Source organism: Eretmochelys imbricata, chromosome 14 (genome assembly GCF_965152235.1).
Source record: "Eretmochelys imbricata isolate rEreImb1 chromosome 14, rEreImb1.hap1, whole genome shotgun sequence".
NCBI classification, from domain to species: Eukaryota; Metazoa; Chordata; order Testudines; family Cheloniidae; genus Eretmochelys; species Eretmochelys imbricata.
Genome location: NC_135585.1, coordinates 38950812 through 39094630, shown reverse-complemented (window position 1 = coordinate 39094630; position 143819 = coordinate 38950812). Strand labels below are relative to the sequence as shown.

The following is a 143819-nucleotide window of genomic DNA, read 5'->3' as shown; positions in this document are numbered from 1 at the left end:
TCACACCCTTCTTTAATTCTTTATTAATAGAGTTCTGTATCAGCCACTCCATTAATATTTCCCAGATCAATGTCAGGCTGACAGGCCTATAGTTACCCAAGTGATCCCATTTACTCTTTTTAAAGCACCCTTTTAGTCTTCTGGAATTTTTCCAGTCTTTCAAGAGTTATAGAAAATCACCATTAATGGTCTAATGAGCTCCTCGGCCAACTCTTTTAAATCTCTTGGATGAAAGTTTTCCAGACCTGTTGATTGAAAACTACCTAACTTTAGTAGCTGCTCTTTAACATCTTCACAAGATACTATTGGAAAGTTTCATCATCATATGATATGATGACAGTATCTGGTTTTTCCTAATATAGAACAGAAATATTTATTGAACGTCTGTCTTTTCTGCATTATTATTGAGAATTCTGCTATTTCCATCTAGTAATGGGCTAATATCATTATTAGGATTCTTTTAGTTCCTAATACTTAAAAACATCTTATTGTTCTTAATTCTGCTATTTACCTTATCAATTTTCTACAATTTCTAACTTTTAATTTACGTCCATTACTATCAACTTTCCATTTCTTCTATTCATTATATATTATTTTCTTCTTTTTATATCTGCCTTCCCTTCCCCTCAGAGCCATGGCCCATGTTGTTGTTGGTTTTTTAAACCAACGTGACCTTTTTCATTGATTGTGAGTTTCAGACACCTAGTAAAGTGTTCTTAAACAGTTCCCAATTATCATTTACACTATTCCGTTTAAATTCTTCCTTCCAGGTAATTTATTTATGGTGCCTTTGTAGCCGTAGGAGACCAGGGTGAGGCCCAGCAGCGCCATTTGGAAGATCACACTGACAGCAAATGCCTGGGCCTCATTGTCAGAGGTGTCGACACAGGCCAGCTTGAGCAGGGCCGGCACCTCACAGATGAAGTGGTCAAGCCAGTTCTGTCCGCACCGGGGCAGCCACACGGTCAGGCTGGTCTGAAGGATGGAGTTGCCGAAGCTGTTCAGCCAGATGGTGGCCGCCATCTGCAGGCTGAGGCGGCAGCTCATGACGATAGTGTAGTGCAGCAGGTGGCAGATGGCGACGTAGCAGTCGTTGGCCATGACGGCCAACAGGATACACTCAGTGCCAGCCAGCGAGAGGGAGATTTAGCGCTGGGCCACATAGCCGGCCCAGGTGATGAACTTGTAAATTCACCAACATCTGAGGAACGGTGCTGGTGGTGTAGCAAAGATCCAGGAAGGAGAGGTTGCTAAGGAAGAAATACATAGGGGTGTGTCCAGCCACAAGACAATGATGATGGCCAGGTTCCCCACCAGGTTCAGGACGTACAAGACCAGGAAGACCACAAAAAGCAACATCTTCAGTCATGGCTGGTCAGAGACCCCCCAATAGGATAAACTCCCACTGGGACCTTCCATTCCCTCTTTTCTGCTGCAGGGAGAAGGGACAAAGGTAAGGCTGAAAGGTGCCCCAATAGGCATACACAGGAGGGTCACATTCAAGTGCAGCCCCATTTGCTCTGAATAAACCATGCCCACTTGTGACTTTGTAATAGTCAGTCTGGGCCAGTTGCGTGGCAGGTCAGATCCTTCTGCCAGGGAATGACTTCATCGCAGAAAAGTGGTTCTGTGGCACTTAGTGACAAAGGAGGATCCATATGCCAGGGAATCAAAGTGTCCTAGAAAATTGGATCTGTGGCAATTTTTGGGATCAATAGGATACATTGCCAATAAATAGATTTTTCATTGAAAATGGATGCTTAGATTGTAAGGTCTTTGGGACATAAGGCGTTTTATTAATTATTATTATTATTCTGTATTTATACAGATCCTAGTTGCGACTGGGGCTCCTAACTATGACTCTAGTTTTATTCTTATCCTTAATAATATGTCACAAAATTAAATCAGAATGGATCTGTGGCAATTGATGGCAGTCATAGGATACTGTAACAGGGCCCTCCACCTCCCAAAATCCCCCTCATGACAAGGGTTGGCTCTGTGGCGCTTTGCCTCTCTTTCTCCTCTTCAGGAGCCCTTAAGAAATCCACACAGTCTTTCTCATGGCTAACACCAGACCTGCCTGGGGCTCATTTAATAACAGAAACAGTTCAGAAGAACCCTCCAAATGCCAAAAGAAAGTTCATCACAACAACTCAAAAGTTCATATTCAGCTTTGGGGTCTTCTACCACACCCGGGCTCTTCTTCCATCCTGGTAAGCACTTCATAAAGCCACCACTTCCAGTCCTTCCAAGCTAGAGCTCAACTTCTGGCTCTGGCTTCCAGGCCCCATCCCTTCTCCCAGTCAGGGTCCCCTGTAAGGGCCTCCTGCTCAGTGCTGCTCTTCTCTGCCACAGCTTCCACCTCCTGTTCCCTTCCCCTCTGGCTCTTTATCAGGAACTCCTGTCCCCTGTCAGGCCTCGTCAAGGCTGTTAATGAGCCAAAGGTGAGTGGGAGTAGTTCCCTCATAAAGGGCTCAGTCCACCCTGTGGCACATCTGGATGCCAAGAAACAGAGTTGAGAGACAAGGAAAACAGATAATACCGTTTATTGGACCAACTTATGTGGATGGAAGGGACAAACTTTCGAGCTTCACAGAACTCTGGAGAGGGTAACCAGAGTGTTCAAGTTAAATACAAGACAGGACAGATGGTTAAGCACATTGCAGAAAACCACTTAAAATAAAATGGGCAATAAACACAAAGTGGGAAATTAACACCTCTGCAGTTGTCAGACAATGAAAGGTTAGTAGGCAGCAGGGTGTGTCACAAATTGTTGTAATGGGCCATAAAACCAGAGTCTCTGTTAAGTCCAGAGTTTTCAGTGTCCAGAAGACTTATGAATTTAAATTCTTCAGTGTCATCTTTTGAAGGTGTTGTGCAGCTTTCTTTTGAAGCCTCCAATATAAGTTGGTCCAATAAAAGAGATTACCTCACCTACTTTGCATTGCTCAGATCCTGGGACCAGCCTGACTACAACAATACTTCAAACAAGTTGTCATGGTAAAGTGCAGCTATGGCAGTTGGTGGCTGTTCTAGGATATGTATGTCAGAGAATAGGCAATGAGACAATCTACCCATAACAGAAATTTCTTCCTCAGTGCAGACAGTTAGAGGCTGACTTATACCCTGAATCATGGGAACATATATTCTTTAAACATTTGAATCCTCGATAGTGTATATGATGAGGTCATTTCAACATGCAATGCCCTTCTCAGAAACTTCAAAGAAAAACACTTTTAGCTCAAATTGTAACCTTAACTCTGACCTTTACAATAATTTACAAATTTTGTATCTGTTAGAAAATTTTTGAATAACTCTTATTGTTATGCTTATACAAAGCACACGAGATTTTTTATAGGGGAAAAGGCAACATGCCGCATTTATTGAGAATAAAGCATATGCTTTTCAGTTACACACACACACCATGCACACAGTCCTGCCAGTTGATGTTTATAGTTACCAGTCCAGAGTCTGGATCAATCTAGTCACCAGCCAGATTGGTCACAGAGGGGAGCCGGGCTCTGTCGGTCACGATCCGATGCTCCTGGAGTTGTGGCAAGACGAACCTAAAGCCCCATGGCAAAGCATCCTGTTCTTATAGTTCTTTTTTCTCCGTTGAAGTCTGTGGATTTTTCTGTGTCAGTTTATGACCAGTTTTCAAAGTAACAGCCGTCTTAGTCTGTATTCGCAAAAAAAAAAAGGAGTACTTGTGGCACCTTAGAGACTAACCAATTTATCTGAGCGTAAGCTTTCATGAGTTACAGCTCACTTCATCGGATGCATACTGTGGAAAATACAGAAGATGTTTTTATACACACAAACCATGAAAAAATGGGTGTTTATCACTACAAAAGGTTTTCTCTCCCCCCACCCTACTCTCCTGCTGGTAATAGCTTATCTAAAGTGATCACTCTCCTTACAATGTGTATGATAATCAAGGTGGGCCATTTCCAGCACAAATCCAGGTTTTTCTCCCCTCCCTCCCCTCCACTGTTCCTCAGACGTTCTTGTTAAACCCTGGATTTGTGCTGGAAATGGCCCACCTTGATTATCATACACATTGTAAGGAGAGTGATCACTTTAGATAAGCTATTACCAACAGGAGAGTGGGTTGTTGGGGGGTTTCTGCAACTGGTTAGTTCCCCAGTTCTGCTAAGTAAAACATTATAAGCATTGGCAATTCTTAAGTGGTAATTTTTTGCAGGAGGATGTATGTCAGAAGCCCCATGACCAAACCCCAAATTTGCACTTCTAACTGCACTCTGTCCCTGATGTGGCATGGCAAATTACAGGGTAATCTACCTATTTGTTTCCATTTTAGATCACTTTGAAAAACTGGCTGATAAACAGAAATCTATTGACCTATCTATCTACAATCTATGGCTGAAAGGAGTTAATTATATGGAGAGAATGAAATAATTGAATGTGTGTCGGTTGATTAAATGGTTATCTTAATGATTATTACTATTAATTAATTAATAATATAATATATTATGCATTAAGAAAGTTATGGACAAATTGGAGAGTCCAGAGGACATCAACAAAAACTATCAAAGGGTTAGAAAACATGACCTATGCGGAAAGGCTGAAAGAACTGGGCATGTTTAGTCTAGAGGACAAAAGGCTGAAGGGGGACCTGGAAACAGTGTTCAAATGTGTGAAAAGTTGTTACAAAGAGGATGGTGATCAGTGGTTCTCCATGTCCACACAGGGTGGGACATGAAGTAATGGGCTTAGCCTGTATGAACGGAGATTCAGGTTAGCTATTAAGAAAACCTTCTAAGGGAAAGTCTAAACTTAAAATGCTGCATTGGCTCAGCTGCTCTAAGCCTATTGGAGAGAGCTTTGAAAACCAATAACTCACTTGTCAATACTATCATGACGAAATGTGTGTAGCAACATTCTACATAAAATAATAAACATAAGCTGAAATTAGGTCTGAAATGCATTTACCCAACAAGTCTGGGTAAAGCAGTTTCTTGAACACAAAGGAGTCTAGCCAGGTGTCATCAGAGTTGATGGGCAATCACCTTTCAAGTGGCCAGTCTTAGGCCAGGAAGGGGGGCAGGAACAACCTGATCTGCATTTAAACAAACAACAGCCTGGCACATCTTTCACCATGAGACTCCTTGTCTCCTCCTCACAGCAGGAATGTACTTCATCTAGGCATAATCCTCAATAAAATTCATTTCAAAGGGGGACTGGACAATAAAAGTGAGGGGCAGAAACACCCCAAGGTATCTCTCCCTATCCATCTCTCTCTCTTTCCCCTAAGAAGACAAAAGAAACAGCCTTTGGACTTTGGGAGCAGATTTTGGCCTGAGAATTGGCTCAGCAATGTTACTCGGAGCATGTGGTAAGGGATTTCACCTTGAGCCAAGTCTGCTTTGCTAAGGTTTAGTACTAGGGAGCGATTTATTTTTATCTTTTAACCATATCTGACTTTCATACCTTACACTTGTACTCACTTAAAATCTCTCTCTTTGTAGTGAAATAAAGGTGTTTTATTTCATAATCCAAACTGATCCATTACTGCATTTAAACTGAATTGTATGAGTAACTCCATTTGAAGTAGCAAACGGTTGGATATTGCTCCCCTCACAGGACAGCAGACCTAAAATATCTGAACTGTCCATGAGAGGGCTGGGCAGTGCAGAACAAACATCTTGTGGGGGGTAGGGGGGAATTTTGGACTAGGAATGTGTTGTGGTCACCCTGTTAACCAGGAACTCAGATCTTGCCTATGGTTAACTGGATGTGCTCTAGGTTCCACACCTCAGAGTTCCCACCCAGCAGACTCGTTCCCCCAGTCCCTATCTATCAATGGAAAGAAAACTAACTATAAAGCAAACTGGTTTATTAAACAGTGACTCAAACAGGAAACAGTAACTTATAGGACCCCCGGCAAAACAATACACAAAGGGCATACAGGTACAGGTTGGCACAACAAATTGACATACAGTCAAGGTCCCAAACCCATGAGGACAAAGGTGAATTTACTACAGGTAAGGTACAGAGGTACACAGCATACTACGCAGGGTTCAGAGGACTGGACCCATGATAGAGGACATCATGGATGGAATACATGGCTCAGCAATGTTACTCGGAGCATGTGGTAAGGGATTTCACCTTGAGCCAAGTCTGCTTTGCTAAGGTTTAGTACTAGGGAGCGATTTATTTTTATCTTTTAACCATATCTGACTTTAATGCCTTATACTTGTACTCGCTTAAAATATCTCTCTTTGTAGTGAAATAAAGGTGTTTTATTACGTAATTCAAACTGATCCATTCCTGCATTAAAACTGAATTGTGTGAGTAACTCCATTTAAAGTCACAAACTGTTGGATATTGCTCCCCTCACAGGGACAACAGACCAAAAATATCTGAACTGTCCAGGAGAGGGCTGGGCAGTGCAGAACACACATCTTGGAGGTGGGGGGGTTGGAATTCTGGACTAGGAATGTGTTGGGGTCACCCCACAAGTAGTAACCAGGGCTGGTAGAAGCCAGAATGTGGCTGGTGTTTGCGGACAAGCTGCGGGGGTAAGAGTTGCTGGTCCAGGCTGTGGCTACGCACAGACACACAGGGTGTGACCCGCATGCTTGGAGGCTGCTTGTGAGCGACCCATATTGGACTCTAAAACAGGAAAACATTTGGAGGCAGGCAAGGTTGCAGTTCAGGGGTGACACAACTCCTCGCTACTCTGGATTGCACCCCGGAATGCCATACCCTCCTGGGAGTTTGTTAAGAACAGGTGGGACAAATACTGATCAGGTATGGTCTTGGTAATTTTATTCCTGTCTCAATATGGGGGTATGGACCATATGACCTCTGGAGGTACCCTCTAGTCTTACATGTCTATGATTCTATGACTCTACTGCCACTGTTGACATGAACCTATTATTTGCATGTACTTCTCTGTGCAACTGACAGGGACCACAGTCTAAGCATGCAGGAAGGGAATAAAATAATCCCTGCACCACTAATAATATTTCAGATCAGTGCTTGATCCTACCAGCACTTAGAGCTGGGGTTTCCAAAGGAGCTTTAAGGAATGATGCATCCAAATCCAACTGATTTTCAGGGGGATTATGGGTTCAGATAGGGCTAAATATGCAGATAGGCACCAAGTAGGATTTTCTTACTCCCATTGATTCCAATAGGAGTTAGGCCCATAGCACCCATCTGCATCTGTAGCCACCTAAATCCCTTTATAAATTTGGCCTATGCTGCCTACATGCCTTAATCTCCTTTATCCAAACCACATCCAATTGATGTCAGCAGGACTGCCTGTGGGCTTAAGTTAAGCACATGCATAAATCTTTGCAGGATCAGGGCTTCTCAAGGGACAACAGGTTTACACAGCACTTTACAAACACAGAATCCAGTCCTTAAGACGCGTACCCAGGTGATTAACTACTCACCTGTGGAAAGTTATCCTTGCGTAAGTTTGTGGGTTATAGACCCTGGATAAGACAGATTCCAACCCTAACCAAATCTATCAATCTATGATAGTTGTCTGGTCCCCAGCACTGCAGTATCTGAGCACCTAACAATCTCTAATGGCCCGCTTCCCAGCTCTTGAACCCTCCCCAGTAATAAGCACAGTGATCATGAACGAGTGGTGGAAAAAACCCTGGACTCACGTCCATTCATCTCCGGCTCTGCTCTCTTCAGATCCCTCCTGCCTGTGTTGGATCATATTAAAAAAGTTCTGTATTAAAATCACAAATGAGTTTGATTCCCCATAGTTTAAATTCCAGAGTATTACTAATTAAGAGGTCTCTTGGTTTTTGGACTCTTGGTTTTACTGTTTCTCTCCCTCTCTGTGTGAAACTTCCAAGCTGCTAATTGTGTTAGTACATCCTAAGACAGAGTCTGTTCTCAAAGCAATACTTTGCAACAACAACTATTCGCACAGAGAGAGACTCAAAGTGATACTTTGTAACAACAGAAACAACACACAGAGACTCCCTGCCCTTTTGTTATATTTATCTCTCGAAGAGTGGAGACAACCAGAGGACCCCCGAAGGGCAGAGTGGAATCCACCCAACAGCCTCAAGGATGGGAGAAAGAAAGAAAAAGATAACATCTGGCAGCACGGAGCTGTCAGGAATGTGTTATCTGCTGATTGATTCAGCAACAGCATGATGAAGCAATTCCCATAGACTGGCACAGGAATAAATTCCTATAAAAATGGATTCTAGAAACTGAGAACTTTGGGGTCTGATTCTGCAAACCAACTTCCAGGAGCATCAGATGTGCATCTGACAAGGCCCTGAATCATAGAATCATAGAATATCAGGGTTGGAAGGGACCCCAGAAGGTCATCTAGTCCAACCCCCTGCTTGAAGCAGGACCAATTCCCAGTTAAATCATCCCAGCCAGGGCTTTGTCAAGCCTGACCTTAAAAACTTCTAAGGAAGGAGATTCTACCACCTCCCTAGGTAACGCATTCCAGTGTTTCACCACCCTCTTAGTGAAAAAGTTTTTCCTAATATCCAATCTAAACCTCCCCCACTGCAACTTGAGACCATTACTCCTCGTTCTGTCATCTGCTACCATTGAGAACAGTCTAGAGCCATCCTCTTTGGAACCCCCTTTCAGGTAGTTGAAAGCAGCTATCAAATCCCCCCTCATTCTTCTCTTCTGCAGGCTAAACAATCCCAGCTCCCTCAGCCTCTCCTCATAAGTCATGTGTTCTAGACCCCTAATAATTTTTGTTGCCCTTCGCTGGACTCTCTCCAATTTATCCACATCCTTCTTGTAGTGTGGGGCCCAAAACTGGACACAGTACTCCAGATGAGGCCTCACCAATGTCGAATAGAGGGGAACGGTCACGTCCCTCGATCTGCTCGCTATGCCCCTACTTATACATCCCAAAATGCCATTGGCCTTCTTGGCAACAAGGGCACACTGCTGACTCATATCCAGCTTCTCGTCCACTGTCACCCCTAGGTCCTTTTCCGCAGAACTGCTGCCTAGCCATTCGGTCCCTAGTCTGTAGCGGTGCATTGGATTCTTCCGTCCTAAGTGCAGGACCCTGCACTTATCCTTATTGAACCTCATCAGATTTCTTTTGGCCCAATCCTCCAATTTGTCTAGGTCCCTCTGTATCCTATCCCTCCCCTCCAGCATATCTACCACTCCTCCCAGTTTAGTATCATCCGCAAATTTACTGAGAGTGCAATCCACACCATCCTCCAGATCATTTATGAAGATATTGAACAAAACCGGCCCCAGGACCGACCCTTGGGGCACTCCACTTGATACCGGCTGCCAACTAGACATGGAGCCATTGATCACTACCCGTTGAGCCCGACAATCTAGCCAGCTTTCTACCCACCTTATAGTGCATTCATCCAGCCCATACTTCCTTAGTTTGCTGACAAGAATACTGTGGGAGACCGTGTCAAAAGCGTTGCTAAAGTCAAGAAACATTACATCCACTGCTTTCCCTTCATCCACAGAACCAGTAATCTCATCATAAAAGGCGATTAGATTAGTCAGGCATGACCTTCCCTTGGTGAATCCATGCTGGCTGTTCCTGATCACTTTCCTCTCATGCAAGTGCTTCAGGATTGATTCTTTGAGGACCTGCTCCATGATTTTTCCAGGGACTGAGGTGAGGCTGACTGGCCTGTAGTTCCCAGGATCCTCCTTCTTCCCTTTTTTAAAGATTGGCACTACATTAGCCTTTTTCCAGTCATCCGGGACTTCCCCCGTTCGCCACGAGTTTTCAAAGATAATGGCCAATGGCTCTGCAATCACAGCCGCCAATTCCTTCAGCACTCTCGGATGCAACTCGTCCGGCCCCATGGACTTGTGCACGTCCAGCTTTTCTAAATAGTCCCTAACCACCTCTATCTCCACAGAGGGCTGGCCATCTCTTCCCCATTTTGTGATGCCCAGCGCAGCAGTCTGGGAGCTGACCTTGTTAGTGAAAACAGAGGCAAAAAAAGCATTGAGTACATTAGCTTTTTCCACATCCTCTGTCACTAGGTTGCCTCTCTCATTCAATAAGGGGCCCACACTTTCCTTGGCTTTCTTCTTGTTGCCAACATACCTGAAGAAACCCTTCTTGTTACTCTTAACATCCTTCGCCCTGCTCCCTCCTCATGTCCAGGCCACCTGGCCAGTGGCTTGGCATGAGCAACTCTAAGGCTGGTAACTATGATAACAACCTTGCAGAACCTGTGTGTGTGTGTATGAATGAATGTGTGAATAAATATGAAATTGAATGGAATGTTATAGCTATAACTAACTGCTTACTATGATTCTTTCTGTGTTCACAGTAAATGTGGCATTTTGCCTTATTCCCTTTAATAAGATCCTGCTGATATTTATTTTATTGGTATAACACCTGAACAGCTCCAGACAGTTCAGATGTTCCAATGCCCGAGGGCCTGGGACGAAGCAGCCCCGAGCTGTGGATCTGAATGTCTAAATGTCTACAGTACTCGCTGGATCGGCGGGCAGCGATCGATCCAGCAGGGATTGATTTATCGCGTCTAGTCTAGCAGTCGACTCACCGCGGTGAAGACACCACAGTGAGTCGATCTAAGTACGTCGACTTCAGCTACTTTATTCACGTAGCTGAAGTTGTGTAACTTAGATCGATCCCCACCCCGCTAGTGTAGACCAGGGTCTCTGGGTCTACACTAAGAGTCTCCGTGGTCAGGGGTCTCTGGGCTCAGGGAGACCAGCTAACTTTGCCCCCTGCTGTTTGGCGGCACCATCTGCATCTGGCTCTGGAAACCCTGAGGCTGTAGGTGTTGCCCCACACTCTTCTGGGGCCCTGGAGTGCATCTCAAAAGGAAGGGAATGGAGAAAACTGGATGTTCAGAGCCAGTGTCACATGGTCACAGAATACCCCTCATCCCAGAGACCTAGCCCGCTTGGTGTGTGAGTGAAGTATCTGTGGACAGGTTGCCCCATGCTGGGAGGGATACCCTGCGCCTCTCAACTGGCAGGGTCTCCTAGAAGCCCAGAGTCCACAGTAATGGAATAAATAAAATCCCAGAGATGGGGAGGAGACAGAGAGAGATGGTTATAGGGAGAGGGATGGAGAGAGAGTTGATGGATGAGAAAGAGAGGAAGAGAGAGGTGAATTGTTAGGACAGAAAGAAAGGCAGAGAGAAGGATGGATAAAAACAGCAATAAAGAGAGGATAGATCAGAGAGATGGATGGGTAGCAGGATGGAAGGAAGGAGAGGTTGATGGATAGAAGGATACAGAGGGAGAGAAAGAGAGATGGATGAGCAGATGGATAGCGAGTGGGGGAGAGATGCAGAGAGCTGGATAGAAGTACAATGGATGGCTGGAAGAATGGATGGAAGGAGGTAGGATCCCCAGCCTGTATCCCTGATCCCCATCCTACCCCAGACCTGGGGTCTCTGGGCTCCTGAGAACGGTATCACACTATACCTGGGCTTCCCCAGCTCTGAAGAACAGCTGAGAAGGGCCCAGTGTCTCTGTGACTGTAGGAAGCTGCTCCTTGCACGGCTCACGATAGTTGTCCCTGACTGCACAGGGCCATGGGTGTGGGGGAGGGAGCAGACAGCGCCCTTATGGATGTCAAAGCGGGGTGGGGGGGGGTTCTGCCTCCCTGAAGCCTCCCCAAGGAGCTGGGACTCAGCTGGAGAGTTTTGTGGAGCCCCAGGGTCCCCCACACACCAAACTGGCCACAAGTCTCCTGCAGCTACTACAGGACAGGCCCATCAAGAAAAATAACAGATCACCACTGGCCATCACATATAGCCCCCAGCTAAAACCTCTCCTACACATCATCAATGATCTACAACCTATACTGGAAAATGATCCCCCACTCTCACAGGCCTTGGGAGGCAGTCCAGTCCTTGCTTACAGACAGGCCCCCAACCTGAAGCAAATACTCACCAGCAACTACACACCACACCACAGAAATACTAACCCAAGGACCAATCCCTGTAACAAATCCCGTTGCCTTCTCTGTCCCCCATATCTACTCTAGTGACACCATCATAGGACCCAACCACACCAGCCACACCATCAGGGGCTCATTCACCTGCACATCTACTAATATGGTAGATGCCATCATGTGCCAGCAATGCCCCTCTGCCATGGACATTGGCCAAACCAGACAGTCTCTATGTAAAAGCATAAATGGACACAGGTCAGACATCAGGAATGGTAACATACAAAAGTCAGCAGGAGAACACTTCAATCTCCCTGGACATTCAATAACAGATTTAAAAGTAACCATTCTTCAATAAAAAAAACTTCAAAAACAGACTTCAAAGAGAAACTGCAGAGCTACAATTCATTTGCAAACTTAACACTGGGCTTGAACAGGGACTAGGAATGGCTGCCTCACTACAAAAGCAATTTTCCCTCTCTTGGTATTGACACCTCCTCATCAATTACTGGGAGTGGACCACATCCATCTTGTCTGAATTGGCCTTCAACATTGGTTCTCCACTTGTAACATAACTCCCTTCTCTTCATGTGCCAATATATATTTACACCTGTATCTGTAATTTTCATTCCATGCATCTGAGGAAGTGGGTTTTTTACCCACAAAAGCTTATACTCAAATAAATCTGTTAGTCTTTAAGGTGCCACCAGACTCCTCGTTGTTTTTATATGGTCAGTGACTTGGGCACAGGGTGCATGGGGGACTGGCCAGTGATCTGGGGCAGGGGAATGTGGGGTACAGGAGTAACTGGAAAATGATCTGGAGCAGGAGGGTACGGGGTACTAGAGTAACTGTTGAGTGATCTGGGACAGAGGTGTATGGGGTACTGAACTAGCTGGCCAGTGATCTGGGGCAGGGGAGTATGTGGTACCCTAGTAACTGGACAATAAACTGGGGCAGAGGTGTGTGGGGTACTGGAGTAACTGGCCTGTGATCTGAGGCAGGGGTGTATGGGATACTGAAGTCACTGTCGAGTGATCTGGGTCAGAGGTGTGTGGGCACTGGAGTAACTGACCAGTGATCTCGGGCAGGGGTGTATTGGGTTGTCAAGGTTCCTTCCCCACTCTAAACTCTAGGGTACAGATGTGGGGACCTGCATGAAAGACCCCCTAAGCGTATTCTTACCACCTTAGGTTAAAAACTTGTTCAAGGACAAGGTACAAAATTTGCCTTGTCCTTGAACCGTATGCTGCCACCATCAAGCGTGTTAAACAAAGAACAGGGAAAGAGCCCACTTGGAGATGTCTTCCCCCAAAATATCTCCCCAAGACCTTCACCCCCTCTCCTGGGGAAGGCTTGATAAAAATCCTCACAAATTTGTACAGGTGAACACAGACCCAAACCCTTGGATCTTAAGAAGAATGAAAAATCAATCAGGTTCTTAAAAGAAGAATTTTAATTAAAGAAAAGGTAAAAGAATCACCTCTGTAAAATCAGGATAGTAAATACCTTACAGGTTAATCAGATTCAAAACATAGAGAATCCCTCCAGGCAAAACCTTAAGTTACAAAAAGACACAAAAACAGGAATATACATTCTATCCAGCACAGCTTATTTTAATCAGCCATTAAACAAAAGGAAATCTAATGCATTTCTGGCTAGATTACTTACTAACTTAACAGGAGTTGTAAGGCTGCATTCCTGATATGTTCCCTGGCAAAACCATCACACAGACAGACAAACTCTTTGTTCCCCCCCGCTCGCCAGATTTGAAAGTATCTTGTCCCCTCATTGGTCATTTTGGTCAGGTGCCAATGAGGTTATCTTAGCTCCTTAACCCTTTACAGGTGAAAGGGTTTTGCCTCTGGCCAAGAGGGATTTTATAGCACTGTATATAGAAAGGTGATTACCCTTCCCTTCATATTTATGACAGGGGTACTGGAGTAACTGACCAGTGATCTGGGGCAGAGGTGTATGGGGTTCTGGAGTCACTGTCGAGTGATCTGTGGCAGGGGGGTTTGGGGTACTGAATTAGCTGGCCACTGACCTGTGGCAGGGGGTATGGGGTTCTGGAGTAACTGGCCAATTATTTGTCTGGCACAGGCATTGGGCAGGACACTTCCCTGATGGTTCATTTCTGTGATCTCAGTCAAGCCTCTCTCCTTTTTGTCCCAGCCCTTAGCTGGTGAGCCCTGGACTCTCCAATGTGTCACCTCAATGAGATCCATGGCAGCTCTGTGCAGAGAGTCCCAACCCCTGCCTCCAACAGAGAAAGCTCTGGGAGCTGCCTGGTTCCGCGCGCCTCCTGAGGAGTTAGGGCCCGCTGGGAGCAGGGTGCTGTTGCCCCAGGTCTCTTCATTAGGCGTCAGGATGCAGCGTGCCAGGTACTGTTAGCACATTGGCTTCCACTCATGTCTGGGGAAATCTGTGTCTCATTAAAGATGCTTGCTATCTGTGACACAATCTTGATGATCTTACAGCGGGGCCAGACAGGCCACTGACATTTTTTTCCGTGCCAGACAGAAGTGAATCGAAGTGTGTCAAGAGGAACCCAGATCAAGGGGACCGGATAAGACATGTCTATATCCTAGTATACTGTTCCATTTAGGTGTCTGTGCTGCGCAAATAACTGGCCACTTTCCAGACTTAAAAATAAATTAAGTGACTACCTGTCTGTCTAGATCAGTCATTCCCAAACTTTAACAACCCGCAAACCCATTTCAAGAAAATATCAAATCTCACGAATCCTCCCCTAAAACTGAATATTTCCAGGGATTTTCTCCCCTACCTGAGCATAAATTATAGAAGCAGTGATCTTTCAAATATTTTGGGTTTTTTATAACATGCTTATTATACACTATTTATTATTAGGGTTAGGGTTAGGGTTAGGGTTAGGGTTAGGGTTAGGTTAATAATGTAATTAATCATTACATTATTAATTTTATTACATTCTGAAAACTGCAACACTCTTCCAAGATTTCACTTTTGTAACTCATATCACTTTGATTAAGCCTCCCACATGTTTCATCAAGGAGTACCAGACGTGAAACAGCATGAAGGTATTTAAGAAGCCAATTCAAATAAAGAGTTCCTCCCACAAGCATTCGGATCTTGAGCAGTCCAGGCAAACAACACACAACTACATTAAAGCTTAAACTCATTCTTCCACATTTGGTTTTCAGATATGCAAACGAGGAAAATGCTTTCTTGCATAAGTATGTTGTTGAAAATGGTAACAAAACTATAGTAGCTTTTTCGGCAAGCAGGGGGTACTCGTTTCTTAAACTCAGCCAAAGGGTGATTAATGACAGACTTCTGAAATTCCTTTTCATTTCATAATCACAGGAGATCTCAATCAATTTCTCTTTTTCCTCAGTGCTCAATATCTGCGTTGAGAAAGTGGTATCATCAAAAGGGTTGCAAATCCAGTCATCATCCCCTGACATAGCTGGAAAGTATTGCCTCAAAGTTTTGCGAAGTCCTTTTGGCATGCAGTTATATTGGTTTTAGTGCACTGATCCAACCGAAGTTTATGTTCTGCCAGGAAGTCATGGTCACGGGGCTCAGGCTGCTGGCCCCCGCACCCAGAGTCCCTAGGGACAGCTCTGTCCACCATTACAGAATTTTTTCTGAGAACCCCCTGATACGTTTTGCAAACCTGAGTCTGATTCTGTATTTGGTTTTCAGATGTTCATACAAGGAAAAGGCTTTCTTGTGTAAGTATGGTGTTGCAAATGGTAGCAAAACCATACTAGCTGTAGGTTAATATAAGGGGGAAAGGCATCCAGGAGAGCTGGCTGTATTTCAAAGAAGCCTTATTGAGGGTACAGGAACAAACGATCCCGATGTGCAGAAAGAACAGCAAGTACGGCAGGCGACCAGCCTGGTTTAACAGTGAAATGTTCAGTGAGCCTAAGCTCAAAAAGGAAGCTTACAAGAAGGGGAAATTTGGACAGATGACTAGGGAGGAGAATAAAAATATTGCTTGAGCATGCAGGGGTGAAATCAGGAAGGCCAAGGCACAATTGGAGTTGCAGCTAGCAATGGATGTGAAGGGTAACAAGAAGGATTTCTACACGTATGTTAGCAACAACAAGAAGGTCAGGGAAAATGTGGACCCCTTACTGAATGAGGAAGGCAACCTAGTGACAGGTGATGTGGAAAAAGCTGAAGTGCTCAATTCTTTTTTTGCCTCGGTCTCCACAGGCAAGGTCAGCTCCCACACTGCTGCACTGGGCAACACAGTATGGGGAGAAGGTGAGCAGCCCTCAGTGGTGAAAGAACAAGTTAAGGACTATTTAGAAAAGCTGGACATGCACAAGTCCACAGGTCCAGATCTAATGCATCCAAGGATGCTGAGGGAGTTGGCTGATGTGATTTCAGGGCCATTGATCATTATCTTTGAAAATTCATGGGAATCGGAGGAGGTCCCGGACGATAGGAAAAAGGCAAATATAGTGCCCATCTTTAAAAAAGGGAAGAAAGAGAACCCAGGGAACTACAGACCGGTCAGCTTCACTTCAGTCCCTGGCAAAATCATGGAGCAGGTCCTCAAGGAATCCATTTTGAAGCACTTGGAGGAGAGGAAGGTGATCAGGAACAGTCAACGTGGATTCACTAAGGGCAAGTCATGCCTGACCAACCTGATTGCCTTCTATCATCAGATAACTGGCTCTGTGGATATGGGGAAAGCGGTGGATGTGATATATCTTGACTTTAGCAAAGCTTTTGATACACTCCCCCACAGTATTCTTGCCAGCAAGTTAAAGAAGTATGGATTGGATGAATGGATGATAAGATGGATGGAAAGCTGGATAGATTGTCAGGCTCAATGGGTAGTGATCAGCAGCTCGATGTCTAGTTGGCAGCCAGTATCAAGCGGAGTGCCCCAGGGGTCGGTCCTGTGGCCCGTTTCATTCAACAACCTAGTTGATTATTAATGATCTGGATGATGCATTGAATTGCACCTTCAGGAAGTTCGCAGATAACACTAAGCTAAGGGGAGAGGTAGATACGCTGAAGGATAAGGATAGGGTTCAGCATGACCTAGACAAATTGGAGGATTGGGCCAAAAGAAATCTGATGAGGTTCAAGAAGGACAAGTGCAGAGTCCTGCACTTCGGAAGGAAGAATCTCAAGCACCACTAAAGGCTGGGGACCGACTGGCTAAGCAGCAGTTCTGCAGAAAAGGACCTGGGGATTACAGTGGATGAGAAGCTGGATAGGAGTCAGCAGTGTGCCCTTGTTGCCAAGAAGGCCAGCATCATATTGGGCTTTATTAGTAGGAGCATTGCCAGCAGATCGAGGGAAGTGATTATTCCCCTCTGTTCAGCATTAGTGAGGCCACACCTGGAGTACTGTGTCCAGTTTTGTTCTCCCACTACAGAAGAGATGTGGACAAATTGGAGGGAGTCCAGTGGAGGGCAACAAAAATGATTAGGGGGCTGGGGCTCATGACTTACGAAGAGAGGCTGAGGGAACTGGGGTTATTTAGGCTGCAGAAGAGAAGAGTGAGGGGGGATTTGATAGCAGCCTTCAACTACCTGAAGGGGGGTTCCAAAGAGGATGGAGCTAGGCTGTTCTCAGTGGTGGCAGATGACAGAACAAGAAGTAATGGTCTCAAGTTGCAGTGGGGGAGGTCTAGTTTGGATATTAGTGTTAGGGGCTTATTCCTTCACGTATTCACTTCCCTGGTCCTTCTCGCATGAACACAGAGCAACAATACCTAAAGTCCAAAGGTGCAAACAATTCAATGTTTATTGGGGTGAACTTCCAGCAAGCAATGATTCCAATTTCCTTCCTTAGTGTCCCCCTTCCCAGCTCTGACACCACAGACCCTGGTGTGTGTCCCTGTTCCCATTCCCTATTCCCATTCTCCCCCCGCCCTTAGCAAAACATTATTTCAATTCTCCCACCCCCATTTCCTGTTCCCATTCCCCCCACACACACACTTCCTGATTGACTGCAGACTATATAGTAAAACTTGAGTTCTGCTTAGCTATACCTTAACCAATCATTTTACTGAAATTTAACTAACCAATCCCACCACCTTAATTGGTTTACACCCAACAAAATTAATTATACAGCAGACAGAAACAATCACAGATCCAGACAGAGGTTATACAGACAAACAATAGGGAAGTGGAGACTACGATGATAGAACAACAAAGAAATGAGGATTTCACCCCCCTGCTATTGATAATTGAGTTTTTGCCAGACAGGATGCTGTCAAACTAAGTTTCCTTTTACATCTTCTAGGCACTTCCCTTTCTCTGGAGGTGATAGGCATTATCAGGAGAGGATTGTATTCCTAACAGCCCAATAGCACCTTATTTCAATGTAACTAGGTTGGAATGTGAGGAGGTGACCATTCACTTCCCAGCTTATGGCTGCCTCTGCTGCTTAGCCAGAGACCTTAGCCTAAGCACAGGGCCTCAGACTGTCACAGTGAGAAAAGTCACTTATCCAGTCAGACAGTGATTTTGATTCTCTCTTTTATACCTCTATAACTAGCCAAGTGATAAGAATACACCTAAATTCTTAAAGTATAGGCCTTTGCAGACAGGCCTGAATATCTATATCCTAACAATTAGGAAAAACTGTTTCACTAGGATGGGGGTGAAACACTGGAATAGGTTACCTAGGGAGGTGGTGAAATCTCCATTCTTAGAAGTTTTTAAGGCCTGGCTTGACAAAGCCCTGGCTGGGATGATTTAGTTGGTGTTGGTCCTGCTTTGAGCAGGGGATTGGACTAGATGACCTCCTTAGGTCTCTTCCAACCATAATATTCTATGTTTCTATGAACCCGCAAGGGTTCACGAACCCCACTTTGGGAAACACTGGTTTAGAACCTAATGCTATCTATCTATCTATCTATGTATTAATGCACCAACTTCTCGATGTAGCTAGACAGCTTGTGTCTCTCACCAACAGAAGTTGGTCCAATAAAAGATATTACCTCACCCACTTCCTCCCTCTGAAATCTCAGCATGGAGGCGCTAACTCCGTGGGTGCTCTGCATTGGAACACCCATGAAAAAAAAATTGGGAGCTCAATGTGGCATTACTGCCCATATTCTTCATAGTAATATTATTATGATATGAGTATGGCATAACCATGATGTATTTTGTGCAGGATAAGGCTTGTGAGATATCTTTGGAAAGGTTATGATTTACTGAATATGATTATCCTACTTGTAAGCATATATCATTTTGGTATCTGAAGTTAGGAAGATTGTCTATGCATCTATTACAGGTGTGTTTAAACCTGGGAAACACCCACTAGACAGAATGCTATAAGTCTAGATGGCTGGCTGGGGGAAGGGTCATTAGGGAGAATAATAGGTCTTAAAAGATGCTAATCTCCCACTGGTAAGCCTTTCTGGGGATTCTGGAAACAGCATGGATGTGGTGGCCCTACAGGGACATGTGACCAAGTAACCTGGCACTGGACTCCATGATAATACTTGTCATTTTTCCACTGACCAGGTGTGGGAATCAAACTGGGAGACAAAGGGTTCCTGCCATACGTTAAAGCTATTTAAGGCAGGGGAGTGACATCATCATAGTTCATTCTTCACTGACTCCCTGCCCAAGAAAGGCGACTGCTGGAAAACCTGGAGAAACAAAAAGACTGAACTAGGGGAGTAAGGCTGAACCCAGGCTAGAGGGTTGTCTAGCCTGTGAAAGGAATAACTGGGGCTTTAAGCTGCAAGCAAGTGTAGCTTGCCTTCAGGAATTTCTGCAATCTGCCTAAACAACATGTAGGGTGTGAATTTGCTATACATATTGTGACAAAGCTCTGTCCTTGTCTCCTCAGATCCCATGTTTCCTGGTGGATTTCGCTAGCCTCAGAGGTTCACTGTGACCCTCCACGTAACCCTCCTCTCTCTAGAGACAAGGGTCACAGTCTACTGAGCCATTTTCATCATAAACCAGTGAGGGCCTCCTTCCTTGTGCCTGATATGGTGTGTACTGCTCAGTCTCTCCAACAGCGCAACTTCCTCCCACAGCTCCTGATATCCGCACCCACCTGACTAACTGGGAGGCTTTTAACTAGTTTCAGCCAGTCCCTGATGGGCTTCAGGTGTCCCAATCAACCTAGCATTCTCCCTGACTTCTGGAAAGTTCTTAATTGGCCCCAGGTGTCTTAATTGACCTGGAGCAGCTGCCATTTAACTTATCCTGGTACCAGGGATTTGTTTAGCCTGGAGCTAATATATCTATCTCCCACTACTTTTCTATAGCCATCTAGCCTTGCCCCATCACAATATCCAATTTCTTTACTATATTAAGCTTACATTGCGTGTTTGTTTTATTTGCTAGGTAATCTGCTCACGTTGCTGACCAATACTGTCTCATTGTTACTTTGTGCTCCCACATCTGTCTGTATCTATCTGTTGTCTCTTGTCTTATACTTAGATTGTCAGCTCCTTTGGGCAGCAACTGTCTCTTTGTTCTGTGTTTGTTCAGCGCCTGGCACAGTGGGGACCTGGTTTATGACTGGGCACCTCGGCGCTGTCAGCTTAACATAAATAATAAATAATAATACTGTGTGTGGAGATAAGTGATTACACTCACAGAGCTCTGGGCCCTCTAGTTACCAAGCTGGCCAGTAAATGTTGTAGGAAGACTTTACTGAAGTGAGGGATATTTGGGCAGGAATTCCCTGTCTGCTCCACTCATATAACTCACGGACCAATGCCATCTTGAGCAGGGCACTCAAATGATAGAGAACAGAGATGGGTAGGAAAGCGTGTTCACATCTTGTGAAATTGTTTGACATTTTAAACCTTTCCCCATCTGGAATCAGCACAAAAAGTTGAAATCTTGAAAATTTGCATGAACCAAAAATTTTTTAAAAAATTAGTTTGGGTCAATTGAAATGTTTTGTTTAATGTTTAATTTCCTAAATGAAAAGTTGTTTTGAACCAGAAAGATGGAAATTCCCATTTACTAAACGTCAAAATGGGAGGTTTCCACAATTTTGAAACTTTTTTACTTTTCTCAAAAAATATTGACCCCAACCCCCCACCCAAAATTGTCAGGTTAGATGAATCAGCATATTCTGACAAGAAAATGTTGAGTTGAAAAATTCCCAACCAGCTGTAATGGAGGGTCCACATGGACCAAGATGAAAGCCACCTACCGCCCTACTGGTAGAGAAACACTCAGCTCTATAGACTATGTCTCTTTCAAGGCATCCCGCCACTGGGGTTGCCATTTCATTAACTGCTGTTACAAGTACAAACTGTGTATTTGGTGTATGGTCGGCTCCTTATCCTTCTAATATTTTTGAAAATGCAACTCGGTAATAGTGGTGATTTCTGAGCCAGTATCAAACAAACAGCTGATCTTCACCTCAGCCATAAGTACTTCAGCAGTTAGTCTCCAAATGCTCACTCACACAAGTCCATAGATATGCCGGCACTGTCCGAGATCCTATCAGCACTGTATGCAGACTGATTTTCCTCCAAGGTCAGGCCTAGGAATCCTTCTGCCACAACTTGGCCTTCTACTGTAGATGGGCCACTCATTCCTGATGCCCCTTTGGTTTTGAGTACCTGGGGCTCTGGTCTCCTTCTCAGGGGACATTCTCAACTAGTACGCTCTGGTCTTTCACAAGTGTAGTAAATGTACCTTCCCTGGATATCCTTCAGCGGGGATCTTCGGGATCCTTTGGCGTACAAGGGGAGATTTTACCTTTCATCACCTCAGTCATCACTTTCAGCATCACCCCCTGTTTGCTGGCCAGTTTCTGGACAGCTTCTTTTAAACTTTCCAGTGTTAACTGTGTTTGGGGAAAAGCCTTTTCCCCAGTAGCTGCATTACCTAGGCCTCCACCTTGCATACAGGGGTTGGGCTTGGACATCTCTTCCACAGGATCTTGCTCTAATTCAGGCCATGTAATGGCAGCTGGAAGAAGTTCATGGAAATTCTTACTGGGCTCTTATTTAAACCTCTTCTTCATCTCACAGTGGAGGGAATCATCCCGGAGCCCCAGCCCTAACTACACTTTCAGGACCATATCAATGTCTGGAACTTGTTGTGGGTCCCAGCACTTCACCTGGCTCATTCTCTCCTGGAGCTCATATGAGTAGGCCCAAATGGTCCCACCTGGATTCTGTGTCAGCTCATAGAATTCCTTAAGTCTGTTTCCAATGGGCACTTTGTCTCCATACACCTCTAAGAGAAGCTGAAATGTCTTCTCTACATCTGGCTTGTCAGCTGTTGCCATGAACTTCACTGTGGATCTGGCCTGGACTTTGAGATGCTCTTCCACAAAATCCACATGATCTTCTTCAAGTCCTCTCAACACCCATACAGCTGCCTTCACTGATTTAATCCAGTCTTCGATTGTGATGTCCAATAGTTTTGTTCAGAAGGCACTGAACTCATATATCTTCCTGTCTCATGGAGCATGGCCTGGATCTCAGCTACAGCAGGGACTGATTCTCACTGTGTATGCAGCACCAAGCACAATGGGGCTCTGATCTCAGCTGGGGCAGGGACTGCCTCTCGCTGTGTGTCTGGGCAGCGCTTGGTACAGCCCTGAACTCAGTTGCAGACTCTTTGCTGCCACAATAGAAAGCAATAGGAATCATCCCTTTGGGCAATAGAACAGGAATTGTTCCTAGCGGTCCACCAAGGATGGTGTTTGGTTGAAGTGCAAAGCAGAGAGCAGGGGTGTTGTGTGGGTGCAAGATGGGATGTGTGAGGTGGGAGAGGGGTTGCATGGGGTAGGAGAGGGAAGGCAAGTTGTGGGGCAGATTAGGGCAGGTTTGTTCTGTAGAGTGAGAGAGGACAGAGGGTTTGTGTGGGTGGAGAGGGCCGGGGCTGTGGGGAGGGCAGAAGACTCCATATGGGCAGCCAAGAGGCAACAGAAGCCATAAGAGGCACAGATGGTTCTGTGCCAATTGTCTGTCCAGCTCAGGTACCCTGGGCGGTCACGTTTCTCCCCAGTGCCCTCCACAGGGCCCTGTGCACCTCCTTGTTCCTCAGTGTGTAGATGAGGGGGTTGAGCATGGGGGTCACCATGGTGTAGAAGAGAGAGACCATCTTACCTCGGGCCTGGGAGTAGCTGGATGGAGGCTGTAGATACATAGAAATGGCCGTGCCATAGAAGAGTGACACCACGGCCAAGTGGGAGGTACAAGTGTTGAAGGCCTTGAGCCTGCCCTGGGCCGAGTGAATCTTCAGCACGGTGGTGCTGATGTAGCCGTAGGAGACCAGGATGACGCCCAGTGGAACCAGCAGCAAAATCACCCCACTGGCAAGGACCTCGGCCTCATTGGCAGAGGTATCGACACAGGCCAGCTTGAGCAGGGCCGGTACCTCGCAGAAGAAGTGCTCGATTTGATTCCGCCCACAACGGGGCAGCTGCAGCGTCAGGATGGTCTGCAGGATGGAGTTGCCGAAGCCGCACAACCAGGAGGTGGCTGCCAGCTGCAGGCAGAGGCGGCGGCTCATGATGATTGTGTAGTGCAGTGGCTGGCAGATGGCAGTATAGCGGTCGTAGGCCATGACGGCCAGCAGGAGGCACTCGGTGCCGCCCAGAGAGAGGGAGATGTAGAGCTGGGCCACACAGCCGGCCCAGGAGATGGATTTGCAGGTGCTGCGGAAGTTCACCAGCATCTGGGGGCCAATGCTGGTGGTGTAGCAGAGGTCCAGGAAAGAGAGGTTGCTGAGGAAGAAATACATGGGCGTGTGGAGATGGGGGTCTCGCCATGAGACCACGATGACGGTGGTGTTTCCAAGTAAGGTCATGGTGTAGCAGATTAAGATGAACACAAAGAGCAGCAGCTCCAACTGTGGCCAGTCGGACACCCCTAGCAGGATGAATTCCCCCAAGGAGCTTTGGTTTCCATCTTCCCGTTCCCCTTTGCCAAGTATCATCTGTAGGGGCCAGAAAGAATAAGGGTGAAAACTATCCTGCAGCAAGGAGATTTGTGATAATAGGTGCTAGTGTTCAGTGAATGGCTTTGGGAAAGGCTGGAATCTCTAATAACCTGGGGCTCTCCCAGCTACAGCACTGCATACATTTGTGCGAAGGTCAGGGAAATCTCTCATCTCTCTGTCTGCAGTGTTGTTGTAACCGGGTTGGTCCCAGGATATTGGAGAGGTGAAGCGGATGAGGTAATATCTTTTATTGGACCTGTTACCAACAGTTTTCAGAAAAACATCTCTCAAAATGGCTTCAGAGGACTGCTCCAGAATACACTGTATTCACAAGTCTTTTATAACTTCTACAAAACACATAGTTCATAATGGCCTCTACAAAATCATCACTTTTCCTAACTTTCAATAATCTTCTAATATCAGAGGTGCCCAGACTCCAGGTCTTCCAGCCTCCAAGGTTTTCAATCTCACTTGTTGACGTTTGTTTTCACCCACCAGTGACAGGGTGTTTTTGTCTTCTATCATTTTCCTGTGTGAGTTCATTCAAGAGCATAGTGATTGTCTGGCTTCACCCACATAGCTGTTGCTGGGGCACTGGAGGAGATATACCACATGTTTTGATGGGTATGTTTTAGAGTAATGGATCTTGAAAACTGTGTTTTGGATGGTGTTGATCATCATAGAAATGGAAATATGGCTGCAGGTTTTGTGTCTGTTGTTCTGGCAGAGTCTGGTACCACTGTGAGCTGGTGTATCCTGCTCCGTGGCAGCTTGCCTCTGATGCTGAGCTCGGAGAGTTGTTTGAACACCAGAAGAAGGGGCTAAGGAAATATTTCTTTCAGGATGTGGACCCCATCAAGTATGTGTTGTAAATTCATAACTCTGCTAGACACTAAAATCATGGACTGAACAGAGATACTGGATTTATGGCTTATTACAACAATCTGTGACCCACTCAGCCCCCTCCTCCAGGTTCTCCCCCCACCACCTTTCCCTCCATGATGGGAGATGAGTTAACTAGAAACTTTACCTTGAATGGTCTCTTGAAATACGTGTTAACTATTTAGGCTTCTGTTCGTCTTTGTACTTAGCTGTGACACTCAGAGTACCTTTCCCTGCTCTGTGTAAGATCAAAACCTTGTCTCCATCACCAACAGAAGTTGCTCCAACAAAAGATATCAGGTCACCCAACTTGTCTGTCTGTATTTCTAAGACACCAGTCAATATGATACCAAGCACTGTACATAGCTAGCATTCATAACATCCTCATTCAGTCTCTTCTCCCCCCAGGCTGTACATTTTCAACTTTTCCCCCATCCTCACTTTCACCTTCATTCCTGTTCCCCCCCCACCGCTCTCCTTCCCTCCTCTAACTCTGTCAGTGTCACCCAAAAGGGCTAAGAATTTTACAAATACACTGGGCTCCCTGACAGGAGCATGGGCACCTACTGAGGCTTTTATACCTCTGAATAAATAGTTACATCTATAAATGTGAGACTTGGAAGGGAAGAAGTGGGGGAAGAGAAATCTGAGTGAGGAAGAAGACAGGGAGGAAGATACAGTCGACGATAGTTGTCAGCAACGCTGCTTGGCCATTCTTTCAAAAATGGCTTGTGGCCAGAAAGATGAAGACAAGGAGTGGAGATAAGTAGAAAGGAAACAGACTCCTCAGCAGCACAATTGATAGGCGTTAGTTAAACTTGTTGAGTCATTGGCTATTGTTTCCAAAAAGCCGGGATGAGCTGGGGAGGGGCTGTGGGAGTGATGGAAAAGTGAATCTGGCAATTGTTTTCTGCCAAATTTACCCTCAGTCCCACATAATGTAGTGATGGCCCTGGGGTGATGGGAGTATGAGAGGAATGATGACACGGGAAGAGTCTAGAAGAGATTAAGGTGAGTGAGTGAGTGAGTGAGTGAGTGAGTGAGTGAGTGAGTGGGGAGGGGCAGATCTTATCCCCAAGGATGGTCCAGGGATAAGTCCTGGGCTGGGGACTCTGGAGAGCTGGCTTCAGTATCCAGCACTGACACAGACTCACTGGGTGATTTTGGGATAGTGACTTTGTCTCTCTGAGTCTGGGGTCCCATCTCTAAAGTGAGAACAATAATCTTCCTTTTCATCCTCCATTTATCTGTCTTGCGTATTTAGGTTGGAGCATGGATTGTGTGTCCCTTATTTACTGTATGTCTGTGCAGCGCCCAACACAACGGGGCCCTGATCTCCGCCTCTCACTGTGTGTCCGTGCAGTGCCTGGCAATATGGGAACCTCATCTCTGTGGGGGCTTCTAGGTTCAACTGTAATATAACTTGTTGGTACCCACTGAGGATCTGCTCCAGAGAGAGACTGGGAGAGAAAGAAAACTTTAGGAGGAAAGCAAAGGGGAGGGGTGGAGGGGTGGTTAAAAAGAGAACTGCTCCTGATCCTCCAGTGAGATCCACCACTGGAGTTCCATGCACCTGCCGGACTCCCACCAAGGCTCTGTCCAGCCCTCGGTGCCAGTGGATCCAAGTTCAGTTTGGGGCCCCAGCGTCTGTGCTATCGATGAGCCCATGCTGGAAACAACCCAGATTTTGGAGATGTGGCAGTAAACATCCATCCATCCTAATCATCATAACTTCCCTGGTCAGTCAGTCTGTCTGTCTGTCTCCATTCATTGGGCTGTTCCCTTCCCCACTCCCTTGCTCTGCCTATTTCAAACCCTCTTCTCCCCAGACTCACCTCCATTCACCTCCGGCTCTGCTTTCTTCAGATCCCTCCTGCCTGAACAGCTCTGGGCTGTTCAGAAGCTCCGATGCCAGGGCAGAGTCTTAGCTGCGATCCCTGATCCCCTGCACTGAAACCCCCTCTGTGCTTGCAGAGCCGAGAGTTGAGGCAGCCCCAGGCTGAGGGGCTGAATGTCTAAGGGGTTTGAGAGTAGGGGGGTAAGGATACCAGCTAACTCTGTCCACCTGCTGTGTGGGCAGCACACCTACCTCTGGCTCTGGAAACGGAGACGATCCAGGTGTCATCCCACCTGCTGCTGGGTCCCTGGGGGTCTTACTGGGAGGAGAATGGGCCAAATGTGATCATTGGCTGGACACTCAGAGTCAGTGTTGCATGGTCATGGGGTCCCCAATCTGGGCAGCCAAACCTGCTCGGTGTGCAAGTGAGTGGCCTGGAGCTGAGACAAAGCCTCCTACTACGTGTGCCCTTCCCAGCTGGGGATGCCCAAAACCTGTCTCAGTGGGAAGGGGCTCCTGAGAGCCCAGCGACTGCAGTGCTGGGAACATTAGAAAAGCCAGAGATGGGTGAGAGAGAGAGTTACTGAGTGTGTGTGGGCTGACGGAGGCTAGGCATGGATGGATGGAAATAGAGAGTGGGAGTCAGAGAGAGAGAAGGATGGACATGGAGAAGGAGAGGGAGAGAGAGAGAGAGAGGTGAATTGTTAGAAGGACAGAGAAAGACAGAGAGAAGGCTGGACAGGAAAGAAAGAGCGAGATGAACAGAAGAGGAGAGAGAGCTGAATAGATGCAGAAACATATGGTTAGAAAGACTACTGGATAGCCCCTCTACAGCCATCCGCCCCTACCCCTGCCCTGGTGTCTCTGAGCTTACGGGGATGGTATCTCTATGTGTCTGGGAGGGCTGAGATCTGAAGCATGGCCAGGAAGGGCCCCATGTCTTGACTGCAGGTGTCTCCTCCCACACAGCTCAGGATCTCTGTCCCTGACTCTTAAGGGCCATGTGGTGAGGAGGGAGACAAACCTTTATGGTTGTCAGAGCTGGAGAGTGTGGGGAGAGTTTCCTCCCTGCATTATCCCCAAGGGGCTGGCACTCAGCTGGTGATGTTTGCAGAGCCCCAGGGAGCAGGGTTGACAGTTTTGTGGGAAAAGCTAGTTCAGGCCAGGGGGCTCGTAAATAACAGCTTAACCCTAGTTTATACCCAGAACCTGGAAAAAAATAATTCCATCAGTGTCCAGCAGCAGAGAGCAAATCTTTTAAACCTTCGGATACCTGCATTTACACCTGATGAATAGGCTTGTTCTATATCCTACAGTAACTTGACAATGACCTTTTGCAGAATGGCATGGGGTACTGGAGTAACTGGACAGTCACCTGGTACAGTAGGGTATGGGGTACTGCAGTAACTGGACAATGACCTGGTGCAGAAGGATATGTGGTATTAGTCTGGATGGCCAAAGATCTGGTGCCGAGATATCCAGCCCCTGTCTGTGACAGAGGAAAGTCTGGGATTGGTGCAAATTGTCCCTCGCAGTGTCAGTGCCCTGAGACATCATATCCCCGGGCTCCTCATTAGGCTTCAGAATGCGACATGCTGGGCATTGTTAGCATCTTGGCTCCTGGCTCCAGCTGGGGGATCCAGCAATTGAAATTCTGGGCGTTATTAAAAACGCATGCTATTTTTGACACGGCCTTCGATGAGCCCCCTTGTGTGGCCATGAAAAAGTTTTTTGTTCCAGGTTTCAAAGGGAATGTAAATGAGTCGAAAGGGAGCTGAACTCGAGCGAGTCCCATGAGCAGGAGGAGAGCTTCTGTGTACATTTCCAGTGGTAAAGGGGGCCCAGAGATCACAGGTGTTGTTAGCATGATCCTGTCACTTGTACAACACTAAGCAGTCAAACCTGGTTCAGGGTTTTGAGGACGGAGACCTCAGCCGGTTCATTTGCATGGGCAAAACACTAGCAAATTCATGCCAAAGTTTGGAAATGTATTGAATCAGATACACCAGAGGAAAAAGAATTTCACCACAAGACATACATCAGTTTGAATCTGCCATTGGCTGGTTCTGAGAACCAAACATAACCCAAACTTTTCAAAAGGCCCTTTGCAGAGAGGATAGCGATTAGACTCTCTTCTTTTGTCAAACAATCCCTTATAGTGGGGAAGAATGGGTTTTAGTTCAGTTGATGGCTGTGACTGGTGGTCACCTTTCCTGCCTTTAACAAAACAGAGAGACACAAGAGTTAGGATGGCAGTACAGCTTTTCTTGATCCCTGGATAAGAAGTGGCTGGTCAGTCTTAGCATCCAGGACAAGTATGCTGCTCTAACTCATTAGACCCCCACTCCCTTCCCACAGCAGGGGAGAGAACCCAGGAGTCCTGACCCCTAGTCCTGTTTACTACCTGTCTCTGCAGGGAGGCTAAAGGATCTAGCAGTAGGGCAGATTGTTAGTAAGTGAACTGGTCTTGTGTATTTAGTGCTGTAGGAAAGGGATTCTATCTCTGGCTCTGCAGAATCGTGTGTAGCTGGGTCTGCATTTCCTGACTGAGCCGCAGATATTACCCTTGTGGCTTTACCACTGGCATCCACCCCCTGGTTTGTGAGAAAATCACCGGACAAGTGTGTGACTCATTCCCTGGTGGGTTCTCTGCATGGGGAGGCAGCTCCTCCTTATCCAAACATCCAACCATTGCACCGAATCCTCAGTGGAGATTGGAGAAAAGACCCCACCCCTTTGTCTGGGCCTTGATCTCTTTTCTAGGAAGTACTAGATCCCTCCACTCCTCCTCTGAGCCCATACACAAAGACCTCCATGGCCGTCTTGCAGATCTGCTGCACCTGGTGGAAGCTAAGCTGGTGCCTCCAGGCCTGGGAGCAGGCCTGCCACCCCACAGACCTCTCGATGTCCGCGTGCTGGAAGACCTGGGACATCCAGCAGGCCTGCAGCATGAAGTCCTGTAGCGTGGCTGCCTCACACCGGAAGAGGGAATGGAGCAGGTTCCAGGCGGGCCCCTGCAGCAGCTCCGGGCTGCCTCCGGGAAGGTGGTGGCGGATATGCTTGGCCAGCTCCATCAGGTGGAAGACTTCAGGATGCTGCCTGAAAAGCTGGCCAGCAAAGGTGGAGCCCTAGCGCCAGCTGGAAAGGAGGAGCACATGGGTCCTGCCAGGAGTGGATGGCACGGTGCCGTACCACCAACACAGCCAGAAGAGCAGGAGCACTGATGAGAGCAGAAGCACCTGATTCAGGATGGTGACTCTGGTGAACATCCAGCCCAGGTGGCGAAGTAGCTGCAGTTTGACATGGGAAGAGGGAAGAAGCACCAAAACGATCCATATCTGAGAATTAAATAGAGAGGGGGCAATGTTGGTGGGGTTTTTAGATCAATATTCAATCGGAGGGATTGTATAGTAGGTGTATTTCTGGTCTGCGCTGGCTGGATCTGGTGCAGAGAGATGACTCTCAGATGCCCACATCGCTCACTCTTCTCCATGCAGAGCCAACTTTGTTCGTGGATGGATCCAAGGAAGGACACAGTGTGGTGACCAACACCATCTTTTTCATGCTCTTCTGACTTCTGGGGCTCATGGTGAGTGACCTCTGGTTTCCCAGTCCCAGTACAATGTGTGGACATGATCAGAGAGATTAAAATGCAGACAAGCCAGCCAGTCCCAACTCATTTCTCTGGCTCATGTTCTCTTTCTCCAGAATAGCCTCCCCAGCACCCTCCTTAGGGCCCTGTGCACCTCCTTGTTCCTCAGCGTGTAGATCAGGGGGTTAAGCATGGGATCGATGATGGGATAGAAGAGGGAGACCATCTTGATCCGGTCTGGGAGTAGCTGGACAGAGGCTGTGGATATGTGGAAATGGGTGTGCCGTAGAAGAGCGACACCACAGCCGGGTGGGAGGAGCAGGTGTTGAAGGCCTTGAGCCTGCCCTGGGCCGAGAGAATCCTCAGAACGGCGGTGACGATGTAGCTGAAGGAGACCAGGATGAGGCAAGGCAGCACCATCAGGAAGAGACCACAGACAGCAAATGCCAGGGCCTTATTGGCAGGGGTGTCGACACAGGCCGGCTTGAGCAGGGCCGGCACCTCACAGAAGAAGTGGCCGACCCAGTTCCGGACGCACCGGGGCAGCCGCACCGTCAGGATGGTCTGCAGGATGGAGTTGCAGAAGCTGCACAACCAGACGGTGGCTGCCATGTGCTGGTAGAGGCGGCGACTCATGATGATTGTGTAGCGCAGCGGCTGACAGATTGAGACGTAGCAGTCGTAGGCCATGACGGTCAGCAGGAAGCACTCGGTGCCTGCCAGCTAGAGGAAGATGTAGAGCTGGGATATGCAGCTAGCCCAGGTGATGGACTTGTGGGCGCTGCGGAAGTTCACCAGCATCTGAGGAATACAGTGCTGGTGGTGTAGCAAAGGTCCAGGAAAGAGAGGTTGCTGAAGGAGAAAAGCATAGGGGTGTGGAGACTGGGTTCCAGACACAAGGTGACGATGATGGCCAGGTTCCCCACCAGGTTCAGGACGTACAAGACCAGGAAAACCAGGAAAAGCAGCATCTCCAGGTGTGGTTGGTCAGAGACCCCCCTATAGGATGAACTCCCACTGGGAGCTCCCGTTCCCTCTTTCCTCCTGCAGGGAGAAGGGACAAAGATAAAGATGAAAGGTGCCCCAACAGCCATACACAGGAGGGTCACATTCAAGGGCAGCCCCATTTACTCTGAATGAACCATTCCAACTAGTGACTTTGTCATAGAAAATCTGGGCCAATTGGGTGACAGGTAGGATCCTTCTGCCAGGGAATGGCTTTGTCGCAGAAAAGTGATTCTGTGGCACTTAGTGACAAAGGAAGATCCATATGCCAGGGAATCAAAGTGTCCTGGAAAACTTGATCTGTGGCAGCTGGTGGGGTAGTAGGATACATGAGCCAAGAAATGCATTTGTCATTGAAAATGGATGCTTAGATTGTAAGCTGTTTGCAACAGGGACCTTTTTTGTTCTTTATTTGTGCAGGTCCTGGTTGTGACTGTGTCTCCTAACTATGACTCCAGTTTTATTCTTATCCGTAATAATAATATGCCAAGAAATTAAAGCATAGAGCAGTGGATCTGTGGCAACTGATGGCAGTCAAAAGATACTGTAACAGGGCTCCCCTGCCTCCCGAGAGCCCCCTCATGGCCAGGTTAGCTCTGTGGTGGCTAGCCTCTCTTTCTCCTCTTCAGGACTCCTTAAGAAATCCACACAGTCTGTCTCATGACTAACAGCAGCCCTGCCTGGGGCTCATTCAATAACAGAAACAGTTCAAAAGAATCCTCCAGGTCCGAAAAGAAAGCCCATCAAAACAACACAAAAATTTATATTCAGCTTTGGGGTCTTCTACCACCACCAGGCTCTTCTTCTGTCTCAGTCACCACTTCATGAAGCCAGCACTCCCAGCTCTTCCGAGCTGGAGCTCAACTTCACAGCTTCCACCTCCTGTTCCCTTCCCTGCTGGCTCTTTATCAGGAACATCTGTCCCCTGTCAGGCCTTGTCAAGGCTGTTAAGGAGCCAAAGGTGAGTGGGAGTAGTTCCCTCATAAAGGGCTCAGTCCACCCTGTGGCACATCTGGATCTGGATTAAATTCTTCAATGTCATCTTTCAAAGGTATTGTGTAACTTTCTTTTGAAGCCTCCAATGTAAGTTGGTCCAATAAAAGAGATTACCTCACTTACTATGCATTGCTCGTATCCTGGGGTCAACCTGACTACAACAATACTTCAAACAAGTTATGGTAAAGTGCAGCTATGGCAGTTGGTGGCAGTTCTAGGATATGTATGTCAGAGAATAGGCAATGAGACAATCTACCCATAACAGAAATTTCTTCCTCAGTGCAGACAGTTAGAGGCTGACTTATACCCTGAATCATGGGAACATATATTCTTTAAACATTTGAATCCTCGATAGTGTATGTGATGAGGTCATTTCAACATGCAATGCCCATCTCAGAAACTTCAAAGAAAAATGCTTTTAAGTCAATTTAACCTTAACTCTGACCCTTAAAATAATTTACAAATTTTGTATCTGTTAGAAAATTTTTGATTAACTCTCATTAACTGTCATGCATCTTATTAGTAATTTTTGTAGCAGTCATAGAAACATTGCATGTCATTAAGTCAACTTCTAATTTACCATGGAGCTCTAGACCAACCTCGGTGAGGAAGCGACATCTAGAATAAATGCCTAATCTTTCCCTGGGTAATGTCATGGAGTATAAGTAACACAGGTTAAATTTGGGTCATGTTAAAAAGTATTTCTATTTATCTGTGTTACCTTTGTTGCCTTTTATTTTATTGGACTTGTCAATTCATTATCAAACATTAACAACTAACCATGAATAATTGCTATGGTGACACCTAGAGGCATTCATTTAACACTGCATTTCCTGGATTTCAGAGGTTTCATCAAACATCCCTACCAATCTATAGACCCAGAATCCAAACCCAATAACTTTGTAACCACTCAATTTTGCATCTGGTTCTTGGTGCCAGACACTAGATGAGCCCGGGAAAGTCCACTGGTGTCCATTTCATGTGGTTTCTGCAACTGGTTTGTTCCCCAGGTCTGCTCAGTAAAACATTATAAGCATTGGCAATTCTTAAGTGGTAATTTTTTGCAGGAGGATGTATGTCAGAAGCCCCATGACCAAACCCCAAATCTGCACTTCTAACTGCACTCTGCCCCTGTTGTGGCACGGAAAATTACAGGGTAATCTATCTATTTGGGTCCATTTTAGATCACTTTGAAAAACTGGCTGATAAACTGAAATCTATCAACCTATCTGTCTACAATCTATGGCTGAAAGGAGTTAAATATATGGAAAGATTGAAAGAATTTAATGTGTGTAGGTTGTCTAAGTGATTATCTCAATTGTTATTACTATTAATTAATAAATAATATAATATATTATGCATTAAGAAAGATGTGGACAAACTGGAGAGAGTCCAGAGGACAGCAACAAAAACAATCAAAGGTTTTGAAAACATGACCTATGAGGAAAGGTTGAAAGAACTGGACATGTTTAGTCTAGAGGACAAAAGGCTGAAGGGGGACCTAGAAACAGTGTTCAAATATGTGAAAAGTTGTTATAAAGAGGATGGTGAGCAATGGTTCTTCATGTCCACCAGGGTGGGACATGAAGTAATGGGCTTAGCCTGTATGAACGGAGATTCAGGTTAGCTATTAAGAAAACCTTCTAAGGGCAAGTCTACACTTAAAACGCTGCATTGGCTCAGCTGCTCTAAGCCTATTGGAGAGAGCTTTGAAAACCAATAACTCACTTGTCAATACTATCATGACGAAATGTGTGTAGCAACATTCTACATAAAATAATAAACATAATAAAAATAATAAAAATAATAAACATAAGCTGAAATTAGGTCTGAAATGCATTTACCCAACAAGTCTGGGTAAAGCAGTTTCTTGAACACAAAGGAGTCTAGCCAGGTGTCATCAGAGTTGATGGGCAACCACCTTTCAAGTGGCCAGTCTTAGGCCAGGAAGGGGGGCAGGAACAACCTGATCTGCATTTAAACAAACAACAGCCTGGCACATCTTTCACCATGAGACTCCTTGTCTCTGTCCTCACAGCAGGAATGTACTTTATCTAGGCATAACCCTCAATAAAATTCATTTCAAAGGGCGACTGGACAGTAAAAGTGAGGGGCAGAAACACCCCAAGGTATCTCTCCCTATCCATCTCTCTCTCTTTCCCCTAAGAAGACAAAAGAAACAGCCTTTGGACTTTGGGAGCAGATTTTGGCCTGAGAATTGGCTCAGCAATGTTACTCGGAGCATGTGGTAAGGGTTTTCACCTTGAGCCAAGTCTGCTTTGCTAAGGTTTAGTACTAGGAAGCGATTTATTTTTATTTCTCTTGTAACCAATCTGACTTTAATACCTTATACTTGTACTCACTTAAAATCTCTCTCTTTGTAGTGAAATAAAGGTGTTCTATTTCAGAATCCAAACTGATCCATTACTGCATTTAAACTGAATTGTATGAGTAACTCCATTTGAAGTAGCAAACTGTTGGATATTGCTCCCCTCACAGGACCGCGGACCTAAAGTATCTGAACTGTCCATGAGAGGGCTGGGCAGTGCAGAACAAACATCTTGTGGGGGGCAGGGAGAGAATTTTGGACTAGGAATGTGTTGTGGTCACCCTGTTAACCAGGAACTCAGATCTTGCCTATGGTTAACTGGATGTGCTCTAGGTTCCACACCTCAGAGTTCCCACCCAGCAGACTCGTTCCCCCAAACCCCATCTATCAATGGAGAGAAAACTGAGGACAGGATTAACTATAAAGCAAACTGGTTTATTAAACAGTGACTCAAACAGGAAACAGTAATTTATAGGACCCCCGGCAAAACAATACACAAAGGGCATACAGGTACAGGTTGGCACAACAAATTGACATACAGTCAAGGTCCCAAACCCATGAGGACAAAGGTGAATTTACTACAGGTAAGGTACAGAGGTACACAGCATACTACGCAGGGTTCAGAGGACTTTGGGAGCAGATTTTGGCCTGAGAATTGGCTCAGCAATGTTACTCGGAGCATGTGGTAAGGGATTTCACCTTGAGCCAAGTCTGCTTTGCTAAGGTTTAGTACTAGGGAGCGATTTATTTTTATCTTTTAACCATATCTGACTTTAATGCCTTATGCTTGTACTCGCTTAAAATCTCTCTCTTTGTAGTGAAATAAAGGTGCTTTATTCCGTAATCCAAATTGATCCATTGCTGTGTTTAAACTGAATTGTGTGAGTAACTCCATTTAAAGTCGCAAACTGTTAGATATTGATCCCCTCACAGGGGAAAGAGACCAAAAATATCTGAACTGTCCAGGAGAGGGCTGGGCAGTGCAGAACACACATCTTGGAGGTGGGGGGGAATTCTGTACTAGGAATGTGTTGGGGTCACCCCACAAGTAGTAACCAGGGCTGGTAGAAGCCAGAATGTGGCTGGTGTTTGCGGACAAGCTGCTGGGGTAAGAGTTGCTGGACCAGGCTGTGGCTATGCACAGACTCAGGGTGTGACCCACATGCTGGAAGACTCCTTGTGAGCGACCCATGTTGGACTCTACAACAGGAAAACATTTGGAGGCAGGCAAGGTTGCAGTGCAGGGGTGACACAACTCCTCGCTACTCTGGATTGCACCCCGGAATGCCATACCATCCTGGGAGTTTTTTAAGAACAGGTGGGACAAATACTGGTCAGGTGTGGTCTAGGTAACCTTATTCCTGTCTCAATATGGGGGTATGGACCATATGACCTCTGGAGGTACCCTCAAGTCCTGCATGTCTATTATTCTACTGCCACTGTTGACATGAATCTATTATTTGCATGTACTTCTCTGTGCGACTGACAGGGACCATAGTCTAAACACGCAGGAAGGGAATTAAATAATCCCTGTACCACTAATAATGTTTTAGCCCTTATCCCACCAGCAGTTAGAGCTGGGATTTCCAAAGGTGCTTTAAGGAATGATGCACCCAAATTCAACTGATTTTCAGGGGGATTATGGGTTCAGATAGGGCTAAATATGCAGATAGGCACCAAGTAGGATTTTCTTACTCCCATTGATTCCAATAGAAGTTAGGCCCCTAGCACCCATCTGCATCTGTAGCCACCTAAATCCCTTTATAAATTTGGCCTATGCTGCCTACATGCCTTAATCTCCTTTATCCAAACCACATCCAATTGATGTCAGCAGGACTGCCTGTGGGCTTAAGTTAAGCACATGCATAAATCTTTACAGGATCAGGGCCTCTCAAGGGACAACAGGTTTACACAACACTTTACAAACACTGGATCCAGTCCTGAAGACGCGTACCCAGGTGATTAACTACTCACCTGTGGAAAGTTATCCCTACATAAGTTTGTGGGTTAGGGGCCCTGGGTAAGACAGATTCCAACCCTAACCAAACCTACCAATCTATGATAGTTGTCTGGTCCCCAGCACCACAATATCTGAGCACCTAACAATCTCTAATGGCCCGCTTCCCAGCTCCTGAACCCTCCCCAGTAATAAGCACAGTGATCATGAATGAGTGGTGGAAAAGAACCCGGACTCATGTCCATGCGGAAAAGGACCTAGGGGTGACAGTGGACGAGAAGCTGGATATGAGTCAGCAGTGTGCCCTTGTTGCCAAGAAGGCCAATGGCATTTTGGGATGTATAAGTAGGGGCATAGCGAGCAGATCGAGGGACGTGATCGTTCCCCTCTATTCGACATTGGTGAGGCCTCATCTGGAGTACTGTGTCCAGTTTTGGGCCCCACACTACAAGAAGGATGTGGATAAATTGGAGAGAGTCCAGTGAAGGGCAACAAAAATGATTAGGGGTCTAGAACACATGACTTATGAGGAGAGGCTGAGGGAGCTGGGATTGTTTAGCCTGCAGAAGAGAAGAATGAGGGGGGATTTGATAGCTGCTTTCAACTACCTGAAAGGGGGTTCCAAACAGGATGGCTCTAGACTGTTCTCAATGGTAGCAGATGACAGAACGAGGAGTAATGGTCTCAAGTTGCAGTGGGGGAGGTTTAGATTGGATATTAGGAAAAACTTTTTCACTAAGAGGGTGGTGAAACACTGGAATGCGTTACTTAGGGAGGTGGTAGAATCTCCTTCCTTAGAAGTTTTTAAGGTCAGGCTTGACAAAGCCCTGGCTGGGATGATTTAACTGGGAATTGGTCCTGCTTCGAGCAGGGGGTTGGACTAGATGACCTTAGGGGTCCCTTCCAACCCTGAGATTCTATGATTCTATGATTCTCTGATTCATCTCCAGCTGTGCTCTCTTCAGATCCCTCCTGCCTGTGTTGGATCATATTTAAAAAGTTCTGTATTAAAATCACAAATGAGTTTGGCTCCCCATAGTTTAAATTCCAGGGTATTACTAATTAAGAGGTCTCTTGGTTTTTGGTCTCTTGGTTTTACTGACAGGTTTACTGTTTCTCTCCCTCTCTGTGTGAAACTTTCAAGCTGCTAATTGTGTTAGTACATCCTAAGACAGAGTCTGTACTCAAAGCAATACTTGGTAACAACAACTATTTGCAGAGAGAGACTCAAAGTGATACTTTGTAACAACAGAAACAACACACAGAGACTCCCTGCCCTTTTGTTATATTTATCTCGTTTTGTTAACAATTGTGATTAAAATAGAGATAGAGGATGTATGTGGATGGATGCTTGGTATGGATAATAAATGAATGATCAGGGAGGTGCCAGTCTAGGAGTTCAGTGTCGATCGGCCAAAGAATGCGGAGAGTGGAGACAACCAGTGGACCCCCGGAGGGCAGGCTGGAATCCACCCAACAGCCTCAAGAATGGGAGAACCGAAGAACAAGATAACATCTGGCACCATGGAGCCACCAGGAACGTGCCATCTGCTGATTGATTCAGCAACACCATGATGAAGCAATTCCCATAGACTGGCATAGGAATAAATTCCTATTAAAATGGATTCTAGAAACTGAGAACTTTGGGGTCTGATTCTGCAAACCAACTTCCAGGAGCATCAGATGAGCATCTGACAAGGCCCTGCTCCCTCCTCGTGTCCAGGCCACCTGGCCAGTGGCTTGGCACAAGCAACTCTAAGGCTGGTAACTATGATAATAACCTTGCAGAACCTGTGTGTGTGTGTGTGTATGACTGAATGTGTGAATAAATATGAAATTGAATGGAATGTTATAGCTATAACTAACTGCCTACTATGATTCTTTCTGTATTCACAATAAATGTGGCATTTTGCCTTATTCCCTTTAATAAGATCCTGCTGGTTTTTACTTTATTGGTATAACTCCTGAACAGCTCCAGGCGGTTCAGATGTTCCAATGCCAGGGCAGAGTCTGGAGTCCCTGCTCCCCTGAGCTCCCGAGGGCCTGGGACAAAGCAGCCCCGAGCTGTGGATCTGAATAGCTGAAGTTGCATAACTTAGATCGATCCCCACCCCGCTAGTGTAGACCAGGGTCTCTGGGTCTACACTAAGAGTCTCCGTGGTCAGGGGTCTCTGGGCTCAGGGAGACCAGCTAACTTTGCCCCCTGCTGTTTGGCGGCGCCATCTGCATCTGGCTCTGGAAACCCTGAGGCTGTAGGTGTTGCCCCACTCTCTTCTGGGGCTCTGGAATGTGTCTCAAAAGGAGGGGAATAGAGCAAACTGGATGTTCAGAGCCATGTCACATGGTCACAGAATACCCCTCATACCAGGGACCTAGCCCTCTCGGTGTGTGAGTGAAGTACCTGGAGACAGGTTGCCCCATGCTGGGAGGGATACCCTGCGCCTCTCAACTGGCAGGGTCTCCTAGAAGCCCAGAGTCCACAGTAATGGAATGAATAAAATCCAGAGATGGGGAGGAGACAGAGAGAGATGGTTATAGGGAGAGGGATGGAGAGAGAGTGGATGGATGAGAAAGAGAGGAAGAGAGAGGTGAATTGTTAGGACAGAAAGAAAGGCAGAGAGAAGGATGGATAAAAACAGCAATAAAGAGAGGATAGATCAGAGAGATGGATGGGTAGCAGGATGGAAGGAGGGAGAGGTAGATGGATAGAAGGATCCAGAGGGAGAGAAAGAGAGATGGATGAACAGATGGATAGCAAATGGGAGTAACTGGACAATAATCTGGGGCAGGGTGCGTGGGGTACTGAACTAGCTGGCCAGTGATCTGAGGCAGGGGTGTACGGGGTACTGGAGTAACTGACCAGTGATCTGAGGCAGAGGTGTTTGGGCACTGGAGTAACTGGCCAGTGATCTGAGGCAGGGGTGTATGGGGTGGTCAAGGTTCCTTCCCCACTCTGAACTCTAGGGTACAGATGTGGGGACCTGCATGAAAGACTCCCTAAGCTTATTCTTACCAGCTTAGGTTAAAAACATCCCCAAGGTATAAACTTTGCCTTGTCCTTGAACCGTATGCTGCCACCATCAAGCGTATTAAACAAAGAACAGGGAAAGAGTCCACTTGGAGACGTCTTCCCCCAAAATATCCCCCCAAACCCTTCACCCCTCTCCTGGGGAAGGCTTGATAAAAATCCTCACCAATTTGTACAGGTGAACACAGACCCAAACCCTTGGATCTTAAGAAGAATGAAAAATCTATTAGGTTCTTAAAAGAAGAATTTTAATTAAAGAAAAGGTAAAAGAATCACCTCTGTAAAATCAGGATGGTAAATACCTTACAGGGTAATCAGATTCAAAACATAGAGAATCCCTCCAGGCAAAACCTTAAGTTACAAAAAGACACAAAAACAGGAATATACATTCCATTCAGCACAGCTTATTTTACCAGCCATTAAACAAAAGGAAATCTAATGCATTTCTAGCTAGATTACTTACTAACTTAACAGGAGTTGTAAGGCTGCCTTCTTGATCTGTTCCCTGGCACAAGCATCACACAGACAGACAAACCCTTTGTTCCCCCACTCCAGATTTGAAAGTATTTTGTCCCCTCATTGGTCATTTTGGGTCAGGTGCCAGCAAGGTTATCTTAGCTTCTTAACCCTTTACAGGTGAAAGGGTTTTGCCTCTGGCCAAGAGGGATTTTATAGCACTGTATCAAGAAAAGTGGTTACCCTTCCCTTTATATTTATAACCCGCCCCCCAAATCACAGATAGGGTGAAACACTGGCTGTGATTTCTTCCTAGAGCTCAAGGAGAAAACAGAGTTAATAAGACACATGCACCTCTAAATATACTACTAACTGTATAAAGACTAATAATATTTTCCACATCCCAAGGATGATTTTAACCATTTGATTCTGGGAAACTCTCATGGGAGAGTGCATTAGCCACTTTGTTAGAAGCTCCTGAGATGTGTTGTATGTTGAAATCAAAATCTTGGAGAGCTAATCTCCACCGAATAAGTTTTTTGTGATTTCCCTTGGTGGTACGAAGCCACTGTAGCACAGCATGGTCAGTTTGCAGGTGGAAATGCCGTCCCCAAATGTATGGGTGTAGCTTTTCCAGAGCATAGAAAATGGCGTAACAATCATTTTCACTGATTGACCAGTGGCTCTTCCTCTCAGACAGCTTCTTGCTGAGAAACACGACAGGATGGAACTCTTGATTCGGTCCTTCCTGCATTAAAACTGCTCCCACACCACGGTCGGAAGCATCTGTGGTAACGAGATGTCAAAGTCTGGGGCCCTTAGCACAGGTCAGACATGAGTGTCGCTTTCAGCTGGTTAAAGGCCTTCTGAATCTTCTCAGTCCACTGAACTGCATTTGGCTGTTTCTTTTTGGTTAGGTCTGTCAGTGGGGCAGCAATTTGGCTGTATTGCGGTACAAATCGCCTGTAATATCCAGCCAAGCCTAAGAAGGATTGGACCTGTTTCTTTGACTTTGGGACAGGCCACTTTTGGATAGCATCCACTTTGGCCTGTAGGGGGTTGATAGTTCCTTGACCCACCTGATGTCCAAGGTAAGTCACTCTGTTTAGGCCTATTTGACACTTCTTAGCCTTAACAGTTAGTCCTGCCTCGCTTATGTGCTCGAAAATTTTTTGTAGATGTTCCAGATGTTCTGCCCAGGAATCCAAAAATATGGCCACATCGTCAAGGTAGGCGACTGCATATTCTCCCAATCCCGCTAGGAGACCATCTACAAGTTTTTGGAAGGGGGTGGGTGCATTCCACAGCCCGAAAGGGAGCACATTAAATTCATACAGCCCGACATGTGTGATGAAGGCTGACCTTTCCTTGGCGGATTCATCTAGCGGTACCTGCCAGTACCCTTTGGTTAATTCCAAGGTAGAGATGAACTGGGCCCGTCCCAGTTTCTCCAATAGTTCATCTGTGCGTGGCATTGGACAGTTGTCTGGGCAAGTTACAGCATTTAGCTTACGGTAGTCCACGTAAAAATGTATCTCCCCATCTGGTTTGGGAACTAGAACCACTGGAGATGCCCATGCACTGCTGGAGGGGTAGATTACACCCATCTGTGGCATATCCTGGATCTCCTGTTCTATAGCAGTTTTAGCTTGAGGAGACACCTGGTAAGGTTGGGCTCTAATTGGGTGAGCATTACCTGTGTCAATGGAGTGGTATGCCTGTTCAGTCAGTCCTGGGGTGGCTGAGAACGTTGGCGCGTAGCTAGTGCACAGCTCCTTGATCTGCTGTCGCTGCATACGCCCAAGGGTCATGGAGATGTTTACCTCTTCCACGCCACCAGCACTTTTTTTCGTAGCAGACACCTTCAGGCCACTCAGCGTCCTCTCCTCCCTGGGCTGTAAACTGACAAACCTTTAATTCTCTGGAATATAAGGGCTTTAGAGAATTAATATGTTATACCTTAGGCTTTCGGTTGGAGGTGGGGAATGCTATGAGATAATTAACAGCTCCTAGGTGCTCTTGGACTGTGAATGGCCCTTCCCACGATGCTTCCATTTTATGGGCCTGGAGCTTTGAAGGACTGCTCTCTGGCATGTTTATCATACCAGGCTTTTTGCTCTTTTTGAGCATCCTGAAAGTTTTCTTTAGCAAGGGCTAAAGAGGTTCGGAGGGTAGTTTGTAGTTTGGTTAAAAGTCCAGAATGTTAGTTCCTGGAGAAGGTGTAAACCCCTCCCATTGCTGCTTCACCCAACTGTAATGGCCCCTTAATCTCGCAGCCATATACAAGTTCAAATGGTGAAAACCCTAAACTGGGATGTGGTACAGCTCTGTAGGCAAAGAGCAACTGCTGCAACACTAGGTCCCAATCATTGGAGTGCTCATTTATGAATTTACATATCATGGCCCCCAAAGTTCCATTCAACTTCTCCACCAGGCCATTTGTTTGATGGTGGCAAGGGGTGGCAACCAAGTGGTTCACTCCATGAGTTTCCCAAAGGCTTTCCATAGTTCTTGCCAGGAAATTAGTTCCTGCATCTGTAAGGATGTCGGAGGGCCAACCTACCCTGGCAAAAATGTCTGTTAGTGCCTGGCACACACTTTTAGCCCTGGTGTTGCTTAGAGCTACTGCTTCCAGCCATCAGGTGACAAAATCCATGAAAGGCAGTATGTACTGCTTTCCTCTGGGTGTCTTTTTTGAAAAAGGACCCAGAATATCCACAGCTACTTGCTGAAATGGAACCTCAATGATGGGCAGTGCCTTGAGAAGGGCTTTGACCTGGTCTTGGGGTTTTCCCACTCTTTGGTACATCTGACAAGACTGGACATAGGTAGAAATATCCTTGCCCATTCCCTCCCAGTGGAGTGACTTTTCCTAATTGTCTTTGGTTCTGTTCACCCCAGCATGGCCACTAGGATGATCATGGGCTAAGCTTAAGAGCTTTACCCGGTACTTAGCTGGAACTATCAACTGTCTCTGAGGATGCCAGTCTTCCTGGTGTGCACCAGAAAGAGTTTTCTTGTATAAAAGTCCTCTTTCTACAACAAACCTGCATTGATTAGAAGAGCTGTGAGGAGGTGGGTTGCTCCGTGCTGCTGTCCAAGCTCTCTGGAGGCTTTCATCTGCTTCCTGTTCTGTCTTGATCTGTTCCCTTGATGCTGAAAACATCAGTTCCTCATTGGATTGTGGACCTGGGCTTGGTCCCTCTGGAAGCGATGTAGGGGATGGGGCTGTTTCCGTTGACTGTGAACCGCTCTCCGCTGGTGCACTATGTTGGGGTTCAGGCTCTGGCTGAGCCTTTTGTGTAGGGTTATCTGCTGCTCTGGGTGCAGGTTTGATGGGGCCCTCTGGTGTTGGGGTTGCAAGTACTGGATTCAGTGCTGGCAATGGGTCTGGTGCTGGTTGTTCTGCTGGTTCCGGTTCTGAGACTGGCTTTGTCTGGGTCTCTGGGACTGGATCCACTACTGCTGTTGCAGACATTGGCATGGGGTCCAGTTCCACCACCTCTGACCGGGTCCTGGTAGACGTTTCCGGAACAGAGCTAGGTGTGACAGCTTGCTTAGCCTGGCTGCGAGTGACCATTCCCACCCTCTTGGCTTGCTTCACACGATTGGCCAAGTCTTCCCCCAACAGCATGGGGATGGGATAATCATCATAGATTGCAAACGTCCACATTCCTGACAAGCCCTTGTACTGGACCGGCAACTTGGCTGTAGGCAAGTCAAAAGAGTTTGACTTGAAGGGTTGAATCATCACTTGGACCTCTGGGTCGATTAAATTGAGGTCCACTTAGAAAGCATGGATAGCCAACACTTGTGCTCCGGTGTCCCTCCACATGAAGACCTTCTTCCCGCCCATACTCACAGTTTCCCTCTGCTCTGAGGGTATCTGGGAGGTATCTGGGCCTGAGGACCTCTGGTGTGATTCTGGTGTTATGAACTGTAATCTGTTGTTGTTCTTGGGGCAGTTGGCCTTTACATGCCCCGTCTCGTCACATTTAAAACATCATCCAGCTGACGGGTCACTGGGGCGAGGTGAGTTTCTGGAGAACGGTGTGGTGGGATGATAAGGTGACTGGAGTGTTCCTTGGGGTGTAGTTGGGGCATAGGGCTGCCCCCGGTAGTAGGGTGTGGTCAGAGTGTGTCCCTTCTGGTATCCGCTCCAACTATGACCAGGGTTGTTTCTCTCTCCTCCCTCCATCCGTTTTGTTCCAGTTTGGCCCACCTCTCTGGCAGTCTGGGACTGCTCGTATTGATCAGCATAAGAAGCAATACTTTCTGCTGAGTCCATTTTCTTATCCCATAAACACTGTTTTATATCTTCCTTGGACATATTCAGGAATTGCTCCTGAGTCATCAAATCATTTTGGGTCAGGTGCCAGCAAGGTTATCTTAGTTTCTTAACCCTTTACAGGTGAAAGGGTTTTGCCTCTGGCCAAGAGGGATTTTATAGCACTGTATATAGAAAGGTGGTTACCCTTCCCTTCATATTTATGACAGGGGTACTGGAGTAATTGACCAGTGATCTGGGGCAGAGGTGTATGGGGTTCTGGAGTCACTGTTCAGTGATCTGCGGCAGGGGGGTATGGGGTACTGAACTAGCTGGCCACTGATCTGTGGCAGGGGGGTATGGGGTTCTGGAGTAACTGGCCAGTAATTTGTCTGGCACAGGCATTGGGCAGGACACTTCCCTGATGGTTCATTTCTGTGATCTCGGTCAAGCCTCTCTCCTTTTTGTCCCAGCCCTTAGCTGGTGAGCCCTGGACTCTCCAATGTGTCACCTCAATGAGATCCATGGCAGCTCTGTGCAGAGAGTCCCAATCCCTGCCTGCAACAGAGAAAGCTCTGGGAGCTGCCTGGTTCCGCGCGCCTCCTGAGGAGTTAGGGCCCGCTGGGAGCAGGGTGCTGTTGCCCCAGGTCTCTTCATTAGGCGTCGGGACGCAGCGCACCAGGCACTGTTAGCACATTGGCTTCCACTCATGTCTGGGGAAATCTGTTTTATATTAAAGATGCTTGCTATTTGTGACACAATCTTGATGATCTTACAGCGGGGCCAGACAGGCCACTGACATTTTTTTCTGTGCCAGACTGAGAAGTGAATCGAAGTGTGTCAAGAGGAACCCAACCTCAGGGTGCATTCCACATGCTGCGGAGGAGCGCGGCACAAAGATATCTAACAGGAACATACCAGTCCCCAAGCTGGATCCCACCTGGGGACATCTAGCCCCCAGCTCCAACGATGGCCCAGCATCAAAGGAAGTGTCAACACACACCGAGTGGACAGCCGGGAAATTTCTTACTAACCCCTGTCAGCCCGTGATTCACTTACACTGTAGGGAATGATACCTCTACAAAAAACAAGACCATGCTGTTCAGTGCCACTGATCTTTCCCTCCCTCACCTCCAGTGTAAAACCATCAGTCATGGGTGCTGAATTTCCTCATGCTCAGACGTTTTCAAAACCATGAGCTTAGCTGTGATCTAGGAATGGGATATGGGGCCTTTTTTCCTCTAGGGGGCTCTGGCTCTAATCCAGCCCCAGGTCAAGGGGACCCGATGAGACATGTCTATATCCTAGTATACTGTTCCATTTAGGTGTCTGTGCTGCGCAAATAACTGGCCACTTTCCAGACTTAAAAATAAATTAAGTGACTACCTGTCTGTCTAGATCAGTCATTCCCAAACTTTAACAACCCGCAAACCCCTTTCAAGAAAATATCAAATCTCACGAATCCTCCCCTAAAACTGAATATTTCCAGGGATTTTCTCCCTTACCTGAGCATAAATTATAGAACCAGTGATCTTTCAAATATTTTGGGTTTTTTATAACATGCTTATTACACACTATTTATTATTACATTATTATTTATCATTACATTATTAATTTTATTACATTATGAAAACGGCAACACTCTTCCAAGATTTCACTTTTGTAATTCATATCACTTCAATTAAGCCTCCCACATGTTTCATCAAGGAGTACCAGATGTGAAACAGCATGAAGGTATTTAAGAAGCCAATTCAAATAAAGAGTTCCTCCCACAAGCATTCAGACCTTGAGCAGTCCAGGCAAACAACACACAACTACAATAAAGCTTAAACTCATTCTTCTGCATTTGGTTTTCAGATATGCAAACGAGGAAAATGCTTTCTTGCATAAGTATGTTGTTGAAAATGGTAACAAAACTATAGTAGTTTTTTCGGCAAGCAGGGGGTTCTCCTTTCTTAAACTCAGCCAAAGGGTAAATGGTAACAAAACTATAGGTTTCAGAGTAACAGCCGTGTTAGTCTGTATTCGCAAAAAGAAAAGGAGTACTTGTGGCACCTTAGAGACTAACCAATTTATTTGAGCATAAGCTTATTGGTTAGTCTCTAAGGTGCCACAAGTACTCCTTTTCTTTTAACAAAACTATAGTAGCTTTTTCGGCCAGCAGGGGGTACTCGTTTCTTAAACTCAGCCAAAGAGTGATTAATGACAGACTTCTGAAATTCCTTTTCATTTCATAATCACAGGAGATCTCAATCAATTTCTCTTTTTCCTCAATGCTCAATATCTGCATTGAGAAAGTGGTATCATCAAAGGGGTTGCGAATCCAGTCATTATCACCTGACATAGCTGGAAAGTATTGCCTGAATTGAGGGTGCAGGAACAAACCATCCCGATGTGCAGAAAGAACAGCAAGTATGGCAGGTGACCATCCGTGTTTAACAGTGAAATGTTCAGTGAGCTTAAACTCAAAAAGGAAGCCTACAAGAAGGGGAAATTTGGACTGATGACTAGGGAGGAGTATAAAAATATTGCTTGAGCATGCAGGGGTGTAATCAGGAAGGCCAAGGCACAATTGGAGTTGCAGCTAGCAAAGGATATGAAAGGTAATAAGAAGGGTTTCTACAGGTATGTTAGCAACAAGAAGAAGGTCAGGGAAAATGTGGGCCCCTTACTGAATGAGGAAGGCAACCTAGTGACAGGTGATGTGGAAAAAGCTGAAGTGCTCAATGCTTTTTTTGCCTCGGTCTCCACAGGCAAGGTCAGCTCCCACACTGCTGCACTGGGCAACACAGTATGGGGAGGAGGTGAGCAGCCCTCAGTGGTGAAAGAACAAGTTAAGGACTATTTAGAAAAGCTGGACATGCACAAGTCCATGGGTCCAGATCTAATGCATCCAAGGGTGCTGAGGGAGTTGGCTGATGTGATTGCAGAGCCATTGGCCATTATCTTTGAAAGTTCATGGCAATTGGGGGAGATCCTGAACGGATGGAAAAAGGCAAATATAGTGCCCATCTTTAAAAAAGGGAAGAAAGAGAACCCAGGGAACTACAGACCGGTCAGCTTCACTTCAGTCCCTGGCAAAATCATGGAGCAGGTCCTCAAGGAATCCATTTTGAAGCACTTGGAGGAGAGGAAGGTGATCAGCAACAGTCAAAGTGGATTCACTAAGGGCAAGTCATGCCTGACCAACCTGATTGCCTTCTATCATCAGATAACTGGCTCTGTGGATATGGGGAAAGCGGTGGATGTGATATATCTTGACTTTAGCAAAGCTTTTGATACAGTCCCCCACAGTATTCTTGCCAGCAAGTTAAAGAAGTATGGATTGGATGAATGGACAATAAGATGGATGGAAAGCTGGCTAGATTGTCAGGCTCAATGGGTAGTGATCAACAGCTTGATATCTAGTTGGCAGCCGGTATCAAGCGGAGTGCCCCAGGGGTCGGTCCTGTGGCCCGTTTCATTCAACAACTTTATTAATGATCTGGATGATGGGATGGATTGAACCCTCAGCAAGTTCACAGATGATACTAAGCTAAGGGGAGAGGTAGATACACTGAAGGGTAAGGATAGGGTTCAGCATGACCTAGACAAATTGGAGGATTGGGCCAAAAGAAATCTGATAAGGTTCAAGAAGGACAAGTGCAGAGTCCTGCACTTCAGAAGGAAGAATCCCAAGCACCACTACAGGCTGGGGACCGACCGGCTAAGCAGCAGTTCTGCAGAAAAGGACTTGGGGATTACAGTGGATGAGAAGCTGGATAGGGGTCAGCAGTGTGCCCTTGTTGCCAAGAAGGCCAGTATCATATTGGGCTTTATTAGCAGGAGCATTGCCAGCAGATCGAGGGAAGTGATTATTCCCCTCTATTCAGCACTGGTGAGGCCACACCTGGAGTACTGCGTCCAGTTTTGTTCTCCCACTACAGAAGGGATGTGGACAAATTGGAGAGAGTCCAGCGGAGAGCAACGAAAATAATTAGGGGGCTGGGGCACATGACTTACGAAGAGAGGCTGAGGGAACTGGGGTTATTTAGGCTGCAGAAGAGAAGAGTGAGGGGGGATTTGATAGCAGCCTTCAACTACCTGAAGGGGGATTCCAAAAAGGATGGAGCTAGGCTGTTCTCAGTGGTGGCAGATGACAGAACAAGAAGTAATGGTCTCAAGTTGCAGTGGGGGAGGTCTAGGTTGGATATTAGTGTTAAGGGCTTATTCCTTCACCCACTCACTTCCCTGGTCCTTCTTTCATGAACAGAGAACAACAATACCCAAAGTCCAAAGGTGCAAACAATTCGATGTTTATTGGGGTGAACTTCCAGCAAGCATGATTCCAATTTCCTTCCTTAGTGTCCCCCTTCCCAGCTCTGACACCACAGAGCCTGGTGTATGTCCCTGTTCCCATTCCCTGTTCCTATTCTCCCCCCGCCCTTAGCAAAATATGATTCCAATCCCCCACCCCCAGTCCCAGTCCCCCCTTAGCAAAACATTATTTAAATTGGTTTACAACCAACAAAATTAATTATACAGCAGACAAAAACAATCACACAACCAGACAGAGGTTATACAGACAAACAATAGGGAAGTGGAGACTATGATGATAGAACAACAAAGAAAAGAGGATTTCACACCCCTGCTATTGATAAGTGAGTTCTTACCAGACAGGATGTTGTCAAACTAAGTTTCCTTTTACATCTTCTAGGCACTTCCCTTTCTCTGGAGGTGATAGGCATTATCAGGAGAGGATTGTATTCCTAACAGCCCAATAGCACCTTATTTCAATGTAACTAGGTTGGAATGTGAGGAGGTGACCATTCACTTCCCAGCTTATGGCTGCCTCTGCTGCTTAGCCAGAGGCCTTAGCCTAAGCACAGGGCCTCAGACTGTCACAGTGAGAAAAGGCCTTATCCAGTCAGACAGTGATTTTGATTCTCTCTTTTATACCTCTATAACTAGCCAAGTGATAAGAATACACCTAAATTCTTAAAGTATAGGCCTTTGCAGACAGGCCTGAATATCTATATCCTAACAATTAGGAAACACTGTTTCACTAGGATGAGGGTGAAACACTGGAATAGGTTACCTAGGGAGGTGGTGAAATCTCCATTCTTAGAAGTTTTTAAGGCCTGGCTTGACAAAGCCCTGGCTGGGATGATTTAGTTGGTGTTGGTCCTGCTTTGAGCAGGGGATTGGACTAGATGACCTCCTGAGGTCTCTTCCAACCATAATATTCTATGATTCTATGAACCCGCAAGGGTTCACGAACCCCAGTTTGGGAACCACTGGTTTAGATCCTAAATGCTATCTATCTATGTATGTATTAATGCACCAACTTCTCGATGTAGCTAGACAGCTTGTGTCTCTCACCAACACAAGTTGGTCCAATAAAAGATATTACCTCACCCACTTCCTCCCTCTGAAATCTCGGCATGGAGGCGCTGACTCCGTGGGTGCTCTGGGTGGGAACACCCATGAGAAAAAAATTGGGAGCTCAGTGTGGCATTAGTGCCCATATTCTTCATAGTAATATTATTATGATATGAGTATGGCATAACCATGATGTATTTTGTGCAGGATAAGGCATGTGAGATATCTTTGGAAAGGTTATGATTTACTGAATATGATTATCCTACTTGTAAGCATATATCATTTTGGTATCTGAAGTTAGGAAGATTGTCTATGCATCTATTACAAGTGTGTTTACACCTGCGGAACACCCACTAGACAGAATGACATAAGTCTAGATGGCTGGCTGGGGGAAGGATCATTAGGGAGAATAATAGGTCTTAAAAGATGCTAATCTCCCACTGGTAAGCCTTTCTGGGGATTCTGGAAACAGCATGGATGTGGTGGCCCTACAGGGACATGTGACCAAGTAACCTGGCACTGGACTCCATGATAATACTCGTATTTTTCCACTGACCGGGTGTGGGAATCAAACTGGGAGACAAAGGGTTCCTGCCATATGTTAAAGCTATTTAAGGCAGGGGAGTGACATCATCATAGTTCGTTCTTCACTGATTCCCCGCCCAAGAAAGGTGACTGCTGGAAAACCTGGAGAAACAAAAAGACTGAATTAGGGGAGTAAGGCTGAACCCAGGCTAGAGGGTTGTCTAGCCTGTGAAAGGAATAACTGGGGTTTTAAGCTGTAAGCAAGTGTAGCTTGCCTTCAGGAATCTCTGCAATCTGCCTAAACAACATGTAGGGTGTGAATTTGCTACACATATTGTGACAAAGCTCTGTCCTTGTCTCCTTCGGTCCAGCATTTCCTGGCAGATTTCGCTAGCCTCAGAGGCTCACTGTGACCCTCCACGTAACCCTCCTCTCTCTAGAGACAAGGGTCACAGTCTACTGAGCCATTTTCATCATAAACCAGTGAGGGAGATGAGGAGAAGCTATCCTCCCTTGCACAGTCTCGGTTGTCTCCCAGTCTCAGTGATTTATCGGGGGGAGGGGGGAAAGGGGGGAGCACAGGCCCAACCTTTACTCCAGGCTCTAGCCCAGGGACCCTAATAGTATCAGCTATGGTAGCCAACCTTTTAGAAACATGACACGTACAATTCCCTGGGCTATTTCCCCACAGCAGCCCCCACTTCCTCAAGCTCCACTTCACCCTTACCTCAGGGCCTCCTTCCTTGTGCCTGATATGGTGTGTACTGCTCAGTCTCTCCAACAGCGCAGCTTCCTCCCACAGCTCCTGACATCTGCACCCACCTGACTAACTGGGAGGCTTTTAACTAGTTTCAGCCAGTCCCTGATGGGCTTCAGGTGTCCCAATCAACCTAGCATTCTCCCTGACTTCTGGAAAGTTCTTTAGTTGGCCCCAGGTGTCTTAATTGACCTGGAGCAGCTGCCGTTTAACTTATCCTGGTACCAGGGATTTGTTTAGCCTGGAGCTAATATATCTATCTCCCACTACTTTTCTATAGCCATCTGGCCTTGCCCCATCACAATATCCAATTTCTTTAGTATATTAAGCTTAGATTGCGTGTTTGTTTTATTTGCTAGGTAATCTGCTTTGATCTGTTTGCTTTTCCTTATAATCACTTAAAATCTACCTTTTGTCATTAATAAACTTGTTTTGTTTTGTCTAAGACCAGTGTGTGGAAAATATTACTTTGGGGCAAAAGCTGTTGCATACCTTCCTCCACATTGAGGGAGGGGGCGAATTTCATGAGCTTACACTGTACAGATCTCCATGTAGCGCAAGACGGTATAATTTTGGGTTTACCCTCTAGAGGAGGGGTGCACTTGAGTACTGGAAGTTACTTAGCTGAGCCTTCCCATGCAAAACTGATTTCAACGTCTGTGTTTTTCCACAGCTGCGTATGTGACTACCTGTATGTGTACTGCTAAAGTGCAGTCTGAAGCCTAAAGGAGGGCTTGGCAGGCTGCACAGCAGTACAGTGTAAAGGGAGCCCAGGCTGGTGGGTCAGGCTGGCTCAGTGGTACCCCAGTTTCAAGTGGCACCCCAGGGGGGAAGGGAAACCCACATTAAGCACCCACAAGCCACAGCTGTTCAGTGCTGCAGCTAATCGACCAGTTTGGCCATGCCCCAGATCAGATAATAAGGGCTGCCTCCTAACAGCTGATTGGGGATGCCATCAAACAGCTGGTAGGAGCATCACCAAACAGATGTTTGGCAGCTCAGGGAGGGGTTAGGGGGAGGATGGAGACCAGAAAGCAACAGGCAGGCAGAGGCTTTTGGGGGGGGCGGATCAGAGTGGGAAGAGGTGGAGTGAGGGAGGGGCCTTGGGGGAGAGGGCAGAGATGGGGCAGGAAGAGGCAGAAGGAACATGGGGCCTTGGGGCAGAGCAGGAGTGGAGCACCCCTGGAGAAAAGTAAAAGTCAGCACGTATGATCTATCTATCCAGCATCCTAGCCTGCTGGACTAGCTATCTGAACTTCAATCAATACAGAGAACCCAGAGAATGAAATTAAGCTGGGGGCATCTGTAATGCCAACAGACCCTGGTCATCGGTGGGCAGGATTGAACCTGGGCCCTCTGGAGCTTAGTGCATGAGCCTCTACCGCTTGAGCTAAAAGCTGTAAGGCTGTAGAGCAGTCTCTCTCTCTCTCTCTCTCTCTCTCTCTCTCTCAGTGCTACTAAAACACCATACCCAGAAAGTGTGTGGTTTACACATATTTATTAACTCAGGTACTCAGCCTTCAAGTTGGAGAGGTGTGGTCAGCAGCTACAAAGCAAAGTCAGTGAAAATGCCAGTTCAACCAAGAGACATGAGAGCATAAAGTGAAGATTGAACTAAAAGAGGAACTCCCTTGCCTGTGCTTCAGTAACAGACTGTTGTCATTATGGGTTCAGGCCACTAGAGAGATGCACGGACCAAGATTTACAAAAGTGACTTGTGATTTTGGGTACCGCAGTGTTGCCAACAAAAGTCTTGCAGTACTAGGTCTTCTCCTGAAAGTTGCAGCTCCTGGAAGAACGTGGTTACAATTAAAAAATAATTTTTAAAAGAAACATTTCTAGCCCCCACAGAGAGGGAGAAAAACCATGGAATGTGACCCAAGTGCAATCTAAATCTCAGAACTTTGGAGGCCAAGAAAAAGAACCCAACAGTTACAATTTAATTAAAACTCATGATTTTAAAGACAATGACATGATTTTTGGAGCATGACTCAGGATTTTTAAATGCTTGCTTTTCAGGAAGCCCTGGGCACTTGCCTTCTGAAAATCAGGTGCCTTTAAGGTGTCTCATTTTCATCATCCAAAATCATCTGTCACTTTCCCAAACCTTAGCCATTGTCACATGCACTTTGAGGGCCAATCTGATGTCCCTTGAAATCAACAGGCCTCTTTGAATTAACCTCGGAACAATCCCGTAGCCAAAGTTGTTCAGAATCAACAATTAAGCTGGTGGGTCCCAGACAAATGGATGACATGTGGTCCAGTAAATGGAGTTTCTAACCCTCCGGAGGAGCAGAGACATGAGTGGAGGAAGGGCTAGCATGTCTTCCTCTCTTGGTAGGAAGTATGCAGTCTTGCCAGCCCAGAGCATTCCAAAAGGGTGAGTCAGGCCCTAAAAATCAGGAGATTGGCTTAAAATCAGAAGGTTTTTTTTAAATAATAAATTTGGTGTTTTCCTTCTGCTTTCTGAGTCTTTAGGTCATTCTGGTGTCATCTTTCCAGCTGTACTAACCAACCATAGGGGGTGGGATGGAGAGAAACTTTTTTTTAATGAAAGCTGACATCCTGGTGTAATCTCAGAACTCCAAGGCCTGGTCTACACCACAGAGCTATATTGGTATAAAAATCCACAGCCCTGAGCGAAGTAGTTATACCGACCTAACCCCTGAGTAGACAGGGCTATGCCAGCAGGACAGGTTCTCCTGCCAACATAGCTACTGCCTCTCAGGGAGGTGGATTAACTATGCTGATGGGAGAGCTCTCTTGCGTCAGTGTAGAGCGCTTCTCCCATTAAAGCTCTATAGCAGCGCAGCTGCACCGATGCTGAGTTTTAGGTGTAGACATGCCCCAGGAGTTGGTGGGTTGCATGGGTTGAAAGAGGGCAGGGGACTTGTATGGCTTGGGGAGGGCAGGTTTTTCTTTGAGGTGGGAGAGGGCAAGGGCAGTTGTGAAGAGTGGAAGCGGGCAGAGGGTAGAAAAGTCCATATGGGCAGGGAAGAGCTACAGAACGCAAGAGAGGTACAGATGGTTCCATGCCCAACTACTGCACCAGCTCAGGTCCCCTGGGTGATCGGGCTCTTCCCCAGCACTTTCCGCAGAGCCCTGTGCACCTCCTTGTTCCGCAGCATGTTGATCAGGGGGTTGAGTATGGGGGTAAAAGGGGTGTAGAACAGAGAGACCGTTTTCCCCTGGTCCTGGGATGGGGTCTGCAGGTACATGTACATGGAATGGAAAGAGTGTTATCACCATATGATGAGGCTATATCTCCTATTTTTTCCCCAAATACAGAACAGAAACATTTATTGAACAACTCTGTCTTTTCTGCATTACTATTGATAAGCCTACCATTTCCATCTAGTAATGAACCAATACTATTGTCAAGATTCTTCCTGCCCCCCCAACATATTTTAAAAACACTTTTTCTTATTGTCTTTAAGTCTCCTTGTGTCTCTTTGCTTCCCTGATCCGTTTTCTACAATTCCTAACTTCAGATTTATATTCATTACTGTCAGCTGCCCCTTTCTTTTATTTGTTATAAAAAAATTAAAAAAGCCCCATATTCCATTCCCACACTCAGCACTATGCCTGCTCAAAAACTTGATTGGAGCCAGCACTCCAAGTGAGAAAAGTTCCCATAACATATTCCCCAGTCCATCTGTGCTGGAGCTGGATTAGAGCCAGCACCCCCATTGAAGGGAAAGACCCTGTATTCCATTCCCAATCCCCCACCCTAGGCCAGCCAATCCTCCCAGCTCCCCCTGCCCCCGCTCCTTTTTTTTAAATTGTAGTAATAGATTCATAGCCTTTAAGGACAGAAAAAACTATCAGGTCCATCCAACCTGACCTCCTGCATCCAGCCTGATAGCTTGTGATAGTCATTCTGTTCTGTATTTGTACAGTGCCTAGCACAAGGGCGCCTGGTCTCCTAAGTACTGCCTTGATGCAAATAACCAGCTCCTGGTGTGTTGAGACCACTGCTCACCTTACTGACCAATTCTGTCTCATTGTTACTTTGTGCTCCCACATCTGTCTGTATCTATCTGTTGTCTCTTGTCTTATACTTAGATTGTCAGCTCCTTCGGGCAGCAACTGTCTCTTTGTTCTGTGTTTGTTCAGTGCCTGGCATAGTGGGGACCTGGTTTCTGACTGGGCCTCAGCGCTGTCAGCTAAACATAAATAATAAATAATAATACTGTGTGTGGAGCTAAGTGATTACACTCACAGAGCTCTGGGCCCTCTAGTTACCAAGCTGGCCAGTAGATGTTGTAGGAAGACTTTACTAAAGTGAGGGATATTTGGGCAGGAATTCCCTGTCTGCTCCACTCATATAACTCACGGACTGATGCCATCTTGAGCAGGGCACTCAAATGATGTAGAACAGAGATGGTAGGAAAGCGTGTTCACATCTTGTGAAATTGTTTGACATTTTAAACCTTTCCCCATCTGGAATCAGCACAAAAAGTTGAAATCTTGAAAATTTGCATGAACCAAAAATTTTTTAAAAAATTAGTTTGGGTCGATTGAAATGTTTTGTTTAATGTTTAATTTCCTAAATGAAAAGTTGTTTCGAACCAGAAAGATGGAAATTTCCATTTACTAAATGTCAAAATGGGAGGTTTCCACAATTTTGAAACTTTTTTACTTTTCTTAAAAAATATTGACCCCCACCCCCCACCCCAAAATTGTCACGTTAGATGAATCAACATTTTCTGACAAGAAAATGTTGAGTTGAAAAATTCCCAACCAGCTGTAATGGAGGGTCCACATGGACCAAGATGAAAGCCACCTACCGCCCTACTGGTAGAGAAACACTCAGCTCTATAGACTATGTCTATTTCAAGGCATCCCGCCACTGGGGTTGCCATTTCATTAACTGCTGTTACATGTACAAACTGTGTATTTGGTGTATGGTCGGCTCCTTATCCTTCAAATATTTTTGAAAATGCAACTCGGTTTTAGTGGTTATTTCTGAGCCAGTATCAGACAAACAGCTGATCTTCACCTCGGCCATAAGTACTTCAGCAGTTAGTCTCCAAATGCTCACTCACAAAAGTCCATAGATATGCTGGCACTGTCCGAGATCCTATCAGCACTGTATGCAGACTGATTTTCCACCAAGGTCAGGCCTAGGAATCCTTCTGCCACAACTTGGCCTTCTACTGTAGATGGGCCACTCATTCCTGATGCCCCTTTGGTTTTGAGTACCTGGGGCTCTGGTCTCCTTCTCAGGGGACATTCTCAGCTAGTATGCCCTGGCCTTTCACAAGTGTAGTAAATGTACCTTCCCTGGATATCCTTCAGCGGGGATCTTCGGGATCCTTTGGCGTACAAGGGGAGATTTTACCTTTCATCACCTCAGTCATTACTTTCAGCATCACCCACTGTTTGCTGGCCAGTTTCTGGACAGCTTCTTTTAAACTTTCCAGTGTTAACTGTGTTTGGGGAAAAGCCTTTTCCCCAGTAGCTGCATTACCTAGGCCTCCACTCCGTGTACAGGGGTTGGGCTTGGCCATCTCCTCCACAGGATCTTGCTCTAATTCAGGCCATGCAATGGCAGCTGGCAGGAGTTCATGGAAATTCTTACTGGGCTCTTATTTAAACCTCTTCTTCATCTCACAGTGGAGGGAATCATCCCGGAGCCCCAGCCCTAACTATGCTTTCAGGACCATATCCATGTCTGGAAGTTGTTGTGGGTCTTAGCACTTCACCTGACTCATTCTCTCCCGGAGCTCATATGAGTAGGCCTGAGTGGTCAATGTCATTTTCCTTAAGTCTGGTTCAAATGGACACTTTGTTTCCATACGCCTTTTAAGAGAAGCTGAAATGTCTTCTCTACATCTGGCTTGTCAGCTGTTGCCATGAACTTCACTGTCAATCTGGCCTGGACTTTGAGATACTCTTCCATAAAATCCACATGATCTTCTTCAGGTACTCTCAACACCCATACAGCTGCCTTCACTGACTTAATCCAGTCTTTGGTTGTGATGTCCAATAGTTTTGTTCAGAAGGCACTGAACTCATATAACTTCCTGTCTCATGGAACATGGCCTCGATCTCACCTAGGGCAAGGACTGATTCTCACTGTGTATGCAGTGCCAGGCACAATGGGGCCCTGATCTCAGCTGGGGAAGGACTGATTCTCACTGTGTATGCATCACCAAGCACAATGGGGCCCTGATCTCAGCTGGGGCAGGGACTGCCTCTCCCTGTGTGTCTGTGCAGCACTTGGTACAACCCTGAACTCAGTTGCAGACTCTTTTCTACCACAATAGAAAGCAATAAGAATAATCTCTTTGGGCAGGAGAACAGGTATTGTTCCTAGAGGTCCACCAAGGATGGTGTTTGGTTGAATTGGAAAGCAGAGGGCAGGGGTGTTGTGTGGGTGCAAGATGGGATGTGTGAGGTGGGAGAGGGGTTGCATGGGGTAGGAGAGGGAAGGCAGGTTGTGGGGCAGATTAGGGCAGGTTTGTTCTGTAGCGTGGGAGAGGACAGAGGGTTTGTGTGGGTGGAGAGGGCCGGGGCTGTGGGGAGGGCAGAAGGCTCCACATGGGCAGCGAAGAGGCAACAGAAGCCATGAGAGGCACAGATGGTTCTGTGCCAATTGTCTGTCCAGCTCAGGTCACCTGGGCGGTCACATTTCTCCCCAGTGCCCTCCACAGGGCCCTGTGCACCTCCTTGTTCCTCAGCGTGTAGATGAGGGGGTTGAGCATAGGGGTCACCATGGTGTAGAAGAGGGAGACCATCTTGCCTCGGTCCTGGGAGTAGCTGGATGGAGGCTGTAGATACGTGGAAATGGCCGTGCCATAGAAGAGTGACACCACGGCTAGATGGGAGGAACAAGTGTTGAAGGCCTTGAGCCTGCCCTGGGCCGAGTGAATCCTCAGCACAGCGGTGCTGATGTAGCCATAGGAGACCAGGATGAGGCCCAGTGGAACCAGCAGCAAAATCACCCCGCTGGCGAGGAGCTCGGCCTCATTGGCAGAGGTATCGACACAGGCCAGCTTGAGCAGGGCCGGTACCTCGCAGAAGAAGTGCTCGATTTGGTTCCGCCCACAACGGGGCAGCTGCAGCGTCAGGATGGTCTGCAGGATGGAGTTGCCGAAGCCGCACAACCAGGAGGTGGCTGCCAGCTGCAGGCAGAGGCGGCGGCTCATGATGATTGTGTAGTGCAGTGGCTGGCAGATGGCAGTATAGCGGTCGTAGGCCATGACGGCCAGCAGGAGGCACTCGGTGCCGCCCAGAGAGAGGGAGATGTAGAGCTGGGCCACACAGCCGGCCCAGGAGATGGATTTTTGGGTGCTGCGGAAGTTCACCAGCATCTGGGGACCAACGCTGGTGGTGTAGCAGAGGTCCAGGAAAGAGAGGTTGCTGAGGAAGAAATACATGGGCGTGTGGAGATGGGGGTCTCGCCATGAGACCACGATGATGGTGGTGTTTCCAAGCAAGATCATGGTGTAGCAGGTTAAGATGAGAACAAAGAGCAGCAGCTCAAACTGCGGCCGGTCAGACACCCCTAGCAGGATGAATTCCCCCAAGGAGCTTTGGTTTCCATCTTCCCGTTCCCCTTTGCCAAGTATCATCTGTAGGGGCCAGAAAGAATAAGGGTGAAAACTATCCCAGAGCAAGGAGATTTGTGATAATAGGTGCTAGTGTTCAGTGAATGGATTAGGGAAAGGCTGGAATCTCTAATAACCTGGGGCTGACACGGCTACAGCACTGCATACATTTATGCAAAGGTCAGGGAAATCTCTCATCTCTCTGTCTGCAGTGTTGTTGTAACCGGGTCAGTCTGAGGATATTGGAGAGATGAAGCGGATGAGGTAATATCTTTTATTGGACCTGTTACCAACAGTTTTCAGAACTCACAGCAGGGGCAACTTAACTGTTTCACTCCAGGTGGTGTCAGGAATAAATCAATGGGAACACAGAAATTCCACCTGATGAAAGATTAATGCAAGTAAGTGGGCTTTATCTAAAACTGCGGTTTATTAGATTTAATCGCACACAGACATAAGCAACAGGTTTAAAGCATCCCAGATATTTACCTAAAATCTGGAACGGTATTTAGTTATTAGCAGTGGGTTCTCAGTGGCCAGTTGCTCATCCACCAGTAAGAAAAGGTGTCAAGAAAAACATCTCTCAAAATGGCTTCAGAGGACTGCTCCAAGAATACACTGTATTCACGAGTCTTTTATAACTTCTACAAAACACATAGGTCATAATGGCCTTTACAAAATCATCACTTTTCCTAACTTTCAATAAACTTCTAATATCAGAGGTGCCCAGACTCCAGGTCTTCCAGCCACGAAGGTTTTCAGTCTCGCTTATTGACCTTTCTTTCCCCTCCTCCCATTCCGATGAGCAGAAACTCCCAGCTAGTTTTCACTTTGCCTCTAAAAGCCTGTTTTGCATTTAACCCTTAACTATGTGGTGTTCTATTTTATTAACTCACGGTGGCTCAATGCACATAATATGGTTGCAATTACCTTGATTGCATTCTGGGGTACACACATCCCTCAAATCTAGGGGAACAGACAAGCTTCCACTGGTGAGAGAGAGAAGCTTTTGAGCTCACACAGAGCTCTTCTGCAGGTCTGGGAAATGTACTCAGAGTGTCACAGCTAAATGCAGCATGAAGAAGATTTTTCAGCACAAGTAGCTAAAACATATTTCAATGGACCATTCATGTTGAAGTGGCCTGTAACATGCTTCCAGTCACAGAGGGGAAAGGAGGGGGGGGAGAATACGTTGATGAGGGTGGGGTTAGTGAGATATAGATTTTGTTTCTGTTCAGTCCATAATTTTTAGTGTCCAGCAAAGTTATGAATTTAAGCTTCCAGGCTGATCTTTTGAAGGTGTTGTGCAGGTTTGCTTTGAGGATGAAGATTGATAGGTCATATATACAGTGATTGCTTTGTGACAAGTTTTCACCCACCAGTGACAGGGTGTTTTTGTCTTCTATCATTTTCCTGTGTGAGTTCATTCAAGAGCATAGTGATTGTCTGGCTTCACCCACATAGCTGTTGTTGGGGCACTGGAGGAGATATACCACATGTTTTGATGGGTATGTTTTAGAGTAATGGATCTTGAAAACTGTGTTTTGGATGGTGTTGATCATCATAGAAATGGAAATATGGCTGCAGGTTTTGTGTCTGTTGTTCTGGCAGAGTCTGGTACCACTGTGAGTTGGTGTATCCTGCTCCGTGGCAGCTTGCCTCTGATGCTGAGCTCGGAGAGTTGTTTGAACACCAGAAGAAGGGGCTAAGGAAATATTTCTTTCAGGATGTGGACCCCATCAAGTATGTGTTGTAAATTCATAACTCTGCTAGACACTAAAATCATGGACTGAACAGGGATACTGGATTTATGGCTTATTACAACAATCTGTGACCCACTCAGCCCCCTCCTCCAGGTTCTCCCCCCACCACCTTTCCCTCCATGATGGGAGGTGAGTTAACTAGAAACTTTACCTTGAATGGTCCCTTGAAATACGTGTTAACTATTGAGGCTTCTGTTCCTCTTTGTACTTAGCTGTGACACTCAGAGTACCTTTCCCTGCTCTGTGTAAGATCAAAACCTTGTCTCCATCACCAACAGAAGTTGCTCCAACAAAAGATATCAGGTCACCCAACTTGTCTGTCTGTATTTCTAAGACACCAGTCAATATGATACCAAGCACTGTACATAGCTAGCATTCATAACATCCTCATTCAGTCTCTTCTCCCCCCAGGTTGTACATTTTCAACTTTTCCCCCATCCTCACTTTCACCTTCATTCCTGTTCTCCCACCTCTCTCCTTCCCTCCTCTAACTCTGTTAGTGTCACCCAAAAGGGCTAAAAATTTTACAAATACACTGGGCTCCCTGACAGGAGCATGGGCACCTACTGAGGCTTTTATACCTCTGAATAAATAGTTACATCTATAAATGTGAGACTTGGAAGGGAAGAAGTGGGGGAAGAGAAATCTGAGTGAGGAAGAAGACAGGGAGGAAGATACAGTCGATGATAGTTGTCAGCAACACTGTTTGGCCATTCTTTCAAAAATGGCTTGTGGCCTGAAAGATGAAGACAAGGAGTGGAGATAAGTAGAAAGGAAATAGACTCCTCAGCAGCACAATTGATAGGCGTTAGTTAAACTTGTTGGGTCATTGGCTATTGTTTCCAAAAAGCCGGGATGAGCTGGGGAGGGGCTGTGGGAGTGATGGAAAAGTGAATCTGGCAATTGTTTTCTGCCAAATTTACCCTCAGTCCCACATAATGTAGTGATGGCCCTGGGGTGATGGGAGTATGAGAGGAATGATGACACGGGAAGAGTCTAGAAGAGATTAAGGTGAGTGAGTGAGTGAGTGAGTGAGTGAGAGGGGAGGGGCAGATCTTATCCCCAAGGATGGTCCGGGGATAAGTCCTGGGCTGGGGACTCTGGAGAGCTGGCTTCGGTACCCAGCACTGACACAGACTCACTGGGTGATTTTGGGATAGTGACTTTGTCTCTCTGAGTCTGGGGTCCCATCTCTAAAGTGAGAACAATAATCTTCCTTTTCATCCTCCATTTATCTGTCTTGCGTATTTAGATTGGAGCATGGATTGTGTGTCCCTCATTTACTGTATGTCTGTGCAGCGCCCAACACAACGGGGCCCTGATCTCCGCCTCTCACTGTGTGTCCGTGCAGTGCCTGGCAATATGGGAACCTCATCTCTGTGGGGGCTTCTAGGTTCAACTGTAATATAACTTGTTGGTACCCACTGAGGATCTGCTCCAGAGAGAGACTGGGAGAGAAAGAAAACTTTAGGAGGAAAGCAAAGGGGGGCGGGGGAGGGGTGGTTAAAAAGAGAACTGCTCCTGATCCTCCAGTGAGATCCACCACTGGAGTTCCATGCACCCGCCGGACTCCCACCAAGGCTCTGTCCAGCCCTCGGTGCCAGTGGATCCAAGTTCAGTTTGGGGCCCCAGCGTCTGTGCTATTGATGAGCCCATGCTGGAAACAACCCAGATTTTGGAGATGTGGCAGTAAACATCCATCCATCCTAATCATCATAACTTCCCTGGTCAGTCAGTCTGTCTGTCTGTCTCCATTCATTGGGCTGTTCCCTTCCCCACTCCCTCACTCTGCCTATTTCAAACCCCCTTCTCCCCAGACTCACCTCCATTCACCTCCAGCTCTGCTTTCTTCAGATCCCTCCTGCCTGTACAGCTCTGGTCTGTTCAGAAGCTCCGATGCCAGGGCAGAGTCTTAGCTGCGATCCCTGATCCCCTGCACTGAAACCCCCTCTGTGCTTGCAGAGCCCAGAGATGAGGCAGCCCCAGGCTGAGGGGCTGAATGTCTAAGGGGTTTGAGAGGAGGGGGGTAAGGATACCAGCTAACTCTGTCCACCTGCTGTGTGGGCAGCACACCTACCTCTGGCTCTGGAAACTGAGAGGATCCAGGTGTCATCCCACCTGCTGCTGGGTCCCCGGGTGTCTTACTGGGAGGAGAATGGGCCAAATGTGATCATTGGCCGGACACTCAGAGTCAGTGTTGCATGGTCATGGGGTCCCCAATCTGGGCAGCCAAACCTGCTCGGTGTGCAAGTGAGTGGCCTGGAGCTGAGACAGAGCCTCCTACTACGTGTGCCCTTCCCAGCTGGGGATGCCCAAAACCTGTCTCAGTGGGAAGGGGCTCCTGAGAGCCCAGCGACTGCAGTGCTGGGAACATTAGAAAAGCCAGAGATGGGTGAGAGAGAGAGTTACTGAGTGTGTGTGGGCTGACGGAGGCTAGGCATGGATGGATGGAAATAGAGAGTGGGAGTCAGAGAGAGAGAAGGATGGACATGGAGAAGGAGAGGGAGAGAGGGGGGGGGGAATTGTTAGAAGGACAGAGAAAGACAGAGAGAAGGCTGGACAGGAAAGAAAGAGCGAGATGAACAGAAGAGGAGAGAGAGCTGAATAGATGCAGAAACATATGGTTAGAAAGACTACTGGATAGCCAGACCCCTCTACAGCCATCCACCCCTACCCCTGCCCTGGTGTCTCTGAGCTTACGGGGATGGTATCTCTATGTGTCTGGGTGGGCTGAAATCTGAAGCGTGGCCAGGAAGGGCCCCATGTCTCGATTGCAGGTGTCTCCTCCCACACAGCTCAGGATCTCTGTCCCTGACTCTTAAGGGCCATGTGGTGAGGAGGGAGACAAACCTTTATGGTTGTCAGAGCTGGAGAGTGTGGGGAGAGTTTCCTCCCTGCATTATCCCCAAGGGGCTGGCACTCAGCTGGTGATGTTTGCAGAGCCCCAGGGAGCAGGGTTGACAGTTTTGTGGGAAAAGCTAGTTCAGGCCAGGGGGCTCGTAAATAACAGCTTAACCCTAGTTTATACCCAGAACCTGGAAAAAAATAATTCCATCAGTGTCCAGCAGCATAGAGCAAATCTTTTAAACCTTCGGATACCTGCATTTACACCTGATGAATAGGCTTGTTCTATATCCTACAGTAACTTGACAATGACCTTTTGCAGAATGGCATGGGGTACTGGAGTAACTGGACAGTCACCTGGTACAGAAGGGTATGGGGTACTGCAGTAACTGGACAATGACCTGGTGCAGAAGGATATGTGGTATTAGTCTGGCTGGCCAAAGATCTGGTGCCGAGATATCCAGCCCCTATCTGTGACAGAGGAAAGTCTGGGATTGGTGCAAATTGTCCCTCGCAGTGTCAGTGCCCTGAGACATCATATCCCCGGGCTCCTCATTAGGCTTCAGAATGCGACATGCTGGGCATTGTTAGCATCTTGGCTCCTGGCTCCAGCTGGGGGATCCAGCAATTGAAATTCTGGGCGTTATTAAAAACGCATGCTATTTTTGACACGGCCTTCGATAAGCCCCCTTGTGGGGCCATTAAAAAGTTTTCTGTTCCAGATTCCAAAGGGAATGTAAATGAGTCGAAAGGGAGCCGAACTCGAGCGAGTCCCATGAGCAGGAGGAGAGCTTCTGTGTGCATTTCCAGTGGTAAAGGGGGCCCAGAGATCACAGGTGTTAGCATGATCCTGTCACTTGTACAACACTAAGCAATCAAACCTGGTTCAGGTTTTTGAGGACGGAGACCTCAGCTGGCTCATTTGCATGGGCAAAACACTAGCAAATTCATGCCAAAGTTTGGAAATGTATTGAATCAGATACACCAGAGGAAAAAGAATTTCACCACAAGACATACATCAGTTTGAATCTGCCATTGGCTGGTTCTGAGAACCAAACATAACCCAAACTTTTCAAAAGGCCCTTTGCAGAGAGGATAGCGATTAGACTCTCTTCTTTTGTCAAACAATCCCTTATAGTGGGGAAGAACGGGTTTTAGTTCAGTTGATGGCTGTGACTGGTGGTCACCTTTCCTGCCTTTAACAAAACAGAGAGACACAAGAGTTAGGATGGCAGTACAGCTTTTCTTGATCCCTGGATAAGAAGTGGCTGGTCAGTCTTAGCATCCAGGACAAGTATGCTGCTCTAACTCATTAGACCTCCACTCCCTTCCCACAGCAGGGGAGAGAACCCAGGAGTCCTGACCCCTAGTCCTGTTTACTACCTGTCTCTGCAGGGAGGCTAACGGATCTAGCAGTAGGGCAGATTGTTAGTAAGTGAACTGGTCTTGTGTATTTAATGCTGTAGGAAAGGGATTCTATCTCTGGCTCTGCAGAATCGTGTGTAGCTGGGTCTGCATTTCCTGACTGAGCCGCAGATATTCCCCTTGTGGCTTTACCACTGGCATCCACCCCCTGGTTTGTGAGAAAATCACCGGACAAGTGTGTGACTCATTCTCTGCATGGGGAGGCAGCTCCTCCTTATCCAAGCATCCAACCATTGCACCAAATCCTCAGTGGAGATTGGAGAAAAGACCCCACCCCTTTGTCTGGGCCTTGATCTCTTTTCTAGGAAGTACTAGATCCCTCCACTCCTCCTCTGAGCTGACTGGCCCGTACACAAAGACCTCCATGGCCGTCTTGCAGATCTCCTGCACCTGGTGGAAGCTAAGCTGGTGCCTCCAGGCCTGGGAGCAGGCCTGCCACCCCACAGACCTCTCGATGTCCACGTGCTGGAAGACCTGGGTCATCCAGCAGGCCTGCAGCATGAAGTCCTGTAGCGTGGCTGCCTCACACCGGAAGAGGGAATGGAGCAGGTCCCAGGCGGGCCCCTGCAGCAGCTCCGGGCTGCCTCTGGGAAGGTGGTGGCAGATATGCTTGGCCAGCTCCATCAGGTGGAGGACTTCAGGATGCTGCCTGAAAAGCTGGCCAGCAAAGGTGGAGCCCGAGCGCCAGCTGGAAAGGAGGAGCACATGGGTCCTGCCAGGAGTGGATGGCACGGTGCCGTACCACCAACACAGCCAGAAGAGCAGGAGCACTGATGAGAGCAGAAGCACCTGATTCAGGATGGTGACTCTGGTGAACATCCAGCCCAGGTGGCGAAGTAGCTGCAGTTTGACATGGGAAGAGGGAAGAAGCACCAAAACGATCCATATCTGAGAATTAAATAGAGAGGGGGCAATGTTGGTGGGGTTTTTAGATCAATATTCAATCGGAGGGATTGTATAGTAGGTGTATTTCTGGTCTGCGCTGGCTGGATCTGGTGCAGAGAGATGACTCTCAGATGCCCACATCGCTCACTCTTCTCCATGCAGAGCCAACTTTGTTCGTGGATGGATCCAAGGAAGGACACAGTGTGGTGACCAACACCATCTTTTTCATGCTCTTCTGACTTCTGGGGCTCATGGTGAGTGACCTCTGGTTTCCCAGTCCCAGCACCATGTGTGGACATGATCAGAGAGATAAAAATGCAGACAAGCCAGCCAGTCCCAACTCATTTCTCTGGCTCATGTTCTCTTTCTCCAGAATAGCCTCCCCAGCACCCTCCTTAGGGCCCTGTGCACTCCTTGTTCTTCAGCGTGTAGATCAGGGGGTTAAGCATGGGATCGATGATGGGATAGAAGAGGGAGACCATCTTGATCCGGTCTGGAAGTAGCTGGACGGAGGCTGTGGATATGTGGAAATGGGTGTGCCGTAGAAGAGCGACACCACGGCCGGGTGGGAGGAGCAGGTGTTGAAGGCCTTTAGCCTGCCCTGGGCCGAGAGAATCCTCAGAACGGCGGTGACGATGTAGCTGTAGGAGACCAGGATGAGGCAAGGCAGCACCATCAGGAAGAGACCACAGACAGCAAATGCCAGGGCCTTACTGGCAGAGGTGTCGACACAGGCTGGCTTGGGCAGGGCCGGCACCTCACAGAAGAAGTGGCCGACCCAGTTCCGGACGCACCGGGGCAGCCGCACCGTCAGGATGGTCTGCAGGATGGAGTTGCAGAAGTTGCACAACCAGACGGTGGCTGCCATGTGCTGGTAGAGGCGGCGACTCATGACGATTGTGTAGCGCAGCGGCTGACAGATTGAGACGTAGCAGTCGTAGGCCATGACGGTCAGCAGGAAGCACTCGGTGCCAGCCAGTTAGAGGAAGATGTAGAGCTGGGATATGCAGCTAGCCCAGGTGATGGACTTGTGGGCGCTGCGGAAGTTCACCAGCATCTGAGGAATACAGTGCTGGTGGTGTAGCAAAGGTCCAGGAAAGAGAGGTTGCTGAAGGAGAAAAGCATAGGGGTGTGGAGACTGGGTTCCAGACACAAGGTGACGATGATGGCCAGGTTCCCCACCAGGTTCAGGATGTACAAGACCAGGAAAACCATGAAAAGCAGCATCTCCAGGCGTGGTTGGTCAGAGACCCCCTATAGGATGAACTCCCACTGGGAGCTCCCGTTCCCTCTTTCCTCCTGCAGGGAGAAGGGACAAAAATAAAGATGAAAGGTGCCCCAACAGCCATACACAGGAGGGTCACATTCAAGGGCAGCCCCATTTACTCTGAATGAACCATTCCCACTTGTGACTTTGTCATAGAAAATCTGGGCCAATTGGGTGACAGGTAGGATCCTTCTGCCAGGGAATGGCTTTGTCACAGAAAAGTGATTCTGTGGCACTTAGTGACAAAGGAGGATCCATATGCCAGGGAATCAAAGTGTCCTAGAAAACTGAATCTGTGGCAGCTGGTGGGAGTAATAGGATACATGTGCCAAGAAATGCATCTGTCATTGAAAATGGATGCTTAGATTGTAAGCTGTTTGCAACAGGGATCTTTTGTGTTCTTTATTTGTGCAGGTCCTGGTTGTGACTGTGTCTCCTAACTATGACTCCAGTTTTATTCTTATCCGTAATAATAATATGCCAAGAAATTAAAGCATAGAGTAGTGGATCTGTGGCAATTGATGGCAGTCATAAGATACTGTAACAGGGCTCCCCTGCCTCCCGAGAGCCCCCTCATGGCCAGGTTAGCTCTGTGGTGGCTAGCCTCTCTTTCTCCTCTTCAGGACTCCTTAAGAAATCCACACAGTCTGTCTCATGCCTAACAGCCTCACTGCCTGGGGCTCATTCTATAACAGAAACAGTTCAAAAGAATCCTCCAGGTCCAAAAAGAAAGCCCATCACAACAACACAAAAGTTTATATTCAGCTTTGCGGTCTTCTACCACACCCGGGTTCTTCTTCTGTCCCAGTCGCCACTTCATGAAGCTACCACTCCCAGCCCTTCTGAGCTGGAGCTCAACTTCACAGCTTCCACCTCCTGTTCCCTTCCCTGCTGGATCTTTATCAGGAACATCTGTCCCTTGTCAGGCCTTGTCAAGGCTGTTAATGAGCCAGAGGTGAGTGGGAGTAGTTCCCTCATAAAGGGCTCAGTTCACCCTGTGACACATCTGAATGCCAAGAAACAGAGTTGAGAGACAAGGTAGATGAGATAATATCATTTATTGAACCAACTTATTTGGATGGAAGGGACAAACTTTCAAGCTTCACAGAACTCTGGAGATGGTAACCAGAGTGTTCAAGTTAAATACAAGACGGGACAGATGGTTATGCATGTTGCAGGTGCCCATTTAAAATGAAGTGGGCAATAAATATGAAGTAGGAAATTAACACCTCTGCAGTTGTCAGACAATGGAAGGTTAGTAAGCAGCAGGGTGTGTTACAAATTGTTGTAATGGGCCGTAAAACCAGAGTCTCTCTTAAGTCCAGGGTTTTCAGTGTCCAGAAGACTTATGAATTTAAATTCTTCAATGTCATCTTTCGAAGATGTTGTGCAACTTTCTTTTGAAGCCTCCATCATAGGTTGGTCCAATGAAAGAGATTACCTCACCTACTTTGCATTGCTCGTATCCTGGGACCAACGTGACTACAACAATACTTCAAACAAGTTGTCATGGTAAAGTGCAGCTGTGGCAGTTGGTGGCAGTTCTAGGATATGTATGCTAGGAGATAGGCAATGAGACAACCTACCCATAACAGAAATTTCTTCCTCAGTGCAGACAGTTAGAGGCTGACTTATACCCTGAATCATGGGAACATATATTCTTTAAACATTTGAATCTTTGATAGTGTATATGATGAGGTAATTTCAACGTGCAATGCCCATCTCAGAAACTTCAAGGAAAAATGCTTTTAACTCAATTTTAACCTGAACTCGGACCCTTAAAATAATTTGCAAATTTTGTATCTGTTAGAAAATTTTTGAATAACTCTCATTAACTGTCATGCATCTTATTAGTAATTTTTGTAGCAGCCATAGAAACATTGTATGTCATTAAGTTAACTTCTAATTTACTATGGAGCTCAAGCCCAACCTCGGTGAGGAAGCGACGTCTAGCATAAAAGCCTAATCTTTCCCTGGGTAATGTCATGGAGTATGAGTAACACAGGGTAAATTTGGGTCATGTTAAAAAGTATTTCTATTTATCTGTGTTACCTTTGTTGCCTTTTAGTTTATTGGAGTTGTCAATTAATTATAAAACATTAACAACTAACCATTAATGATTGCTATGGTGACACCTAGAGGCATTCATTTAACACTGCGTTTCCTAGATGTCAGAGGTTTCATCTACCGTCCCTACCAATCTACAAACACAGAATCCAAACCCAATAACTTTGTAACCATTCAATTTTGCATCTGGTTTTTGGTGCCAGACACTGGATGGAACCAGGGAAAGTCCACTGGTGTCCATTTCATGTGGTTTCTGCAACTGGTTTGTTCCCCAGAACTGCTCAGTAAAACATTATAAGCACTGGCAATTCTTAAGTGGTAATTTTTTGCAGGAGGATGTATGTCAGGATCCTCATGACCAAGCCCCAAATTTGCACTTCTAACTGCACTCTGCTCCTGATCTGGCACAGAAAATTACAGGCTAATCTATCTATATGTCTCCATTTTAGATCACTTTGAAAAACTGGCTGATAAACTGAAATCTACCAACCTATCTGTCTACAATCTATGGCTGAAAGGAGTTAATTATATGGAAAGATGGAAAGAATTTAATTTGTATAGGTTGTCTAAGTGATTATCTTGATTAATTAATTAATAATAGTAATAAATAATATTAATAAATAATATAATATATTATGCATTAAGAAAGATGTGGACAAATTGGAGAGAGTCCAGAGGACAACAACAAAAACGATCAAAGGTTTTGAAAACATGACCTATGCGGAAAGGCTGAAAGAACTGGGCATGTTTAGTCTAGAGGACAAAAGGCTGAAGGGGGACCTGGAAACAGTGTTCAAATGTGTGAAAAGTTGTTATAAAGAGGATGGTGAGCAATGGTTCTACATGTCCACCAGGGTGGGACATGAAGTAATGGGCTTAGCCTGTATGAACGGAGATTCAGGTTAGCTATTAAGAAAACTTTCTAAGGGCAAGTCTACACTTAAAACGCTGCGTTGGTTCAGCTGCTCTAAGCCTATTGGAGAGAGCTTTGAAAACCAATAACTCACTTGTCAATACTATCATGACGAAATGTGTGTAGCAACATTCTACTTAAAGTAATAAACATAAGCAGAAATTAGGTCTGAAATGCATTTATCAAACAAGTCTGGGTAAAGCAGTTTCTTGAACACAAAGGAGTCTAACCAGGTGTCATCAGAGTTGATGGGCAACCACCTATCAAGTGGGCAGTCTTAGACAGGGAAGTGGGACAGGAACAACCCTATCTGCATTTAAACAAACAACAGCCTGGCACATCTTTCACCATGAGACTCCTTGTCTCTGTCCTCACAGAAGGAATGTACTTTATCTAGGCATAACCCTCAATAAAATTCATTTCAAAGGGGGACTGGACAATAAAAGTGAGGGGCAGAAACACCCCAAGGTATCTCTCCCTATCCATCTCTCTCTCTTTCCCCTAAGAAGACAAAAGAAACAGCCTTTGGACTTTGGGAGCAGATTTTGGCCTGAGAATTGGCTCAGCAATGTTACTCGGAGCATGTGGTAAGGGTTTTCACCTTGAGCCAAGTCTGCTTTGCTAAGGTTTAGTACTAGGAAGCGATTTATTTTTATTTCTCTTGTAACCAATCTGACTTTAATACCTTATACTTGTACTCACTTAAAATCTCTCTCTTTGTAGTGAAATAAAGGTGTTCTATTTCAGAATCCAAACTGATCCATTACTGCATTTAAACTGAATTGTATGAGTAACTCCATTTGAAGTAGCAAACTGTTGGATATTGCTCCCCTCACAGGACAGCAGACCTAAAATATCTGAACTGTCCATGAGAGGGCTGGGCAGTGCAGAACAAACATCTTGTGGGGGGCAGGGGGAGAATTTTGGACTAGGAATGTGTTGTGGTCACCCTGTTAACCAGGAACTCAGATCTTGCCTATGGTTAACTGGATGTGCTCTAGGTTCCACACCTCAGAGTTCCCACCCAGCAGACTCGTTCCCCCAAACCCCATCTATCAATGGAGAGAAAACTGAGGACAGGATTAACTATAAAGCAAACTGGTTTATTAAACAGTGACTCAAACAGGAAACAGTAATTTATAGGACCCCCGGCAAAACAATACACAAAGGGCATACAGGTACAGGTTGGCACAACAAATTGACATACAGTCAAGGTCCCAAACCCATGAGGACAAAGGTGAATTTACTACAGGTAAGGTACAGAGGTACACAGCATACTACGCAGGGTTCAGAGGAATGGACCCACGATAGAGGACATCATGGATGGAATACACCAGGACAGCAAGGTGAGGACACAGGAGTTCAGGATTCAGGTAAGATAGGAATCAATCAGAAACTGATAGCTGGAACTATGGAGTTTGGTTCTTCTTCTGTGGTCTTCTACAGATCTCTTAAAGTCTTGGCTAGGACATGTACTGAGCTGCCACTAGGAAGGACAGCCTCTCCTCTCGGGTGTAGCAGTTTCTTATGCTCTCCTGTTACTAGGCAGAACATAGGCCATGTGACCATTGCTTTTTCCCACCTTAGAGAGAAAAATGTGCCAATTATCTTAAGAAGAAGGTCACCAACATGGTGGACAAAAAAATAACTCTACAAACAAAATGGCAAAGTGCCTAAACAAAATAGAACTTACAGTGAAACACGCTGCTGGTGTAAGAGTTGCTGGACCAGGGCTGTGACTACACACAGACACTCAGGGTGTGACCCAGACGCACATGCTGGCAGGCTGCTTGTGAGCAACCCATGTTGGAAGCTACAACAAAACATTGTGAGGCAGTCAAGGTTGCAGGGCCATGGAGCAGGGATTGTCCCTTCCCATCTGAGTCAAGCAGAGACAGTTCTCAGAGTGAGTCAGTGCTGACAGCAGGATTCTGGGGTTAGTGCACAGCAGCAGCATCTTGAAGTTACACCTCTGACCCCCAGGACACCTGGGTTCTCTTCCCACCTCTGGGAGGGGATTGGGTTAGAGCAGGGGGCCGGGAGCCACAACTCCTGGCTTCTCTTCAGCTATCAATTTTGAGTAATACTTGGTAACTTAATATCAGGCCCAGAAGTGAGTGGGTGGGGTCAAGGCATCCCCAGGCACCCAGAATTCCCTTCGCTAACAGGTATGAGAACGTGGAGGACCATTTATAGGTGTCTGAAAGCCACCAGTCCCCCCCCAAGTGGGAGAGGAATGTGGTGGGGGGGGTGCCTGGGAAAACTGTGAATAGGCTGAAACTGAGAAGGGCCATTTGGGTTGGAGTCCAAGCAGGCCTTGACTGAAGAATTTTGGGGCTCTGAGCACCATGGAAATTGTGGGCTCCCCCCACCTTCCATAAACTAGAGAGCAAGGGGCCCGCTCCCCGTACATCATACATACCCCACCAAACACAGACCCCCAGATGCCCCTCCCGCACTGCCTGATACAGACCTCACTCCACTCAGACCCCCAGATGCCCCTTCCTCCCCTCCCCGCACATACTCCTCCCCACAGAAATAACCCCAAATTCCCCTCCTACCCCACATATATCCCAACAGACCTCCACCAGACCCTGCTTACCCTGACAGCCACCACACATAGTCCAGTGTCGGGATGGCGTCAAATTGGTGTGGCCATACTGAATGAACGGTGTGAGCATAACTTGACATGACTTAAACATGGCTGAAGGACTGCAGAGAATCCTGGGATCAGGTTCCCTTTAAGCAGAAGTAAATTTGATAAAGGACTGGCAAAGCCTGTGTGTGTGATCGATATGGAATCTACTGGTCGGCAAATATGGGCCCATGCAAAAGTAAATATCACATGTATAAAGTTGCAGCATGGAGTACAGGGCGACCTGGTTGTAGTGACCTTGCAGCAAGGACACCACGCAGAGAGCCAGAGTGAATGATTGATGAGTGAGTAAATGAGGAGTGATCTTCGTTGGGTACCACATTCCCAGCCCCTTCTAAAATACTAATTAGGTAAAAATTAGTCACCACACGCCCACTGGGCATGCTTTTAAGACATGTGACTCCTCTGAGGAACAAGGGTATAAGAATAAAGCAAAGTAAATTACTGTTGGTTGAGATTCCTTAATTGACCCTTGAAGAAGCAATGCCGCCAGACAGAGTAGCCAAAACTCTGCTCCGTGGGCTGGAGTAGGACTGTGAACCAGGGGGGTCTCAAAGCAGCCAAGGTCTTGCCTCGAGGGAATCCGAGACAGGCCAGAGGGCTGAGAAGAACAGACAAGAAGAGAAGAAGCCATCTATAAAATTGGTAACCACCTTCCCTGTTTGCTAGGCAGGAACTGTGTGAGGCTAGTGCTGGGCCTGTTTGCGTGTGTTTGTGAAAGAGAGACTCGTTAAGGGGAATGTATAGCTCTTAATGCATAACTCTTAATGTCTAACATAGGAGTTAGGTGCTTAATATAACCCTTTACCGCTTGTGTAATTACATCTCAATAAACTGCTGTGTATTGAAGATAATTACTGTGGACCTTTTTCATTGGTATGACAGTAATCTGCTCCACCGGGAGCCAGTAAAGACCCATTTCAGGGGTCATAGCACCCCCTGTTGTCAACACCCAGCCGCCCTGACATGCATCCAATTCACCGCAGCCCCCAACATCTCAGCCCCCTCCCCGGGCACAGTCTCCACAATCCCAGCCCCCCAACCCACACCCCAAAACCCCCATTCCTCCCCAACTCATTCCACTTAGCAACATTTCCCATTATTACCAACATCCCCCATTCCCCACACAACCCCACAACTCCCCTCACAGCCCCCAGCATTCCCCACTCACACCTGCACCTCCCCAACACTCCCAACTCACCCCAAAACTCACCCCCAGCTCCTCACTCAACACCACCAGGACCCTCCTGGCCACTCACCGGTGCATCCCCAGCTCAGCAGTCTGCTCCCATCCCAAGAGAAGGGAGGTTCTCCCGAGCCTGGCCGCCCAACTCCACTCACTCCCATCACCCAGGCCTCACTCACATGATCCCATGCCAAACCCTCCATTGTGACAGGGGTGATGGAGGGTGGGATGGATGGGCCATATTTGAGTGAGTGATGTTGCAACTCGGTGCATGGAGTTTCAGGTGGCCCTGGGCAAGTGCATCTAGTGCACATTGGATAGTCCAGGCCTGAGTCCGATAAGTATGCCCTTCTGAAAGGCAGTGTGGTCTAGTGGTTAGGCCGCTGGACTAGGCATGAAGGCCCCATGGTTCTCTTCCCACTTCCACCCTGACTTTGGGCAAGTCTCATCTGCCCCCTAGCCTCAATTTCCCCATCTGTACAATGGAGAGCAGAATATTTGCATATTCCTTCATCAGACACTCTCAGACAGCAAGTGGAGAACAAATCTGATCTGCTTTAATGGGGAGGGGTTTGTGAACCTGTGAATTTGTGTGGAGGATGGAGGAAGCTGACCTATAGAGCTAGAAGGGACAATGACCTCATTCATTGCAGAGGAAATGAACTATTTGGCCAGTGATCTGGGGCAGGGCTGTAAGGGGTACCAGAGTAACTGGCCAGTGATCTGTCTGGCACAGGCAGAGGGCAGAACTTTTGCCCCAATGGGTCATTTCTCTGATCTCAGTCAAGCCTCTTTCCTTCCTGTCCTGGCCCTTAGCTGGTGAGCCCTGGACTCTCCACTGTGTCACCTCGATCAGTTCCGTGGCACCTCTGTGCAGAGACACCCAGCCCCTGCCTGCTACAAGGGAAGGTCTGGGAGCCATTTGGTGCCGCGCACTCCCTGAGGAGTTAGGCCCCCAGCGCGGGGTGCTGTTGCTCCAGGGCTCTTCGTTAGGTGTTGGGAGGCAGCATGCCGGGCTTTGTTAGCATGTCGGCTCCCACTCACAGCTGGGGGCTGCATCAAGAGGGGACTCTGGGTCTTATGCTTGCTATTTGTGACACGATGCTGACGAGCCCACAGTGGGGCCAGACAGGCCATTAACATTTTTTTCTATGCCAGGTTCAGAAGTGAATCAAAGTGTATCAAGAGGAATCCAACCTCCGGGAGCGTTACACGTGCTGGGAAGAAGCACAGCACAAAGACAGCTAACAGGAACATACCAGTCCCCAGGCTGGATCCCACCCGGGTCCTTCCAGTCCCCATCTTCAATGGTGGCCAGTCCCAGCTTCAGAGGAAGTGTCATCACATGCTTCATGGACAGCTGGGAAATTTCTTACTAACCCCTGTCAGTCTGCAATTCACTTACACCTTAGGGAATGACACCTCTACAAAAACATGCCCATGCTGTAACTGATCTTTCCCTCCCTCACCTCCAGTGTAAACCAGGGATAAAACCATCAGGCAATGGTGCTGAGTCTCCTCCTGCCAAGAGTTTTCAAAACCATGAACTCAGCAGTGATGTAGGAATGCAATATGGGGTCTCTTTTTCTCTAGGGGGCTCCGGCTCCGATCCAGCCCCAGGTTGAGGGGACTGGCTCAGACATGTGTCTATATCCTGGCATTCTGTTCTATTTAGGTGTCTGTGCTGGGCAAATAACTGGGCACTTTTCAGACTTAAAAATAAACTGACAATCTATCTGTCTAAATCCTAATGCTATCTATCTATCAATCCCCGTACACCCTTCTATCTATCTATCTATCTACCTACCTACTTGTTGTTTGCAGTTTTGTTGTAGCCATGATGGTGTCAGGATGTTATAGAGAGAAGGTGGTGAGGTAATATCTTTTATTGGACTAACTTCTCCATGTAGCTCGACAGAAGTTGGTCCAATAAAAGATATTACCTCACGAACCTTGTCTCACTAAAATATATCTACCTATCCAGCCTCCTAGCCACTGGTCTAGCTATCTAAAACTTCAGTCAATACAGAGAGCCCAGAGAATGAAGTGAAGCTGGGGGCATATTTATTAACTCAGGCACTCAGCCTTCAGGTTGCAGAGGTAAGGTTGGCTGCTACAGAGCAAAGTCACTGAATGACAATTCTACCCAGAGGCATCAGGGCATAAAGGGAAGATTGAACCAACAGAGCAACTTCCTTGGCTGTGCTTCGGGAACAAACTGTTCTAATTAGTGAGGGTCAGGCCACTAGAGAGGCATATGGACCAAGGTTTACAAAAGTGACTGGTGATTTTAGGTATGTGATTTGATGCAGTGTTGCCAACGAAAGTCTCGCAGTGCTAGATCTTCTGCTAAAAGCTGCAGCACCTGGAAGAATGTGTTTACAATTAAAAAATAGCTTTAAAAAGAAACGTTTCTAGCCCTCATGGAGATGGAGAAAAACCCCAGAACATGATACAAATGTGATCTAAATCTCAGAAACTGGAAGGTAAAGAAAAAGAATTTGACAGTTATAATTTAATTAAATCTCACGATTTTAAAGACAATCTCAAAATTTTTGGAGCATGATACATGGTTTTTAAATGCTTGGTTTTCAGGGGCCCTGAACATTTGCCTTCCGAAAATCAGGTGCCTTTAAGGTGGAGATTTTCAGGATCCCAATGCCCTTGGATATTTTGGCATACTAGGGGAGATTTTACCTTTCATCACCTCAGTCATCACTTTCAGCATCTCCCGCTGTTGGCCAGCCAGTTTCTGGACAGCTTCTTTTAAACTTTCCAGAGTTAACTGTGTTTGGGGAGAATCTTCTTCCTGGTAGCTGCATTACCTAGGCCTACACTTTGCATACAGGGGTTGGGCTTGGCCATCTCTTCCACAGGAACCTGCTCTAATTCAGACCATGTAATGGCAGCTGGCAGGAGTTCATGGAAATTCTTACTGGGCTCTTATTTAAACCTCTTCTTCATCTCACAGTGGAGGGAATCATCCCGGAGCCCCAGCACTGACTACGCTTTCAGGACCATATCCATGTCCGGAAGTTTTTGTGGGTCCCAGCGCTTCACCTGGCTCATTCTCTCTTGGAGCTCATATGAGTAGGCCCGAATGGTCCGACCTGGATTCTGTGTCAGCTCACAGAATTCTTTGAGACTGGTTCCAAAGGGCACTTTGTTTTCATACGCTTCTAAGAGAAGCTGAAATGTCTTCTCTACATCTGGTTTGTCAGCTGTTGCCATGAACTTCACTGTCAATCTGGCCTGGACTTTGAGATGCTCTTCCACAAAATCCGCATGATCTTCTTCAGGTACTCTCAACACCCACGGAGCTGCCTTCACTGACTCAATCCAGTCTTTGATTGTGATGTCCAGTAATTTTGTTCAGAAGGCACTGAACTCATATATCTTCCTGTCTCATGGAACATGGCCTGGATTTCAGCTAGGGCAGTGACTGATTCTCACTGTGTGTGCAGTGCCAGGCACAATGGGGCCCTGATCTCAGCTGAGGCAGGGACTGCCTCTTGCTGTGTGTCTGTGCAGCTCTTGGTACAACCCTAATCTCAGTCGGATCCTCTTTGCTACTGCAGTAGAAAGCAATAAGAATAATCTCTTTGGGCAAGAGAGCAGGGATTGTTCCTAGAGGTGCAACTAGGATGGTGCTTGGTTTTATTGCAAAGGAGAGGACAAGGGGGCCATGAGGGGTGACAGATGGGTTCTGTGGGTTGGGAGAGCCAGGCAGGTTGGGTGTGGGGTTAGAGCAGGTTTGTTCTGTGGGGTGGGAGAAGGATTGTGTGGGATAGGAAAAGGAAGGCAGGTTGTGGGGAACATTAGGGCAGGTTTGTTCTGTAGAATGGGAGAGGGCAGCGGGTTTGTGTGGATGTAGAGGCCCGGTGCTGTAGGGAAGGCAGAAGGCTCCACATGGGCACAGAAGAGGTTACAGTAGTCTTGAGAGGTACGGATGGTTCTGTGCCAATTGTTCACCCAGCTAAGGTCCCCTGGGCAGTCGGGATCCTCCCCAGCACCCTACACAGGACCCTGTGCAACTCCTTGTTCCTCAGTGTGTAGATGAGGGGGTTGATCCTGGGGGTCACCATGGTATAGAAGAGGGAGACCATCTTGCCTCGGTCCTGGGAGTAGCTGAATGGAGGCTGCAGATACATGGAAATGGCCATGCCATAGAAGAGTGACACCACGGCTAGATGGGAGGTACAAGTGTTGAAGGCCTTGAGCCTGCCCTGGGCCAAGCAAATCCTCAGCATGGCGGTGCTGATGTAGCCGTAGGAGATTAGGATGAGGCCAAGTGGCACCAACAGAAAGAAAACCATACTGGCGAGGAGCTCGGTCTTGTTGGCAGAGGTATCGACACAGGCCAGCTTGAGCCGGGCTGGCAACTCGCAGAGGAAATGCTTGATTTGGTTCCACCCACACCGGGGCAGCTGCAGGGTCAGGATGGTCTGCAGCATGGAGTTGCCGAAGCCGCACAACCAGGCGGCGGCTCATGATGGCCATGTAGCGCAGCAGCTGGCAGCTGGCGGCATAGCGGTCGTAGGCCATGACGGCCAGCAGGAGGCACTTGGTGCAATCCAGCGAGAGGGAGATGTAGAGCTGGGCCACACAGCCAGGCCCAGGAGATGGATTTGCAGGTGCAGCGGAAGTTCACCAGCATCTGGGGACCAACGCTGGTGGTGTAGCAGAGGTCCAGGAAAGAGAGGTTGCTGAGGAAGAAATACATGGGCATGTGGAGATGGGGGTCTCGCCATGAGACCACGATGATGGTGGTGTTTCCAAGTAAGGTCATGGTGTAGCAGGTTAAGATGAGCACAAAGAGCAGCAGCTCCAACTGTGGCCGGTCAGACACCCCTAGCAGGATGAATTCCCCCAAGGAGCTTTGGTTTCCATCTTCCCGTTCCCCTTTGCCATGCATCATCTGTAGGGGCCAGAAAGAATAAGGGTGAAAACTATCCCGCAGCAAGGAGATTTGTGATAATAGGTGCTAGCGCTGGGATTGGCAGTGGGTATTTTTGGAATGGTAGCCTTGAGTCCTAGAAGACAGGTTAGTGTTCAGTGAATGGATTAGGGAAAGGCTGGAATCTCTAATAACCTGGGGCTGTCCCAGCCACAGCACTGCATACATTTATGCAAAGGTCAGGGAAATCTCTCAGTCTGCAGTGTTGTTGTAACTGGGTTGGTCCCAGGATATTGGAGAGATGAAGCAGATGAGGTAATATCTTTTATTGGACCTGTTACCAACAGTTTTCAGAACTCACGGCAGCGGTAACTTAACTGTTTCACTCCAGGCGGTGTCAAGGATAAATCAATGGGAACACGGCATTTTTGCCTGATGAAAGATTAATACAAGTAAGTAGGCTCTATCTAAAACTGCAGTTTATTAGATTTAAGCACACACAGACATAAGCAATAGGTTTATAGCATCCCAGATATTTTCCTAAAATCTGGAACGGTACTGAGTAATCAGCAGCGGGTTCTCAGTGGCCAGTTGCTCATCCACCGGGGAGAAAAGGTGTCAAGAAAAACATCTCTCAAAATGGCTTCAGAGGACTGCTCCAGAATACACTGTATTCACGAGTCTTTTATAACTAACTTCTACAAAACGCATAGGCCTCTACAAAATCATCACTTTTCCTAACTTTCAATAAACTTCTAATATCAGAGGTGCCCGGACTCCAGATCTTCCATCCAACGAAGTTTTGAGTCTCACTTCTTGACTTTTCTTTCCCCTCCTATCATTCTGATTAGAAGAAACTACCAGTTAGTTTTGATCTTGCCTCTAAAAGCCTGTTTTCCAATTAACAGTTAACTATGTGGTTTTCTATTTTATTAATTCAGAGTGGCTGAATGCACATAATATGGTTGCAATTAGCTTGATCACATTCTGGGATATACGCACCCCTCAAATCCATGCTAACACACCAGTTTCCATTTGTGAGACAAACAAGCTTTCGAGCTTACCCAGAGCTCTTCTTTAGGTCTGGGAAATGTACTCAAAGTGTCACAGCTAAATACAAGGTGGAACAGATTGTTTAGCACAAGAAGTTAAAACATATTTCAAAGAACCATTAAAGGTGAAGTGCCCTGTAACATGCCTCCAGTCATGGGGGGAAAGTAGGGGGAGAAATAAGCGAAAGGGGGTGCAGTTAGTGGGATATAGGTTTTGTCTCTATTTAGTCCATCATTTTTGGTGTTTAGCCGAGTTATAAATCCAGGCTCATCTTCTGAAGGTATTGTGCAGGTTTCTGTTGAGGATGAGGACTGAGAGGTCAGATATAGAGTGATCACATGTTCACCGACCAGTGACAGGGTGTTTTTGTCTTTTATTGTTTTCCTGTGCGAGTTCATTCAAGAGTATAGTGATTGTCTGCTTTCACCCACCAAGCTGTTGTTGGGGCATTTAGTGCACAGGATGACATACAGCACATGTTGTGATAAGTGTGTGTAAGACCCATGGGTTTTGAAGGATGTGTTGTGGGTGGTATTGATCATCATAGTAGTGGAGATAGGGCTGCAGGTTTTGTGTCTGTTGCTCTGGCAGGGTCTGGTGCTGCTGTGAGTTCATGTGTCAAGGTCTGTGGGGAGCTTGCTTCTCAAGCTGAGCTTGGCGAGGTTGGTGGGGATGGGGTTGAGCGCCGGAAGCAGGGGCTCAGGAAAGATTTCTTCCAGGATGTGGACCCCATCAAGTGTGTGTGTTGTAAATTCATAATATTCCTAGACACTAAAAATCATGGACCAAACAGAGATACTGGATTTGTGGCTTATTACAACAATCTGTGACCCACTGAGCCCCCTCCTAGAGCTTCTCCCCCTGCCCCTTCCCTACATGATGGGAGAGGTGTTAATTGGCAACTTTACCTTGAATGGTCCCTTGAAATATGTGTTAACTATTTGAGCTTCTGTTCCTCTTTGTACTTAGCTGTGACACTCAGAGTACCTTTCCCTGCTTTGTGTAAGATCAAAACCTTGTCTCCATCACCAACAGAAGTTGCTCCAATAAAAGATATCAGGTCACCCATCTTGTCTGGCTGTATTTCTAAGACACCGGTCAATATGATACCAAGCACTGTACAAATCTAGCATTCATCACATCCTCATTCAGTCTCTTCTCCCCCCAGGTTGTACATTTTCAACTTTTCCCCCATCCTCACTTTCACCTTCATTCCTGTTCTCCCACCTCTCTCCTTCCCTCCTCTAACTCAATCAGTGTCACCCAAAAGGGCTAAGAATTTTACAAATAAATTGGACTCCCTGACAGTAGCATGGGCACATACTGAGGCTTTTATACCTCCAAATAAATATTCCTACCCTTTGTTTCCTACCTTTTAACCAGTTACTGATCCATGAGAAGGCCTTCCTTCTTATCCCATGACTGCTTACTTAAGAGCCTTTGGTGAGGGACCTTGTCAAAGACTTTCTGAAAATTTAAGTACACTGTATCCACTGGAACACCCTGGTCCGCATGCTTGTTGATCCCCCTCAAAGAATTCTAGTAGATTGGTGAGGCATGATTTCCCTTTACAAAAACCATGTTGACCCCCAAGAAATTATGTTCATCAACATGTCTGTTCTTTACTATAGTTTCAACCAATTTGCCTCGTACTGAAGTTAGGCTTACCAGCCTGTACTTGCCAGGATCACCTCTGGAGCCTTTTTTAGAAATTGGCATCAGATTAGCTATCCTCCAGTCATTTGGTACAGAAGCTGATTTAGTAGTTGTGCAATTTCACATTTGAGATCCTTCAGAACTCCTGGTGAATTCCATCTGGTCCTGGTGACTTATTACTGTTTAATTTATCAATTTCTTCCAAAACCTACATACAGTTTGCAGGGACGTCACTTTTGGCACTCTACCTTTTAATTTCTGGTCAATTAACCTACTAATTTTTGTGTGTTCACCTTTCTGAAGTTAAAAACTACCATGGTGGGCTTCTGTGGTCTTTTACCCCTCAGAAGGATGTTAAATTTTATTATGTTATAGTCACTATTACCAAGGGGTTCAGCTATATTCACCTCTTGGGCCAGATCCTGTGCTCCACTTAGGACTAAATCAAGAATTGCCTCTCCTTTTGAAGATTCCAGGAATAACTGGTCCAAAAAGCAGTTAACACATATTGCAAGGAACCATTCAAGGTGAAATGGCCAGTTAACACCTCTCCCATTATGGTGGGGAAAGGAGGGATGGGTGTGAGAGCAACTGGGGGTGAGGGTTAGTGGGTTACAGATTGTTGTAATAAGTAATAAATCCAGTGGCTCTGTTCAGTTCATAATTTTTAGTGTCTAGCAATGTTATGAATTTACAATGCATACTTGATGGGGACCACATCTTGAAAGAAATCTTTACTGAACCCCCTCTTCTGGCCTTCAAACAAGCCCCCAGTCTTGCCAAGAGAAGATTGAGGGGGGATTTGATAGCAGCCTTCAACTAGCTGAAGTGGGGTGCCAAAGAGGATGAAGCTAGGCTGTTCTCAATGGTGGCAGATGACAGAACAAGGAGCAATGGTCTCAAGTTGCAAGGGGGAGATCTAGATTGGCTATTAGGAAAAACTATTTCACTAGGAGGGTAGTGAAGCACTGGAATGGGTTACCTAGGGAGGTGGTGGAATCTCCATCCTTAGAGGTTTTTAAGTCCCGGCTTGACAAAACCCTGGCTGGGATGATTTAGTTGGGGTTAGTCCTGCTTTGAGCAGGGTGTTGGACAAGGTGACCTCTTGAGAGCTCTTCCAACTCTAATCTTCTATGATTCTATGTAGTGTTGAAGCCAGGTCAATCCCAGGATATTAGAGAGACGAGGTGGGTGAGGAAATATCTTGTATTGGACCATAGATTCATAGATATTAAGGTCAGAAGAGACCATTATGATCATCTAGTCTGACCTCCTGCACAATGCAGGCCACAGAATCTCACCCACCCGCTCCTGCGATAAACCTCTCACCTATGTCTGAGCTATTGAAGTCCTCAAATCATGGTTTAAAGACTTCAAGGTGCAGAGAATCCCCCAGCAAGTAACCCGTGCCCCATGCTACAGAGGAAGGCGAAAAACCCCCAGAGCCTCTTCCAATCTGCCCTGGAGGAAAATTCCTCCTGACCCCAAATATAGCCATCAGCTGAACCCAATTTCTATTGGCGAGAGAGACAAAGTTGCTGTTAAGCTTTGCTTCCTCTTTCTTCATGTTGTGGCATTTCCATTTCAGATAGCAAAGTTTAATATGTTTAGTCATTGTACGCAGTGTTGTTGTCTCTCTAACCCACAGAAGTTGGTCCAGTAACAGATATTACCTCACGCCCTTGCCTCTCTAATTTTGCATCAGTGTCATTCCTCAGCTACAAAATCCACTCCAGATTATTTGGTCTGAATTCTGGCTGCTTTGTTGGTTTTGACTACATGCCAATCCTTACAGAGCCCACACTCACACCAATTATCCCAAATACACTGTCCTGGCCTCTCCCAAATCCATTTTGTCCCTAAGTACCTAGCCCCTATTTCCCCAGCTAGCTTGCCCTTGCAGGATTCATGGTGGCCAAATTTTCATACAGCTTTGGAATACACTTAAAGCTTCATTGGTTTTCGCCGATCTTTACTTCTTGTGAAACCCTGCTGTGGACCCCATGCTCACAAACCCACTATCCCAACCTCTCCAAATCCTTTCTCTCTCTATGTACCTAGGCCCTGACTGTTCCCTCTCCCCAACCATCCCGGATTCACAGTGACCAAAGAAAAATAACTAATGTATTCCCACTGTTAACATCAATTGTTCCAAATCCATCATCCCAGTCCCATCTGAATCCACTGTGTTTGTGGCTTACCCATGAACTATCAGCTCTGTCTACTACCCTTATTCATAGCTACCATACTATTATTTAGATTTTTGGCATCTTGAAGCACTCACTCTTCTGAACAGATGTTTCTCACATAGTCTCTAAAAGACTTGTCCGGTACCTCGCTATTGTCACCAAACCTATCGTGGATCTCACTCTTACCACCAGCACCCACAAACCCATCAGTACAGCCTCTCACCAATCCTCTCTCCCCTCTAGCCCCTGGACACTCATCTCTCACACACCACTTTGGATTATTGGTAACCAATCCAAAACAGCTATTCTGGATTCATTGCTAACACAGATTGGCACCAATCCATCATCATAACTTCTCCCAAGTCAGCTTTCTTGATGTTTGCCTGATTCCCCAAATCCTTATCTCCCCGGACCATCCTGGTTCTGTTCTCTTTGGAACATAGCTAAACATTAATTGTTTTAAACAGCTAATTATGTAATTCTCACATAGACCCGCCCCCACCCAAATACTTGTGGTGGATCCCACATTTTCTACCAATGCTATCATGGATCCCAGGACTGCCACCAATACTCACAGATCCTACATTCCAGTCTTCCAGTCTTTCCCAAACCCATTCACTTAACACTTACCTGTCTTGTAGGACTCAAGATTATCATTCCAAAAAAACCCACTGCCAACCCCAATGCTAACACCTATTATCACAAGTCTCCTTGCTGCCGGTTATTTTTCACCCTTACTCTTTCACCCTACACCTCTCCATCTTCCCATGCCCCTACAGGTGATGTACGGCAAAGGGGCATGGGAAGATGGAAACCAAAGCTCCTGGGGGAATTCATCCTGCTAGGGGTGTCTGACCGACTGCAGTTGGAGATGCTGCTTTTTGTGCTCATCCTAATCTGCTACACCATGACCTTGCTTAGAAACACCACCATCATCGTGGTCTCATGGGTAGACCCCCATCTCCACACGCCCATGTATTTCTTCCTCAGCAACCTTTCTCTCCTGGACCTCTGCCACACCACTAGCATTGGACCCCAGATGCTGGTGAACTTCCACACGCCCACAAATCCATCTCCAGGGCCGGTTGTGTGGCCCAGCTCTACATCTCCCTCTCGCTGGGTTGCACCGAGTGCCTCCTGCTGGCCGTCATGGCCTACGACCGCTATGCCACTGTCTGCCAGCCGCTGCGCTACACAGAGATCATGAGCCACCACCTTTGCCTGCAGATGGTGGCCACCACCTTGTTCTGTGGCTTCAGCAACTCCACCGTTCATACCATCCTGACGCTGAGGCTGCCCTGGTGCGGGCAAAACCAGATAGACCACCTCTTTTGTGAGGTTCCAGCCTTGCTCAAGCTGGCCTGTGTCGACACCTCTGCCAACATGGCCAAGATCTTTGCCAGCTCGGTGATCTTCCTGCTGGTGCCACTAGGCCTCATCCTGGTCTCTTACAGTTACATTGGCACTGCTGTGCTGAGAATTCGGTCAGCGGAGGGCAGGTTCAAGCACTTCAACACCTGCACCTCCCACCTAGCCGTAGTGTTGCTTTTTTACGGCACGGGCATTTCCATGTATCTACAGCCTCCATCCAGTGACTCCCAGGACCGGGACAAGATGGTATCCCTCTTCTACACCATGGTGACCCCCATGCTCAACCCCTCATCTACACACTGAGGAACAAGGAGGTGCACAGGGCCCTGCGTAGGATGCGAGGGAGGAACCCGACTGCTAAGGGGACCTGAGCTGGGTGACCAAATGGCACAGAATCATCTGTACCTCTCATGGCTACTGTAACCTCTTTTCTGCCCATGTGGAGCCTTCTGCCCTCCCCACAGCTCCAGACCTCTCCACACACACAATCTCTGTCCTCGCCCACTCTACAAAGAAAATCTGCCCTAATCTGCACCACAACCTGCCTTCCCTCTCCTACCCCATGCAACCCCGCTCCTATCCCACATACAACCTGCCTTCCCTCTCCTACCGCATGCAACCCTTATACCACCCCACAGAATAAATGTGCCCTACCCACCCACACAAACAACTTGCCTGCCCTCTCCCATGCCACACAACTCTTCTGTCAGTCCACACAACACCCCTTCCCTCTGCTTTCCAATACAGCCAACACCATCCTAGCTGGACCTCTAGGAACAATCCCTGTTCTCCTGCCCAAAGAGATTTTTTTATTTATTTATATTTTGATTGGAAAGAGGTAGCAGTTGAGATCAGGGTTGTGCCAGGAGCTTCACAGACACACAGTGAGAGATAGTCCCTGTCCCAAAGAGCTCATGGTCCAAATAGAGAAAAGTTGAGAGGGGAAACTGAGGCACAGAGAAGTGAAGTGACTTGCTGTAATTCACACAGAAAGTTAGCAGAATGCTGGAAATAGAACCTCGATCTTCTGAGTCCCCCTTCATGGGCCCAACGCAGTACTGCCCACAAGATTTTATCACCAGGCTCACAATATTTGTCATTTTCTTTACAGCTCCTGGAGCCATGAGATTACATGAGACGTTATTAAATTATAACCAATGTTGACTGACCCTTTTAAAGGTTAATAACATTTGGATGGTTTGCCAATCGATCAGAAGGTCATATGGTTCTAGTCCCCAAATCAGGCTACATATCATTAAAGCCTATGAGTCATACCTTGTTGGCAGGCTTGTGGTGCATGACACAATGAGGACAACGTAAAAGTTTAGAGATCTTTATTAAAATAATGAACAAAGCCAGGAAAGCTCCAAGCCACAGAAACAGATAGGAATAACACAGTACTGGAAATATCTGTGGTATCATTCTTGGCATAAACGCTTAAATCTGCCTTCTTACACCCTTCTTTGAGGACCTGGTGGTAAGAAACAAAGGACCAGCCCTATCTCTGGCATGCCAAATGAGTCCAATGGTCCAGGTTCCTCAAGGCTCTAGAGTGATGGTAGAGCTGAAGGGTTAAATGATGGAAGAAGCCAAGCTAAGCTAAAATCAAAAACTTATTGCCATCTGGTGGTTTGCCCTATTATAGGGCCTGTGCACCATCATGAATATTCATGTTACTGCTCAGCCTTCCATGCCCAAATCTAACTTCCTCACCCACATAATATTGAGGTGTTCTTATCCTATAGGTTAACATGTTAATGCCATTTTAACTGATTATCATACCTGTCACTTCTTGCTTACGCCAGTTTGCAGTTATTACTTCTATGTTCCTGCCGTTGCCGTTCCCCGCTAAGTTCCAACTCCTGCCACTTAGCAAGCTAGTCTGAGTTCCCCAAAATCTGAGGATAACTGTCAGACCATTTAGCTATGCCAGAGTTCACGGGCTACTTTACTTGACTATACTTATGCTAACTTACTTAAGCTAATGATTTACAGGATACAGATCTGTAGGGTCCTTCTATTACAGCTGAATATGATGAAGGCTAAACTAGCCCTATGGGCTATACCTGTAAGGGGTGCCGGAGCGGGGGGCGGGATGAAGTGGCCATGGACCCCCACTTTTCATCACTGGCCCGGCCCCTTGTCCCTCCTCTTCCCCCTGAGGCCCCACCCCCTAGCCACGCCCGAAGCTGGAGCCCAGCCCAGGTAAGAGAGGCCTGGGGAGCTCCACCAGCTATGGGGAGATGAGGACCCTCCACCTGCCCAGGGTGGGAGGGCCTGAGAGCAGCACCTGGCCCATGTCCCCACCCCTCTGGGCTCCCTGTCCAGGGCAGGTGAAGGGTGCATGACTCCCCACCTCTTACCATAACCCAGCTGTGGCTCTTTGGCCCCTGAGGCCCCGCCCCGAGGCCAGGCTGGAAGTCAGAGCCAGGTCGGGGTAAGAGCCATGTGGACAGCTGGGAGGAGCTGAGAGTTCTCCACCTGCCCTGGGTGGGAGTCCAGTGGGTGAGAACATGGGCTGGGGGCTGCTCTCAGGCCCCGCACCCTGGGCAGGTGGAGGGGCCCAGGCTCCCCGGCCCAGCTTCTGGCTTGGCTGGTGCAGGGCCTTGGGGAGAAGAAGAGGGGCAGGGGCGGGGCCACAGAAGGGCTGGGTCCCCCCCACACACACTTTTAAGAAGAATTTGTTGCCCCTGAGACCTTTTTCTTTTCCTTCTGGTTTCTGAGCCTTGAGGCCAGACTCGGGCCATGTTCTCAGGCTATCTCCATATCCACTAAAGCCAGACATTTCCTTTTCGAAGTGATAGCCAGGATCCTCTTGTAACCATATGCGTCCAGAAGCTGTGGCTCTCAGAAAACCAAATATCAGGAGACAATCACGTCACACTCAGCACCAAATCACCGGCCACTTTTGCAAAGCTTCTCTCAAACACTCCTCGAGTCAGCAGCCAGCCACTGTAACTACAACAGCCTACTACCGCAGCACAGTGGGGTGAGCTGCTCCTATAGCTCAGGTAGTGAAGGGTCTCGCCACTGAGGCTGACGATCCCTGAGTGGATCCCTGCTGATGATGCAATTCCTTTGCTGGGGCAAAACAGCAGCTCCATGAGCCCATGGTGACAAAGCCACCTTCCCCACTTCAATCATCTTCTTAAATAATGCCCCCTCCCCAGTCAGCAGGTGCTAAAATTTATGCCTACTCAGGTCATGCCCCGCCCGCAGCCAGCAAGGTCTTCATGATTGCCATTGCCATAGTTGTTCAGAATCTAATGGAGGCAAGTTTCAACCCCAGACCCTCCCGCTCCAATAGCCCAGATGCTGGAGGTAAGGAATTGCTGGGGAGGGGTTGTGGCACACAAGTGAGCAGTTCTGACTCTATCCAGGAAAGGGCAGCAGCGATTTCACAGTTGTCCCACAGCATCTGTGGGCCGCCTGCAATAATAGCCATCTCTCAAAGTGCTTTAGGACAGAGATCAGGATTGTTATCCCCATTTTACAGATAGGAAACCAAGGCTCATGCCCCAGTGGAATCCTTGACAGAAGGTCTGACAGAAGTCTTGACAGAAGGACTGCACGCCACCCAGCTCCCATCCCCCATCACGTCACAGGGGTGGGCTGGGGGAGGCAGTGAGATAGATGGGGCTGGGTGTAGGGCAGTCATGGCCAATGCGGTGCAGCTGTTCCCTGCTTCCCAGCAGGCCTATGGAAAACACAGCACTCCTGAAAACAGAACTCAGCCTGCTCTTTCGAGGCCCCAGTGCATCTCGTTCTCCTATTGCATAGCATCAGATCCTCTGCCCCGATCCTGCAACGACATAACCACAAACATACCTTTATGCACCTTGGTCCCATGGAGGGTCAGCTCAATGAACTAGAATCTGGGGATTCCTAATCTAGGGGCCCTATATATGGATCACCTCAGGCCTGTTCCTACAGTCCAGGACGAATGAACCTGATGCAGGGGAAGGAACCTCTGGTAAGTATGCAGTTTGCTTTGATGTTGCAGGGACACATCTGTTCATTTACTCTCTTTTAATCAGGCTAAAAGAGGTAGTGAAAAAAACAATAGAGGTACACTTGCTATCTGCTTCTCATTCTCCTGTACAACTAGGCCGAGGGGGCCCTGCAGAAAAGTTTGTTTATGTGCGCAGGATTGTCCCGTGAATCCTCCGTACAGATCTCAAGGAAACTTTCTTGGAAGGTAGTCTGTAATCCTCTGCTGAAGGTTTATGGGGAGGGCTGCTTTATTCCTTCCACTGTAGTAGGACACTTTCCCATGCCACACATCAAGGCAGAGTTAGGCCAGGCACCCATGGGCAGCCAGTATAACAGGCTAGGGGAGGCTAAGCCTCCCCAAACAGCCGCTGATCTGCCACCTTTGAGAGAATGGATGCCTGGCCTCTGGCCCCACCTGCACTCTGCCATGAGGGCCCACTCCTGCTCTTCCCCCATGGCCCTGCCCACACTGCTCCTCTTCCTGCCCCCACTCCACCCCCTCCCCCGAAGCCCACACTCCCCGCCACTTGCTGAGTTGCTCCTCTTCTGGCAGACTAGAGGAGCGAGTGGCGACAGTGAGCAATGGACAGGATGTGTGTGGGTTGAGCTCAGTATTTACTGAGAAGCAGTATTATTATAGGGCTTCCTAGATACCAGTCCTAGCATGTCCAAAAGGTTTTCCCAAAAATCATGCATGTTACACCTTTTCATAGGATTTATCATCAGTACCAAATTCTTTGTTATAAGACTTACCATTAGCAACAAACTTTGTATCATGAGATTTAACAATAACACCAAATCTTTTATGACAGGTAGGTGTTTCCAAGTGTTTTTATTATACCATGCCTTCTGCTTGGACAGTTTGGTTTGTTCAATACCCATTGTGTCTTTCAACTCCTCCCTGAACCTTAGCATGTGTTCAGTTACTGGTTTTCCTTTCCCCTCAGTGTCCCTTTCAGTGTGGATGTGCTGGGTTGCCACCCTCTCCAGAGTGCCACCCAATGTCCTGGGGTCCCACTGAGTTCTACCAGCCTGGGCTTCCTCATCCTGTCCTAGCTCTCAAGCCTCCTTTAGCACACACACACCCAGGTAGGGCTACACACAGCTTCAAAAAGACACAGACACTGAGATCAGCTCTGTGTGGGAAGACTCAGCTCAGGGATTGCCCAGTATTCAAGTGCATACCCCCCTGGAGTGTACAGCATAAGCTCATGCAATTTTCTCCCTCCCTCAATGTGGAGGAAGATATGCACAGCTTCCCCCACCTCCCACCTCCATCCCCGTTATGAATTGCACAAGAAAACAAAACAAGTTTATTAACTACAAAAGATAGATTGTAAGTGATTATAAGGGATTACTGATCAAATAAAGGAAACATGCAAACTAAATTTAATATGCTAAAGAAACTGGTTACAAGTAATTTCTCGACTTAAATGTTGGGTTAAGCAGGTTGCAGTGATTGTTGAAGACCAACTTCTTTTGCTTGCAGCTTAGAGTTCCAGATATTCCTTTCACAGGCCAGACACCTTCTAGCCTTGGTCTAGTTCTTCCCCAGCTCAGTCTTAGGTGTTTTTAGCAGTCATCCTCAGCAGGGATTCAGTGAAAAAATGACCCTGATTAACTCACTCTTCAGGCTTAAATAGGATTTACATATGGCAGGAATCCTTTGATTCCCACCCCCCACTAGTGGAATAATATCAGCAGTCCAAGATTGTGTCCAGTACCAGGTGACATGATCACATGACCCTGCAGTGTCAAAGCAGCATCCCATGAAACTTCTCAGGAAAGTGGGAGATTAGCATCTTCCAAGTCTTATTGTTCTCCCTAATGGCCCATTCAGGCTGATTGCCTACTGTTTGGTGGGCATTCCCCAGGTGCAGACACTTTTGCAATTGTTACATAGTCAATATTCCTAACTTCGTATACAGAAATGATACAGGCATACAAATAGGATAATCACATTTAGTGAATAATAACCTTTCCAATGATATCTCACATGACCATCTTGCATAAAACATCTAATAGTTATAACATATTCATATCATAACAATATCTCTATGAAGAATATTGGGTATAGTGTCACAATGGGATCCCAGTCTAAAGTCATCTTTGGGGTCTTGGTATTCCAGGGTCTGGTGAGGTAAGGATGTAAGGGGACTTTGCATGTTGTCTAGCCCTCTGTGGAGCTACTTCCCAACCCCAGGGTTATGCCCATGCAAAAATTCCACCACTACCCATTGGGGTCTCCCTGAGACCCACACTCCCAGCACTGGGACCTTCCTCACTTCCTTTCCTAGGGGGTTGTGATCTGTGCTCCCTGGGCTAAGAGGTGTGTCTTCTCCCAGCAGTTCTTTCACAGCTGCTTCCTGTGTCTTACCAGCTCAGAGAATTTCCTCCTCCCCTCTGTTAAGTGGGTCATCAGCATTTTCACAGACAACCATCTCTTCAGTAGGATCTGCATCTTGTCTCAGAGAGACAGAGTTAGTTGCCACAAGCATATCAGAAACAAAGTCCTGAAAAATTGGGACCTAGATTGGGGTACCGTCCATCACCCCTCTCTCTATTCCTGAGAGGTCAGTTGTGTGACTACTCCCCTCCGGGAAGTCAGTTACACAGTTGCCTCTCAAAACCTGAGCCACAGGTTGGGTGCCTGGGTGCACAGATGCTGAATCAGCCATTCTGTTTTGGGCATCCTCCCCCTTGTGATCAGTGAGGAGACATTCCTGTACTCCCACTATTTCTTCCCCAGTTTCCTCCTCTGGACCCCCTCTAAGGCACATACCCCTATTCTCTCTAGACTGGGATCTATCCCCTGTTCAGCCATGAAGGGCTCACAGCTGACAGTTTGGACAGTTGTCTCACAGTCAGGCGCTACACCCCCCTCCCTTCCTGAGGTGGTGTTGCCCCCAGCTGCAGTGGTAAAGGAACCCTCACCCACCTCCTTAGTGGTTCCATCACCCTTCTCTGGGCTCCCCTCTAGGACACATCTCCCTATGCTCCCTAGAGTGGGGCTTGTCCTTGGTCTATCTGCAACCAGCTGTCAGGAAACAACATGGATAATTTTCTCCCTAACAGGCAATACACTCTCCTCCCACCCTTGAGGAGACCTGTCTTCAGTTGCAGGGCAGAAGCTGGTCTCAATCACCCCCACCCCTGGAAGCATGCAGCTTCCCACTGCTGAAGAAGAATCAGGAAAACTTTTTCCCATTCCCTCATCAGTTCCTGGGACTTTACCCTTTCCCTCTAGGGTTCCAGTATAATACTCCTTCTTGCTGCAGGCAGACCCCTTAACAGCCCAAGCAACATGGAAGAAATAATTGCCAATTAGCATATCAGTAGGGTTATTGTCTACTACCTCCACTGATAAAACATTAAAGGCGAGTGAATTCAGCATAAGAAGTTTCCATTGATCTTGTGAACACTCACAGTAGTATTGCTGTGCATTATACCTTTTGCAGTTGGAAATGTGGCCTTGCGGGTCTCTCCATCCACATCTGCAGGGCGCCTCCTCCAGATCAAGAGGAGAAGGAAGAAGACGTGGAATGACATGTTCCAAGAGATCCTGCAAGCCTCTGGTGCATCGGATACTGAGCACAGGGCTTGGAGGATCATCCATGTGGATAGAATGGACAGGGATAGTGTGCAGAGGAGAAAAGCACAGGAAAAGGAGAGAGATGTGCAGCAGGAGTTGCTAGCACTTCTCAAGCAGCAAACAGATATGCTGGAGACTCTTGTCTAGAAAACTGCATTCTGGGACCTCCCTAAACCCACCCCTGCCATTCCACATGGCATCCGGGACTGCTGCACTACCCCTACCCTCCACCCTCGGGGAGAGTACAGACAATCACAGGAACACATACACTGACCTGTGAGAGACACAGTTGGTATATGTGTTTGCGACATGGAAAGGACTGTTCTTTCCCCTCCAAAGGTTCTTTTTCCTGTATTTATAAAGTTTCATTTATTTATAAATACGTCTGTTTGCCTGGCTTTGGAATAAAAGTCTATTTATGGAAACTTAATTCATCTTTATTAGTTCACAATGTATGCTGGCTGCGGCTAGCATCATTCACAGATAATAGCAATAGGTGCATTTGCAATGTTATAGTACTACACACATCGTTCTTTACAAGATTCATACCACGGTGCAAAAAAAACAATGCCAGGCAGAGTACACTATAGCAACACACATTACTGTGGCTTAGTATTAAAATAGTTCCTGAGCCGCACAACTCCCCATTGAGGTCTTCTTATAGCCTTGATATCTTGCTGATCAAAATCAGCAGGCAGCCATTCCACCTCCACCCTCCACAAAGGAAGAAACTTTTCCCCCTTTGCTTTCCACAAGGTAACAAGCCTTGTGGATAGGGGGGTAGCAGTAGATGTGATATATCTTGACTTTAGTAAGGCTTTTGATGTTGTCTTGCATGACCTTCTCATAAACAAACTAGGGAAATACAACTTAGATGGAGCTCCTATAAGGTGGGTGCATAACAGCTTAGAAAACCATTCCCAGAGAGCAGTTATCAGTGGTTCACAGTCAAGCATATCAAGTGGGGTCCTGCAGGGATCAGTTCTGGGTACAGTTCTGTTCAATATCTTCATCAATGATTTAGATAATGGCATAGAGAGTACACTTATAAAGTTTGCGGACGATACCAAGCTGGGAGGGATTGCAAGTGCTTTGGAGGATAGGAATAAAATTCAAAACGATCTGGACAAACTGATGAAATGGTTTGAAGTAAATAGGATGAAATTCAACAAGGACAAATGCAAAGTACTCCACTTAGGAAGGAACTATCAGTTACACACACTCAAAACTGGAAATGACCGCCTAGGGAGAAGTACTGCAGAAAGGGATCTGTCAGTAATAGTGAATCACAAGCAAGACATAAGGAGTAATTCTTTCGCTCTACTCCACGCTGATTAGGCCTCAACTGGAAGATCATTCCAGTTCTCGCACCACATTTCAGAAAAAGATGTGGACAAACTGGAGAAAGTCCAGAGAAGAGCAACAAAAATAATTAAAGGTCTAGAAAACATGATCTGTGAGGGAAGACAGAAAAAATTGGGTTTGTTTAGTCTGGAAAAGAGAAGACTGAGAGGGGACATGATAAGTTTTCAAGTACATAAAAGATTGTTACAAGGAGGAGGGATAAAAATTGTTGAGCTGCTTGTCCATTATGACCCCTGAAACCTTTTCAGAGTCACTGCTTTCTAGTAACATATAAGGAGCGGGATTTGAACCCACACACCCACTGAGAAACAAAGCACACAAGAAAAGGGAAGACAGAATTTGCTCTCAAGACAACTCTAGCCACATTATAATACCCACTCAGCATGTTTACACTGATAGTCAGACTCTGCATGGTCATGGATCCAGACACACAGAGTACATTAATCTCCTCATAGTACAATCCAAATATTTTATCACAGCCCCAGCAACACCAGCTTTGATGTGTGTCCAGATGCAGCATGGTATATGTTGGCAGAGAAGTGTTAGAGTGCAACTGAGGTTCTGCATTGTATTGGGAGGGAGACCATATCTTTGGGTGCCCCATTTATATTAGCAACTCCTCGGGGAACGCATGCCTCAGGACTCAGCTAATACATTACTGAGCAAGCAAGAAGTTCTTCCAATCACGCCTCTTACATGTTGCTGCCTCCGGTTGCTGGCAGGTCACAGAGCAAAATGATGGCTTGGCAGGATGTGTTGGCAGGCTGGTCAAACTTCTTGTCACGTGTGCAGTGGATAGTCAAGTTTTTCCACATTGCACCATGAACAAAGGGCTAGAGCAGCAACATTTTGCCAGGGTGCTAAGAAGTCTGGGGCATACTGCAGTGTGGACACCACAGCCCAGTTTTGAGCCTGGGTTAATAAATTCTTACCCTAGGGTTGGTAATCAGTGTAGATCCCAAGCCCTGGGTTTTCAAACCCAGAAACCCTGGGCTTATATACCCATAGGGTATATTTACATTGCAGTGTAAACCCAGGGTCAGACTTAGACTTGAGCCCAAACCAACCTTCTGTCTACACACAAATCTGACTTGGGCCTGAGCCAGGGTTCTGCTGGGACTTGGGTCCAAACTCCATTGTTTTGCAGTGTGGACACAGCTCCAGAGTCAGACTCTGAAAGTCCACCAATGCTGTCCCATAATCCCATGGGCCAGTGTTCTTTGTCCTCTCTATCCCAGGACAAACTAACAATTGAGTCCCAGGTAAAGGAAGCAAGCCCCCTTCTTCAAGTCCTGGAGCTGGATATGTAACCTTTCCATTTTATTTTGACCGCTGAGCTGCAAACACCGTGAAACTTCTCCCATATTTGGCAAAGGATGTCTTCATGTCAGTGGCCATGGCAAATGCACTGCTGGCAAACACAGGGGAGTGCAGCCAGATTTTGGTGAATCTCTTGTGCACGGTGAGCAAACAGTTTGACTTTAGGGAGAGTTTCAGGACTGACCACGTGTTTGCTATTTGCTGGTACAAGCTGGCAGCTTGGGGAGTCACTGGACTGGTGACCAGCACAGGGAGCGGATAAAGGGAAGACTGACTACTGGAAAGCTAGGGATGAAAACCACACCACTGGGAGCTCATCATCATCCCGATCCTTTTATGAGGAGTTGGACAGGGTACTGGACCAAGCATGGAGCCATCACTGTAGTGGAGTGGCTGCCCCATTCCTATCCTAGATGGGGCTTCAGCAGGCCAGGGAGGCGGTACAGGTGGCCAATCAGAGAGGGCCTGTGAGGGAGCCAATCAGAGGCTGCATTAGAGACAGCCAATCAGAGCCAGACTCGGCCATATATAAAGACTGCCCAGGAAGGGAGTAGGCAGTGTCTCCCTGGTGGGCAAGGGAGGAGGGCTGGTTCCTCTGCTGGAAGGTAGCACCTTGGACAGAGCAGTGCTGGGGAAGGCCAGAAGGAGCTGGGGAGCTCTGGCAAAGGAAAACCACAGGCTGCTGGCCTAGGCCAGGCAGATGATTAGGGCTGAAGGGGAAGTGGCCCAGGGACAATAGCAGGGTAAGGGGAGAGAAGGAGGGCAGAGAGGCTGCTGCTAGAGGGTCCCTTGGTTGGGACCCAGAGTAGCGGGTGGGCCTGGGTCCCCCCCTTCCCCTTGTGCTACACTGGGCTGAAGAGGAGTGTGGCCCGATCCAGGCTGTGGCTGGGCCCTGCGATAAGGGGCTAGACTTAGAGGCTGTAGCTGGCCACTGCAACAGGTGCAGATTGTGGTCTGCTGATAACCCCACACGCCCGGGAAAGGGGTGAGACCGGAGTAGTGGGCACTGCTGGAGGGCAGTGTCCTGAAGAGGATGCTGCTGAGCGGGGAGCAATGAGGGTCCCCAAAGCAGCAGAGTAGATGAGGGGCAAGGCAGCACGTGAATAAGATGCTCCAGGGTAAACCCCTTTGAAATCCCTCCTGGCCAGGGGAAAGCTCCTCTCACCTGTAAAGGGTTAAGAAGCTAAAGGTAACCTCGCTGGCACCTGACCAAAATGACCAATGAGGAGACAAGATACTTTCAAAAGCTGGGAGGAGGGAGAGAAACAAAGGGTCTGTGTGTCTGTCTATAGTCGGTCTTTGTCGGGGATAGACCAGGAATGGAGTCTTAGAACTTTTAGTAAGTAATCTAGCTAGGTATGTGTTAGATTATGATTTCTTTAAATGGCTGAGAAAAGAATTGTGCTGAATAGAATAACTATTTTTGTCTGTGTATCTTTTTTGTAACTTAAGGTTTTGCCTAGAGGGGTTCTCTATGTTTTTTGAATCTACTTACCCTGTAAGATATCTACCATCCTGATTTTACAGGGGGGATTTCTTTATTTCTATTTACTTCTATTTTTTATTAAAAGTCTTCTTGTAAAAAACTGAATGCTTTTTCATTGTTCTCAGATCCAAGGGTTTGGGTCTGTGGTCACCTATGCAAATTGGTGAGGCTTTTTATCCAACATTTCCCAGGATAGGGGGGGTGCAAGTGTTGGGAGGATTGTTCATTGTTCTTAAGATCCAAGGGTCTGGGTCTGTAGTCACCTAGGGAAATTGGTGAGGCTTTTTACCAAACCTTGTCCAGGAAGTGGGGTGCAAGGTTTTGGGAAGTATTTTGGGGGGAAAGACGCGTCCAAACAGCTCTTCCCCAGTAACCAGTATTAGTTTGGTGGTGGTAGCGGCCATTCCAAGGACAACGGGTGGAATACTTTGTACCTTGGGGAAGTTTTGACCTAAGCTGGTAAAGATAAGCTTAGGAGGTTTTTCATGCAGGTCCCCACATCTGTACCCTAGAGTTCAGAGTGGGGGAGGAACCTTGACAGCACTGCTGGAGGGCAGTGTCCTGAAGAGGATGCTGCTGAGCGGGGAGCAATGAGGGTCCCCAAAGCAGCAGAGTAGATGAGGGGCAAGGCAGCACGTGAATAAGATGCTCCATGACTGGACAGAGCTAATTCCTGGAGCAACCAGTGGGAGGCGCCAGCGGTGATGAGTCCTAACCCTGTCACAAGAGACAGAGAATGCGGGGAACAACCAGGGCCTGCTAGAAGGACCCCTATGTACAAGATGGAGATGGACAAGCTCCTAAAATGGCTGCTGGAAAACCAGAAGCAACAGGCTGTACAACAGCAGACGCAGCTGTGGCAGCAACTGGCGGCACAGCAGCAACTGCAGGCGATGCAAGTCTCAGGGAAGGCGGGGAGGAGGAATGCAGCGAGCAGCGGGGACATCTGGGAGAGGGGTTTGGAGTAGAGGAGAGGAAGGACTCAGCCAGGCAGCGACGAGTGGTGGGGGCCTCAGGGAAGGGGTCTATTACACCTATCGTGCATAAACCATAGGTGTAGTTTGACTTCTATATTTGGGGGGGCAGCTCCAGTCAGGCCAAAATGGCCGTACATGGGGTGGCGGTGAATTCCGTGCCTGCCCGAGACTAAGTTTGGGGGGGTCAACACCCCTTTGTCCCCTGAAATTATGCCCATGTTTAAAACATAATATCAATTCATAATTCCTCCCATAGTGTGGATACATACTCTTCACAATGATATTAATCACCAGTATGTTATGTGTTCATAAAAGACCTTACATGATGCATTAATGTTGTATTTAATCAGTTGATTCAGTTGCTTATTATTTGGGGTTTAGACCCCTCCCCCTGTCTTTATAGGTCAGATAAAGTTTCTCTTCTCTGCTGGGGTGTAACCACACTGTCTCTTAGCTTGATAGCTTTGTTTACCTTGTATCTAAAAATGGACCTTCATTGTCTCTGCCTTATGGCTGGGCTGGTCACAGAATCACAGACCCATTCCTTTGTCTAAGCAGATCTGTTTAACTCTCCCCAACATACCTGGTTTACATACAGTTCAGTTATAATTTTAGCAGATACCATTATGCTTAATACACCCTGCAGTCAAACATCATACAAGAATATTAATGATCAGTGAGTTATTAGTTTTCAAGTAATACCTCACAAGGCATATTTGGTACAAAGATTATTACAGTAATATGTAGGGTGTGACTACAGGGACACATAGTGTCATAACCTCCAATTTCCCTCTTCATCCCACCCTGTTTATTTCTATTCTGTCTGTGGGATAAATCACTCAGAGTGTTGTGTTAAAAGCTATTGGAAGAATGAACAAAGATGAGATATTGTTATCCTGAAAAGTGCCAGGCCGCTCTTAGACAGCTATATGATCTACAGATATTTGCAGAGGTGCATGAAAATCAGGCTGTGCTAAACACATGGCCTGGGCTGCATCTGTCCCCATTTTCTGTTTCATATTTTTCCAGTGTTTCCCACAATCAATAAGGTTCTGACCACTGATGCCTAGAATATTTTCTGAAATTGATTGGATTTGGCATTACAGACAGAAATGACCTCAAGTTGACTTGAAGGCCTTTGCAGTCTCAGCCAACTACCTCATAAACTCTCACTCAGCCCCAGAACCCGGCCCCTCTCACTGTGAGGAACCATCACATCACAGAGGCTAGGAAGGGAAACCAGGAAAAACACCCTCCTTCTAAGAATCCAGAACATTGACACAAGGGGTACCCGAGAAGGCACTAACAGTAAGGAGACCCAGGCCCATTTCCCTGGTCCATGCCTTTCCTGGCTGGTGGAAGAGAATCAAAAACATCTGGGGCCTCCCACGAACACAGCTGGCCAAGGTGGAATTTGTGAAGATGGAGGTGAAGCGCATTTGCAAATCTGGCCACTAGGGACATAGGCAGAATTGAGCCATGAGACAGCAGAGGGGTCAGGGGCTGGAACCTGCCCTGGGAAGGACAAGGGGGCAGACAGCGAGTTTGTTCCAGTTGAAAGCCTTGGTTATGGCAAGAACAGCTCTATCATTATATCCCTGAATCTCCTCTCCCATGGGAGGGTATGCAGAGATGACAGTCTCTCTTACACAGTATCTGGGGAATATAGAGGCTGATCCCCCTGAAATCTGGGGGTCCAGTGAAGAACACTGCACAGAATCTGACCCAGATGCTTCAGAGACCACCAACTTCTAATACCTGAGGAGACAGGAATCCCTTACCCAGTGAGGTCACAGCCTCATAATTCTGCTGTCTGACATCCCTGTAGAAGGCTCCCTGACCCAGGTCCAACAGAGTCCCCAGCCTCTTGGTGAAATACAGACACCTCCGCAGAGGTCACCAGCTCCCAGGCAGCCATTTCCCTTCTCCATCCCCTGGGAGGCTGCGATGATCTGGAGCAAAGTGTGAACGTTACTCTGCAGCCCATCGTGGCGAGAAGGGCAACTAGGGAGACTTCAGAAGGGGCTTTCATCCATTTCACACCCCAGTACCCCCCAGGATCTTTCCCGGCAGACAGATTCTAGATCAGGGTAGTCAACAGGCCGATTGTGGGCCAAATCCAGACTTCCAGACGCTTTTGAACAGACCGCAAAATCTTTTTATTGACTTATTATTATCATGATTGTTATAGTTTTTGTATTATTTTCTCTGAAGTCTGGACCTTGTCTATACCTTGACCAAGAAATTTGGACCTTGACAAAAAATAATTGATTACCCCTGTTCTAGATTCTGTGATGCAGCAAAAATGCTCAGTCACTTTACTACAGCACAGACCAGGTCCCTCCCACCAGTATTAAACCACAAAGATATTTTTAAACCCTCTGAACCAAATGCTATAAAAGTGTAGCGCCAAAGGAGCTGCTTTGGGGGATTCCCCTGACGTTGTCCCAGAGGGCAGCAGGTTGACTCAGCAATACAGGGACTTGGCAGAGGCAGGACCTGGCTTTTCCTCTCTGTTCCGCACCTTGTTCCTAGGAAAGTGAATCTGCCTAGGAAGATGCACAAATGGAGCTGGGCAGGGCTGGGACCCTGGAACTTCCCTCCCCATTTACTGCTCCTTCTGCCCCTGCCAGTCTCTCTCTCTCTCCCTCTCCCTGCATCCCTTTCTATTTCCTTCCCCTCTATCCAGGAGACTGAGGGGATTTGCTGTCCCATAGCTAGATCAGCTCCTGCAAGACCCAATGGCAGTGTGAGAGCCCATGTATGCTAGTGAGGGCAGCAGCTCCGGGAGCAGAGCTGGGGCAAGGAGGGGCCGTATGTACACAGTCACTTTCCTGCCCAGCCCCAGCCCTTTCCCCTGGGTCTCTTTCATCCCCTGGAGTCTCTGCGTATTGGCCAACTCCATGGGTGCTCTGGGGCTGGAGCGGAGTGGGGGTGGGAAGATACAGAGTGAGAGCAGGGCCCTGAGGGAGGAGGACAGAGTGCGGGTGGGGCCTCGGAGGAGGGGGTGGAGCAGGGGCAGGAAGAGGCAGAGTGAGGGCAAGGCCTTGGGGTAAGGGGCACAGTGGGGGCAGGGCCTTGGGGCAGAGCGGGGGTAGAGGACCCCTGGGGAAAAGGAAGAGTTGGTGCCTGTGAGTCTCTGGTTCATGAGTTGATGTTGACAGAGCCCAGGCTGTCTTAGGGGGCTAGTTCCAGCCAACAGAGAAAGTCCACACCTCGGCTGGCCACAGAGGGAGCTTTTATGAAGGCCTCTCCCTGGCACAGATCCCACTGGTGATCATCCTATAACTATGGCCTGCATTCTTTGCCTAACTGTATGAGTTTACATTTGGTCATACTGAAGTGCAAATTGTTTGCTGGGGACCAACTTAATAAGCAATCCAGATCGCTCTGTAAGAGTGACCTCTCCTCTTCATTAATTACTGGTCCCCCAATCTTTGTGTCATCTGCAAACTTTAGTGTTAGGATATAGATATTCAGGCCTGTCTGTAAAGGCCTGTACTCTAAGAATTTAGGTGTATTGTTATCACTTGGCTAGTCATAGAGGTATAAAAAAAAGAATCAAAATCACTGTCTGCCAGTGTAAGGTCCTTCTCTTAGTGTGACAGTCTGAGGCCCTGTTCTTAGGCTAAGGCCTTTGGCTAAGCAGCAGAGGCAGCCATAAGCTGGGAAGCGAATGGTCACATCCTCACATTCCAAACTAGTCACATTGAAATAAGGTGCTATTGGGCTGTTAGGAATACAATCCTGTCCTGATAGTACCTATCACCTCCAGAGAAAGGGAAGTGCCTAGAAAATGTAAAAGGAAACTTAGTTTGATAGCATCCTGTCTGGCAAGAACTCACTTATCAATAGCTGGGATGTGAAATCCTCACTTCTGTATAGTTTTGTCATTATAGTTCCCACTTTGCTATTGTTTGTCTGTATAATCTCTGTCTGGTTCTATGATTGTTCCTGTCTGCTGTATAATTAATTTTGCTGCGTGTAAACTGATTAAGGTGGTGGGATATAATTGGTTACATAATCATGTTACAATATGTTAGGATTGGTTAGTTAAATTTCAGGAAAATGATTGGTTAAGGTATAGCTAAGCAGAACTCACGTTTTACTATATAGTCTGCAGTCAATCAGGAAGTGAGGGAGTGGGTGGGTGTGTGGGTGGGGGAGATGGGAACAGGGAATGGGGGTAAGGAAATTGGAATCATATTTGGCTAAGGGCAGGAATGGGAACAGGTACAGAGGTGTAAAGCTCTGTGGTGTCAGAGCTGGGAAGGAGGATACTAAGGAAGGAAACTGGAAGTTCACCCCAATAAACATCGAATTGTTTGCACCTTTGGACTTCGGGTATTGTTGCTCTCTGTTCATGCGAGAAGGAGCAGGGAAGTAAGTGGGTGAAGGAATAAGCCCCCTAACATCTAGCAGTGATAATTTTACATTTTCCTTCAGGTTGCTGATAAAAATGTTAAGTAGTGTACTGCCAAGAATTGATCCCTGCAGGACCCCACTAGAAACACACCCGCTTCATGATGATTCCCCATTTACACTTACATTTTGACACCTGGTGGATGAGGTAATATCTTTTATTGGACTAGCTGCTGTTGATGAAAGAGACACGCTTTCAACCTATACAGAGCTCTTCTTCAGGTCCTGTGTAAGCTTGAAAGCATGTCTCTCTCCTCAACAGAAGTTGGTTCGACATAGGATATTACCTCACCCACCTTGTTTCTCTAATATCCTGGGACTGACCCGGCTGCAACAATAGCACAAACAACATTTAGAAACCTGTCAGGTAGCCTGTTTTTAATCCATTTAATGTGTGCTGTGTTGATTTTGTCTAATTTTAGTTTTAAAATCAAAATCTTGTGCGGTACCAAGTCAAATGCCTTACAGACCTCTAAGTATATTACAGGAATATTATTACCTTTATCAACCAAACTTGCAATCTCATCAAAAAAAATATCAAGTTAGCGTGACAGGATCTGTTTTCCATAAACCCAGGTTGACTGGAATTAATTATATTTGCCTCTTTAAATTCTTTATAGGGCTGTAGATTAATCATAGTTAACTCATGCAATTAACTCAAAAAAATTAATCATGATTAAAACAATTAATCGCAATTAATCGCACTGTTAAACAATAGAATACCAATTGAAATTTATTAAATATTTTGGATGTTTTTCTACATTTTCAAATATATCGATTTCAGCTGCAACACAGAATACAAAGTGTACAGTGTTCACTTTATATTATTTTTATTACAAATATTTGCACTGTAAAAATAAACAAAAGATTATTTTTCAATTCATCTCATACAAGCACTGTACAAACAATCTCTTTATCATGAAAGTGCAACTTACAAATGTAGTTTTTGTTGTTACATAACTGCACTCAAAAACAAAACAATGTAAAACTTTAGCACCTACAAGTCCACTCAGTCATACTTCTTGTTCAGCCAATGGCTAAGTCTGTATCCACTTTTAGGTCTGTACTCCAGTGACCAACAATGCCAGCAATGCCCCTCTGCCATGTACATTGGTCAAACTGGACAGTCTCTACATAAAAGAATAAATGGACACAAATCAAACATCAAGAATTGTAACATTCAAAAACCAGTTGGAGAACACTTCAATCTCTTAGGTCACTCGATTACAGACCTAAAAGTGGCAATTCTTCAACAAAAAAACTTCAAAAACAGACTCCAACGAGAGACTGCTGAATTGGAATTAATTTGCAAACTGGATACAATTAACTTAGGCTTGAATAAAGACTGGGAGTGGTGGATGTGTCATTACACAAAGTAAAACTATTTCCCCATGTTTATTTCACACACACACACACACAGTTTTTCACACATTCTTGTCAACTGCTGGAAATGGCCCACCTTGATTATCACTACAAAAGCTTTCCTCCCCTCCCCCCGCTCTCCTGCTGGTAATAGCTCACCTTACCTGATCACTCTTGTTACAGTGTGTATGGTAGCACCCATTGTTTCATGTTCTCTGTGTATATAAAATCTCCCCACTGTATTTTCCACTACATGCATCCGATGAAGTGAGCTGTAGTTCACAAAAGCTTATGCTCAAATTTGTTAGTCTCTAAGGTGCCACAAGTCCTCCTTTTCTTTTTACTAAGAACATAGGCATTCCTCAATCCAACAGGTATGCTCCAACCACACACAACTCCAAATAAAACAGCTGGGCTGGGGGAGAGCTTCTTCCCAACTTTTAGCCCAGTGGTTAGCACGCTCACCAGGATGTGGGAAAACCCTGTTCAATTCCCCTTTTGGCCTGATGAGAAAAATAGGTTTAAAGAGGAGTCTCACACCTCTCAGGTGAGTGCCCTAAATACTTGTTTACCAATACTCATGATTCTCACTCTTTCTCTGGCCCACTTAATATTTAATTAAAATGGAACAGCTTCAACAGGAGAGATTGAGAGAGCCCATTATCAGAACATCCCATTGTCCAATGTGAGTAACTGCTCATTCTTGTACCCCATGGGGCTAATCAGAGCTAAAGGGCTTGTCTGGACTTGAAACGCTACAGCAGCATCTCTTTACCTCTTCTATGTAGACACGATTTACGTCTGCGGGAAGGATTCTCCCATTGGTGTAGGTAAACCCCCGCCCCAAGAGGCGGTAACTAGGTCAACAGAAGAATTCCTCAGTCACCCTGGCGCTATCTACTCAGGGACTTGGGTTGGCTTAACTAGGCCAATCAGGAGTGTAGATTTTTCACTTGCCTGAGTGACTTAGTTATGATGACCTAATTTTCTAGAGCAGACCAGGACTTAGGTATTACATAAAATAAGGAAGTGTGGTAGAATCAGGCCCAGAGTGAAGTACTATTCCAAGTGAGGATGAGTGGCCAAATCACATGCCCAGTTTCAGGATGAACATGTTGCCGGCACAGAGTGCCCGCGGCAAGCAACAGCTGGATTCGTTGCCCGGTATGCGTCGCACCAATGACCACAACGGGGTGGAGAAGCAGAGAGATTTATTTGGAGCTCCAAATAGGGCGCAGGGAGACTGAGCTGTCTCCAATCCTGCAGCCCCGAATGCAGGTTACGGTATACATTTTATACCTTTGCCTACTTTACTACACAAGCTTATACAACCAATTACCTGTTGCCCCGTACAATACCGTAGCCAATTAGCTAAAGCAGCCAGTTATGTTTTTCCTCAGTAGCATTGCCCGAGCCTTGCCTTATTTGGTTTATTTGTTACTGGTTTTTGCTAAACATTTTTGCCTTATTTATATGTTTTCCAGGCCGAAGCTGGCCTTGGCTGGCGAGCCGTGTGCAAACCTGTCTGTTTGTGTGCTACCTTCCTCATAGTTGTGCAGGGTCACAGAAAGTTTAAGGAGCAGAGGGGCTTTAGTTTATTTGGGCCTAGAGCAAGAGGGCTTTATTGACACTTGTAGTCTTCCACCCTCCCGAGTTACCTAGAGTAGTGCCCAGTGTCACTAACAAAGACACCCTCAAAACAAATCCCACAGTGGCAGAGAAACGGCTTATTTCACCCTTATGTACTTCAGCAATATCTGAAAATGTTTAATTCACATTTTCTTGGAACAGAAATCGCACAGGGCCCTGCCAAGACCAAAATTTTTGCCCTTGTTTGTTCAGGGGCACAAATATTGCTTCCCAATCTGGTTCCTGAGCCCTAACTTGAACCCGTGACCAACAACAAACATTTGTGGAGTATCTACATTTGCATTCAGCATCATGTGAGTTCACCCAGCATGTCAATCAACCTGAGTGACAACATGACCAACAATTCTAGTCTAGTCAGGGCCTAGGATTTAAGGCCATCAGCACATGCCTGGTTTTGTTTATTTGCATTGTCAGAAACATGTTTAGACAAGTGTAACTGATTGGAGTTTGTTTCGGAATAAGCTGTTCTCTCAGCCTTCCCTGTTCCATAGCATCACCACTGCAAAATATCATGGTTTACAACTTATAAACAAGATAAAAGCAATTCATTGAAACTGAGCAATATTTAATTATTTCCATCTCTTCCTTTATTGATAGGATGCTACAGAACAATTGTTTTTCTCTTTATAAAGAACAGGTTAGTGCAGTGTATTTGATCAGTAATAACTTTGATTAATGAAACCAACTATTTCTATGGAGGTTCCTATACTGTAATAGATCTATCTGTCTATCTAATATTTAAAAGAGAAGTACAATCTCAGTTTACTTACAACAGATATGGGGCCAAATCCACTACTGGTGTTGATTGGTGTAGATCTATTGACTTCAATGAAAATAGACCAATTTACACTAGCTGAGGATCTGTCCCAGTGAAGGAGATTAGCAGCGCAGTTTCTAATTCCCTACTCAGAGCGCATGTCTATACTTATGGCTAAATGGGCACGGTGCAGCAGTGTCGATTTAGCGGGTCTGGTGAAGCCCCACTGAGTCGATGTCAGAGCATTCTCCCATTGACGTCTGTACTCCAGCTCCTTGAGAAGCTTAAGGTAAGTCGGCAGGAGACCGTCTCCCATTGACACAGTGCGGTGTAGAAACCACTGTAAGTTGACCTAACTCATGTCGACTTCAGTTACATAACTTACATAACTGAAGTAGCATAACTTAGCTCGACTTACAGCTTTAGTGTAGACCAGCCCTCCGTGTCCAGTGCAGTTGTGCCTTCCCTAAATACCCATGAAGCAATTAAAGTTCAACTTTTTGAACCCAGTTAACCCTTTCCTGCTCCTGCTCTTGTTGTTCTTGCTGCTTCTGCAGCTGATGTTGCCCCCATGACAGATAGCTATCCCTGTGGATGTTCCTTGCTGCTCTCACAGCAGATTTCATAGCAGTGTCAATCCAGGCATGAGGCTGGGCTGTGTGTTCTCCTGCAAAGTGGACCCTCCCTTCATTCTGAAACAAAGGCCCAGAATAGTCAGCAAACTGGTAGGGGGTGAACGAGGCAAATGCTCCCATGGAATATTTGTCCAGGTTCCATCTCTGTATCACGTGTTTATCACAGATGAACCGGAGATGGCCCTTAGATACCTCGTGGATTTCTGCCAGGTCCTCCAACACCACATCGATGCACTTCTCATCACTCAGGGGAAGAAAGAATTCAGCGTCGTCGTTCCACGTGTAGGAAGCCACAATCACCCCCACCCCACTAGAGAAGTTGTGGTTGGGATAGTAGATGAATCTGGAAGGGTGATCTGTGACTGACGGCCCACCTCGAATCCCCTCCTTCTCCCAGAACTTTTCGGTGCAGGCCAAGGCAACCTTGGTGGCGGTGGCATAGTGAATGGAGCGCAGGGCATGGCGCTTATTGGAGGAAAGCAGTGGCAGAAATTTGATATGTCTCGTGGCTTTTGCTGAGGCTGTGACAAGGACATAGTCAGCAGTCACTAAGGAGGGGCTCAGTGTGTTGGGTGCACGGTAAAACACTCGGACCTTGTTACCATTGGATATTATCTGCTCTACTGTGCAGTTCAGCTGGACAACTCCAGGCATAGACCGGTAGAAGGCCTGGGGCAATTGGTCGAATCCCCCTGTGATCTCATCAAAACTGAAAGAAACAAGAAGTGAGGAGTGAAAGAATTACATTAGTAGCAGTATCACGATTGCTTTTAGGGACAACAATAAAGTGGTGCCCCTTTGAGGTAGGGGCTGTGTCTGACAGACCCTGCCTCAAAGAGATTACAGTCCAGCTAGACAAAACAGACCAAGAAACAGGGGCATTGTGGGTGGTGGGTGAACCACCCACTTGAGGAGGCTAGTCCCCGGTCCACCCCTTCTGCTTGAGGCCCCGAAACCTTCCTCCTCCCCCTTTCCCTCCCAAGCCCAGATCTCACCCCACCCCCCACAGCCATGAGCCTCCCCACACCTAGAGCACCGGACATGCGTGCACCCCCCCTGAACCCCAGAGCACTAGGTGGGTGGGCAGGCGGTGTGCAGCTCCCCCACCTCCCAGCCCCAGGCAGGCGGGTGGGCAGTGCGCAGCCTCCAGCCCCCCAGAGCACCGGGCAGGCGCAAGCCCCCTCTCCCAGCTTTGGAGCACCTAACAGTGCATGGCTCCAAGCCCCAGGCAGGCAGGAGGCACGTGGATCCCCGCAGCCCTGGAGTGGTGGGTGACACACAGACCCCCTCCCTCGTCCCTCTGCCCTGGAGTACTGAGCGGTGCTGTCCCAGTGCCAGGGCACCCCTGGCACTTGGCAGGCCCAGCTACCCCAAGTCCCAGCCACCCAAGCCCCAGCCCCAGCCGGCTTCCTTTCCTGAGAGGAGCAGCCTACCTGGGCTGGGGTCAATTAGCAGCAAGAGGGGAGGGGAGCCTCTGGACAGAGTGTAGGTGGGGCCAGGGGGGTTGTTGGGGCAGGCTCAGCCTTCCCCTGCCCATTACATGTGCTGCCCATGAGGGGAATTGAGCAGGAATTTAAATCTGACCCCTTTTGGTGGGGCAGGTTCTGTGCCTCCCCCCACCACGACCCCAGGAGGAGCTCGTTCTCCTGCCCCTGTCCCTGGCAGGATCTTGCTCTTCCCTCTAACCCAGCAGGAACTCTCTCTTCTCTTCCTCCCCCTACGCTGACCCTGGGAGGAGCTTACTCTTCCCTGTCCCCAGGGCCAGAGAAGTTCTGTGCCCTCGACGATTACTGGGGGGGCATGCCCCTGCTTGCCCCCCCCCCCGTATACGCCCCTGCTAAGAAAGGTTTATAATTGCCATTTTACAGAAGGGGGAGCTGAGGCATGGAGAAAGCAAGTGACATGCCCAAGGTGACACATGAAATCTGTCATAGAATCATAGAATCATAGAATATCAGGGTTGGAAGGGACCTCAGGAGGTCATCTAGTCCAACCCCCTGCTCAAAAGCAGGACCAATCCCCAATTAAATCATCCCAGTCAGGGCTTTGTCAAGCCTGACCTTAAAAACTTCTAAGGAAGGAGATTCTACCACCTCCCTAGGTAACGCATTCCAGTGTTTCACCACCCTCCTAGTGAAAAAGTTTTTCCTAATATCCAACCTAAACCTCCCCCACTGCAACTTGAGACCATTACTCCTTGTCCTGTCCTCTTCTACCACTGAGAATAGTCTAGAACTATCCTCTCTGGAACCACCTCTCAGGTAGTTGAAAGCAGCTATCAAATCCCCCCTCATTCTTCTCTTCTGCAGACTAAACAATCCCAGTTCCCTCAGCCTCTCCTCATAAGTCATACAGTTGGGTACTGAATCCAGATCTCCTAAGATCCAAGCCAGGGTTTTAACAACGGATCCTATGTATCTCAAGAGAAAGATAGCAAACAATCCCTCCCCACTGTAGGTTTGAACCCAAGCCCTGCCAGAACACAGCACAGAGTGTGACCATTTCAGAAAGAGCAAATTATAGCTGCAATTGATGATAGTCACGTAAGTCAATAAGAGCCCCACAGAAATCTCTCAAAATAGGGCTTAAGTGACCCACAGGCCTGGGGCCCGGAGGTGAATTTCAGCCAATACTGGGGAATTCCGATTGAGCTGCACAAGGTGAGTCAAAATTATGGCCCAGATTAAGTAAAACAGGAATATATCCTGCTGACAATACGACCCATTCGGTGATAGAGATTGCTTCTCTCTGCACATTCTAACTTCCACCAGAGGAGTTTCACATTGCTAAGATGGAGTGTCTGTCTCTTCCCCTCTCAGCTGCGAGAAGAAGGATAGTATTATTTATTTACTAGCATTGCAGTCACACAAAGGGTACATATACACTGCCGGCGGCAGAAAGACTCTGAGCCCAGGTTGAGAGACTTGGGTTAGCGGGTCTCGCAGGAGCACTGTAGAAATAGCTGTGTAGACAGTGCTTTGAGGTTGTGGCTTGGGCTGGAACTCGGGCTCTCAAGCCCACCCATCTCCCTAGCCTACAGGGCCTGAGCTCCAGCCCAAGCTGCAATTTCGGAGTTCTGTCTACACAGCTATTTCTACAGTGCTAGTAAAATCCCCACTAGCCTAAGTCTCTCAACATGGCCTAGGAGACTCACTGCCATGGGCAGCCTACTGGTAATGCAGACATACCCCTAGAGGCCAACAGTCAAAGGCCCCATAGTCCTAGGTAAAGTACACACATGCAGAATGAAAAGATATAGCCACGCCCCAGAGACCTTGCAATTTAAGTACATTCGTTTCTTACCCGTCTTCATGAGAGAAGATATTAAACTCCATGAGAGAGTTAAGAAATGACATGTGGAATCCAGCATCCTCATTCATCAAGTCTCCGATCATCTGTACAGCCCCATGGCTTAATTTCCCTTCTTTAATCAAGTACTCCTGGGAGGGGAGGCAAGTGAGTAAAGTTGTTCTCTCTTTAGGCACAAGAAGGACATTTATGCTGGAAATAAGAGGCATGGAGGCATCATTGGGGAAAGATTTGACTTCCATGAGGAAGGAGAAGATAAAGGGTTATTTTCAAGTTTTATATTGTGATGATATTGTTGCCCCTTTTTGGCCTGAGCCATTGCCAATATCCAAAGCCTTGCCTCGTTCTTTCTGTTTGAAGGAGAGATTGAGGATGTGAGTCAGGTCTTTCTTTGGTTCAATCCTGTCTATTTAAAAAGAATGGACACAACATCCTGTTTCCCTGAACACAGTAGTAACAATCAACAGGAAGCAATGTCCCTGCTCAGCAATCCAAGTCTGCCTTTCCAGAAAATACTGTGACCAAAAGAAGCTCCCTCCCTTGTTTTCCTCTCGGGCCCATATTCATCACTGCAACTCTCTCTTTCTTCTTGCTTCCTTTCTCTCACATACACAGACTCAGCTGCAGACATTCAACCCCTAGCCCCTGTGTTTGCAATCAACCATAGGGAAACCCCTCAGTCCACACAGCTTAGCTTCTGATTGGTCTTGTAGTGCCTTGGGCAGTGGCTTACACTGCCACTAGCTATCTTACTCCAGAAAGGAGCTTAATTGCTTCTTCCATATATCCTGAATGAAGGGTGGTTAGCATGCCCATCCACTTTAACCAGGTCTGTGGATAATTTATGTATTAAAGATATGCTTGATTGCAACCATTAACACCTTCCAGCACAACAACATTACAATAATAATTGAAGGAAGTATGACATATGTCTGGCTCTCGGTCCTTTATTTTCCATACTCTTGGCCACAACCAAAATCCTGACCACTCAGGCTGCCAAAAGGAGAAGGCAATCCCAATAGGCTGTGCAGAGCTTCATAATATGATGTTTTCCCTCATTCCTTTACTGGTGCTTTGAATAAAGGACAACCTCGACATGAAAACTGGCATCATTAGGTTTCATCAGGATAAACAGGCGCGTTTTACACCTTTCTCAGAGCAATTATTTCAGGCTTTCCATAAACATTTGGATTTAAAGGTACTCAAAGGTCCATATCCATTACCTTGGTAGAAAAGGAGTCATACTGATCCAGCAGCTCTTCACAACCTGAACTCCGGAACTGTTTTAGGGTCTGTGTTGGAACCATGCATGGAAACATTCAGAGCCAGAAAGAGAAATATGTTCACAAAAACACTGGACCAAATTCTGTTCTCCTATCTAACTAACCATCTATGCAAGTACCTATACTTGCATGACCCTCCTCGCCATGATATCTGCAGGCTTCATAATTGCTGATGGATTTTATTCCCAAAATACTCCTTTGAGGTAGGGAAGAATCAGCTCCATTTTACAGAGCACATAGCTATGGCAGCAACTGAACTCAAATCTCTTGAGTCCTACTGCAATGCCCTATCTACTAGACCCTAATTCCTCTGTATAGCCATGAAACCCCACTGAATGTAACTGAGGTGCATGGCATAGTCTCCAGCCCTGCTGTTGTTAAATGGCAGGAGTTGATCCCGAGTTCACTGTTTAGGAAACAAAAACAGGTGTTTCTTTTCAGAGGTGCTGAGCACCCACAGCTCTGGGGGGATCACATGAATAAAAGTGAAAGGAAAACCGGGGCCAGATCATGTGGTAAATCCCCCACAAGGAGTATTATAGCTACATGCAGGCAGCAGTCTAAGATTCCTCTGACACAGGATGTATTCTGAGTTGGAACGGTGTTGGGAAGGGATGTGTTGGGAAAGGAGCAGGGGAGACCAGCACATACTGCAGAAGAAGAGACCTCCTGTACTGCAGTACAAGTTAGGGCCATTTCTCAGAATCAGGCCTCGTGATTTCTTTTCTTTTATACAATCAACCAATAAACATACCTTCTTCAGAATTCCTAGATAAAGTTCCTTCGCAGATTTGCCTCTTTCTGAGGGAGCCACAGTATAATTCAAGATATCAGGGTTCTGTTTGACCTTCCCAGCTGTTGTCCTGACACCATTAACCAAATACCAGGCGTTGTCATCCGTCTCAGAGAACTTGTTTAGCTTAAGGTCAAATTGTCTAATAAATTCACGAACAATACTGCGAAAGAAAGAAAGGGGAGAGAAAGGGGAAAGGAGAGAGTGAAAAATAAGAAAATAAATTATACGCTCTACTGGCTATACAAATAATACGGTTGTAAGTATGTTATTTATGTCATTCCCTTTTTGAACTTTCCTGATTCCAACTAATGTGATTAATGCTGTAGGACAGGGGTGGCCAACTTGAGCCTGAGAAGGTGCCAGAATTTACCAATGTAGATTGCCAAAGAGCCACCGTAATACGTCAGCACCCCCCATCAGCTCCCCACCCCTGCTCCGAGCACCTCCCACCCACCAGTAGCCCCGCCGATCTGCGCCTACCCCTCCCTCCCCGCACCTCCCAATCAGCTGTTTCATGGCATGCAGGAGGCTCTGGGGGTGGGGTGGAGGAGCGAGGGCACGGCAGGCTCAGGGGAGGGGGCAGGAATGGGTGGAGTCGGGACAGGCCCTGTGGCAGAGCCAGGGGTTGAGCAGTAAGCACCCCCTGGCACATTGGAAAGTTGGCACCTGTAGCTCCAGCCCCAGAATCAGTCCCTATACAAGGAACCGCATATTAACTTCTGAAGAGTCGCATGTGGTCTGGAGCCACAGGTTGGCCACCCCTGCTGTAGGAATATGATAGATAGGTAAATAGATAGATAGATCCTGATGTAAACTGATGTAGTTCCATTGACTACAAGGGGACTACCAGCTATATAGTAGCTGAGGGCTTGGAATATTGACTGGTTACCACAGATGTTGTATATGATAACCTCATCTGTTGATCTGCTTCTAAATTGTAGCTCAGTTCATGGTAGTTTCCTTTGAAGTTAGGGTACATTTATGGTACTGTTTTTTGTGTTTGTTTGTTTTAATAAGCTTTTGCTCCATATAATTGTGCTGAAAAAGATTCTATTCTATTCTATTCTATTCTAGTTCTTATACTTCCTCACAAAACAATTGGGTGCAGTGTTTTATGAAACAATGCAACCCATTTCAAATCACTTTGGCTAATGAAGAGCCCATATCTATTGTCTGGCTTCACTTTGACTCAGGGCCTGATACAACTTCCGTTAACATAAATTGGAATTTTTCCATTGGTTTCCATTGGAAGTTTGACCATGCACTCACAAGCTGCCAGTTCCATAACTAGGCCCCGATCCTGAAAAAAATTATTGCTCAGTTCATTGTTTACTATTGGCCATAATCCCACCCAGGTCATTGTGACTAGTCCTGGCAGGAAATATTACATCTAGCAGCAAGTTCTTTTAGGGTGTTTGATCTCATCCCTAACCACAGCAGAATTCTGCAAAACTGGGCTGTTCCTTTACCAAACAACTTACATGGCTGAGGAGTGGAAACTGTATTACCTGTGGGTGCTTGGCAAACGCATGGCTCCCAACTCCACGTACCAATCTTGTGTCTCATCTCGATAGGTCCTGATTCGTCCTCCCACACGACCACTGGTTTCCAGAACTGTAACCTAGGAACCAGCATGGAACATCATTTCCACTCACTTATGTGGCACATGCAGAATTTTAGGCGCAAAGGACAAAACTTTCAAACCTTGGTGACTAAAATTAGGTAACTGAATCTACATTCAGGCACCTGAATAAGTGTCCTGATGGCTCTGCACCCACCAGTTCCTAACATTATGTACACTGCACCTCTGAAAATTGCACCCATTTAAGGTGGGATTTTCAAAAGCGCTCCATCTTGGTTGAACTGCACCCACTGCAGTCAATGGGAGGAGACTGATGCCAAATTTGAGTGCACCTTAAAATCTGAGAGCCAGTTCTACACTCCCAAGGTTTGTCAGCCTAATTGTGTTGTCAGGGGTATGAAAAAAAACCACACATCCCAGGCAACATAAGAATGCTGGCAAAACCCCCAGTGTAAACATAGCTAGGACAACACAAGAGTGCTTCTGTTGACACAACTAATGTCATTTGGGGACTTGGAGTTACCATACTGACAGACAAAACTCATTCTGTCATCATAAGCTGCATCTAAACTAGGCAGCTCTGCTGGAATAGCTATCCTGACAAAGAATTTGTAGTGTAGGCAAGGTCTGAGCCTTACATGCTGGCATAAGGATTTTGAGGGAAGATTTTCTCTAGCTGCATTTAACTGTCATTGTGCTTTTGAAAACCTTCCTGTAGATGCTTAACTTTAAGCACCCAAGTTTGAACATTTTGTCTGTATGTTTTCCAAAGCATCAGGGTCCTCAGAATTCACAGAGACCATAGACTGGGATTTTCAACTCCCTAGGCTTCTATGCCTGAAAGACAAATGGATTTATGTGGGAGTTAAATAGTTCATAAGTCTTGCACTGACTCCCTTGTACACAGAGATGAAGATCATTTAAAGATATGCATCCACTGGGCTGAAATTCACCTCTGTTGTTTGTGGCACGCAAAGAACATAAAAAGAAGGCAGAGTGAAGGCTACCAATAGCATATCAATTTTCACATGCTTAGATTTCTGCAAAAGAATGTATGCCCTGTACAGATATTGACATTTGAAAGTAGATAACTGTAACTTGCCACTTTCTAATGGATAGGGTTATTTTGAAACTGTAGCTTTTGGGGTGTTAGTTCCCCTTTCTATTTCTTATGATAGTTACTGTAACTTCTCCAGCTTTAAATTAATGAAGTTTTAGGGAAATGTTCCAAGACAGAAATGGGAACAGGGGAGCCTAAATCTTATTAAAATACAATGGGAGTTGGGCACCTGAAGTCCCATTATTGCCTTTGAAAAATCTCTTCCTTTGTCAGCAAGCCTTTTCTTTCTTTCTTTTTTTCGTGGAAATTCCCTTTGTTTCATTATTATCCATTCTTTAGCCTAATAACCTTTATTCCTCAGACAAGAAATAATGAAAAATACTCAAGCCAGCACTGACTCCCTGCCTTGCTCTGACATCTCTCTGTGCATAGAATTACCATGTGACCAGCATCTCTGAGCAGTTTGGCAGCAGTGAGTCCACTTATGCCTGCCCCTACAATGACCACCTCCACTGGATGAGTTGCCTTTCCGAGCCCATTTTCAGCAATCTTCACCAGGTCATTGTAGTCAGGATCATCAAGGCAAGGGAAGCTAGAGAAACTCTCAGGCCATAATACAGCCACAAGGAAACACAGCCTGGAAAGCACTGGGGACAGATGGACAAAGAGAAGTGAGGTGTAGTTAATGAATGATGCAGTCAGGGAAGCAAATTCATTTTCTGAAACCCAGATGGCAGGTGGCATCCCTGAAATGACACGAATCAACCCACAGCAGAGCTGAAATCCATAAAAGGGTGTGCAGCAAACCAGCCCTGAGTATTGCCAGACGATACATAAGAGCAAACCAGCTCCTAACATTACCAGTGTACAGAGACGATCATTTTAAGGTATGTCTACACTGGAGATGCATGTGTCATTTCCAGCTTGAGTAAACAGACCTGTGCTCCCTCTTATTGAGCTAGCATGCTAAAAATAGAATGGTATCCACAGCAGTGGAAGCATGGGGCGGGGAGAAGTATATTCCTAGGATCTTGGACAGAACCATATTAGGGGCAGGTACCCCTTCCTGCTGCTCACACCACCATGGCTACCCTCAGATTATAAAATCTCTGGGGAATGGGCTGTCATTTAAAACATCTTTGCACAGTGCCTAGCACAATGAAGGTGGGAGGCTTGGAGACCTCTTGGATCCACCACACATGGAGTCGTTGACAGCCTAGGTAGAGAAGCTCAAACATATAACTCATCTCTGGCAGAGTGTGTGTCCGTCCCACCCGTGATGTGCCATACCCAAGCCCTAGGGACAGGGTAGCAACCTGGGGAGAGGAGCTGCAATGTAATGAATATAATGGGCAAGAGTTTCAGAAGTGCTGTTGTGTGACCAACTTGGGACACTTGAAAGAGGGCTGATTTTCAGATAGCAGGTGTCCAGCCTTTTCCGAAAAATGAAGCCCCTTTAAGACGCCTCAACTGGGGCACACTGAAATTGCTCTTTACCCTGTAGCTAAACCACAAGACATGGGCTTGATGCAGGAATTACAAGATGAAATTCTATGTCTTGCATTAGGCAGGAGTCAGACTGGAAGATCACAATGGTCCCCTCTGGACTTAGGGTCTGTGAAATAATAAGGCATGCAAAATCAATAGCCATTGTTAAATGGCTTGGCCCAAAAGATACAAAACACTTTGTTAACTTTAAGGTCTTGTCCACACTGCAGATCTTTTCCCAAAAAATTCAAACCAGTTTCAGTTGGAGCCACATTTGGAGCCACAGAGTCAATAAGTTTGTTGTTGGCCATAATCATATTTATAACCAGTTTAAATAATTTGGCTATCAGGAGGCTTAAGTAAACCAGTTATAAGAATGATTTTGGCTGCTTGAGCCTTGTCTACATTGGGGTTCTAACTAGGTTCAAACTGATTTTAAAACCAGTTTGAATCTTTTAATACATTTCCCCAGTGTGGACAAAATTGTAGTGAAGGGTGCTACTTAACTTTAAAGTTCAAAAGGAACTTTATAACAAGGAATATTAAAGACATTTAAATAAAACGTTAAGGCGCAGTGGGTGAGATTTTCAAAAGCGCTCAATGTTGACCTAAATTTGCTCCAACTAAAGTAATTGAATCTCCACACTGCTACAGTGCTTTTACTCCATTGGCTATTTCGGAAATATTGGTGATTAGACCTCTCTGTGCTCCTCAAATAAATTTAGTTTTCTAGAAATGCCCTGAGAAACAGCAGGGTAGAGCCGAGCCCATTCAGAACAATCCTTTAAACTATAAACAGATGCATCAGCAATGCATATAAATTCAGTTCTCAGTGATGAGAAACACAGTTCAAGAGTTTCCAGTTTCAGGTGGAAGCTACTACCCAAAGAACCACAGAATAAAATTTTTTTTTCTCTTCCCTTCTCAAACAGGCACCAGTTTCACTCAAGAAACTAAACAGTACCAAAAATTTCCTTTGGACAACATGACTTGCTTTAAACCCTGATCCTACAAGCCTGACTCACACTAGGAATCTCATGGAATCATTGTTGGCACTGGAACAGTGTCCCTGATCCATGCCCCAGCCTTGAACAGTTGTAAGTGAGACCCCCTCACACCCCACCCCCAGCATATTATTGGATGGCACTTTCTCAGAGGGTTACACAGTATTAACAGCAATCGATGCATTTAGAGTCCTACAGTCTAACCCTGCTGCCATTGAAGTTAAAGGCAAAATTCCCATTGCTTTCAATCATTCAGGATCAAGCCCTGAGTGTGACCAAATTTTCCCATAAAATACCCACAAAGGTGGGTATGGATTCTCTTTTTTAAAAATCACGTTGCCACCAAGAAAGCGTGATCCAAGGCTCATGGAAATCAGTGGGAATCAACTTCAAGGGAGCAGAAAGGGGTACTGAAAAACAAAGCCCAAGACATATTCATCTAAAAAAGAGCAAAAAAAAGTGAGAGGTTAAAATAAAGAGAAAGATGCAAAACAAGAAAGCAGCTGAAGATGGACTAACACACATACTTTCCTAGCCCCAAAGCAATTCTCCCAGCACAGCAGTGTCACTTACAGAATCTGTCCATGTTTCCACCAGCAGCACTAGTCATCTAGTGATCACTTTCATTTTATAGCCTGAACCAGCTGGTCTCAGAAAAAAAAAGAGGTTCAAAACTTCCAACCAATCAGTATGTTCCAAATACTGAGAGAGATGTAATTAATTATTCTAGGGGAAAAGAATTTCCAGTCTGACACAATTATGTGTATCTTTCTGTCCCACCCTTTGATCAGGAGACACCAACTGACTGGAACACAAGTTACTTATTGTTCTGGTAAGTCCCAAACATGTATACATGCAGGTCATACAACTATCTGTCTTCCTTTCAGCAGACATAGTACAATGCCTAATTCTGTAATTTGCAAAAATCTCTATGGATTTTTCTGCCTATTGCCCCCCTAAATCTGAAGAAATCTGTGCAAGGCACAGGGGGAAATTGATGAAATTTCTGTGGATATTTATGCTACACTCCTGCAAGCAGTTCAATATCTCTCACTTTGCATCCCTCCATTGGATCCCCTTGTCTTCCCTGGCAAGGCCAATCATGGCCTATCCCCACTCCACCTATAATCTCTCACACCACTGTGCTGTGGATACCTGCCCGAAGCGAGGTGCAATGGGGGGAATGTACCTCTCCTCACAGTGAGTAGTCCCCGGCTGCCTTCTGTCCCTCCCATGGCCCAGCGCGGCAGCCATGCTTCTGTTCTGCCCGTGCAAGTAAATGGGGTGCGGGTCACGCCCCTTCCTCTCCCTCCCCGGCATGGGGCAGAAGCAGTGGGATGGCCAAGATTGGGAAGGGACTGGGACACTCCCAGCACCTTCAGCAGCTGCTCCACCTGGCCGTAGCTCACAGCACCCATAGGTGGGCTGACCTGGATGCTCACACTGTTCCAGCCCCACATGCTGGGTGGCCACCATGCCAGGAGCCTGCCTGGCCGCAGGGGAGCAGTGTGTATTAACTTTAACTTTTAACCCACTTTTAACTTTTAGGTTCCCCTAGAACACCAGCACCCCTAGGCATGTGCCCACTGTGCCTAATTGGAAATCCGGCCCTGCAGAAGTGACAGTTGTGATCATCTAGTCTCACCTCCTGCACGTTGCAGGCCACAGAACCTCGTCCACCTACTCCTGTAATAAACCCCGATCCTCTGGCTGAGTTACTGAAGTCCTCAAACCATGGTTTAAAGACATCAAGTTACAGAGAATTCACCATTTACACTAGTTTTAACCTGCAAGTGACCTGTGCCCCATGCTGTAGAGGAAGACAAACCCCCGCCAGGGTCTCTGCCAATCTGATCCAGGGGAAAATTTCTTCCTAACCGCATATATGGTGGTCAGTTGGACCCTGAGCATGTTGGCAAGACCCATCAACCAGACACCAGGGAAAGAATTCTCTGTAGTAACTCAGAGACCTTCCCATCTAGTGTCTCATCACCAGTCATCGGGGATATTTGCTACTAACATTCGCGGATTGGCTACATGCCATTGTAGGCAGTCTCATCATACCGTCTCCTCCATAAATTTAACGAGCTCGGTCTTGAAGTCAGTTAGGTTTTTTTGCCCCCACTGCTCCCCTTGGAAGGCTGTCCCAGAACTTCACTCCTCTGATGGTTAGAAACCTTTACCTAATTGCAAGCCTAAACTTGTTGATGGCCGTTTATATCCATTTATTCTTGTGTCCACCTTGGCTTAACTTAAATAACTCCTCTCCCTCCCTGGTATTTATCCCTCTGATGTATTTATAGACAGAAATCTTATCTCCCTTCAGCCTTGGTCAGACTAAAAAAGCCAAGATCTCTGTGTTTCCACTCATAAGGACCATCACCCCATTATGAGAGGTGCTGTATAATCATAGAACAAAATAGACATCGGTGATGAAGCGAGGTGGGGTGGGGGTCCTGTTTTTCAATGGTTTGCATGCAGAGGGTGTGGGACTCAGTTTCCCTGGGTGTTACTGGTTTAACAGGGTGGTGGGAGAGGGAGTTTGTTGTTACAGAGGGCCAGTGAATGGCCTGGAGAATGGATACGCCAGCGACAGGTGACCTGGTGACCGGGAGGCCCAGCTTGGGAGTCACAGCTGGTTCTGGCCAGTGAGAGGACAATGGGCTATGGAGAGAGGACCCTGGTGACCTGACCAGCCAGTTCCAGCCAGTGGGGAAACAAAGGACGGATGAGAGGAGAGGCTGAGAGGAGAGGAAGCCCAGGTGGCCTGTTTACCTGGGACAGAAGACAAAGGACAGAGGTGGGACTTGGGGGATGGTGATATCAGATGCCCACGTGGAAGGAAGGGTTTTTCTGGGCTGGGAGGAGAGAGCAGCCAAAGCTAAGGTTGCCAACTTTCTAATTGCACAAAACTGAACACCCTAGCTCTGCCCCTTCCCTGAGGCCCCACCCCCTGCTCATTACATTCCCCCTTCCTCGGTGGCTTGCTCTCCCCAACCCTTACTCTCTTTCACTGAGCTGGGGCAGGAGCTTTGGGTGTGGGAGGGGGTGAGGGCTCCGGGTGGGGGAATGGGCTCTGGGGTGGGGCTGGGGATGAGGGGTTTGAGGTGTAGGAGGGGGCTCCAGGCTGAGAGGTGGGGCTGAGGGATTCGAAATGTGGGAGGGGACTGCAGGTTGAGGCAGGGGGTTGGAGTGTAGGAGGGGGTATGGGCTCTGGGGTGGGGCCAGGGATGAGGGGCTTGGGGTGCAGGAGGCGGCTCCAGGTTTGGGGGTGCTCAGGGCTGGGGCAGAGGGTTGGGGTGCAGGAGGGGGTATGGGCTCTGGGCTAGGGGTGCAGGTTCTGGGGTGGGTCTGGGGCAGAGGGGTTTGGGGTGCAGGAGGGGGCTCAGGGCTGGGGCAGGGGGTTGGGGCTTGGGGTCGGGGCACTGGCTTACCTCGGGCGGCCCCTGGTCAGCGGCACAGCGGGGCTAAGGCAGGCTGCCTGCCTGTCCTGATACCGAGTTGCATGTGTCCTGGAAGCTGCCAGCAGGTCCGGCGCTAGTAGGCGGCTAGGAGGGGGACAGGAGGCTCTGCGTGCTGCTCTAGTCCGCAGGCACTGCCCCCTAGCTCCTATTGGTCAGTTCCCAAATGGGAGCAGCCCCCCCCGCCTAGAAGCCAGACCTGCTGGCTGCTTCCGGGGTGCAGCGCAGTGCCAGGACAGATAGCAATCAGCCTGCCTTAGTGCCACAGCACCGCCGACCGGCCCTTTGACGTCCCAAACGGCGGCGCTGACTGGAGCTGCTAGGGTCCTTTTCGACCAGGTGTTCTGGTCGAAAACTGGACACCTGGTCACCCTAGCCAGAGCTAGGACAACCTGCAGGCTGGAGAGACCCAGATGTACTGTGCTGAGGGATGGTAGGCCTGAGGCCCTGAGAGTTTTGTATACTGTGATCAGACGTGCAATAATCCCTCCTGTTTTACGCTGGCTGAGAGTCACTCCAGTCTAGAGGTCGCGGTTGCATTATTCCTGCTGCGCGTGGAGGCCCTCGGCGTCCAGAGCAAGTGGACTCCCTGAGGGGTCCACATCGAGAGACAGGCACGCTGAGGGCTCAGAGAGGTGCGGTTCTGGGAGGCGGCGGGGCCTACAGCTTAACCCCTGTGAGAGAGTGGACCCCAAGAAGGGCTGTCACACTGAAGGGGTTTCAGAGTAGTAGCCATGTTAGTCTGTATCAGCAAAAACAACGAGGAGTCCTTGTGGTACCTTAGTGACTAACACATTTATTTGGGCATAAGCTTTTGTAGGCTAGAACCCACTTCATCAGATGCACAGAGTGGAGAATACAGTAGCAGGTATATAGACATAGTACATGAAAAGAATTCCCATCTTTTCATGTACTATGTATACATACCTGTTACTGTATTTTCCACTCTATGCATCTGATGAAGTGGGTTCTAGCCTACGAAAGCTTATGCATCCGATGAAGTGAGCTGTAGCTCACGAAAGCTTATGCTCAAATAAATTGGTTAGTCTCTAAGGTGCCACAAGTACTCCTTTTCTTTTTGCAAATACAGACTAACACCGCTGCTACTCTGAAACCTGTCATTATGCAAGAAAATAAGGGAACTGGTCAGCATGTCAGACTGCTGTCTAACCATTGTCAGCTTTTTTTTTTTTAGGCATTACAGCAAAGGAAATTTGTAAGGAGGGTTTTGAAAGAGGATACTGAGATAGCCCTGTGGATGTTTTTGAGGAGCTGCTACCAAACACAAGGAGCAGAATGGGAAAAAGCACACAGGTGCTTCTCTGAAAACAAGTAGGCAAGGAGGCTGGTATCATGGGTCGGTCAGAGCCAGGTGCTGACATTTAGATATCACCACAGCTCTCTATAATCCACAGCTGCGCCCCGGCTTGGGCTGGGAGCGCCATGCGTGGTGGATGGTCTCGTGCCTTCCCGAGGAGGCTGTGCTTATATTTCTTTTTGTTTCATTTTTAATGGAAAACAGGAAGGTCAGCTGTAGGCAGGTGGGGGAGGGCGCTGAAGATGCTGTGCCTAGGGGTGCCTAAGATGTAAATCAAGCCCTGCCCTTCTGGCCTTTAAATCTATGAGTCTCTGACTAGCCCTCTGTGCACTACAACAACAGCAGCAGTAATACGTGCATAACTTTACGCATGTGAGTAGTCCCACTAAATTCAAGTTACACATGGCCGTAAGTGTTTGCAGGATCAAGGTCTTAATTTACATTTTTTTTTAAATTATCATTAACAGTATTCAATACTTATTACAGATGGACAAAACCTGGGAGAAGGCAGAGGGGAATTTGATGAAAATTAGGTTGAAATTCAAAAAAATCCAGGACATTTTCCACTGAAATATTTTCAGTCAGGTTTACAGCTGGGAGAATTTTCAGGAAAATTTCATAAGATCTTTTGCCCTCATCTTTTCATGGAAATTCAAAATGTCCATGAAAATGTTTGTTAGCATTTAAGAATTAAAAAAAAAAAAGCCAACCCAACCACTATAACAACTTTCATTCCAAAGGATCTCAGAACTCTTCACAGACTATAACTAATATCTGCAACCCTTAATCCCATGACTGGTTCCCGTCTAGTACTCGTTATTCATGTGAACCATCTCTTCGGCTTCAGTGAAACTATTCATCTGGGTAGGGACCACTCGCAGGAGAAAGGACACATGCTTTGTGTGACAGAGAACAACACCCTGCAATATCTTGGGCAAACTTTAATGAATTAAGTTAAACCTCATTAAATTAAGTTCAACATCTTTGGAGTTCATTGTATTAAAAATGCAATTGTTTCTGTGAGATTGCATGTAACTTCTCTAGGAGGAAAGAGTTATGTTAATGTAATTCCAGTGGGAGGGCCGCCGGTGCCCAAACCATGGCCCCACCCCCTTGCGCCACCCTTTTCCCTCGAGCCCCTGCCCTTGCACCGCCCCTTCCCCCTGAGGCCCCACCCCCACCCCACCCCTTCCCCCGAGGACCTGCCCCTGCATCGCCCCTTCCCCCCAAGACCCTGCCCCCTCCCCCCACTGCTTACCCTTACAGCCGGTAAAAAGTGGAGGGGCCATGGCCCCCTGCCTCCCCTCCCCTGTTCCGGCTAGTTCCAACTGGATTCTCCAAAGACCAACAGACAAAAGAAAGGATTTTTTGGCTAAATAGCCTAGTTTTAAACAGGCTCAGAGCCTTTTTCCCTTGTGCAGCAAAGAGGCAGGACCTTTGGTCCACAGAGGGCCTCAATACCTAAGGAAGGATTGGAAGGGCTTAGCCTATGGAGACCATATAAGACTGGGTGCAAGTTCTCATCTGAGGCCGTTATGAACTTGTGACAATAAGAGACCCCTTTGTGGGGTTTTGAAGGACTGCTCCTGCCAGAACCCATGTTACAGTTGGGGAAATCTCTGGTCATCTTATTAGCAGGCGTGTAGGTTCTTTTATTGTTTTTAACATGTTCTCGGTAGTGCTTTTACCATAAGAACAAAATAGACTTGCCTAGGAAGTGCTGTGTGGTACCTTAGAACAGCCTCTGAGGATGTCATAAATATAAAGGGAAGGCTAACCACCTTTAAATCCCTCCTGGCCAGAGGAAAAACCCTTTCACCTGTACAGGGTTAAGAAGCTAAAGATAACCTCTCTGGCACCTGACCAAAATGACCAATGAGGAGACAAGATACTTTCAAAGCTGGAGGGGGGAAAACAAAGGGTTCTCTCTGTCTGTTTCAGAGTAGCAGTCGTGTTAGTCTGTTTTCGCAAAAAGAAAAGGAGTACTAGTGGCATCTTAGAGACTAACCAATTTATTTGAGCATGAGCTTTCGTGAGCTACAGCTCACTTGCATCCGATGAAGTGCTCAAATAAGTTGGTTATGCTCAAATAAGTTGGTTAGTCTCTGAGGTGCCACTAGTACTCCTTTTCTCTGTCTTTTGTTGCTTTTGCTGGGACCAGAGCAGGAATGCAGGTCAGAACTCCTGTAAAGCGTTAATAAGGAATCTAGTTAGATATGCGTTAGATTCTGTTTTGTTTAAATGGCTGATAAAATAAGTTGTGCTGAATGGAATGTATATTCCTGTTTTTGTGTCTTTTTGTAACTTAAGGTTTAGCCTAGAGGATTCTCTGTGTTCTGAATCTGATTACCCTGTAAGGTATTTACCATCCTGATTTTACAGAGGTGATTCTTTTACTTTTTTTTAATTAAAATTCTTCTTTTAAGAACCTGATTGCTTTTTCCTTGTTCTTAAGATCCAAGGGTTTGGATCTGTGTTCACCTATGCAAATTGATGAGGATTTTTATCAAGCCTTCTCCAGGAAAGGGGGTGTAGGGATTGGGGGGGATTTTGGGGGGAAAGACGTTTCCAAGTGGGCTCTTTCCCGGTTATATTTTGTTAAACGCTTGGTGGTGACAGCAATAAAGTCCAGGGACAAAAGGTAAAATAGTTTGTACCTTGGGGAAGTTTTAACCTAAGCTGGTAAAAATAAGCTTAGGGGGTTTTTCATGCAGGTCCCCACATCTGCACCCTAGAGTTCAGAGTGGGGAAGGAACCTTGACAGAGGAGAAAGCAAGCAGCCCTGTTTCAGCAGTCGGACTTTGCTGGTGAATTCACAGTCTCACTAGGGAGTTGTTAGTAGTCTCGGAAGAGATGGAAAGAGAAGCTTGCTCAGGCCATCTGGGGATAACACAGTGAAGGCAGGGAACTGTTCAGCCTGGAGATACCCCAGTCAGAAGGGAGAGAGCCATGTGTCTCCACCCAAGAGAGCCTGAAGTGGGTGCCCTCACTGAACCACTAAGGGGAAATATAGGTGCAGTTGCCCTGAACTATGTCACTCTACATTTAGGGGCCATTTACATCCAGCATTGAAATTCAGCTGCCTTTACTGTGATCTTGCAAAGTTTTATAGAATATGCTTAATTTGAACTCCCATGGAAGTCAGTGGGGCTATTCTATTCTATTCTAAATATGTGGGGTTTTTTTACCAACATAGCTATATGTCTGCACAAATCCTAGAGTAAACTCAATTATATTGGCATAACTGCTCTTATGCTGATATTCATAGATTCAGGATTCTGAGGCCAGAAGGGACCACTGCCTTCCTGTATAATACAGGACACAGAACTTCGCCAAAATAATTCCTAGAGCCTACCTTTTAGAAAAACACACAAAGTTCATTTAAAAATCATCTGTGATGGAGAATCCCCCATGATCCTTGGTAAATTGTTCCAATCCACCAAGGCCCTTCGTAAGTTGTGTTATAACAGTAGACCTGTCTCCACGCTAGGAAAGCTATGCAGGTATAATTATACCAGCCAAGCCTTCCTACTATGGTAGACCTGGCCTTAGTATCACTGGGGGCCATCACCCTTTGAATCTTGGGGTAAGTCCACACAGCAGCTGGAAGGCATCATTCCCAGTTTGGGTAGACATACATGCTCTATCTCTGCACTTGTGTGGCCACAGCAGCAAAGGCAGCAGCTTGGACTAGCTACCCACATACATATCCAGGTGTCAGGAGGAACTGCACTCAGGTGGCCAGCCAGAGCGGGAATGTCTCCCAAGCTGTGAATTGCACTTTCCAGCTACAGTATACAAGTACACATAGAAGCGTTAATCACAAATTCAGTCTTCCTCACATGATGCGTAGGGCTTGTAGGTATGGGAAAGTTTGGCCAGTTATACCAATGTATTTATACCAATATAGTTTAAATCAAAATGGTAATACTAGTATAATTTCTCAAGTGGACACACTGAGTCCAGAATCAGAATGGCTTGTTATGGTTTAGTTTAAACCCCTTCCAAAGCACTAAACTGGATAAAGTTACCTTATTCTGTAATAAGAGTGACTATGGGGCAGTTATATTGATATAAATAGATCAGTTTAAATTCACACTTTAGTTTATGTAGGTTCCTTTGTAAACAAGCCCTCATTGGGTTTGGTGCAGGTTCCTCAAAGGTATTTCGGGTCCTAACTTTCACTGAAATCAATGGGAGCTAGAAGCCTAAATACCTTTGAGGATCTGGGCCTTTGTCCTTGATGAGCCTGGTTTACTCACTGTTTTTCTTCCCCACCCCTTTTCCCCCAAGGAAATCATGGGTGGCAGATATAATGAGCCAGGAGTGGCTAAACCTCCCCTAACCCAGGCCGGGACCCCTCCCACGTTCCACCCCAACCAAGGCCCCGCCCTCATTCCCCCTCTCCCCTGAAGCTAGCAGGGGCTTAGCTTGACCTGGAGCTAAGCTTAGCTTGGCCTGGAGCTCAGAGCTGCTGGAGCGGGTGGGCCGGTGCCCAGGCCGGCTGGCGGGCCGGGACTCAAGGCGGTCGGTGGCCTGGGACTCAGGGCAGCTGGGGTGGGCTAGCCAGAGCTCAGGCCAGGGTGCGGTGGGTGGGTGGGGGCTTGGGGCTCTTGTGGGTGAAGGGAGGTAGAAGGGGTGTAGGGGCAGGGCCTCGGGCAGAAGGGGTGGGGCCAGGGGGCTAGCCTCCCCGAAGGGTAGATTCACACGCCACCCATGCTACTAAATAAGTAATTTAAGGTTCACTTCATCTGAGAAGTGTAACTTTAAATTGGCACTCCCCAGATTTTTAAATGTTCAAGGTTTTGCGAGGCTGTTTGGATTTTTTTTTGTCCTAAGATTCTTGAAATGTAACATGCTCTCAACCTGCTGATCTGCAATCACAGTCAGAATTTCACTTTACTGGAATATTTATATATGTTGTAATCGCTGGTGTTTCTCCCCTTGTCTGGGCCCCACTTCCTCCTTCAACTACTTTCAGTTCTTCTACTACTTTTATTTCTAAAAGGTCAGCTTAGAATCACATGGCCCAAAGAAGAGACTACATAGATGCATAACAACCAAATTACATCACTTGCCTTCTGAGTTTATGAGTCTGAGCGCCTCCCAGACCTCATTGCTTCCCATTTATGCTAGTGAAACACAAGAGTGAGCACGCAGGCTCGTAAGACAATCTGGAGTGCTAGTAACTTTTGAAAGTTTCCTTTCCTGTGTGGTTTCCACTAGCCCTATGACTGTCTCAGTAGTTTCTCCTAAACTGCCATGACCTCACTGAGGGGTGGTTCCCATTCTGGCCTTGTGCATGTTACAAGTTTTTAGCATGTTTGAACACAGTTGTGAAGAATTCAGAGCAGAACTAGCATATGTATGTGAACTGGTAATAGCGTCTCCCAGCTGCAGTGAAGACACAACATCAGGCATAGGTGCCAACTTTTACTTTTCCCCTGAGGGTGCTCCACCCCTGCCCCGCCCTCACTCCGTCCCTTCCCCCAAGGCCCCACCCTCGCTCTGTCTCATCCCGCCCCCACTGTGCCCCCTCCCCGAGGCCCCGCCTGCTCGGTGCTCTCCGCCCTCCCCCAATCCACTCCCCAAGCTGCCAAACAGCCTATCAGCTGTTTGGTGGCGTCCCCGATCAGCTGTTTGGCAGCACCCTGGATTAGCTGATCTGGCGTGTCACCAAACAGCTGTGACTGGTGGGTGATGAGCACCCACTGTTTTTATTCTGTGGGTGCTCCAGCCCCGGGATTGGCGCCCATCCCCTCAGGTCCCTTCACACTACTCCAGTAGGATAAAGGGGGCTTGAAGTGGTTGTAAATGCCCCTCTGAGAATAGTCCCCTGCACAGGGGACTTCTCAACTGGTAGTGACCTGGTTTAAGAGATTTACATTGGCCCTACAAGTGAAGGGAGCATGTTGGAGATATTGACAGTGATGTGATGCAGAATGCACGGCACTATGCCTATCTCTCCTGCCAAGAGCCTATAATGGGGCATGGGAAACAGAATAAGGTCTACACTACAAACTTATATTGGTATAACAGTGTCTCTCAGGGGTGTGAAAAATCCACACCCCTGAGCGAAGTAGTTATACCAACCTAACCCCAGGTGTAGAGCTTCTTCCACTGACATACCTACCACTTCTCAGGGAGATGGATTAACTACGCCAGCGGGAGAGCTCTCTCCTGTCAGCACAGAGCGACTTCACTAAAACGATACAGTAGCTGCACCAATGAAGCCATTATAAGTATAGACTTGCCCATATCTACCGCCTCTCCGAGAGGTGGATTAACTACTGTGACAGTCTATACCCTTATGTTCACCTATGTACAAGGCTATGATAAACTTTGTACAAAGTATGCCTTATGAGGTATCATTTGAAAACTCATAATTTGCTGATAATTATTGTCCTGGTAAAATATGCATAGCAACATTGTATGTAACATTATATGTAACAACATTGTATGTAACCACACTACTGTATGTTGTTACTAAGACATATTCCAAATCTGGGGAGACAGCAACAAACCAGTTGCTCAGACACAAGAGCCAGACTTATGCCTCAGTCAGGTATCAACAAGATCAAATGGTCTATCACATGGTCAAGTGGCCATTCTTTGGCAAGAAGAAGGGTATGCATGAGAAATCTACATTTTGACAAACAAACAGCTGGGGCTTTCTGTCCCCTCAGACGTTCTCTCTCCTGAACCTCAGCTGGAGATGATTCTTGCTAAAAAGAAATGACTATAAGAGGGGAAGGCAAACGTCCCAAGGGTACTTTTCCTCCCTTTCTCATCAACGACACCTGAAGGAAAAGGCAAGGAGCATTGGACTTCATCTACTGGGGGAAAGGTCCTGACTGAAAGGCATCCAGCAAATAACACTGCAAAACATGTGGTGAGAGAAATCTTTGCTTTGAATTCATTTCGCTTGTTAAGTTAGGTAGTAGTAGTGTTTTACCTTTTATTTCTTTGTAACCCATTCTGACTTTTAGCCTCATTACTTGTGAACACTTAAAATCTTTCTTTCTCTAGTTAATAAACTTGTTTGGTTGTTTTATCTAATCCAATGTATTTGGATTGATCTGTCTGGGAACCTCTATTTGGGATAACAGGATTTGTGCACATCATTTTCTATTAATGGAAATGATGGACTTTCTATGAGCTTGTATGGTCCAGAAGGAGAGAGCTGGGCAGTACAAGATGTACATTTCTGGGAGGAAATCTGGGACTGGGAGTTTGCTGATATTGCTGTACAATATAACTTGTGAGTTGTTGGCTATAACACTCATACAATATATCTGGGAGTGATTTACATGCTGGGGGCTGTGTGGTTGTTCTCACAGTGAAGCCATATAAGAGGCACCCTGGGCTGAAGCATTGAGGGGACACAGCTTTTCAACTGTCCAGACTGTACTCTGGGGAATGTCACATCTAAGCTGATGGGAGAAGCAATCATGCCCAAAAGTATGAGGAGCACAAAGGTTTCTTGAACCCCACTGTCTTCATCAATCCATGCTCCAAGTGCAGGAGCAGAGTAACTGAAACTGCTGTGCCTAATTAATGGTACCCCTCAACCTCCATTTGTAACCCAGGCTCCAGGCATTCATGAGGTCCAAGCATGGAGCCACTCCTTCATCATGGGACAAATTCTATCAGCCTCTCTCACAATGAGTCGCAATTTAGCAAGTAATCCCACTGCAGTGGCAACTGGTGTGTTTGCCACTGTGTCATCTTAATCCTGCTCAGAACAAGTTTCATCTACTGGAGTGTTCCCACCATTACCTGACACCTCTTGGTGGGTCACCAAGAAAGTGGATGGGACCAGGGACCTCTAGATCTAAAAGCATCCATCTCTCCTGCCTGAGCCAAAAGAACCAGCTCTGTTAGATCAAAGCTATCAGCCAACTCATCCAAGCAATATGTAGAGGGGGGACAAAGAGTCGCACAATGTGAGCAGTAGGAACAAGGAGCACAACCTGAGCTGATGCAGGACAGAGGCAAGAGCCATCAGAGCTAGAAGCCAAAGCATTGCCCAGCCAGCAATCTGCTGCTGCTGCTGAGCTTAAAAGCAAGCCTGTTTGCTCCCCCTAGCCAATCAGGCAGTCTGTCCGGTGACCCTACTGCAACTCAGCGGAGCTCATTAATCTGCTTGGAGACTGGGCTGATGAGTCCTCAGACTCAGCTGAAGTGCTCAAAACACACTGGAGTTATTTGCAGTGTAGTTGTAGCCGTGTTGGTCCTAGGATATTGCAGAGACAAGGTGGGTGAGGGAATAGCTTTTACTGGACCAACTTCTCTTGGTGAAAGAGACAAGCTTTCGAACTACACAGAGCTCGTTAGAGTTATGTCAGTGTAAAAGCACTGTGAGTACCATGAAAGCACATTCAGTCCCTATTAGAGATTCACTACAGTTGTGCTGTGGGCCAGATTGACTGAGACACGTTGACAGCTTTGGGGCACTTTGTGGATGCAAAGCAGGTGTACATGCAGCATAATTAGCCCTCTGTACAGGTTTGCTGCTGCTAGATGCTAAGCATTCTCTGCTCCTATTGATTTAAGTCCAACCTGAGATCAGTGGCAGCTCCAGGAAGCTATCAACACCTGGCAGTATCAGGCCGTTTTTTACAACACAACAACCTGCATACCTTGCTCCGTGTCGCATAAAATAGGTCTTCAGCAGATCTGCCTTTCTTTGAGTCGACCATGGGGTAATTCAAGATATCAGGACTTTGTTTGACATTTCCCGCTCTCTCGCTGGCACCAGTAACCAAATATCAGCTGCTGTTACTCTGTGAGAACTTGTTTAGCAGAAGATTAAATTGTTCAATAAACGTTTGGACAATTCTGAGAGTGAGAGAAGAGAGAGGGTAATTTTGTTTAAAAGGAAAAGTCTTCTACGTGAACCAGAACAAAACTGGAGATCTAGTTCAAACCGGTATTTTTTACTTGAACCAGAACCAAACCTGCACCATAATTTTGGTCTATCTACTGAACCTGAAACAGGATCAAGAGGAAGAAAAAAAAGGTTACCGCCCCAACAAAAAGTAGATGGGCCAGGCCCGTCCGCTGGGGTAGCATCCACCCAATCTACTTCCTCAGTCACACTGCTGCAGCAGAGTGGAGTAGAGGCACTCTTCCTTGAGGATGAAGAGGGAACCCTGATCCTGGGAGGCGCTTGAGGTCCAGGAGTGGTGTGATGATGAGTGGCTTTTGCTCCAAGTGGGGGGTGAGATGAAGGGCAGAGGAATGGAGAGCAGGCACCGCTCCAATTGTGCTTTGGAACTGGAGCTGGATGGTAAACAAACTTTGGTGCGTCTCTGGAGTAAGGACATAGGTGCTAACACTTTTTTCACCTACATAGGTTTTGTAGGGTGGGAACATCCATTCCACTTGCTCTGGGACAAGGCATCTTCCGCCAACCTGACTCTAAGCATCTACACAAAAATGTCACTCCCGCCGATGTAACTCGCCTGTTATTCCGATGTAATAACTGCACCTCTGCGAGAGACGTAGCACTAGGTCGATGCAGTTAAGTTGACGCAGTGTCAGTGTAGACACTGCGTTGCTTACATCGACTGTCGCTGGCTTTGAGAAGCCTTCCCACAATGCCCCACACTGGCAGTTAAATCGGTGCAAGCACTCTGGGTGAGAACGTGCGCTTCCAGCACAAGGAGTGTAGTATGGACGTGCAAAAGTGATTTAATTACTGCGGTGGCTGTACAACACCGTAACTTAGGTCACCATAATTAGGTAATGTAGACTCAACTTTAGAAACAGTAGTGCCGTTAGCAAGGAGTCTAAGGCTGTGTCTACACTAGCACTTATGTCGGTAAAACTTAAGTCCCTCAGGTCTATGAAAAAACCACCCCCGTGACCGACATAAGTTACACCAACACAAGCGCCAGTGAGGACAGCGCTGTGTCGGCGAGAGATGCTCTCCCGCCAACACAGCTACCGCCGCTCATTGGGGGTGGTTTAATTATGCCGACGGGAGAGCTCTCGCCCATTGGCATAGAGCAGCTGCACAGGAGACCTTACCGCAGCGCAGCTGTGCTGCTGTAAGTTCACGAGTACAGACATAGCCTAAGAAGCAACTTGGAATTTGGAAAGGCAAAGTCTAGAGTCAGAACAAGCTCTGCAAAATTTGCAATTCAATCCAACTCACACGGCTGACAATGACTCAAAATCACCCCCTCTGACCTGCTAAAACACACCCATACTTGATCAGATTCTGCAAATGTGCAACTGGGCTGCACTATTGACACTCGTATAGAGGCTTGTTTCAGCAGTAGGTTAAATACCACAGTTAGTAGCCCTGCACTTTCATACTTGCATTCCATCAGAACTCTTGGGTGAAGGCCATCTGGTCCTGGTGACTTTTTATTGTTTAATTTTTCAGTTTCTTCTAAAATCTCTTCTTCTGACACATCACTGTGGGAAAGTACTTCACATTCGTTACCTAAGAAGGATAGCTCTGATGGGGCTATTTCCTCCACGTTCTCTGCAATGAAGACCTATTCAAAGACTTCATTTAGCCTCTCTGCAATAGCTTTGTCTTCCTTTTTACAACGTGTGCATCTAGTAGCCTGCTTGCAGGCTCCCTTCTTCCGCTGTACGTAAAAATCACCTTACTGTTAGTTTTTGCATTTTTAGCAGGTTGCTTCTCAAATTCTTGCATGCCATTCCTTATTATACTTTTACACTCAACCTGCCAGAGTTTGGGCCACTCCCTATAATTCTAATTAGGATTTTACTGCCATGTTTTTAAGGATGCCTTTTTGCCTATAATGGCCAGCATTACAGTACTTTTTCACAATGGTGTATACCCACTACATCACTGATGCTTGAAACAGAAGGCATCCAAGCCACAAGATTGTACATTAAGAATCTCCTCTATTTTCACACAGTGAACAGCCAAAGAGGGGATGGTGGTATTGGAACAAGCAACCTTTCAAAGTCTAGAATTTAAAACAACCAAACAAGGGTAACTTCTGCCTTCTAAAAAAGAAAAGGAGTACTTGTGGCACCTTAGAGACTAACCAATTTATTTGAGCATGAGCTTTCGTGAGCTACAGCTCGTATGCATCCGATGAAGTGAGCTGTAGCTCACGAAAGCTCATGCTCAAATAAATTGGTTAGTCTCTAAGGTGCCACAAGTACTCCTTTTCTTTTTGCGAATACAGACTAACACGGCTGTTACTCTGAATTCTGCCTTCTAGAAAGCCAATAAACTCTCTGATCACCAAAGAGCCCCTCAAAGCTATATCTCCACAGCTTTCTCTACTTTGAAAGACAGCATTGCTCAAGAAAGAGAAGGGAAAGAGGTGGCTTGGTATTCAACACTCAATGACTGCTTAGAAAACAGCCATGCTAACATAAGAACAGCCATACTGGGTCAGACCAAAGGTCCATCTAACCCAGTACCCTGTCTTCGGACAGTGGCCAATGCCAGGTGCCCTAGAGAGAATGAACAGAACAGGTAATCATCAAGTGATCCTTTCCCAGTTGCTCATTCCCAGCTTCAGGCAAACAGAGGCTAGGGACACCATCCCTGTCCATCCTGACTTATAGCCATCGATGGACCTATCCTCCATGAATTTATCTAGTTCTTTTTAGAACCCTGACATAGTCTTGGCCTTCACAACATCCTCTGGCAAAGAGTTCCACAGGTTGACTGCATTGTGTGAAGAAATACTTCCTTTTGTTTGTTTTAAACCTGCGGCCTATTAATTTCATTTGGTGATCCCTAGTTCTTGTGTTAGGAGAAGGAGTAAATAACACTTGCTTATTTACTTTCTCCACACCAATCATGACTTTATAGACCTCTATCATATCCCCCCTTAGTTGTCTCTTTTCCAAGCTGAAAAGTCCCAGTCTTATTAATCTCACCTCATACGGAAGCCATTCCATACCCCTAATCATTTTTGTTGTCATTTTCTGTACCTTTTCCAATTCCAATATATCTTTTTTGTGATGGGGCAACCACATCTGCATGCAGTATTCAAGATGTGTGCGTGCCATAGATTTAAATAGAGGCATGATACTTTCTGTTTTATAATCTATCCCTTTCCTAAGATTCCCAACATTCTGTACGCTGTTTTGACTGCTGCTGCACACTGAGTGGATGTTTTCAGAGAACTATCCACAATGACTCCAAGATCTTTCTTGAGTGGTAACAGCTAATCTAGACCCCATCATTTTATATGTATAGTTGGAATTATGTTTTCCAATGTGCATTACTTTGCATTTATCAACATTGAATTTCATCTGCCATTTTGTTGCCAAGCCATCTATTTTTGAGAGATCCTTTTGTAGCTCTTCGCTGTCTGCCTGGGACTTAATTATCTTGAGTAGTTTTGTATCATCTGCAAATTTTGCCACTTCACTGTTTACCCCTTTTTCCTGATCATTTATGAATACGTTGAATAGGTCTGGTAGCAGTATCGACACCTGGGGGACACCACTATTTACCTCTCTCCATTCTGAAAACTGAGCATTTGTTCCTACTCTTTGTTTTCTATCTTTTAACCAATTACCAATCCATGAAAGGACCTTCCCTCTGATTGCATGACAGCTTACTTTGCTTTAGAGCCTTTGGTGAGGGACCTTGTCAAAGGCTTTCTGAAAATTGAAGTACACTATATCCACTGGATCTCCCTTGTCCACATGCTTGTTGACTCACTCAAAGAATTCTAGTAGATTGGTGGGGCATGATTTCCCTTTACAGAAACCATGTTGACTCTTCCCCAATAAATTATGTTCGTCTATGTGTCGGACAATTTTGTTCATTACTATAGTTTCAACCAGTTTGCCCGGTACTGATGTCAGGCTTACAGGCCTGTAATTGCCAGGATCACTGCTGGAGCCCTTTTTAAAAATTGGTGTCACATTATCTGTCCTCCAGTCATTTGGTACAGAAGCTGATTTAAATGAGAGGTTACAGACTACAGTTAATAGTTCTGCAATTTCACATCTGAGTTCCTTTAGAACTCTTGAGTGAATACCATCTGGTCCTGGTGACTCATTACTGTTTATTTTATCAATTTGTACCAAAACTTCCTCTAATGACACTTCAATCTGGGACAGTTCCTTAGCTTTGTCACCTAAAAAGAATGACTCAGGTTTGGAAATCTCCCTCACATTCTCAGCCATGAAGACCAATGCAAAGAATTAATTTAGTTTCTCTGCAGTGGCCTTATCATCCTTGAGTGCTCCTTTAGCATCTCGATCGTCCAGTGGCTCCACTGGTTGTTTCGCAGGCTTCCTGCTTCTGATGTACTTAAAACGATTTTTGCTATTACTTTTTGAGTCTTTGGCTAGCTGTTCTTCAAATTCTTTTTTGGCCTTCCTAATTATATTTTTACACTTCATTTGCCAAAGTTTACTTTCCTCATTAGGATTTAACTTCCACTTCTTAAAGGATGGCTTTTTGCCTCTCACTGCTTCTTTTACTTTGTTGTTTAGCCACGGTGGCACTTTTATGGTTCTCTTACTAGGTTTTTAAATTGGGGTATACATTTAAGTTGAGACTCTATTATGGTGTCTTTAAAAAGTTTCCCTACAGCTTGCAGGGATTTCATTTTTGGTGCTGTATCTTTTAATTTCTGTTTAACTAACTTCCTCATTCTTGTGTAGTTCCCCTTTCTGAAATTAAATGCTACAGAGTTGGGCTGCTGTGGTGTTTCCCCCACCACAGGGATGTTAAATTTCATTATATTATGGTGAATATTACCAAGCAGTCCAGCTATATTCACTTCTTGGACCAGATCGTGTGCTCCACTTAGGACTAAATCAAAGAATTGCCTCTCCTCTTGTGGGTTCCAGGATTAGCTACTCCAAGAAACAGTCATTTAAGGTGTCAAGAAACTTTATCTCTGCATCCCGTCCTGAGGTGACATATACCCAGTCAATATGGGGATAGTTGAATTCCCCTATTACTATTGAGTTTTTTATTTTAATAGCCTCTCTAATCCCCCTGAGCATTTCACAGTCACTATCACCATCTTGGTCAGGTGGTCAGTTACATATCCCTGCTGCTATATTCTTATTATTAGAGCATGGAATTACTATCCATAGAGATTCTATGGTACAATTTGGTTCATTGAAGATTTTTACTTCATTTGATTCTATATTTTCTTTCACACATAGTGCCACTCCCCCACCAGCACGACCTGTTCTGTCCTTCTGATATATTTTGCACCCTGGTATTACTGTGTCCCATTGATTATCCTCATTCCACCAAGTTTCTGTGATGCCTATTATATCAACATCCTCATTTAATACAAGGCACTCCAGTTCACCCATCTTATTATTTAGACTTCTAGCATTAGTATACAAGCATTTTAAAAACCTGTCACTTTTTAGCTGTCTGCCATTACATGATGTAACTGAACGGGACTTTTTTCATATGATTGTTTCTCATCAGATCCTACCTGTATTTTATCATCTTCCATCCTCTCCTCCTTACTAGGACATAGAGAAGTTCCATTAATAGATCCTCCCCTAAGGGATGTCCGAACCATGTGCTTCTCCACACCCATCAGCTTTCCCCCAGCCCTTAGTTCAAAAACTTTTCTATGACCTTTTTAATTTTAAGTGCCAGCAATCTGGTTCCATTTTGGTTTAGGTGGAGCCCATCCTTCTTGTATAGGCTCCCCCTTTCCCAAAAGTTTCCCCAGTTCCCAATAAATCTAAACCCATCCTCCCTACACTATCGTCCCATCCATACATTGAAACGCTGCAGTTCTGCCTGTCTAACTGGCCCCGCATGTCAAACTGGAAGCATTTCAGAGAATGCTACCACGGAAGTCCTGGACATCAATCTCTTACCTAGCAGCCTAAATTTGGCCTCCAGGACCTTTCTCTTATCCTTTCCTATGTCTTTGATACCTACATGTACCATGACCACCAGCTCCTCCACAGCACTACACATAAGTCTATCTAGATGTCTCGAGAAATCCGCAACCTTTGCACCAGGCAGGAAAGTCACCATGCTGTGCTCCCAGTCATCGCAAACCCAGATATCTGTTTCTAATAATCGACTTGCTCATTACTAATACCTGTCTCTTCCTAATAACTGGAGTTCCCTCCGGGAGGAGGTATTGTTTCATATTCTCTGTGTATATATAAAGTCTGCTGCAGTTTCCACGGTATGCATCCGATGAAGTGAGCTGTAGCTCACGAAAGCTCATGCTCAAATAAATTGGTTAGTCTCTAAGGTGCCACAAGTACTCCTTTTCTTTTTGCGAATACAGACTAACACGGCTGTTACTCTGAAACCTCCCCTGGAGAGATATCATCAGTGTGAGAGATTACCACAACATCATCTGGAAGGGGTGTGACGTTGCACTCCTTAATGTTTTATGGAAATATGCTTATGAGTGTGAATATGATGTAACTGAAGTATGCTTTATGCAAGAAGTCTCATGTACGGTATCATTTCAAAGCTTATGATCTACTGAGTGTGTTCATCCTATTTGATTGCATGTATTATTTCTATGTCTGCAGTTAGGAGAATAAGATATAAACTTGTATTACTGATGTAAACATAGGTTTCAGAGTAACAGCCGTGTTAGTCTGTATTCGCAAAAAGAAAAGGAGTCCTTGTGGCACCTTAGAGACTAACCAATTTATTTGAGCATGAGCTTTCGTGAGCTACAGCTCACTTCATATTAAGTGGAAGCCATTACGGGTGCTTCAGAATCAATGACCTGTAAATGGCTCTGTTTACTTTCAAACCTTCCTGGGTACCTGCAGGCCAGCCCTGGAGAAATGGAGGCTGGGGTCTCACAGGACATGTGAACGTGTCACCTGATACTGGAATCCATCTTAAACCTGGTGCTTTTCCATTTAGCAGTAGGGGTGGGGACCCAGAGAAACAAAAGATTCCCGCCTTGTGCCAAAGCTATAAAACGGGGTGGAACAGAACAAAGGGGGCTGCCAGTCATGAGAAAACCCCTAGTTTCCACCTAAGATGTCTGCTGGAACTAACAAGGACTGTACCAGGGGAAAGGATTGGGCCCAGACTAGAAAGAAATCTAGTCTATGAAAGAAGCTTATTGGAACATCTCTGAGGATGAGATTTTACCTGTAATTAGTTTCTTAATGTATTAGGCTTAGACTTGCGTGTTTTTGTTTTATTTTGCTTGGTAACTTACTTTGTTCTGTGTATTATTACTTGAAACCACTTAAATCCTACTTTTTATACTTAATAAAATCACTTTTGTTTATTAATTAACCCAGAGTAAGTGATTAATACCTGGGGGGCAAACAACTGTGCATATCTATCAGCGTTATAGAGGGTGGACAATTTATCGGTTTACCCTGTATAAGCTTTATGCAGAGTAAAACGGATTTATTTGGGATTTGGATCCCATTGGGAGCTGGAGATAGGTGACCTGCTGAGCAGTTTTTGGTTAAAATCTGCAGCTTTGGGGGCATAGACCAGACCTGGGTCTGTGTTGCAGCAGGCTAGCATGTCTGGCTCAATAAGGCAGGGTTCTGGAGTCCCAAGCTGGCAGGGAGAACGGGCTCAGAGGTAACTTCAGCATGTCAGGTGACAGTCCCAAGGGGGTCTCTGTGACCGAACCCATCACAGGGGGTCCCAACTATGGGATCGTTTCCCTCTGCTCCAGTTGGATGCTCCTTCCCTGAGGCTTTCATTCCCCTCAACAGCAGAGAGGCTGTGAGACCAGGGGTAGGACTGTTCTACTGTGTCCTGGAAAGTCTCATCTATGTACCTCTCTATCTCCCTTAGCTCCTCCAGTTCAGCACTCTGGTCTCCAAGGCCCATACATGGTCTCTGAGGGCCAGGAGCTCTTTGCACCGAATGCATACATACACCACCTGCCCATAGGGCAAGTAATCATACATGCTGCATTGGGTGCAATAAACTGGATAGCCCTCACTCTGTTGCTAGACTTCTGCCTGTGTTATCTTTTTACTCCTGAAGCTCATTCCTTGGTTGTTGTTTTGTTTTTATCAGGGGGTGTTTTTGTCTTTAAGTTTAAAGAATGTTAAATTTATCTAGCCCCCCCCTCCACACACACACACACACACATACACACACACACACACACACCAGCCCTGTAAACTCCGTCACAAAACTTCCCTGTTCCCTAGCTCCTCTGGTTGCTTAGGGGCAGGCTTTTTAAAGCCCTGGTCTTCCTGAGTAGCCCTGCCCCCTGGTTAAGGGTTGATGGGTGATAAAGGACTTAGGTATCAAAGCCTCATTCAGAAGCTCTTAGCCTTGCCTAGCAGTTCCACCACAATCATTTGGTCCTCAAGAAACAAGAATATACCTTACCTGGAACCTGTCTTCAGCCAGGGTGCAGCCAAAGTGGTTCTGGGGGTGTTGAGTCATCAACTCTGCTGGTTTTTTTTCACTTCCTCCCTCAGGCCAGGGGCAAGCCCTGTGTGGCTCTGATGGCTGGCTCGAAGCAATAGATGCAGGCCGGCTGCCTCCCACTCTGGGGACAGCATCACGTGGAGACTTTGACTGGGGTGCTACACCAGATAAATCTTAGCCCAAGTATATAAAGGCCAGCTGAGGATGGACAGAAATCTTCCGTGGAGCCGAAAAGCTAAAGGTAGCTTGCCACCCTCCTCAGCTGCCTCCCCCACTCATGGGAGCACTGGCCTGAGCTGCTGGGCTGGGGACTAAGGGCCAGGCCCACCAGCTCTGCCCTTTGGACGCAAGAGATTGACCCGCTGGCCACAATTCTTTCCAGTCGAGGTTTCCTCCTCAGGTGGAGCCCACACTGGATTAGCGAAAACAACAAAAGAAGTTTATTAAGCACAAAGAGCTAGATGCTAAGCGAATACAAGTAATGAGACATACAAAGTCATAAATGGTTACCAGAAAAATAAAGATAAAATGCAACTGGTGCCTAACTTAACAAACTACATTAAATTCAAAGCAAAGGTTTTCTCACCTAAAGCTCTCAGCAGTCCTTAGGTTTGGACCTCTGCTCTTCTTTAATGGTTGCTTCCTTTGTTCCTTCTGGTGTAGTGAATCAATGGACAGAGAGAGGAGGAGGTGGGGGTGCCTTAGGGTGTTTGTCCCCCTTTTTATAGTGTCAGTCCCCGCCTTGGAAAACATTTCCAGATGAGATTCAGGAGACAGAGTCTATAAGAAAGGGTGTTCCCTGCTGCTTTCCTCACCTGTTTGAGGTTTCTTTGTCTACCCTTCCTCCTTGATGATTCTGTTTACTGCTTCAATGCCAATTAAGCAGGGCACACATTCCAGGGCTGTTTGCCATGCTCAGCTTGGAACATGTGTTAATAACACCATACAGTGGAATCTTATAACTTCGAATACAATATCGCCACACACATTATAGCAGGACAGTAATGAGCAGCAAATTATGAATTTTCAAACAATACCTTACAAGACATACTTTATACAAAGAATATGGCAATCATGTGTAAGGTGTGGACACAGGGGTGCACTCTGTCACTGACCCCAGGTCTGCAGTACTGACTCTTCAAGGCAAAATCCTATGCAAACCAGTGAAGGTTTTTGTGGGATTTTGGTTTTTTTTTTGACAATTATAATGTCATGTCCCAAAGAAAACGTATTATACCTGTGACTAACCATTTTTTTCCAGAATTCTCATAAGAACGGCCAGACTGGGTCAGCCCAAAGGTCCATCTAGCCCAGTATCCTGTCTTCCGACAGTGGCCAATGCCAGGTGCCCCAGAGGGAATGAACAGAACAGGTAATCATCAAGTGATCCATCCCCTGTCACCCATTCCCAGCTTCTGGCAAACAGAGGCGAGGGACAATTGCCTGGATTATTCTTAGGTTAATTATTCTAATATGTTGTATTTACAGGATTGTTATTTTGCAGCATAAAAGTATATAATGGTGACTTCTCTCCAAAACATCAACCCCTACATGGAAAGAAACAAACAATTAGAAGTGAGAGAGAGATGTGAGAGAGAGAGTCTGCATGCATCCGATGAAGTGAGCTGTAGCTCACAAAAGCTTATGCTCAAATATATTTCTTAGTCTCTAAGGTGCCACAAGTACTCCTATTCTTTTTTAGAGAGAGAAATGATTCCCTTGTCTGTGTTTTCCCATTTTTTAATTCAGTGTAACTTAAATCTCCCTTCCTGAAAGGTTTCAGAGTAACAGCCGTGTTAGTCTGTATTCGCAAAAAGAAAAGGAGTACTTGTGGCACCTTAGAGACTAACCAATTTATTTGAGCATGAGCTTTCGTGAGCTACAGCTCACTTCATCAGATGCATACCGTGGAAACTACAGCAGACTTTATATATACACAGAGAATATGAAACAATACCTCCTCCCACCCCACTGTCCTGCTGGTAATAGCTTATCTAAAGTAATCGTCAGGTTAGGCCATTTCCAGCACAAATCCAGGTTTTCTCACCCTCCACCCCCCCACACAAATTCACTCTCCTGCTGGTGATAGCCCATCCAAAGTGACAACTCTTTACACAATGTGCATGATAATGAAGTTAGGCCATTTCCTGCACAAATCCAGGTTCTCTCACTCCCTCACCCCACTCCAAAAACCCACCCCCATACACACACAGACTCACTCTCCTGCTGGTAATAGCTTGTCCAAACTGACCACTCTCCAAGTTTAAATCCAAGTTAAACCAGAACATCTGGGGGGGAGGGGTAGGAAAAAACAAGAGGAAATAGGCTACCTTGCATAATGACTTAGCCACTCCCAGTCTCTATTTAAGCCTAAATTAATAGTATCCAATTTGCAAATGAATTCCAATTCAGCAGTTTCTCGCTGGAGTCTGGATTTGAAGTTTTTTTGTTTTAAGATAGCGACCTTCATGTCTGTGATTGCGTGACCAGAGAGATTGAAGTGTTCTCCGACTGGTTTATGAATGTTATAATTCTTGACATCTGATTTGTGTCCATTTATTCTTTTACGTAGAGACTGTCCAGTTTGACCAATGTACATGGCAGAGGGGCATTGCTGGCACATGATGGCATAAATCACATTGGTGGATGTGCAGGTGAACGAGCCTCTGATAGTGTGGCTGATGTTATTAGGCCCTGTGATGGTGTCCCCTGAATAGATATGTGGGCACAATTGGCAACGGGCTTTGTTGCAAGGATAAGTTCCTGGGTTAGTGGTTCTGTTGTGTGGTATGTGGTTGTTGGTGAGTATTTGCTTCAGGTTGCGGGGCTGTCTGTAGGCAAGGACTGGCCTGTCTCCCAAGATTTGTGAGAGTGTTGGGTCATCCTTTAGGATAGGTTGTAGATCCTTAATAATGCGTTGGAGGGGTTTTAGTTGGGGGCTGAAGGTGACGGCTAGTGGCGTTCTGTTATTTTCTTTGTTAGGCCTGTCCTGTAGTAGGTAACTTCTGGGAACTCTTCTGGCTCTATCAATCTGTTTCTTTACTTCCGCAGGTGGGTATTGTAGTTGTAAGAAAGCTTGACAGAGATCTTGTAGGTGTTTGTCTCTGTCTGAGGGGTTGGAGCAAATGCGGTTGTATCGCAGAGCTTGGCTGTAGACGATGGATCGTGTGGTGTGGTCAGGGTGAAAGCTGGAGGCATGCAGGTAGGAATAGCGGTCAGTAGGTTTCCGGTATAGGGTGGTGTTTATGTGACCATTGTTTATTAGCACTGTAGTGTCCAGGAAGTGGATCTCTTGTGTGGACTGGACCAGGCTGAGGTTGAGGGTGGGATGGAAATTGTTGAAATCATGGTGGAATTCCTCAAGGGCTTCTTTTCCATGGGTCCAGATGATGAAGATGTCATCAATATAGCGCAAGTAGAGTAGGGGCTTCAGGGGACGAGAGCTGAGGAAGCGTTGTTCTAAATCAGCCATAAAAATGTTGGCATACTGTGGGGCCATGCGGGTACCCATAGCAGTGCCGCTGATCTGAAGGTATACATTGTCCCCAAATATGAAATAGTTATGGGTAAGGACAAAGTCACAAAGTTCAGCCACCAGGTTAGCCGTGACATTATCGGGGATAGTGTTCCTGACGGCTTGTAGTCCATCTTTGTGTGGAATGTTGGTGTAGAGGGCTTCTACATCCATAGTGGCCAGGATGGTGTTATCAGGAAGATCACCGATGGATTGAAGTTTCCTCAGGAAGTCAGTGGTGTCTCGAAGGTAGCTGGGAGTGCTGGTAGCGTAGGGCCTGAGGAGGGAGTCTACATAGCCAGACAATCCTGCCGTCAGGGTGCCAATGCCTGAAATGATGGGGCGCCCAGGAGTTCCAGGTTTATGGATCTTGGGTAGTAGATAGAATATCCCAGGTCGGGGTTCCAGGGGTGTGTCTGTGCGGATTTGATCTTGTGCTTTTTCAGGAAGTTTCTTGAGCATATGCTGTAGTTGCTTTTGGTAACTCTCAGTGGGATCATAGGGTAATGGCTTGTAGAAACTCGTGTTGGAGAGCTGCCGAGCAGCCTCTTGTTCATATTCCGACCTATTCATGATGACAACAGCACCTCCTTTGTCTGCCTTTTTGATTATGATGTCAGAGTTGTTTCTGAGGCTGTGGATGGCATTGCGTTCCGCATGGCTGAGGTTATGGGGCAAGTGATGCTGCTTTTCCACAATTTCAGCCCGTGCACGTCGGCGGAAGCACTCTATGTAGAAGTCCAGTCTGCTGTTTCGACCTTCAGGAGGAGTCCACCTAGAATCCTTCTTTCTGTAGTGTTGGTAGGGAGACCTCTGTGGATTAGTATGTTGTTCAGAGGTATTTTGGAAATATTCCTTGAGTCGGAGACGTCGAAAATAGGATTCTAGGTCACCACAGAACTGTATCATGTTCATGGGGGTGGAGGGACAGAAGGAGAGGCCCCGAGATAGAACAGCTGCTTCTGCTGGGCTGAGAGTATAGTTGGATAGGTTAACAATATTGCTAGGTGGGTTGAGGAAAGGAAAAAAAATGTGTCAGAAGTGGGATTTGAACCCACGCCTCTATACAGAGACCAGAACACCCAGAAGAGGGGAAGATAGAACCTTGAGTCTGGCACCTTAGACCACTCGGCCATCCTGACACTTACAATATAGCATTTCAAACAAATGTATCCTCGTTTCTCTGACAATGTGTGTTTCTAATTTGTTTTGCTTCAGTAGTTTGTTTTCTCTTCCTGTTCTTGTTCTTCTCTACCCCTAAAACCTGCCCCACAAAACACCCAGACCCACAGGCAGACAGAGCGCGACTGAGCCAGCCGCTCCCGCTGTGTTGGTGAGGGAAAGGGGAGTGGGTCAGACTCACTCCGGTCTGGGGTTCCGCTTCTCTGCGTCCATGTTCGGTGTTTAAGCTACAAATCAGGCAGAGGTGAGCGCACCGCTTGGAAAACGGATACAGCCAGTTACTGATCAATAATATAGCAAGCCGGGAAAACACCAAGGCCAAAGATCCGCCTCCCCTTTACAAGCCGCCGCCACCCCAACTCCCTGTCGTCTTTAACCCTACCCCTGGTGGACGTCTGGCTGAAAG

At 46.6% G+C, this 143819-nt stretch overlaps 3 protein-coding genes, 1 non-coding gene and 5 pseudogenes across 4 annotated transcripts; 1 reads left to right on the top strand and 8 right to left on the bottom strand.

Moving 5' to 3' along the window:
• Positions 1-738: 738 nt before the first annotated feature.
• LOC144274002 (olfactory receptor 2B2-like) lies at positions 739-1359 on the bottom strand (annotated as a pseudogene).
• Positions 1360-22824: 21465 nt separating this feature from the next.
• LOC144274001 (olfactory receptor 2B8-like) lies at positions 22825-23790 on the bottom strand. The gene has a single exon (XM_077832721.1). The coding sequence runs from the start codon at positions 23788-23790 to the stop codon at positions 22825-22827; it is 966 nt and encodes a 321-aa protein (XP_077688847.1).
• A 5481-nt stretch (positions 23791-29271) lies between these two features.
• Positions 29272-54009, bottom strand: LOC144274000 (olfactory receptor 2B8-like; annotated as a pseudogene).
• A 3390-nt stretch (positions 54010-57399) lies between these two features.
• Positions 57400-65192, bottom strand: LOC144273999 (olfactory receptor 2B8-like). Its single transcript, XM_077832718.1, has 2 exons — positions 64686-65192; positions 57400-58365 (listed from the first exon to the last, which is right to left on the bottom strand). Exons 1-2 carry the CDS (start codon positions 65190-65192, stop codon positions 57400-57402), a joined length of 1473 nt encoding a protein of 490 aa, XP_077688844.1.
• Positions 65193-65653: 461 nt separating this feature from the next.
• Positions 65654-76578, bottom strand: LOC144273998 (olfactory receptor 2B8-like; annotated as a pseudogene).
• A 737-nt stretch (positions 76579-77315) lies between these two features.
• Positions 77316-78262, bottom strand: LOC144273997 (olfactory receptor 2B8-like; annotated as a pseudogene).
• A 5679-nt stretch (positions 78263-83941) lies between these two features.
• On the top strand, positions 83942-84884 carry LOC144273996 (olfactory receptor 2G3-like; annotated as a pseudogene).
• Positions 84885-105297: 20413 nt separating this feature from the next.
• LOC144274331 (L-amino-acid oxidase-like) lies at positions 105298-114946 on the bottom strand. Its single transcript, XM_077833083.1, has 6 exons — positions 114541-114946; positions 112969-113081; positions 111419-111620; positions 110605-110673; positions 109376-109512; positions 105298-106781 (listed from the first exon to the last, which is right to left on the bottom strand). The coding sequence occupies exons 1-6, from the start codon at positions 114844-114846 to the stop codon at positions 105923-105925; spliced, it is 1686 nt and encodes a 561-aa protein (XP_077689209.1). The 5' UTR covers positions 114847-114946; the 3' UTR covers positions 105298-105922.
• A 28318-nt stretch (positions 114947-143264) lies between these two features.
• Positions 143265-143373, bottom strand: TRNAL-CAA (transfer RNA leucine (anticodon CAA)). The gene is made up of 2 exons: positions 143336-143373; positions 143265-143310 (listed from the first exon to the last, which is right to left on the bottom strand). It is a non-coding gene; the product is annotated as a tRNA-Leu (tRNA).
• Positions 143374-143819: the final 446 nt, after the last annotated feature.

Bases quoted from the DNA above. Each gene is read 5' to 3' on its own strand.
- LOC144274001 (XM_077832721.1), bottom strand. From the start codon at position 23,790: ATGATACTTGGCAAAGGGGAACGGGAAGATGGAAACCAAAGCTCCTTG.
- LOC144273999 (XM_077832718.1), bottom strand. From the start codon at position 65,192: ATGTTCACCAGAGTCACCATCCTGAATCAGGTGCTTCTGCTCTCATCA. The intron at 58,366-64,685 runs GTACTTCCTAGA...TGGCCCCTACAG, and splicing joins AGGAGGAGTGGAGGGATCTA to ATGATACTTGGCAAAGGGGA.
- LOC144274331 (XM_077833083.1), bottom strand. From the start codon at position 114,846: ATGCCACCTGCCATCTGGGTTTCAGAAAATGAATTTGCTTCCCTGACT. The intron at 111,621-112,968 runs GTAATACAGTTT...TTTCTTTCGCAG, and splicing joins CGTTTGCCAAGCACCCACAG to TATTGTTCGTGAATTTATTA. The intron at 109,513-110,604 runs GTAATGGATATG...CTCCCCTCCCAG, and splicing joins ATGACTCCTTTTCTACCAAG to GAGTACTTGATTAAAGAAGG.